Source organism: Aulonocara stuartgranti (assembly GCF_965226115.1).
Source record: "Aulonocara stuartgranti genome assembly, chromosome: 3".
Classification (NCBI taxonomy): Eukaryota; Metazoa; Chordata; class Actinopteri; order Cichliformes; family Cichlidae; genus Aulonocara; species Aulonocara stuartgranti.
Window position 1 is genome coordinate 71,395,217 of NC_138941.1, and position 121,896 is coordinate 71,517,112.

The following is a 121,896-nucleotide window of genomic DNA, read 5'->3' on the forward strand; positions in this document are numbered from 1 at the left end:
TTCCTGCTTACAGACGACCTCTAACCCGAGGAAAGTCCTGTTTGTTTCTCATTCTCAAATCTGCTGTATTTCTACTAATAGAAAACAAAATAAATAAGAAGATTTGGAATCAGTCATTACATAGGGAACAAAAATACTTAGCTGTCTTTTCTACTGTTCAGAAGGCTAATCTGTCTACACCCTGGATGTCTTCGTGCCAGCTGCACTGATGAAAAACGTTATGCCTAAACGCGCGGTTAATAATGGACAAACTGTGATTGGTACATCATTATAGCCAGTGCTAGATATTCAATAATCCCACTTCATTTTTCTGCTGTGACAGTGTGAGGTTATCTGAGTAGTAAAGCTTTAAGCTTTGCTTTTAACAGTGCAGGTGCAGTACTATCAACAACTTCAGGGTTGTTTAATTACATTTGATTGATGTTGTTTTCTTTCCAAAGAGTTTGAATAACAGATGATGTCACTAGCAATTTCCTATACAGTATTTGCATTTGCGTTAATTTTGTCTTTAAGGCTTGTTCATCATGTAAAAAACAAGTATAACTGTTGTGCATTGAATTGAATTTAGGTAAACTGTCAGTAAACTCCACCAGAAGGGAAAGTGCTGTTTAAAAAGACAAATATGGTGGATTTTAGCACTTATCAGAATTTAATAACATTGGTTTAACTCTGATTTAACAAAACAAACTAAGAAATTATGAAGTATTTTAATGAAGATGGTGTATTTAAGACTCCTATTTAATCTTAATCTTTTTATCTATCTATTGTTTTACTGTACACCGAGGGCCATGGGAGCATTGCAATTTCAAATTCCTGTGTATGACTGTAAATATGGTCTTTGACAATAAAGCTAACTTTGAATTTGTATTTTTTTTTACCTTCAGAAACATGGCCGACTCAAACAACATCACTTCAAACCAGACCTGTGTTATGATCGATACGTCAGTCAGCACTTTCTTTATACTGGTCTACAGCATGGTCTTTCTGGTAAGTTTCAAATCTTCAGACTATGCTCTGTTAGAAATGGGTTTAAGGATCACAGTGCATGTACCAAGGTAATGTTTCTTCCATTGTCTATGTCCTGCTTAGGTGGGTTTACTTCTCAATTGCTTCATCATGAAGTTATACTTTCAACAGCAAGCATCTAGTAGCTTAATGGTCTACCTGAAGAACCTGACAGCTGCTGACTTCCTGCTCTGCCTCTTTCTACCGCTCCGTATCGTCCACTATGCCAGGAATTCTGTTCCCATTCAGAGACTCTACTGCACCTTTGGAGCTTCTGCCATCTTCCTTAACATGTACGCCAGCATCATATTCATGGGGTACATCGCTGTTAACAGGTAAGGATTTCCGAATGCAGTTGATGTCAATTTCAAAACTATATTAATGGGTCGACTACAAATCCTGCACTCCTGAATAGAGAATGGTGGTGTCTTTTAGTCTCAATGACTTTTGTAGATTTAGCAGAACTATTACTGCTTAGTGAAGTACTGCTTCCTTTCTCTTCTTTCCTCAGGTATCTGAAGATTGTCCATCCTTATAGGACTCACTTCCTCCAAACAATACAAGCAGCCCGCAAGATTTCCCTAATCACCTGGTTGATTCTGCTGGCTCCCACAGTTATCTACAACATCCTGCTTTTGATCACTCAGCCACATGTATCTGCAGGTCCTGGTTGCTGCAGTGCCTTCTTTAGTGAATTCGGCAGTGTGCTCCACAAAACACTCCATGCTGGCTGCATTAGCATCTTCCTGTTGGTCTTCATATCCCTGGTCTTCTTCTACTACAGCATCTCCCGCAGGGTGTTGCTGGTACAGCAGAGGCAGCTGGCCTCCTCTGGCTGCGAGAAGCTCCTGAAGTCTCGCAGGAACATGTTAGCGCTGGTCAGCATCTTCTGTATTTGTTTTGTTCCCCATCACCTGGTTCGCCTTCCTTTTACTTTTCTATGCAGCAAGGGCTTTGTTGGTCAGGTGTTATACTACTTGAAGGAGGTGGCTACCTTAGTGTCAGTTTTCAACATCTGCGTGGATCCTGTTGTTTACTTTTTTCTCTGTAAGGCTTTTCGGGCCCAGTTGAGCCAGAAGACAGCATCGCTGAGAGCACATGTCAATATTCAACAATCAAAGGAGGAGAATGAAAACACTGAGCAACAGCTTATCATCCTCCAATCAACAGCAACGAGTCAAACCAGTGAGCTGTGAGGAAAAGTTCAACATTTTTCAAAATTAAAACAGACACCTACACAGACATCATTGATGTTTATATTTCTATCTTATGGCTATTAGTACAATGGCTGTTTTAGCTAGAATAAATTACATGGGTGTTTTCATCCTGTCCACATGTGCAGTATTGAAAAAATATCTCTGTCCGCAAATAAATGCAAAAAACGAAGTCAAACGCTGTTAAGAACATGCCAAATCATTTTTTTTGTGTGTCCTGTTTGGATCTTTTGCCATCAGAATTGTTGTCTTAAGGCCAAGAAAGATGCGAAGTGGATTTATTTATTTTCATCATGGCCTTGCCATATTGGTCCATTTGATTGACCTTTATTATAATTATGTATTTATTTTACAAATGGGACAGACATGACTGGGGGATAGGACAGAGAGAAAGAATGAAAGAAAGAGAGGGAGAGAAAGAAAACCAGAGGGAAGAAGAGACGGTGAGAAAGGGGGGAGGAAAGAAAGAAAAACAAACAAAACACCTGGATCACCTGTATGGAGAAAAAAAACAGAAGAAAGAAGAAGAAGAAAGCAAAACCAAAAAAAGAGCAACATAATAAAAACAGCACCATCACAATAAACTAGCTAGCAGTAGATAACAGTAGATACTAAATACTAAACGATATTGTGCAGCACGCAAGATAGACAGCGCACAATGTGCTTTGAGGCAGCAGCCAACAAAGGTGTAGTCCGCGTCTGTGAACACCCGTGTGTACACCTGTGTGCACACCTGTGTGGATCAGCACGCTTGTATTCCAAAGGTTTCTCCATGTAACGATCTGCTAGGGAGTGTGGGGAGCCACAGCCCCGTCCTCCAGGGCATGAAGCAGGTATGGAGGAGATCCAGGCCCCAGATATCTAGAGGCCCCAGAGTACGAGGACCGAGGAGGACCACCAAAAGGGGGGGAACCGTGCCACCCTCCTGGGAAGAGCTGAGTAGAGCCCCAAACGAGAGGTCACCCAGGACCTACGGAGCAGAGGCCAGAGGGGGTTGCAGTGGCGTGCCCGCGGGCTCTGCCGGCAGCCAGCTGTGCCAGAGAGGACCGAGCTTCAGGCCCAGAGGCCAGAGGACTGTTAAATTTCAGACACTTTGATAAGTCTTCACATATCTCACGCCAAAACTTTTGAACTGGTGGACGGAACCAAAGAGCGTGGATGTAATTGTCCGGTGTATTTGCTGTGCAATGTGAGCAGTTGTTGGAAGGCGTATAGCCCATCTTGGACATCCTATGACCAGTATAGTGCACTCTGTGTAATATTTTGCATTGTATTAATTGCAAACTGGGATTTCTGATCCACTGAAAGGTTTTTAAGTATATCTGAGACCAAAGGTTTGGGTCTAAGCTGATCGATAAATCTGCTTCCCATTTTGCAATAGGAAGGGATATTGATTCATCCATTTTAGAACGTGTTCTGTATATTTTAGGCAATAATTTGGGGGGTTTTAGACTAAAAAATTGTACCACACTTGGTGGTGTTTGTAATTCAGCTTCACTGGGATTGAATTTCTTTTTTTACTATGGATTTAATTTGTTGATATTCCAAAAATCGTTTCTTGTTGATCCCGTATTGTGTAACTAGTCTGTCAAACAAAATAAAGTCTGTTCCTTCCAATATATGTTCCAAGTATTTAATTCCTTTGCAACTCCAATCTGGAAAGTTTATCATATTATTGTTTTGTAATATGTCAGGGTTGTTCCAGATAGGTGTACGTTTGCATGTCATTTTTAGAAACTCCCACCATGCTGTCAGAGAAGAGCTGCTATTGATGCTTTTAAAACATTCATGTCATTTGATGTTTGAGCTGATAAATGGTAGGTCTGAAATTTCTATGTTATTACATAGTGCCTGTTCTACATCTATCCAAGGTTCATCTAAGAGGGTGTGTTTAAACAATCTGGAGATGAACTGAAGCCTGTTGGCTAAAAACTAGTGATTAAAGTTAGGCAGATCTAATCGTCCTATATCCTTGGTCTTTTGTCATGTTTTTAAGCTGATATGTGGGGGTTTATCTTTCCAAAGGAATTTAGAAATATACGAGTCTAACATACGAGTTGTATGAAGTACAGTTATACAGAAATGTGAACTATGCAAGTTCTAAACAGTTGTAGGATTAAAAATTATCGTATGTACAGAATGATTATTTACACAGAGCTATACGGTAGTGCAGTTAAGATAAGTGAGATATGTGGATAATTCCTACAGAGGCTATATAAAGTGCCAGTGGTTGTGAGTGGTGGTTCAGTCCATGTTATTATTGTGTGTTTGAGGGTACAGTTGTCCATTGTGGGTGTGTGTATGTTCAGTCCATGAGTTTAACGTGGGTCAGATGTCAGGAGGCAGAGTTCAGGAGTCTGACAGCTGTGGGGAAGAAGCTGTTCCGGTACCTGGTGGTCTTAGTCCGGAGGCTCCTGTAGCACCTTCCAGAGGGCAGGAGGGTGAAGAGTCCATGTGATGGGTGACTGGGGTCTTTGATGATTTTCCCAGCCCTTTTCAGACACCGCTTCCTGTAGATGTCCTTTATGGCAGGAAGTGGTGCTCCGGCGATGCGCTGGGCAGTTTTCACGACCCTCTGCAACGCCTTCCGGTCCGAGGTAGAGCAGTTCCCGTACCAGACTGTTATACAGTTGGTCAGGATGCTCTCGATGGTGCAACGATAGAAGTTCACCAGGATGTCTGAGGACAGGTGGTTCTTCCTCAGAGTCCTCAAGAAGAAGAGGCGCTGGTGAGCCTTCTTGACCAGCTTGGAGCAGTTGGTCGTCCAGGTGAGATCCTCGGAGATGTGGACTCCCAGGAACTTGAAGCTGCTCACACGCTCCACAGCCGTCCCCTTAATGTGGATGAGTGGATGTGGGTCAGCATTCCTCCTGTAGTCCACGATGAGCTCCTTGGTCTTCTCGGTGTTAAGCAGCAGGTTGTTTCTGTCGCACCACTCAGCCAGACGATCCACCTCCTCCCTGTAGGCGGCCTCATAATTGTCACTGATGAGGCCAATCACCGTGGTGTCATCTGCAAACTTAATGATGGTGTTGGAACCATCAGCAGGTCTGCAGTCGTGGGTGAAGAGGGAGTAGAGGAAAGGGCTCATCACACAGCCTTGTGGTACACCGGTGTTCATTGTGATGGTAGATGAGCAGCGGTTATCCAGCCGGACATGTTGGGGGCGGTTGGTCAGGAAGTCCAGTATGCACAGTCCAATATGCACTGTTGTAAATTTTGACTAGCAGTTAGTGGGGATAGGTTAATTGATTAATCTAAATTGCCCATAGGTGTGAATCTGTGTGTGAATGTGAGCGCGAATGGTTGTCTATGTCTCTATGTGTTAGCCCTTCGACAGGCTGGCGACCTGTCCAGGGTGTACCCCGCCTCTCGCCCTATGACATCTGGGATAAGCTCCAGCGCCCCCCGCGACCCTGAAAAGCAGAAGCAGAAGCGAATGGATGGATGGATGGATTTAAATTACTTTTATTTATTTTTTTAATTCAGTTCAGTATTATTTCTATAGTGCCAAATCATAAGCTTGAAAGGGCTTTGTATTCCAGGGCAAAGGCCCAACAAAAATAGAGAAAAAACCCCAAGGCTAATTTACACCATTTACCACCATTGAGGCCTGCTCTCATAAAGTGTCATAGGTTTTACTCTGTCTGTAAAGCTGGTTTTCAGAAATATAAGATTTTAGAGTACCATCTTTAGCCAGTATAGTGTGACGTCACCAGGTTGGTTGGTTGGGGCATATAGACTTCACTAACATAAAGTAATGTAACTAATGACAGAACCAATAACTCACTAGAAAACAAGGACGCTGAAACTAAAAATGAGTCTGAGAGGTTGGTTTTTGTTCTGTCCCTGAGTGCAACAATGAGCTTTATGTTAATCAAGAAATCAAGAATAAGGTGTCTACTTTAACTGTCTGTTTCAGTGGTTCTTATTGTTTGTCTATTGCATATCAGTCTTTCCTTTGCACATGATATAATTAGTTGCCTAACATAAACTAGTGTAAGTCTGTTAGCCACAACCAACCAGCCTGGTGACATCACATTCTGTACTGGCACTAGATGGTACTAAACATGTTTTAAAAAAATTAAAGTTTTAACATGTATTTTTAAAATCCAACTTTACACACAGAGTTAAACAGATGATAATTTTTGGAGTTAGCCTTTAAATGTGTAGTGTTCACTGATTTTATCTTTGTTTTTTTGTGAACAGTATTTCCGGGTTGGTTTGCTGATTTGTCTGCTGGTTCACGCCTTACATTCAGAGTGTGCGATGTTGTCACATTCTTAGAATATTATGGGCTTGACCTTTGAACTGTTCCCTGTTTGGGCAGAACATGGTGGAAGTGCAGACGACAGCACTGTGAGTTGCAACAGAAAAGCAACAGGAAGTGATACAACACGCCTTAATGCATACATTACAGCACCCAGTGAGTGAAGTGGAGAGACACGAGACTCCGCAGAAACAAAAGATATAAACCTTACTTCTGTAGTGCTCAGTGCCATTATCATCACCATTATCTGACAGTGGGGATGGAGGCTGTATTTATTTTAACTGTGTGATAGCTAGCCAATATTACTTGGTTTTCAATTTTCCAACTGATGAGGGGAATGAGGAAGGCCTGCAATGTTATTATAGGTGTCAGTAAAATAATACATTTTGGCAAACCTGAGAAATCTGCAAAGTGGCCACTCTGTGTGTGTGGCAGTGTGTTTGTATTGAGTTCAGCCTCGTATTGACCTTTGAGCTCAGCAGAAGCCCTGGTGTAATGGCCCTGGCAGTATTTCGGTCATAAATCCTATAAATATGAATTATGACCACTAAATCCATATGTCTGGACTGTAGTTTACATGTGTGTTCTGTACCTTTAAGAGTCCTTTTTCTGATTAAGTGGGCTGTTTGGGGTTGGCTTGAACATGGCATCTGCTGATTGGACCCCACTGCCAACTTAGCCACCTCAGAAACTCTGGCAGCATCAAGCAGCAGCAGGCCCGTCTTCCACCGCCAAATTCATAGTGTTTTTTCTTGTGCGTGTGTTCTGACACACATTTATATATAGTATTGGAAAATAGCTCTGCTTATTGTTCAGGTAGCACTTTTTTGGGATAGATTTTTTGTTTGTTATTTTGAACTTGGTTCACCCTGGGGTTTTGGTTCAGTTTTGGTACGTTCGCAGTAGCAATACACTTCACCTTTATCTGTGAATTGGCTACTAGGTGTGTGGCTTTGGAAACCAGGGCGGGGAAACACTTTTTTAAATGGGATCTATGACACTGGTTTCACTGAATTCATCTGCGGCGAGAACACAAAACCTCAATAGCCTAAAGGTACTGTCCTAATCTACCAGTTAAGGCCACCAGCAAAAAACTTAACTAGAGAAAAATCTGTGGTTATAGTCTCTGACTATCACCTGCTAAACTATTTCTTTTGAAGATTGACCTGTTGTTTCGTCTCTAGTGTAGTTGTTGTCACTTTCATCTTCACCAAAGCAGGTGAAATGAATTCACAACTTACTTGGAGAGACTGATACCCTTGATGTGACTTTGTGTTGCACTGTGATACACATACTGATGATAAGTGTATAAACAGTACTTTGTTTTAAATCATCATTTAAAAACTGCGTTTTATATCTATTCGAGTTATCTGTGTCAAATATTAAAATTGTGTTGATGATGCGAAACACTTAAGCGTGAAAATATATTTAAAAAAATTAAAAAGACATTACAAAGGAGGCACAGAATGATTCCCAGCATTGTATATGGCCTGTTTATCACAACTAATCATAAATGAAGTGTCAGCTTTCTGTGCAGCAATTTCAGTGGTTTCAAACAGGAAACACGTCAGAGATCAGGGTAGAGCTGCAGTTACTGTGTGTTTTCTGATTTACAATGATACCATTAAACCACGAAGACATATTGACTGAAGTAGCGTTTCGTGCTGACAGAAAACTGCAGAGGGATACATCAAATACAGGTGAGTCCAGCTGGTTTCTCAGACTCACATTTATTTGTACTTCTGCTGATTAAAAAAACAAAAAAACTGAAAAATGATTATCTTTAACATGTGGAGCAAAAACAGTCAATGATCAGCACCCACAACTAACATCCGTGTTCAAGAGACCAATCTGATCTCATGATTCTAAATTTGACTAAGGCCTGGGCCAAAACTACCAATAGTTAACCATGATCCAGATCTGGACTCAGACCTATCTTTAGAATAAGTCTGAGGCCATTTCTAGTTAACTCTGCACAGCTTTTCTCATATTTACGGTAGGATTATTTTTAATCTATGCAGCCTAATTTGTTTGTCTTTATGGAAGTCAATGCACGTACACAGGAAACTCACAAATTAGTCGTGTGCATTGTAACTGATACCACATGATGTTACTCAGCAATTAAATAACCTATTCAGAGCATGGGTGAAAACACAACTCTGCAAGGAGATGAGATGTAGAAATTCAGGTCAAAGTTCAAGTAGTAAGTCTGGCAAATCATGAGAGATAACGGTTAAAGATGAGATTGTTTCAATGTTAAATAGAGGGAAGAAGGATGCCATGCAGTAATTATCACTGTCATCTCGCTGCAAGATGGTCCTGGGTTTGAATCAAATCTGGGGCCTTTTTTTGTCCAGTTTCCTGGTGTTTGTTTCTCTGGTTACTCTGGCTTCATACCACAGTCTAAAGACTGAGGTTAGATTAACCACTGATTCTACATTGACCGTGAGAGTAGAGAGAGTTCACCACCTTGGCCTTCCTTGTTGTAGTAGACCTCAGTCTCTATTGATCTTGTGCTTAAGGCTCATTCCTGAGCTGGCACGTGCTTTCTTTCAGCCCAGCTTTCTCCAGCCATTAGTAAGATTTCTCAGTGTGAGTCATGTCTTTTGTCTGCTGGCAGTACATGCCATGCAAACGCCTGTCTTTCCACGGCAATTTTTCTTCTTGCTCCTCTTCTTTCTTGAGTTTCTGCTGCCTGAGACATTCAGTGAGCACATGGTCAGTAGTGGCCATCTTCCTAATATACCACACATCTGTTGTTTCATCCAATTTTAGTCATATTTAAAGCAACAAATCACAAAAACAGTTTCCTTAGCTTTATATCTTCAGGTACAATTATACAGAGAAACCACCAATAATCGTGTGCCCCCTTTGCGTAAGCACTTTGGCGACAGTTGGAAGGAAAAACTCCCTTTTAACAGGACTTCCTTTTAACTCAGCAGAACCAGGCTGTATGATTCAGTAGCTTTTAGAATCACTTTTAGCAGTAATGTGAAGTAATGGTTTTCTGCATGGCTTTGTCAGACTCTCACATTGTTGTGGAGCTCTATTGGCTTTCTTTTCATGCTTCTTTGAGGTTTGCCGTCTCTCAATCATTCCGATGTTGATTTGCTGCTGTGCTTAGGATCTTTGTCCTATTGACGGTCTCACATTTGACTCCTATAATACTATATTTGACTATAATACTTTGGTATGCAGAGGAGTTTATGGTCGACTCTGTGACTTTAAGGTGCCCAGGTCCCGTGGCTGCAAATCAAACCCTAATCATCACTCCTCCACCACTGTTCTAATAGTTAATGATACCTTTTGCTGAAATGCTGGGAATGCCAAACATGGTGCTGCCAAATATCTGCACTTCTGGCTGCTCTGTACAGAAGTCTTGTGGTTTGTTTAGAAGTAACTTCCCAAGCCTAAGCCATGTTGCCATATTCTTTATAAGGAGAAGAGGCGTTCTCCTGGCGGGCACTTTCAAACAAACCATAGTTGTTCGGTCTTCTTTAGATTGTTTGTCACGAACTTTAACATTTATCATGTTCACAGTGGCCTGTGGAGTCTGAGATATATCTCTTGGGATTTTTTCACAGTTTTTCTGAACATTGCACCATCTGACCTTAGGGTGAACTTACTTAGTTTGACCATCATCACATGGTGGCACGGTGGTTAGAACTGTTGCCGCACAGCACGAAGGTCCTGAGTTCAATTCTACCATCAGGCCGGGGTCTTTCTGTGTGTAGTTTGCATGTTCTCCCCGTGTTCGCGTGGGTTCCCTCCGGTACTCTGGCTTCCTCCCACTGTCCAAAGACATGCAGCTTGTGGGGATAGGTTAATTGATTAATCCAAGTTGCCCATAGGTGTGAATGTGGGAGTGAATGTGAGTGTGAATGGTTGTCTGGCCCTGTGACAGACTGGTGACCTGTCCAGGGTGTACCCTGCCTCTCGCCCTATGACAGCTGGGATAGGCTCCAGCGCCCCCGCGACCCTGAAAAGGATAAGCAAATGGATGGATGGATGGTTTCACTTTGAGTTACTACATCAAACAAAGACACCATGAAGATAATTTCAAAGATTAAAATAGCAATTATACATAATTTGTTGCAAAATGATGTATATGTGAGGTGGATTTTTGTTTCCGCTCCAGAAACATCACTGACCAAAATACCATGACTTCACCTTCCAATGAGACCTGTGAGGTTAAGGATATTTCAGCCAAACCTTTCTTTATACTGGTCCACAGTTTGGTCTTCCTGGTAAGTTTCAAATCATCAAATTGTGCTCTGTCAGAAATTGGTTTGAGGTTCCCAGTGCATGTACCAAAGTCTGTTCTCTCCATCCTTTCTGTGTTTCTTTAGGTAGGTTTACCTCTCAATGGCTTCATCATGAAGTTCTACTGTTGTCGAGGTCGAAAGCAGGCGTCCAGCAGCTTGAAAGTCTTCCTGAAGAACCTGACAGCTGCTGACTTCCTATTCTGCCTCTGTCTGCCACTCCGCATCACTTACTATGCCAGAAGCTCTGGAATAATCCCGAGTCTCTACTGCAGCTTTGGAGCTTCTGCCTTTTTCCTCAACATGTATGCCAGCATCATATTTATGGGGTACATCGCTGCCAACAGGTAAAAAAAAAAACCTTTACAGTGTTGTTAAGTACAACACTGGGTGTTACATCAGTAAATGTAGCTTGCCATCACCAGTGTGTGAATGTGTGTGTGAACGGGTGGATGACTGGATATGTAAAGCGCTTTGGGGTCCTTAGGGACTAGTAAAGCGCTATATAAATACAGGCCATTTACCATTTACCATTTAAATCCTGCAGTCCTAATTAAAGCATGAATGCATTTTTTAACTTAATGATTTTGGCAGCACTGTGGCTGATTAGTGAATTTGTCTATTGCCTGCTTTTGCTTCTCTCTTCAGGTATCTGAAGATCGTCAATCCTTCAGGAACTCGCGTCCTGCAGACAGTACGAACTGCCCACATCATCTCTGCGGTCACCTGGGTTTTTCTTCTGGCTACAGCAATTTCTTACAGCAATCTGTATTTGATGACTCAGGAATCTCTGACCTCTAACTCCAGCCGCTGTGATCCCCTCTTTAGTGAATCAGTCAAGTTGTTCTTTAAAATCATCCAGGTTCTGTCTGCCATCATCTTCCTCTTAGTCTTCATATCCCTGGTCTTCTTCTACTACAGCACCTCCCGCAGGGTGTTGCAGGCACAGCAGAGGCAGCTGGCCTCCTCTGAGAAGCTCTTGAAGTCTCGCAGGAACATGTTGCTGCTTGTCAGCATCTTCTGTGTTTGCTTTGTCCCCTATCACCTGGTTCGACTTCCCTTTACTTTTCTGTCGGGAAACTGCACAGTAGGTCCAGTGTTGTACTACCTGAAGGAGGTGTCCACCATGGTCTCAGTTTTCAACATCTGCCTGGACCCAGTTGTTTACTTTTACCTCTGTAAGGCTTTTCGGGCCAGGGTGAGAAAGTTGTCCAGGAGAGCCAACATTCAACAAGTGAGTGAGGGGAGTGAGAGCAGCAAGGAGCAGTTTGGCATCGTTACATCAACAGCAACGTCTCAAACCAATGAACTGTAGGAAAACTTCCATATTTTATGTACAGCCTTGTTTTGTGTGTGTGTGTGTTTTTTCTTTCTCTTTTTTTGTCACGTGAGTTCTGTGAAATCATGCTTATCCACCCCAAATCTTTACAAAAAATATAGTTTCTGCTAAGCTTATTTAAACATATCAAGAAGAACTTTTTACCTTTCTGCAATATGTTTTTTTTTATTATTTTATTCATAACAAAAATTAAAGCATAGATAATTGGTGTTGCTTAAAAAAAAAGACATCTCAGGTTTTTTTTCTACTTGGCTGTTTTCCAGAAATGTTTCATTTCATTTTGATGTGTATTGTAGGAAATACACTGAATAAAGCGACAATGTTTTGAGGTTGGCATGTACACATCATCATGATTTATATTCGTGAGCACATTCAGTCACATCATGATTCAAATATACTTGATTATAAATAGCATTGTTGTACTGACTTCTTTTTTTAACTCATGAATCAGTTGTTCCACACCGTTTTAGTCAAAAGGACCTATATGCATCTATAGGGTCATATAGCTCTAATTCATAACAGAAGTTATCTCAAGGCATTTTAGCTAATGCTTTGGATTTGGTAATCTCACAGTCTAAGAAGGCTAACCTGCAGTCTCCATATCCTCCCTGGTGAATTTGATGTATTGGTCCACTGAGTTAATGTGATCTGTGAAATGTAGGACGTCCTGAGATTTGATTTTCACCCAGGTGTCATCCAAATATCTGAACCAATGGCTTTGTGGTGTTCCAGGGTAGGATAGCAAAGCCCTCTTTTCCACTTCTTCAATCAATCAATCAATCAATCAATCAAGGCTTCATTTGCTATGTGCAAGTTGCCCTGCAGTGAAATAGGACACCCCCCCCCCCCCCCCCCCCCCCCGATCTTACACACACAACACAGACATCACATGGGGATACAGGTCGGAGATCGGTAGCGTTACAGAAAAAAAACACTGAAATATACACTACAATGGGAAAGTACAAGAGGAAAAAAAGTGACCTCTACTCATGCTGGGCTCCTGGGAGGATAGCATGAGCACAGGAAACAAAAAAACTCCTCTGCACAAAAAGCACATAAATGTCCACAGCACAACATTATGGAACACGTGACAAGCCACAGGGTCGGGTGGGGGGTGAGGAATAATCCGAAGCAAACACAGCAGCCATCCTGTCCAGCGCTACCATTCCAGCGCGGGCTCAGACCCGTCTCGTGTTCCCAGGAGGGAACAAGCATCGAAGGCGTTTGGAAAGGGAGGGGGGATGAGTGTGTGCATATCAGTGTATATGTGTGTGTGTGCGTGTCCATAGTTCAGCTGAGACAGTGTCCTTCGCCCTGCTAGGCTAAGTAAGCAGTCTTCCAGCCAACCCAAGTGGCCTTGCATGGAATGGGAAGGAACAGACTAAACACAGTTGTTATCAGGGTGTTGTTGTTCGGCTCCAGTCTTGCAACCGCAGCTGGCACAGAAAGGGTATCCACAAGAAGTGATGGTGGTTTTAACTTTTTACTTTAGTGCCAACAGCTCATATGAATTTCAAAGCAGTTCTAACACTGGTCTCTCAATCTCCCGTTGGAGAGCCGCGAGCTTCGCCATACTTGGGTTCTGTGATGTTGTCATTCTTGTGCTCAAAGAGCCAATTCTGGGAACTCACGACCACAGTGAGCTTCTCCAAGATGTGATCCAATTTGCGCTCAGAGGTGTTATTCTGAGTATTCACAGCAGCCGTAGCCTTTCCAAGATCTTATCCGTGCCGACTCAATGAGCCCATTTTGAGAAACTCACGCCTCTCCCATCGTTTCAATCCCAGCAGGCAGCCTTAAGTCTTCGATAAGTCAGGGCCAAGCCAGCTCCAATCAGCCAGAACCCTGTTACCATGGTTCCAAAGGGGTAGATATCTTCAGCACTCAGGCTCACCCAAGCCCAGACTTCTCGTTGAGAAAGGGGTGTCAATTGCATTTAGGGACCAGTTGATCCAATCCATAATTCCTCTTTTAGGTTTTAGAGAACAGACTGAGAGAGAGTGTTCCAGGGAAAAGTAATACAAAATACACGAGACTAGACAAGGACATAAGAGGCTAAGCAGGGAAGCTAAGGGAGAGGAGGAGGAGTGTGACCGCCTTTGTCAAGATCAAGAGCAGAAAAAAAAATTGGCCATTGTACAAATTGGCCATGATGGGTGAAACTGGGGAGCCCATTGCACACCCATGTTTCTGCCTGTAGAACTGACCCTTGTATGTGAAGTAGGTGCACACAGTTCCAAAAACAAACACACTTGATTGTGATCCACTAGCGGGATTTGTCTCGGCGTCACAGCAAAGCTCAATCTTTTTTTTTTCTGTTCTGCAGCTCAAGACTGTTTATGGACCCTAACATGTGAGACTTTGATAAGGTCAGAGATATTTAAGTTGTTTCTTTATGTTTTCTTTAGTTTTCACAGTGTCTGAAGAAAATAAGAGAGAGAAATAAACTTCAGAAGACATCAGTAGGTGTGGCCACTGTTTGTTGGACCCTGTAGTTACAATACTGGTTAACTTGAACATATTTACTTTATTTTATTTACATTCAACATGTCAGTATTGAGCATAACTAACTCTCAGTAAAATCACAAATAAGTTATGTTATGTTTAACATGGGTTATATTTTGATCGGTGATTAACCGACTACACCACTACTTCTTTTATTTTATTTGATTTTTGATTTTTGATTACGAATAAATTATTTTTTAGGAAAAGAGAAAAGCTCTGTTTTACCACTCTTATAGTTTTTACTCACATGAGGCGAGATATTAAGACCTTTGACCACTTAGCTGGGATGTAGGCAATAGTTCAAGTGATTCACTAACAATGACATACGTGTTCCAGCAGGAGGCAGTAATACACTAAACTGCACCTGTTGTGTTGAAAAGAAGGTGAAAGAGACTCAGAGTCTTGTCAGAAGTATTGTGAGGGAGTTGAAAGAAGAGGGTTATATTTCCAAGTCTCGGGAAAAATATCTGTCTGCTCCGATTTTTCCTCATCCTCGCCGGTTTTATCTTTCACCTAAGATTCATAAACCTCCAGAAACCTTGTCTGTTCCATTTAAGATCCCTATTGTTAGTGATTGGGACTGTGAATCATTCAGGATTACAGCATATAGAGTCTTTTCTAAATTCCTTGTCTCATCCGTTTAATGCACCCTAGTTATGTGAAAGATACATATGACTTTATTGACAAATTGAAAGATGTGAATGATCCATGTGACGCCTTACTTTTTACGATGGATGTGGAGTTCCTCTGTACCAACATAGACACAAGGTTGGGCTTATTGGCAGTTGATAAAATATTTAAATAAAATATGATTTTACACGTTCTGATGATAATATTTTAAAATTATTAAAATGAACTTTGACTAGAAATGATTTTCAATTTGAGGATTCCTTTTTTCTCCAAATCTCAGGTTGTGCACTACGTGGATATTTATACGTCCCACTGGGAAACGACAATTTTAGAAATTACCACTAATTTATTTTACGGTATTCGGACAATGTTTTTGGGATTTGGACACATGGATTAAAATATTTCAAAATCTTTTTGCATAAATTGAGCAATCACCACCCCTTAATAAAGTTAAAATTTCAGCTAGATCAATTTGTAGTTAATTTTTTAGACAAAGTTGTTTTCTTTAGAAAACAATAATAGTCAAAGTAAACAACTATGTAATAATTATTAATTATAGTAGTTACATTAATAGTAATGTAATCATTACACACACACACAAAGAGATGATGTTCATTTGGTATAACTGAGCTGCTCACACACCTTTGATTTTAATAAACACATTGAATAACTGAAGATTGTAGAGTCAATAATGATACTCTTCACACATAATATGTCAAATGGAATAAGCCAAAGGTCAAAATAACGATGACGATGATGATACTTTCCACACAAAAAAACTGAAGTAGGTCAAATGTCAAAGTGGATGTAGTGATAAAACAGTCAGCAGTGTGTTAGTTTTGCACCAATATCAGTGGAGGACTTTACCCTGAAAAATGCAGAGTGTAATGTAGAGCTTGATGGTTTTCCCAGAAACTGAGATTCTGTGGCTAGGATTTCATTGTGGATTGAGGTTTCTATCAAATCACTTTGAACGTCTATGTGGTGATAACGTGTTCACAGCTGAAAATGACACAGTGGGGTCTAAATCTTCTGGCAGTGGTTGGACAGCATGAAGGAAAATGGTGGAGCAACTTTATTCGTGAAGACTTGCTTTGTTGGTGCTGTGAACAGACACTTTATTTCCTGCTTTGAACTGTTTGTTTTAATGACACTTTAAAATAGATTGATTTGTTCTTCATTCAGTTATTGGATGACTCTTTTTATTTTTAGCAAATATTTATGTGCTCGTTCACAAATGAAAGACATAAAGACGTCAATCTTTTTGTGTGTTTGAGTGTTGAGAATGAGACTGACAGCAGGGTGAAAAGAAGTGAAAATGAGATTGATTTTATCCTCAGATGCTTTATTAAAGCACACAGGAAGTGATTGTGAATGCCCGTTCATGTTGGATCATCATGTGAAGTTTTCAGGATTCAGACTGGAAATGTGATTTCTCTTTAAGGCTCTAAAAACTGCGCTTTGCCCCTTTAAATCTCTTCCCCTCCTTTATTTGTACTGACAGCGAGCGCTCTGAATCCACACACACTTTCAGTTCTTCTTCTGCTGTAAATAAAGGAAAAACTAGCTGATTAAACGAGCTCCGTCATTACAAACTTCCTGCTGATGTTTCCATGTGAAGCAGTCGGAGATATTCCTCCGGCTGGACGACACGCTCTGCTTTGATACTAAAGCATTATAAATCTTGTTTTTTGGTGCCTGTGACCCATCTTATTAATTTATCAATCACGCAGGCAGTCGTTCCTCTGAGTTGGAAGGTGGCAAAAGTTACACCAATTTATAAATCGGGTGATAAAACAGACCCTGCTAATTATCGACCTATTAGCATACTCCCTATCTTTTCAAAGATAGCAGAAAAGTGGGTTGCTAACTCTATCATCAAACATCTTAATGACTCCAATCCGGGTTTGCACCGTATGCAATTCGGATTTCGCACTCTTCATTCAACTGAAACGGCTGTCTGTGTTTTTGTTGAGAGAGTGAAATCTTACTTAGACAAGAGCAGTTATGTTGCGGCTGTTTTTCTTGATTTCAAGCGTGCGTTTGACACTGTGAATCATCTTAAGCTCTTGTCTAGACTGTCGACATTTAACTTTAGTAATCACACTGTTAAATGGGTACAGTCTTATCTATCAGATAGAAAACAATGCGTGCAAATAAAGAATAGCAAGTCACCCTATCTTTACTGTACGCAAGGTGTCCCCCAGGGTTCAATTCTAGGCCCCCTGTTATTTTCACTTTATGTAAATGACTTGCCTAATGTGTGCAAAAATGTGGACACGATTATGTATGCGGATGATACGGTAATTTTTACGCAAGATGATGCAGCCCATCAGCTTTCACTGGCATTACATGATTTACAAAAATGGCTGAATGACTCATGCTTGTGCCTTAATTTTAAAAATACCGTATCAATGTTTTTTAGTAAACCTAAAACAACCGTGGCTGCAGTAAAAGTCTGCTTGGGTGCACAAGAATTAATTAATGTTGAGGAATTTAAGTATTTGGGAGTGCTACTAGACTCTAAATTATCCTTTAAAAAACACATTAAAAAAGTAGTGAAAACTGTAAATGTTAATATACAGAACTTTAGACAATCATTAACAGACCGCAGCGATTACATTCCTGCACTCTATGATACTGGCTCATATTGAATATTGTATTACAAGTTGGTCCTATACGAGCTCTGCTGCTATTGGGCCAATTGAAGTATGCTACAAAAGAGCATTGAAAATATTAGATAAAAAAACCTTTTTCATATCACCATTGTCAAATTTTAGAAAAATACAAGTTTTTAAATTTTACTAATTTCAAATTATTTAAATCTGCCTGTCTAATATACAAAGTTATACATGGTCTGGCGCCTCCACCAATGAGTGATTTTATTAAACAAAAGTCTAGCAGTGTTGCCGGGTCTCGACTGACTCGAGCCACTGTTAGAGGTGATTGTGAACTGGCACTCAGGCGGACCACCTTTTCACAGAATGCTCTGTCATATCAGGGAGTGAGCTTCTGGAATAGTCTTCCACTGTCAGTGAGGGAAAGTACAAGTCTACCCATCTTTAAGAGTCACTTAAAAGGGCAGCTGAGGGACACACAAACATGCAATCATGTTTAATAATCATGTTTTATATTGGACGGGAAAAAGAGTTAGTGTATTACAAAAAGGGAAACAACTGTTAGTGCAATGGGTGAACGCAATATCACGACGGTCAGGGCATGTACAATACTGGGGTTTGTGCAATATAATTGATGTGTTTCCGTTATTGTTATCTATACTGTCCTATGCGTCCACTCTCCTTGTCATTGTTTGTTCTAGTATAATGTGATCACTGTTTTTGTCCTTGTCACATGACCTGTAAATAGTGTCTCTGTATGTTTTTACTAACTTGTGTTTAACACCAACCTGCCAGAGGGTCTGCAGATGGAAATTAGCCCAAGGCTATAATCTGGGATATTTACATTTGTTAAAATGTTCATTAATATGTATTGCCCCTCTTTCTAAAAAATAAATAAATAAATAAAGCTCAGATATTTTTATCTACACTAGTTTATCTCATTACAGCAGTTTGATGTTTCCCTTTGAATCCCCCTGAAGATCCTGACAGTGAAGCACGTACATAATACTCCAGCCTTTCAACTCTGAGCTTATTTAGTTCTATTAATACACTGAAATCTCATTTGTGTCATGAAGAAAGTCTTTAATCAAACAGAATTCAAAGATCAGAAACATTTCATATATGGAGTTAAACATGAATCATTGTTTCAACAACATATTTATTGTTGTCATAAACAGACAAGAAGACAACAACAAACTGCTCCTCCCATTCAACACATGTCAGTCCATATCCCAGCAAACTAAATCATCTCCATTTACACATCAAATAGAAACATGAATCACTTGTAATGATTAGAAACTTGATAGAATTTCAAATCTAGTTTGGGGAGTCATTCAGTGAGAAACAGTGAAATGATTTTCCATGTGAAAAGGTGGACAGCAGAAACAGAAAGAAACAGTGAAACTAAAAGAGAAACAAAGAGCTTTGGAACAACGAGGCAGCAGGAGGACAGCTGCAGTTTAACAGCTTCAACTCACTGACAGGAAACAACATTAGAAACATCATCATCCTCAACTCATCTGCTGCACTGACACTGACACCTTCAACGGACACACCTTCAGTTTACCAGAAATAGTGTGAATGAATGGAAACATCCTGTGAGTGAAAGTGTGTGTGAAGGTGTGTATGTGTGTGTTAGTATCAGGATCAGAGAACGACAGCTTTCCTCTGTTCCAGTTCAGATTCATTCTGATCCTCTGGAACTTCTTCCGTACTGAGAGAGCAGTGACAGGAGCTGGTGGTGAGTGTTTGTAGTATTTACTTCCATCAAACAATATCTCCCATAATCCAGATTGTATGTGTCCCTTCCTCTGCACAGACTCTGCTGATACACCCAGTAACCACCCTGTACTGTCTCCAACATCAACATCCCAGCTGTGAGTCCCTGAGTTAAAGCCCTCAGAGCCCAGGACAGAGCCATAACTCTCAATCCTCTCTGGATTATCAGGAAGCTGCTGCTTCTCTCCTCCTCGTCTCACACTGGTCAGATCTTCAGACAGGATGAGTTGTGGACCAGCAGTGTTTGGGTCCAGAATGAGAGGAGTGTAGGAGACCATGTCCTTCATGTTGTTCCAGATGTTGAAGGTCAGGTTGCCCAGGTGTTTGGCCTGGTCTATCAGAGCTCCTGAGGGCAGCTGTGGATCATCCAGCAGGGGGCAGCGCTGGACTCTTTCCACTGCAGCCTTGTAGTTGTGCAGGAATGAGACGTCTTCAGCTCTCAGCTCCTCCTCTGTGGCTCTGACTGTGTCTGAAAGAGCTGCTATCTCTCTGCTCAGAGCCTCCATCTTCTCCTTCATCATCCCACTCTTCTGCTCCTCTTCCTCCCTCAGTGCAGCCAGCCTGGCCTCCTCTTCCTCTGCTAGAAACTGGTGAAGCTTCTTAAACTGCTCCTTAATCTGCCTCTCTGTGTGTCGGGCCTGGACCTTAATGTGTTCTGCTGTTTGATCAAACTTCACTTGAACTTCTTCACAAACCTTTAACTTCTTCTTTAAGGGCTCCAGAGTTTCCTGAAGTTCCTTCTTGTGTTGTTGTGCAGCTTCATCGATGGGTCTGAATCTGTGATTGGTGTGTTTTTCTGAGCCACAGCAGACGACACACACTGGCTGCTGATGGTCCAGACAGAAGAGTTTGAGTTTCTCAGAGTGCAGACTGCAGAGAGCCTCTGAAGCTCTCTGATCTCTCTCCTGTAAGAACGACTCACACAGGTTCTTTAAAGCCAGGTTTAAAGGTGGATCATACACTGATATTTCCTTACAAATTGGACACTCGTGTATTAGTCTCTCTCTCCACCATCTCTTCAGACAATCTTTACAGAAGCTGTGGCTACATGACAGAAGAACAGGATCTCTGAAGACCTCCTGACAGACCGGACAGCAGAGATCCTCCTCTGATCTGGAAGCCATTGAGTCTGTGAGTGAAGCTGAAAACAGCAGACAGGAAGTACAGTCAGTCCTGGCTCCCCTCCCTCCTCTACCACCTTCACTGAAACTTCCTTTGAGTCGTGTTTTTGCTCAAACTCACATTCAGTGTGTGGAGCGTCAGCAGCTTGAAGCAGCAGTGTTGGAGTTTTCCACTTTTCTCTCCTGTAGCTGGACTCACTCAGAGGAAGCTGCTAGTTTGGTCGGAGCTCAGTCTGATCGTCTGTGCGTCTCTCTGCACTGAAGAAGAAAAATAATCTGTTTCCTTGTTTGTCTCAGGTAAGTGATGTGAGGGGCGGAACTTCATTCACCTTCACTTTACAAAGGCTGTTGCTTCACCCATAAACGAGGGTGTGTTTAATTCCAGAGTTAAGTCGTTTAGGTGCCACCAATTGTAAAACAGGTCACAGCATTAAGCTCAGAAAATAAAGTGTGACTCAGCATTGCAGCTGTCTGTCAGCTTTTATTCCAGACTTTGTTCTGGTTATTTGTCAGGTTCCCAACAGTGGGAGTGTAGTCACACAAACACAGGTGGTGTTAAGGTGGATTCACTTTGTTACAGACAGTGGTGTTATTTCTTGTAACTAAGGGTTGGTCAGATGGGAGGTGTTTGATAAATTTATGTGAAATGACCTGTACTTAGAAAATGTCAAGTGATGTGAGCGGCTCAGAAACAGGATTACAAATGGGTGCAGTAGATCGAATAGCCGATATTTCCAGTCCTGGATCAGTAGACTTTGTTTGAAATCAGATCTGATTTATTGAAATATTAAGAAAACATTACAGTTTCAGATACACAGATATTTACAATCAATCTGATTCTTTCCACTCAGATGATGATAATGCCATGATAATGCCATGTCTCCTCATTTGCACCCCGAGCTAACAGGTAAGTTATGACCAGAGGTGGGTCGAGTATCCAAAAATTCACACAATATTATTTAACCTCCTAAGACCCGAACTCTTTCATGGCATGCATTTTTAATTTTTCTTTGCTATTTGCGTTGATTGGGACCTAAAGAATGTAAAAACAAATAATTACCTGTTTTGTTTTGACCTAATTTTTGTTTTTGAGAAAAACGAGACCCACATGAGGGCATTTGTTTCAAATTTTGATAGAACAGTGGCAGCATAATGTCCTCATAAGTGGATATCAGGCCCTTGTAGAGAAAAATTAAGTATTTTGGTCTAGACGTCCCAAAATGTGATGTCCACATATGTGGACACCAGGTCCTAGGAGGTTAAAAACAAGTTTCATCAACTTACATCTTTATGGAGTGCAAACATTGCAGATTGCTTTCTCTCCTTGCTCTTTATGAATGCACACAACAGGGAGCTCCAATGAGTCTGGTTGGGTCGAAGAAACTGCAACTTGCACTCACGTTCCACTCTTTCATAAGCCATGATTGACCTACTGGTTTTATTCCACAGAGCTTGACATTTTGCAAAAGCAGACTGTTGAAAACACGCAGTTCTTTGAATCTTTGGGCTGAAGGAAGGACAATACTCGGTGTATCAATGCTCAATCAACAATCATTTATTTCCATACAATTCAACAATAAGAGCATTACAACGTCCGGACGGGAGAGATGCTACCAGAGGGTCAGGCACATGTCTCAAAATGGTGACGGGTTGCTCAGCTTTTTATAGTCTCTAGTGGCCCCCAGCTAGTCGTAAAAGCCAAAACATCACATTTTTTCTCTGTTACAGCGCCTAAGTTATGACCTCGGCAGTTGTTTCTCTGCTTTCTGTAAGGTGGGGGTGTGGAATGTGGTCTGTCTATCTCCCCTGTCTTTAGACACAGAGTCTCCTGCTTACAACCTTCTCTTCATGATTCAACAATTAAGCATGTCAAGAAAACAGTGTAACACATTCCCAGCAGATCAAGGATACAGAGTGATGCACATTTATCTAATGAACTAATATGTGAATATGTTCTGTTAACTCAAAAGTATAATGAGAACTAAACTACATACAGATCACACACTCTATTTTAAAGGGTATAATATGATCTACAGCAGTATTCTAATTCAACTACTTTGATTACATATAAGGTAACATATAATAACAGAATAATATCACAATACCCTCTTTTGATCTCTCATTAAAGAGATCACTAATAACAAGCACTTCAGCGTTGCAAGGTCCAGGTCTTCTTGATCCTGAGGCCCTCTGTCCCCCTTTAACGGGTGGACCATATGGGGGATGACCTCTGTGTTCACGCAGTTCAGATGCAAGCAAAGTTAGATTTACAACCATAACAGCAGTTACAGATGACTCTCCCATCACTCCCCAATTCTCCCACAGCTTTATTTTGGTGCTCCAGTTTTCCACCCCCTTTTTAATGCCACCTTATACCTTTCAAATGTACTTAGACTAGAACCTCTGTCTAAGGAGCTTTTAACCTTTATTTTTATTGCTGCAGCTACCAGTGTCTTCCAGTTGGGTGATTCTCAGCTTCTTTCTTCGACCTCCGGGGTTAGACCACCCTTTAGTCATTGCACAGTTCTGGGGATTATTCCGCCCCGATTTCAAACAAAGATCTGTGTATTTTGGGGTCACCGGCGTGTCCCCCTTTTTGCCAAGAGCCTCTCGAACCTCGTTGGTCTGGTGTTCCTGGTTTTCGCCAACCCCTTCATGGTTATTGCTGTGTCTGTGGGATCCATCTTCTCCAGGAGCCCAAACGTCATGACACTTGACCCCAGTTGCTGTCTCGGCAGTCCCTACATCTGTCCCTGCTGTGAAGGGTCCTCACATCTCCGGGTCCCCGTCTGGTGTCTGTTCCTTTCTCTGCAAGAGACAGAAAACCAAAACACCTCTCTCCCTAGCCTTGATAATCTAATATTGTTATCCATTGTTGTTCTAATGATTCAAATTTGGTTTAAAATATTATGTTCAGGACTTATTCTAATCATAATCTATGTGTGTGTAAAAGAAATCAAAAATTAGTGAACCCTTTCTAAGTCTAACACATTATAAGCTTAAGTTTTACCATAGCTAAATTATTAAACACAGAAATAACGTCATAAGATGTTCATAAAACCATTGTTTGATGTTCGGACTCAACTCCCCCTTTTTGACACACTCCCATGTGTCAATTCATTGGAGCTAGACAATTAAAAGAGAAGGTTAGTGACATCATATCTCAGAAAGTATCAGAAATTCTTCTCTCGAGTACCGTTGCTCCAGCCTTGTCATCCCTGAGGACCTTCGATCCCGAAAATGTCCCTTCTCCTCATGTAATAAAGTCTGTCATCCTTCCATGCCCTGGTAACTGGTCCATCCAGAGCTGTAACATTTTGAAATGTACATACAACAAGCCAAACCACACCTTGGTCACACCAACCCTTTTCTGCCCCGAAGATGTCCAATGCCATCCTAGTATGGACTGTCAAAAGTGGCTTTAACGCTGACTATCCTGACAATCCATTTTATAACGTTTCCTGGTCAGATTTGCCAATCTCTGCACCAGGGTTGTAATAGTTTTGCAATTTTCATCAGTTTATATTAGTTTTTACCAATTCTTTGCTAGTTTAGTGTAGTTTTTATTTTCTGAAAATCCTTAGTTTCAATTTAGTTTTATTTGTGTTTTGCAAAAATTAAGTGTAACAAAATCCCAGTTCCATCATATCAGTCATGCTCTTCTGGTTATCCTTGGGTGTTGAGACTAATAACTATTAACTCTTGCCGCACCGTGTGGTCCTAATTTTGGTTCAAGTGAATTGATAACCTTTTGAAGGCGATTGTTTCACACCTTTATTTAGATGTCCCAGTCCTGTTGTCTCGGGATACATCACGCTGCCTTATCTGGGGTTAGCTGTTTTCTGGGGATGCGGGTTGAGTGGGTGAGCTCTTCAAGGAGGGGGAGTGTGCTCCCCCTGATGAGGTCTTCTAGGTAAGCTAGGTTAACCTTCTTGTGTGGGCTTTTCAAGTGCACTTTAAGGTTAGTGGGACTTTTAGTTTTATAAATGTCCCTCATGTCCCCCTGATGACCCAGTATTTCATTTTTGCACACTGTAGTACCCATTTTAGTTTTTGCTTGTAGCTCGCATACTCTACTTGCCACTCCTCTAATTCCTGATGTTTCTTAGAGAGGGCAACAGTACCTTTAAAATTATATCACATGTGTGGGGGTGTGGCCTTGCCAATTGTTTTGCCCACCTTTTCAAAATGGCTGGCGTGCCCACAAGCACATTTCATGGAAAAAGAAAGGTAAGCTTGATATTTACATTTAAAATGTTTTGTTAAACTCAGATTTTTATTTTATTCTTTTTGCAAGTACCCCTCCTCGGTGGCGAGAAACTGTTGGTGTGGTCAAGTGGGTGCTCTAGAAACAAACGCTCAGGACAGAACAGTTATCAGTCATGTACTTCCTACAAATTTTGCATATGTTTTATTCCATATTGATCCTCTGAGTGTAATGGTACATTTTAATTTGAATTTATCCAAACTAAACACAATATTTTCTTTATTTACTTTGCTCTTGTTCTTTTGCAGTACCACATCCTATCAAATGTCGCTGTCAATTATACTCTACATTTAATAACTTACTCTTTCAAGTGAGAACCTAAATCACGTGGACCAATGTTTATTATTGCATATCTCTATTCTGAATGTGGCCAGTCATTCATAGGTATTGTTCAATTTTGGCGATTTTCCTCTATAAAATTTAATTGACTTTTTACAGTGGCCTGCTGTGGTTAATAATAACATATTCCAATCATGAGTGGTATCAAAAAGTCTTCTCCACTGTAGCATTTGGCATTCCCAATAATATAACATGATACCTTAATCAAAACACAGCTACTATAGCACAGTTTTCTTAATGCAAACATCAGTAACTCAAAATCAGCAACCAAAGTGTTAAGTCTGCAGTTCATACTTATGTGAAGCTAGAGTCTCCTCCTCCAGTCTCTCTTATCCTCCTGCTCCTGAAAAAACAAAACAAAACAAAGCGAAGCATCCACCCTTCTCTTGTCGGCTGGGTGAATTGTTTATGAATTGTTTATTGGCATTTACTAATCCTAAAGTGGGTGCAGTCATTGTCTCAGTATCAAGTCAGTCAAAACTTTTAGTCGTCAGTCCATCACAGTCCATTCGCATGCATACCTCCCTACACATTCATACCAGATGTTGCTGATAATGGAGTCTCCCGCGCAACCTATTCGAGCCTCGATCACCAGCAAGATGACGTCATCATTTTAAAGGAAAACAATTCCTTGTTGTTTTTTTTTTTTGTTTTTTTTTTTTGGGCCGGATTGACTCGGTGCAATCCTTTTAGACTCAGAACTTCTCAGTGTTCCCTATAAGTGAATTTCTCCCAAGCCAATTACAATCATGGAGAAGCACACTTTGCAACTGTTTTTGTAAGAATATTTCATAGCGCTTTAAATTTCAATCTTTCAGGCCTTGTTTAAAGAGCTGATTGTTAAATCATGAACTCACAAAATATCAACATATCACCATATCACCACCGGTGGATCACACCTCTCAGATGTTTTTTCTCCAGTGCACTGTAACAAAAACGAAAACAGACATAACCAACAAAATACTACTAAAATAACTCAAACTAGGGCCCGTTGCAGACATGTCCAAGCATAAAACTATCCCTCTCTCGCTTACGAGAAAGAACACAAGCCAAAGCTCACTGATAAAATCAAGCTAGCGCTAAACCAAAACCAAACAATCAACCAGAAATTCACAGGAACATTTTGCTTCCTGCCGGGACAATATTGTGTGGGAATGAGAAGCTCAGGTGCCGTAACACCTTTTGTTCCTCCTTGAATTAAAACCCAATCACAGAAAATGCCGTACTCCAACCTAAACTTACACTATTAATTCATCATTTTTCACTCTGTGCCACTGTTCCTCATCAGGGCTGTGTGAAGCACAGCAAAGAATTCAGTCAAGGCCTTGAGCCATAAACAGACATCACGCACAGACATTGTTTTCATAACCAAACCGTTTTAGAGCTTATTCCTAAAATCTACATAAATGCCCTCTGGGTGACATATAACACATTCTAAGTTTTTAATGGTAATCAATGGCTCCTCATAAAAATTATGCATTTGGGATGTTTGTGTGCAGCATTTTGCATATCAGCATAAGCAAAGCATTCTTCATTGCATCAGCGTGTATGTGTGTGTGCGTGTGGATCACTCTTCATTGCACAAGCGTGTGCATGTGTATGTGTGTGCATCACTTCTCAGTGAATCAACATTCCCGTGTGTGTGTGTGTGTGTGTGTGTGTGTGCGTCATTTCTCACTCACTCAACGAGTGCACGTGTTCATGTGTGTATTTCACTTCATTCTGAATCTGTGTGTTTGGAGACGTGTGTGTGTGTGTGTGTGTGTGTGTTTCTCTTCATTCTGAGTCAGTGCATGTAGATGTGTGTGTTTGTGTGGGTGTTTGTGTTCATCACTTTCCTGTTCTGGTGTTCTGGGTAAACCACTGCCTGAAGCGTGCCCTGGGGTCCTGCCCCCCTCCTTTTTCAGTTTGTTTGCGACCATTGCTGCTGCTGCTGCTCAAAATTCAGTCCATCCTGGTTCTGACCCCAATTGGGGCAGTCCTTTCTCCAGTGTCGATGTTCACCGCAGGTGAAACCTGCATCTTCTTCTGTGTTTTTGTCCATTCTGAGGTGCCTTCTGTCCTCAGTTACTCCTCTTGTCTCGGTCACGCCCTTTTTCGCCACCCGATCATCCGTGTTGGTCCATCACTGTCCTGCACAGTGTGAATGCAAAGTTATCAAGGTCAGCATTCTTTCGCTCGGCCTTACTTTTCATTCGGGCTTGGCGGGCGTCTCGTCACAGCTCTGTCAGCTGACGCAGTCTGGGAATTTTCCCCCGTGTAGTGAAACGGGCCTTAGGTTTAGTGCTCTCCGTCTCGGCTGCATGAGATCACATTCCTGCAGGTCTGTTGACATTCTCAGGTCGTTGTTGTGGGTCCAGCTGTTGCAGCATTTGGTCAGTGTCACGTATGGGGGAGAGCAGGAGTCCAGTCAGCCTCGGCTTTCAGGGCCGGCAAAGCAGCCTGTAATTAAATATGTATAGAAAAAACAAAAACAAAACAAAACAAAAACAAACAAAAAACAAAAACAAACGAACAGGAAAATGATGTTGTGTTGGCTGTGTTATTCAGAGGGGAGACACACCGGGACCAGGCCCTGTGTCAGCCTTCTCTCCCCCTTTTTTTTTGTTTTTTCTCTCCCGATATAATCAACTCCTAACCCACCAAGTTGACAGGACAACACCGGTATATGTTAAAATTCTTAAGATCATGTTTAAAAGCCCAAAAATGGAATTTTCTTTCATTCAGTAATCACTTTTATTAATCAATCAACAGAAAACATGTCACAATTTGAATCTTTTAACCACTAAATTTGTTGTGTCTTGCCTGGTTGGTTAGACCAGTGTTCCTTTTTTTTTTTTTGTTAAATTGTTGTCCTGCAACCCAGAGGGTTTCTTTGTCAGTAATGTATAGACTTCATCATTTAAGTATGTTAATTTTTCTTTAACTTTGCTGGAAAATCTTCACGTGTTCATGAGTGTAAGCTGTTTCTTCATTGCGTGTATGTGCATTTGTATAAAAGCAGGTTAATTTTATCTTTTCTCAAACTAGGCGTTACCTTAAAAGGAGCCTTTCTCTCAGATTTCTCTGCTTGTGTGTGTTTTTGTTTCACCTTTTTGTTGTGATGCTCCGGACGCCTTCCCAACCTCCACAAGTCCGTTGGCCCCAATTTTATGTGTTAAAACTTCTCTTAATTTCTCCTCTAATTCTCTCCTCGCTGCTGTCTGTTTCACAGCTGCTGATTCGTGCTGGGTGTGGTTCCCATTACCTATAATTTTGCTTCGGCCGCTGTGCTTGTGGGGGCAGTTGGTCCAGGTCTGCAGCTTCCTGTATTAACACACTAAGAGATTTATTTTAATTTCATTTTCATCACTTTTAAACAGATAAGCAGGCAACACGCCAACCTTGACAGCGTAAACTGTACGCCAGTCTCCCAACACATTCCTCTCTGTACTCCTCCATAATTCTCCACTGCACACCTCTTACTATCTCTCCTTTTTATTTTTATTACACCACAGAGTAATACACCCAATTATGCCCGTCTATCTCTATGTGGCTCCAAATTCCCTCTTTATTTTAATTTCACACTCGTCAGGGGACAGGCACACAACAATTTCAACCACTGAAACGAGGAATTCAACCTTTTTATATTTCTTTACTAATCTAGACTCAACGTTTGTTCGCAAAATGTGTCTTGTTCTAGTCCGGAAATAAATGTGAACCCGTGATTACACGGTCGTTCCAGTGTTATTTCCGTGGCTATGCGGGGGCCCTCACCTCCCCAAGTCACCACCTCGGCACCCGGACGCCGCCGGTCCTGGCCAAGCGTCCCCGGACAGGAGGGTCGCCACGCCTAGGGCAAATGTTCCACAGGTACACTAGGCATCAACCTTTGATCCTAAAATGTGTATTTGCTCTAATGTCCTCCTAATCAAACACATTAACCGTCACTGTCACTGTGTTCACGCTTCACACTCCACACAAAACACACTCAGAGCGCGCCTCAGTCACACTCTCACTCAGTGCGCGCTTCACCCACAAGACAGCACCCAGAGCGCGCCTCGCAGCTTCACACACACTCTCTCACCCAGAGCGCGCTTTGACACTCACACACAACACTTTTCCTCAGCGGGAATTTTACACAGAAACCTCTGAGCTCAACTATTAGATCTTCTTAAAACACACTGCACCATAGACCCAAATACCCTTTTCTCTGCGCTTATGACCGCCACAACGGAGCAAAGTCGCATCATAAAAGTGATGCTTGCATCCCCGAAGTTATACCAGACATCATAAACCAGGTTTTGCTCTATGTACTTCTTGGCAAGTAAAATTTTACTTTGTTTTATGACCGCAGCCCTTAAAAAAAAACTCGACTGACGCCACAAACCACCGTCAAACCTCTGTTCAATGTACTACAATTAGCACCAACCACTACTGCACTTCACGGCCGCATATCACCGGAACACGCCGTATCATAAACCAAACCTACGGACGTGTTTCGCTCTCGCGTTGCCAGTGTTTAACCGCACCGTGAAGCCAGCATCTGCTTTTCCTTAAATCAACTTCTATTTCATAGCCGGCAAGAGCCAGGACGTAACCGACACCATAAACAAACTTCAAACCTCGACTTCAATGTACTGAACTAATGGCCGCGTCTTCAGAATAAATTCTAATGTATTATTGCTACAGAAGCCAGTATTAGACAAAATTAAATGTGGAAGGTAAAGTGGCTGCACTCTAGTCCAACGTAGTATGTTATTAGTATCTCGGTAGAGGCAGATTACTGCAATCTAGACCAACGTAGTGTGTTATTAGTATCTCGGTAGAAGCAGATTACTGCAATCTAGACCAACGTAGTATGTTATTAGTATCTCGGTAGAAGCAGTTTATTTAACACCCTGGAATTCAGCCTCAACTTATGTTGTTAGTATCTTGCACCAAAAACCAGACACCGACAAATTTACTGTGAAAATACATGTGACTCAGCGAACAGATTAATTTGGAAAGCCCAATATGCACATTTGGTATAATACAACAGGTTGTGCTTACCTTTTTGTTGTTAGACCGGTCTTCCGTTCGCCTTGCCCCACGATCTCACCCAAAGGCCAAATCTGCACCTCCTCAGCACACCAAAGATCCGGGTCACACGGCACCAAGTTGTTGAAAACACGCAGTTCTTTGAATCTTTGGGCTGAAGGAGGGACAATACTCGGTGTATCAATGCTCAATCAACAATCATTTATTTCCATACAATTCAACAATAAGAGCATTACAACGTCCGGACGGGAGAGATGCTACCAGAGGGTCAGGCACATGTCTCAAAATGGTGACGGGTTGCTCAGCTTTTTATAGTCTCTAGTGGCCCCCAGCTAGTCGTAAAAGCCAAAACATCACATTTTTTCTCTGTTACAGCGCCTAAGTTATGACCTCGGCAGTTGTTTCTCTGCTTTCTGTAAGGTGGGGGTGTGGAATGTGGTCTGTCTATCTCCCCTGTCTTTAGACACAGAGTCTCCTGCTTACAACCTTCTCTTCATGATTCAACAATTAAGCATGTCAAGAAAACAGTGTAACACATTCCCAGCAGATCAAGGATACAGAGTGATGCACATTTATCTAATGAACTAATATGTGAATATGTTCTGTTAACTCAAAAGTATAATGAGAACTAAACTACATACAGATCACACACTCTATTTTAAAGGGTATAATATGATCTACAGCAGTATTCTAATTCAACTACTTTGATTACATATAAGGTAACATATAATAACAGAATAATATCACAAGACCAAGACAGCCTCTTGTATTGAACATTGGTAGCTTCTGCAGCAGTGGCATCAACTATTGATATAAGCAGAAGCTTCTCAAACGTTGCTTGCGTTACCCGCCTTGAGCCAGTGAAAGAATCTGCATTCTTCATAGGTGGCTCTGTAGAAGAGGACGACTTTCGTTTTCTGTGGCTTTCCACTAATTCTGTATACATCTTCATTTTGTTGGTATGTGATGGACTGAGTTGAAAACAGGAGGAGTCACAGGAATGATTTGAAAAATAGGGTTGCCATTTAACCCAAAAATTATGTTTACAAAAGTAATAAATATTGAGCTAATGAAAGAGGTCAATGAAACAAAACTAAACTCAGGCAAAGACTGCAACCTTAGCAAACCAAGCAACAGCCCAAACAAACATAACTGACTTAAACATGAAATGACACACAGAGGTATATATAATGGCTGATCAGACCACTATGACACAAGCGGGGTAACTAAACAAAACAAAATTGTAAACAACAAACAGTGCAGTACAGTCTGGTTTGATAATAAACACCAAAGAAGAAAATCAAAACTAATAAACCCCAAACTCAATATTTAATTAAATACAAATACTTTGTATTTAATTAAAGAAAACACACATTCTCCCCTTCAGCAGGAAGTGGTGGTGCGGTCCAATTATCCCTCTTTGCATTTAATGGTTTCAAACCCTAGCCTCCACCTTTGTCTGGCAACTCCCTGGATCATGGCAGGTTAGAAGTAAAAGAAACAAAGGTTAGCCAAAATCAAAGTAATGAACTGATATGAATACATAAGTAAAGAACACATGTATCCAAACTAATCAATAAACTTATTGGAAACTAAAGTGTGTTATTGTGTTCAAAAAAGGAATGAAAATACAAGTGTTACAAACTTTAAAGTGTGGCCATGGGTTTGGCAATCACATGGTACTATCCTGGTACATTGTCATGGTAACTAGTGATGTGTCGGCTCTAAGGCTATGTTCACACTGCAGGTCTTAATGCTCAATTCCGATTTTTTCATCACATCCGATATTTTTTGTCTGGTTGTTCACACTACAAATGAAATGTGACCGCAAATGCGCTCTAGTGTGAACGTTCATGGCTCTAAAAGCGGCCTGCATGTGCAAAAGAAGATGTCACACACAATGTGCTCTGTTTACGGAAGTAAAAATGGGGCTACAGAGCTAGTAGTAGTAGGTGTTGTTGCAGTAGACTGTCAATTTCTTTAGAATTGTCTCCCCATATGCTAATCAAGTCCAAAACCTCAGCTTCTGTCCATTAACTCGCTCTGCCTCCAGTTTCCGCCGCCATGCTTTCTTGTTTGTCTTCAACGGCGCTGATAATTGGCATCTGTCTTGTGTGGGCGACGTAAAAGACGGATTTAATGCGACATGACCGTTCAAACAGCAGTCGCTTTCTAAAACATCAGATATGTATCGGATTCAGTACCACATACGATAGTGACCCAGATCGGATTTGAAAATATCGGATTTGTGCCGTTCACACTATCATACCATGATCAGATATGGGTTGCATAGGGTCAAAAATAATCGGATTTGATGCACTTTCGCCTGCAGTGTGAATGTAGCCTTAGAGCCAGATCTTTGAAGTGAACAACGGGAACCTTGCTTGTTTATATTTCTTTCTGTCACCCTCTCTCTCACTTTTTTTTGTACCTGCAGTACTTACCCTGAAATATGAGGAATGAAGACAGTTTCAAGAACAAACACACTTGGTCAGTGCTGAGAGTGGTCCTGTTGTTGAGGTTGGGGTCATCCTGTAATCTCTTACAAACTACAACCAATGCTTCAGTGACTTGCACAAGTGAAGAGAGATGTAACATCATACAAGACCATTGTTTCATCTGCCTCCATAATAAAATCTCTGATCTTCTCAAAATATTGTCACTGAGTATTAACAGCAATTCCCATGTTAAGTCGTTCTGGTTTAAGAAAACCGTGCACCTACTTGAAGAAGTCAATTGGATGAGTGACAAAATATTTCTCAGACTGAAAACAGTACATCCAGATGAACAGAATCAACTTTTTAAGATTTCCTTACCTAGATGATTCAACATAGACACTCACGCTTGTACATTATATATTCATTTTGACAGAAATGACAGTTGTTGGCTGTTTAGTTGGTGCATTAAATTCTGAAAACAACCCTTTGAGTTGCAACAGGAAAGTGTTGAGTGTTGCTTATGTTACAACACTCGGTGGGTGTGTAGTGATAGACTCTGAAGACTCTAGAGATTAGATATAAAAAATTACTGCTGTCATCATTAAGATTTTTACTGTTACCTGACAGTAACTTACCGATGAGCATTAGGATCACATCAAGGAAAAAAAATATATTGTTTATCATTTTGAAAATAAAGTCAAAATTCTGTTTAAATGGGAGGATAACAGTTTCATGGCAAACTGCCATGGCTGGTAAAGCCTCTACAAAATACCTTTTGTACTTGAGTTAATGAAACAATTTGATCAGCTGCCTTGTGATACAACATACATCGTCTTTAATGCACGAGGATGTAATCATTGATAACCTCGCATCTGTGCACCGCCAGACATTTCCTTTCGTACAAATCCAGCCAACTCTTCCGCACTTGTGCGTAAAAATGCAGCTTTCTACGCCATCTTTTCATCACGCCGTGTTTATGTGCTAAACGGAAGTCATTTCCTTGTTGCTAAAACAGACTCTGAAGTATGATTTCACTAACTCAGAGGCTATAGCAACTGTAGCAGTTTGTCTTGACACAACTTTAATCTCCACATTTACTTTTTCTTGAAAAATGCCTGAATTTTGGCTTTTTTTCGAAAATAGATTTTTGACCTTAATGGTAAATGGCCTGTATTTATATAGCGCTTTACTAGTCCCTAAGGACCCCAAAGCGCTTTACATATCCAGTCATCCACCCATTCACACACACATTCACACACTGGTGATGGCAAGCTACATTGTAGCCACAGCCACCCTGGGGCGCACTGACAGAGGCGAGGCTGCCGGACACTGGCGCCACCGGGCCCTCTGACCACCACCAGTAGGCAACGGGTGAAGTGTCTTGCCCAAGGACACAACGACCGAGACTGTCCAAGCCAAGGCTCGAACCGGCAACCTTCCGATTACAAGGCGAACTCCCAACTCTTGAGCCACGATCGCCCCAATTTTAATGTTAAAATTTCAACATTATTGTCAAAACGATGAATATTTTCTCTCCTCAATGTGGCCCTAACACTCTGTTGTAATAACCAGTGATGGAGACTGTATTTGAACTGTAAGTATTATTAAGCAATTTTGCCTAATAGCGCAAAAGTGAATTTGGTTAAAAAAGCAGTCATCCTTCCAATAAAAAGGATACATTATTTAAAAAGGCAAGAAACAAAGTGAGGAAGAAACCTTTTTTCCTAAGGTGCACTCTGCCCAACACAACTGTTTTCTGACTGATTACAGTTACTCATATAAAGACACACCTTTAAAAGAACAAAAGAAACAGTCACACCAACTGTTAAAAGTTTCACACAACCACAGCCCATCCAAATCACCGCAACTCAACGCCCAGGAAAATGGAAAGAAAAAGGGCATGGTGTTTTGAGATGGCAGTCTTTATTCAGTGGCCTACAAGCTGCAAGACATCTCAGCTGTGCTTACGAGGCATAGCAGCAACACAGAAGGAGGACAAAGAGCTCTCTCACATGGGGAGAGCCTAGAGGTCAGCGACCGTAACAGTAGCAGAGTGGTCACCGTGTGTTTCCTTATCTAAAGTGATGCTTAACTTAAAAGATGCCTTTTAGCAGCTTTTGATATGAGGAACAGAACAGAACTTCTGAAGCTAGTATTGAAAAAGGTTTCATTACTCGAACCCTTTCAGCACAGTGCTCTTTGGTGACATCTTGTGGCTCAAAGTATGAAGAGCAGCTTGAATCGACAACTTGAAATAAACTGCTTTATTGTGATTCCCTCCTCCACAGAGCTGAGATATCATTTCTATGTGATATGATGTGATGGTGTTTTGAAGATGAATTTCTTTGAGGGGATGAAAAACAACAATGTTATGTCTGTTTGATTAATAAATAATTTTGATGAATAAAATTAAAAATGTGTCATTGTGTGTTCTTCCTTTGTTTGACTTCTTGACATTTGAAAATATAAATGTCAACAGACAAAACATTTTACACAGCATCCCTGATTCGCCCATTCATACACAGATCCAATATTCTATTAACAATGATGACCGATACCTCCCAATACCAATCAATTTTGATCTGGTTATATGCAGAGAGGAGTGAGGTTCGATGGGTTCCAATAGAACAATATGAGGTGAATCCCATATCATTAAAAGACGTCCCATTTCTAGGTACGAAAAAATGTTTATCTAAGCTCACAAATAATTCGATAATATTAAACACCTTCCGTGCCTGGCAGGAATCCCACTCACTTCTAAAAATAAATATTTCTTTTCTTAGAAGGACACCCCTATGGGGCAATCCTGATCTCTCCCATCATATTTCCGACTCCATATTGCGGGGATGGAAGGATAGAAATATTCGAACTGTTGCCGATCTATATAATAATGATACATTTATTGACTTCCAACAACTAAAGGAAAAATTTAAACTTCCAGACCAAATTTTTTTTAAATTTCTACAAATAAGAGACTGGATCAAAGAAAAAACCAAAGGAACATTCCCTGAGATTCCTAAAGAAAGTCCTTTTGAAACGCATCTTTGCACCAAACCATGGAAGTCAATAAAAGGAATAGCATCTTCAATATACACTATTATTAATGAAAAATTACCTGACTACAACAAAACGTCTCTGAAAAGAAAATGGGAGGCAGATCTGGGCTATGTTTATGAAGAGGTAGAATGGTACCATCTAATGGAACAGGCACAGACCATGTTAATTTCTACAAATCATAGACAAATGCAATTTAATATATTCCACAGGACATATTATACACCTTACAGATTACATAAAATTGATATTAATTATTCTCCCAAATGTTTGAGATGTAAGGTGATAGATGGTGATCTCCTTCATATGCTGTGGAATTGCCCAGTAATAGAGGAGTTCTGGAGACGGACTACTGAAATAATTTCAAGGGTAATTGGGATCCAAGTCGAAATGGACCCAAAACTATGGATTTTAGGTGACATAGATTCTATAAATGTGGATTACCACAAGAAATATTTTATTTTACTTGCGAGTACTGCAGTTAAAAAATGTATTCTGACACATTGGAAATCTGAAAATTCTCCAACACTGAGATATTGGATTAATGAGTTAGCATCCTACTGTACACCTGAGGGTTAACTGGTGATTCTAAATTACCTGTGAAATGGTTGTTTGTTTCTATGTGAAAGACTGGTGAGGTGTCCAGGGTGTACCCTGCCTCATAACCTATCATTTCAGGGTTATTTCCCAGCCCTCCTGCAACCCGGAGGATGGTAGTCATTGTAAATCCATTCAATTTTTATGGTAACCAGGATCTAGACTTTGTTGAACATTATGTAATATGAAGACAACATGTAGTATTTAAGTGACCAAGTAGTATTGGGGCAAAAGTTATTGAATAGTGTTGAAATAAAATGACAAAATTGTGAAGGATTAAAACATTCCAGGAGCTCAACTTACTCCATCTGAACATGTTTCAATCGTGTTTTAGGAACACAAAATGCACAGGTTTATTGAATATGAAAAAGTTGTGTTGATTTAACTCAGTTGTTTAATTTTCTGCCAAAACATTTGTGTGCAACAAATGTCCATTATTGAATCAAGTAAATCCAACATGGCCTTTTTTTCCAGTGAAGAGGTCTTCCCTTTTATCTTCTGCGAGATGAGCAATTGAGAAGATTGGATCTAAGAGGTTCACAGTTTTACTGTGTTTAATGGCTAATTCAAAAGGATTTGGATCCACAACATACTTCCACTAGATGCCCAGCTGCTTTCAGAGAGCCAAACTTCCTGCATCAGCGTTTCTGTGGGCCTAAAGATCGACAGCTTATTCTAAATGACATCTGATCAAAGAGTTGTACTACGCTGATTTGTATTCCAGAGCACTAAGCACTCACATCATGACTCAAACATAGTTTCTGGTACATGTTGCACTGTTGTATTGTTGTATTGTTTTTAACTCGTGAATTAGCAGCAACCGACTGATTGGAAAATGACAAGTCTGTGTCAATCTACAGTTATGTCATTAAACTGAGAGCGTAAGTGTTAGGTTAGCAGGATATAACCTTACATATATGTTATATCCTGCTAACCTAACAAAAATTCAGAAACATGCTTAACTTACGTTCTACACTAGAAAGCATCTGAGCAATTCTAAGGTTTATTTTAAGTATTAGACTCTAGAATCAGCCATTAGAATTATTATCTACATTTATTTAAATGGTTTAAAAACTTGTATTTTAAACACTAAATGTTCTAAATGCAGTTCCAAGGTTGCAACTAACCAAACTGTTTTCTAATCTGTATAAAGCTCTGGTCCCACCAACATACATGCACTGGGAGGTGCAGCTCGCCTTGAACAACATGACCGCTGCAGTGACCAATGTGACCTCTACATGTGTGCACTTATCGCCTTTTAAGGGCTTTTTAGAACTTATAGATATTGAGTGTGGTTAGTTTACTCACTAAATCCTTATAAAGTCTTCAGCAACTCAGTCACCACTGGATGGTCAGTGTCTGTACACAAGAAAACATGACCCCTTAACTGCTCTTAATCACACAGACTTTTGAATCAAACTCAGAGTTGATTTTAATGACATGTCTTTTTAGTTTTTCTGTGTCAGCTTGTCCTTTAAAAACAGTTTTATGTCTTGCGTGTTTTTGTTTCTATGTTGTATGTTGCATATGTTGCACCACACCAGCTACTTCCTCCTGCTGTTTCCACTGAACTGATGTGTGAAACTACAGTGAGATTTCTCAACACGGAAATCTTTTCATAATGCTGCTCCACGGTGAGAACAGAAGACGTCAGTCATTGACAAATGACTGTCCCAGCAGAAACAAATGACACATTATCAAATAGTATCATTTACAAGACATTATCAGTAACAATCAACCCTCTAAAATAAAAAAGAAAGAAAATAATGCATTTACTGCACATATGTATGCTTCCCAAGTGTTGGTGACTAATCCAAGATTTAGATCGCTTCCACTTTGCCACTCTGTCAAGCTCATTGCAACATCACAGGTGTTGGTGACTTCTTTCCCTCCTGTTTCCACTTCTACTCCTGTACCAGGGCTCACACTTATTGTACTGAAGATGACTTTAGATTTTGAGGATTGCAGCTGAAGAGGTGTTCGGTAGGTGCAGTGTTAAGAAGAGGAATGTGGAAGGACATTTTTGGATTTTGCCTAAAGAAGAGGGAGGAACACAGGGTGACTACCTGAAAGAGACAGGAGACTGTAAGTGGTGTCAGGGGATCTTGTAGCTTGTCAGGAAGAGCAATAAGAGCCCTGCTCAGAACTATTCATTTAAATACCACTCCAATGTAATTTCTGACCATTACCACCTGCTCCCGCAACATGTCTATCCAATCCCACCAAACCCACAGACTCATTGATATTCATAATTTTCATGTAATGTCAGAGCTACTGAGACGTGCCCACCTGGAGGGCAAAACAATATTGTGGTCCTTTTCAGTCCGTCTGTTGCCTGTTAAACAAAACAAGAAAACCTAAAATGACAAGATACTAACATATGTCAGTTAATAGCATTATCCATAATGCTAAAACATCTGCATTTTTTTTCTCAAGTATATGATGACATCAAATTTAAAGTTAACAAGAATGAATGTTCACAAGATTTATCTTTCGTTCTCTTGGAACGTTGGGGGAGCTGTAGCTCGAGTTGGTCTTTACAGTTTTTTCTGATTGCTTAAGCACATTTTTTGTAACTATTGGCTAAGTTTGCATAACTCTACACACAAATAAAAAAAAACCTGTCACCCAATTATCAAAACAGCTAGATTAACCCTTCACACCTTTGTAAAAATGGTGTTTTCGTATCAAACAGTACACACAAGCCATCATCTACTAAGCACACAATGCGCCAACTGCACACTGATGGTATGAATACAAAACACATCTGGCTTTTGCTTTCTCTGTGCACAGATGTCAATTTGAGGTCACACCTTTGTCATAGTGTCATGTAAACATACAAGGATCCAAACGTCAAGTGTTGGTGTTTATTCACACTCATCAAAACCAAGACAAAGTCAGAACACAAAATAGGAATTCCACAAATAAAAGGGAAAAAAAAGACAATCAGCCTACATCATGTCGTCTTTCTGGGTCCGGCCACAAAATTTCGTCCACATCACATGCGATATCCTCCAGTCCAAGGCACCGGGGAAAATATCTCCTTGAATGCCGTATCCAGGCCTGACATGATGCCTGGTCAATATCTCCACATGCCTCCTCCATTGCCTGTAAAAGGGCTACCTGTTGATGAGGATGACGGTCGTACACTTTCCAGCGCCAGGCAGAGAAGAACTCCTCGATGGGATTCAAGAATGGAGAGTATGGAGGGAGGTTGAGTGCCATGAAGGATGGATGGTCTGTAAACCAGTTGCGGACCAAAGCAGCCCTATGGAAACTAACATTGTCCCATATGATGACATATCGGGTCTGCTCTGGTCTCTGAACAGTGAGCATGTCATGCAAGGTGTCCAGGAATGCAATAATGTGTGCAGTGTTGTATGGGCCTATGGTTGCATGATGGTGAACAACATCATTTTGACTTATAGCTGCACACATGGTTATGTTACCACCACGTTGTCCTGGGACATTGATGATGGCACGGTGTCCAATAATGTTCCTGCCACGTCTCCTGGTTTTACTGAGGTTAAAACCGGCCTCATCTACAAAAAGTAGCTCATGTCCCATTGCATCTGCTTCTAGTTCCATCACTCTCTGGACAAGACAAAACAAATGCAACACATCAGGCCCATGCACAGCACTACAGTATGCACTTCCAAATTCAGAACCGATGACACTAGCTTACCTGCACATAGTCATATCGCAGTTGCTTTACACGTTCTGTGTTTCTCTCGAAAGGAACTCTGTAAATTTGCTTGATTCTTATTCTGTGGCGCGCAAGTACACGACTTAGTGTAGAAATGCTTGCACTGTGTATATTTTGAAAGATGGTGTCATCATCCATTATGCTGTATTTCACGCAGTCTTATTGCATTATTGGCAATCACCATGTTCACTATATGGGTCTCTTGCTCTGGAGTGAACATTCTGCCTCTGCCCCCAACATCTGGACGTCTAGCAATTCTGTAAAGTAACAATTTCAGTATTTTTGCATGTATGGTACTGTTGTGTTTCCCATTAGAGTATGGCAGTGCTACAAAGTACTTACCGATTCTCATTTCGAAATGTCCTAATGATGCTTGCCACAGTGTAGCGGCTCAGTTTAGGCTGAACACGTTGGCCAGCTTCCCTCAGGGTCATCCCACAGTTGATGACATGGTCCACTATTGTAGCTCTGGTGTCATCAGTTATTCTGTTTCTTACTCTTCTTACCCTTCCTCTTTCCCCTCCTCGTCCTCTTCTTGCTCCTCCACGTCCTCTTCCTCCAACTTCTTCACCTCCACGTCCTCTTCATCCTACTTCTTCACCTCCACGTCCTCTCCCTCAGCCTCCTCTGATTCTCACTCTTCTCACTCTTACTGCTCCTTCCATTGTACTCCACATAGACAGCTTACCTGTGGCCTGTTTATGGTGCTTAGGCTGATTGCAAAGTGGACTAATTATCTAAAACAGTTTTCACATGTGACAGTGTGCCAGACAGTTGGCAAATTAGTGTTAATGATAGCCATACATGTGTATACGTTTGCTAGGAGTGTGTTGGAAATTTGGTAATTGAGTGTTGTGCAGTGAATTGTGCCTACAGTTTTGCAAAGTGTGTGTTACAAAATTGCAAACTGAGTGCAAAGCAGTTTTTGTGCTTTTAGTTTTGCAAACTCAGTGAGTGGTTTTGCTATAAGTCTGAATAGTTTTAGAAATTGTGCTACAGGAATCACAGTTAGGGTTTAAGCATTCAGAAAAAACTGTAATATTGAACCCTGATTTACATCATCCTCGTTGCATCCCTCGCCCAGCATCATCAATTGACCGATCTGTAAGCTGAGGAAATATTTGAGTTGTTCACAAAGTCTTGGGATTCATGACACTGGTTTCACATGCAATTTGAATTGGCTGCAGGTGCTGTCTCATGTTAGCTGCAGTGATGAAGTGGTGAAGGACATTAGTAAAAAATCAATCAGTGGTAATAAAATGAGTCAGCGCTAAAATAAGAAGTGTAGCAATAGCTGATCAGAAAATGACTCATCTGTAGTGGACACTGGCGTGCACAGATAGAGACGAGGTGGTGCTGAAGCACTTGCCCTTTTGCCCTCAGTCCAAAAAAGTGCCCTTTTGAAAGACGTGATGTTTTTTTTTTTTTAAAGCTGCGCGATTTAAAAAGGTGTGAAAATAATGGCTTGATTTGTGCCCCTTCTTCAAAGACACCCGAACCCTGTCGCTTTTTCACTGTCACCGTGTCACGTGAACACGCTTGCAGTTCATTTGTTGTGAGGCGTGTAGCAGCGGCATGACATAGGACTACTTGGAGTAGGCATAGTAGGCTAACTATAGCGACTGGGAGCCACGGCGGACAACACGGCAGCTCTTTCCCTTCCCAACCAGTCAGGTAACCCATGAATCGAGTGAAATTATTCTGTTTGCCCTCTAAGACCAACCTGCAATTGTTTTGTTGTGAAGTAGCCTGTCAGAAACTGCACATGACAAACTTTGCCAGCTTGCCCCCTCCATCCATCCATATGGATAAACAAAAAAACGACACATTTAAAATGTAACCTAAACCATTTAGGCAACCCCACTCTCCATCAATTCCGACCTTTTTGCATACACTATTGAAAATATCACGTTATGCTATAGGCTACATGCCGTTAGGCAGAGGGCTCTTTTGAGCCCATTTTTCGTTACAAATTTTAGGATGATCTCACGGAAATCTGTGAATAAATACAAAGTTTTCAAACTGAAGTCAGTGACGGGAAGACATCACACTTTTTAGAGATGGAACTGCAGAAAAACCTAAAACCTTGACATGATTATGAATAATAGAATTATGGACGTTTCTCCGTTTTTGTGGATTAGCCTTTCCATAACTAACGTCAACTACTGTCCTACTTTGGTACAGTGTTGGGGAGTAACGGAATACATGTACCGCCGTTACGTATTTAAAATACAAAATATGAGTAACTGTATTCCGTTACAGTTACCGTTTAAAAAGGTGGTATTCAGAATACAGTTACTTTGTTGAAATAAATGGATTACACTGCGGTACTTTCCTGTTTCATTTTGTCGTGGGTCAGGACTGTTTGGGTTTTGTTTGACAGCTACGTTCTGTTGTTCCAGGCGGCAGCGTTACGGTTGCCATGGTTACAGGGCGACGCTCGCTCTCTCTTTCTGCGAATGTGTGTTTCCTGGGTGAGAGAGCGCCTTTTCGTTGTTGTTGTTGTTGTGCTAAGCTAACAGGCAGAATGCTACAAGCATAGCTCTAAAGAATGTAGCATCATGGGCAGTGTACTCCGTGTTGCAGGGAGAATGCACTGCCATACACGTTATGGGTCTGTGAGCGCGAGGAGGGAGAAAAAGGGGAGTGGAAAGGTACGAGTTGTCGTCGAGGAAAAATGGGAGCTGGAAGCATGTAAATATAATAATAACCACTGCAGCCAAGAAGAGTGCCTGACGAGCCCAGTTGTAAGTAAGCTAGTAAGACTCGACTGTACACCGTGTTCGTGTTTTCCTCCGAAAACAATAAGTTCCGTTGGAGCAGCCTTTCAACGCCTCTCTCTGTCTCTCGCAAGAAAAGTTGACCCAGACAACAAAGTAAAGCTATTTTTCGGCTACGAGCCGACAGGGACCCTGCCGTATTAGTCAGAGGTCCCTTTACTACAGTTCGGAGTCGCGGACCTTCAGTAATAGTAATAAATCACACAGCAATAGTACATTCATGTTGTTGTAAAAAGCATGATAATATATTAAGTAATCCAAAGTATTCAGAATACGTTACTGTCATTGAGTAACGTAACGGAATACGTTACAGAATACATTTTGGGGCATGTATTCTGTATTCTGTAATGGAATACATTTTAAAAGTAACCTTCCCAACACTGCTTTGAAATTAATGTCTTTGACTGTCTTTAGTAGGTGTCTCCTGTGAGAAAGTTAGAACACCGTCCAACTGTCTAAAGATGCAGTCTTTAGCCTAACTGGTTGTTACTGACTCAGCGATGCTCGCAGACATTTATGCACTGTGTTGTGACCTGATTGTGATAGAACAGTGACGTTGTTATTGGTAGTTTGAAGGGTACGGTGTTGGGGGTGGTGCATGTTAAAAGTTTTGAGAAGCACTGGTTAGACATATTAATTTTTTTTGGTTTAACATATTGGCAACATTAACACATTAATTTGCTAAAGGAAAAATAGGCAGTTCCCAATTGCCTGTGAAAACGACCATTCTGCCCTGTTCTTGTAATGACCACAGTCAGTCTTATTCGTTCTCATACATTTTGGTCTATTTATTTACTAATTTCAGCAAGCATAAGGCCTAGGAAAGAGAGGCTGAGAAAGGAGAAAGAAAGGGATCTACAACAGGCAGCCCAGGGAAGCAGTTCTCTGCTCTCCTGGATGAAAGCAAAGGAAAATGAAGATGAAAGGTCAGAGTCAAGGGCAGAGTCAGGTTCTATTTTAATGTTTTAATGTAACCTGCTCCTTGCAGTTAATTCTATTGAAAAATCTTAAAAGCTGTTCACACTTAGTTTTTAATGAACTTAATCAGCAGGCATTGAGCTAACTATTATTTTGTACCTACGAAAGTTATTTCTATGTTACAAGACTTGCAGTATGGGTTATTATTAAAACTATCTGTTTAAGCTTATTATTATGATAAATAATAATACTATTATTATTATTATTGTTCCATTGTAGTCAGTCGCAGCAGGGAAGCAGCTCTATGCCATCTACCAGCATAGCAGAAGAGGGAGATATAGAAACAGATGAAGCCGCGACCAATGCAGCAACAGGTTCAGTTAGGCCTACAGACACTGATGTAGTGCTCTCTGAAGACCACAATGAGGAAGAACAGATCGATCACATAATGTCAAAGTTAGCAGCTTTACAATACCCAACAGATCCAACACACATCCATACATTTAAAATAAAGCGCAATGACAGATACGTTTCAATGTGCTGCAATGTGGGCCCATGTCAGCCTGATATACCTTACCCAAAAACTGAGGGGAGATCATTCCAGAAACAGTGGTTTTCTGCTAATGTGTGGCTGGAATACTCACCCACTGCTAATTCAATGCATTGTTTTAGTTGTCGGCTTTTCCTCTCGGATGAAAAATATAAAAGCAGAACAGCCTGGACAACTGATGGCATCAGAAAGTGGAGTACTGCTCTTGAAAAAATCAAACAACACTCCAGCCCAGAGATGCACATGACAAGCATGGTTAGATGGATCAATTTCCAGAAAAAGGCCCTTCAGTCTGCATTTGATGTTTCAGACGTAAAAGGGGTGGAAGTTAGAGAGCGAGAGAGGCAGACAAACAAAGAAATCCTGACAAGATTAATTGACCTAACAGTGTATCTTGCACGTCAGGGACAAGCATTCCGAGGTCATGATGAGAGTGAGTCCAGTGATAACCGTGGCAATTTTCGTGAATTAGTCAATGTATTTTCCCGCTACGATAGTGTGCTGAAAATGCATTTGGAAAAAATTGCCACAGTTAAAGCCACCAAGACAAGGCCCCAGGTGTCACTGCTTTCCAACAGAAGTCAAAATGACATCATTGCAGCACTAGGAACTTACATCAGGAAGGAGATACAACGTGAAATAAAAGAGGCTGAAATGTATTCCATTCTACTTGATGAAACCTCTGATGTTTCACACAAAGAGCAAGTGTCATTTGTTGTGCGATATTTTCATCATATGCAAATAAAGGAGAGATTCATCGAAGTGTGCAATGTTGATACAACTACAGGCCAGGAGCTGGAGAATACAGTGTTCTTGCTTCTGCAAAAGAATGGCCTAGAGATGAAGAACATGTATGGTCAAGGCTATAATGGAGCAGCCAACATGAGTGGCATGTATAAAGGTCTCCAAGCTAGAATCCGTGCACACAATGAGAAGGCCCTCTATGTGCACTGCAAAGCCCATTGCCTCAATTTGGTACTAGTGGAGGCATCAAAGTCCAGCAAGCATTTTGTGACATTTTTCAACTTGGTGGAGAAATTGTATGCCTTTTGCTCAGGCTCCCCAAAGCGTCATGCTGCCTTGGTCAAATTTCAGGAGTCTCTCTTTCCTGGACAACGTGTTATGGAGCTCCAGCAGCTGTCAGATACTCGATGGGCTTGCAGGGAAAAAGCACTGAAGGCACTTCAGAGAAATTTGAAAGCCATTTTGATGCTCCTTGATGACATCAGTGACAGTGACCCACCTAACCTGGCCCAAGGTGATGCTCAGATGTACAGAAATGCCATTAATTTTATGTTCATTCTCTGCATGGAAATCACCACACCAGTATTCGAAGTCACTGCTTTGGCATCAGATTCTCTGCAGGAAGAAGGGTTGGACCATTCCACTGCCTACAAGGTAATTGATGGTGTGCTTCACACATTGCAAACCATGAGGTCTGAGGAGAAATTTGGAGAGATATTTAGATGTGCATCAAAGAAGGCAGAGAGTTTCAACATTCCAGTACCTACCGTGGTGCCTGGTCAGGAGAGAAAGCGGAAAGTTCCAGTGCGTTTCCAACACAGCACCACAGTGTCTCAAGTAGGTGCTCAGTTTGAGTCAGTGGAGGCATATTTCAGGAGTGGTGTATATTTCACCTTTCTGGACATCATGACTGGGGAACTGAACAGGAGGTTCAAAGGGGACAATACTGGAAGCCCAACGGCCAGAATCATTCAGTCCTTCCAGCCCTTAACTGTGCATGCTAACTGGGTAGGCCCACCAAACCCAGAAGCCATTGAAGCTGTCCACATCCTCTGTGAATTCTATGGAGAAGATGAGGACCAGCTCAAAACAGAATTAGGTCTTCCACTCCAGCTTTAGTTCAAAAGACCTCAGAGAAATATTTCTGATACTGAGGGAAAACAATGGCCAGCTGATCTTTCCTGCCTTTGTCAAAATGATTCAGATCTACGCAACACTACCAGTGACAACTGCGACAGTTGAAAGATCCTTTTCAAAGCTAAAAATATTTCAAAAATAAACTAAGAAGTTTGTGTGGAGAAGAAAGGTTGTCTGATCTCCTCTTGTTGGCCATTGAGAAAGATGTGGAGATCAATTACAACGAGGTCATCAACATCTACAAAGACATGGCACCAAGAAGGATGCTTCTTTAGAGCAGTACACTCCATTTAATGGACACTTGAGAATATGTATGTATATAGTTTAGAGTTGGATACAGATTTTATCTTTTTGTGGTGTGATTTTTGATTTTTAGAGAATGTTTTGAAATAAAAGTCAAATTGCATTTAACCTGTGCGATTTTTTTATTATAAAAAGAAAAGGTTTTCCACATATGCAAAAAGTGCCCTTTTTTCCCCCTGGAGCACTTGCCCCCCAAAATGTCTGTGCACGCCACTGGTAGTGGAAATATGTTCTGACAGTTTAACAGGGAAGACAAAGAGGAACCATGTCAGTGTGCAGTGTGATGTCACTGTATATTTCCTGATCTACAGTCATACCATCACTCTGAGAACAGCCAAAGCAACTTTACTTCCTTACAGAAAGCTGCAGAACCAGAGGTGAGTCCTGATAGTTTCTCATTCTCACATCTTTAATACTTTTTTAGGGGGGGGGAAGAGATATTTTTAACCCATCCTCACTTAAGGAACAAAAATAATCAGCTGTCTTCTGCCAGTGTTCATGAAACTAATATGATTACAAGTCTTTTTGTGACTAAGGCTAAGGATGTCCTGGTGCCGAGTGCACTGATGAACTACCTTATACTTAAATATGTTGATAATGTTTGAAGACAGTCATTATGATCCATGGCACTAATTTTATTGGTTTCATCCGTCAAGAGAACAAAAAACCTATGGTCCATATGTACTGGCTCAAGCTACAAGTGATAAGGAAACCAGAAAAAAATCAGTCAGGAGGGAATTACAGAGAGAACAGGTCTGTGACCACCTGCTAAACTTCCTATTCGTGATGTTGCCTCTGATTAATTCTTCCTACTTGGAGGGAATGATATCCCTGAGGTTTAACTGGCTTTGTGTTGCACTGTGATACACAGTAGTGATGATCCACGTACATACAGCACTGTGTTTTTAAATCATCATTTAAAAACTGTGTTTTGTATTTACTCAGGATGTCTTTGTCTAATATTACATGGGGTTGAGGATCTGAAATATTTAAGTGTGACAAATATGGAAAAACAGAAAGACATTGGGAAGAAGTAAACAAAAGTTTTTAGTAGTTGAGCTGCAGTATTATGAACTAGTTTAAAGCTGTGGAAATAAAACTTCTGAAAACTGAGTATATGACATTTCCTAAGAAAATCACTCATACTGCTCTGGTTTCTTCCCAAGAGCCTGTAATATCAAACACAACTTTATTTATATAGCACATTTCATTACATGTAAACTTAAGTCACTTGTCAAAAGAGACAAAAACATAAGAAACAACTTTACATTTCTTTAAAGAAATGAAAACAGCAAAAAAAAAACAAAGAAAACATATAAATATATATAAAGGTTACACATAACGTGGAAAATTTTGTATTTGGTTGACTATTTCTTTGCTTCTTGGCAATAAATCTTCTGGAAAGCCTCTTCATTCAATTCAACTCAGTTTTATTTATATAGCACCAAATCACAACAACAGTCACCTCAAGGCACTTTATATTGTAAGGTAGACCCTACAATAATACATACAGAGAAAAACCCAACAATCATATGACCCCAATGAGCAAGCACTTTGGCGACAGTGGGAAGGAAAAACTCCCTTTTAACAGGAAGAAACCTCCGGCAGAACCAGGCTCAGGGAGGGGCGGGGCCATCTGCTGCGACCGGTTGGGGTGAGAGAAGGAAGACAGGATAAAAGACATGCTGTGGAAGAGAGACAGAGGTTAATAACAAGTATGATTTAATGCAGAGAGGTCTATTAATACATAGTGAGTGAGAAAGGTGACTGGAAAGGAAAAACTCAATGCATCATGGGAATCCCCCCAGCAGTCTACACCTATTGCAGCATAACTAAGATGGTTGTTCACAGTGGACATAAATGGCTTCTTTTACTCACATTTTGGTCAGAGAAGACTAAATTGTGAACACTGGCATCCTCGAAAGAGTGACCTTTGACCTTTAGATGCAGGTGGAGGTGGAACAAAAGGTGGCTCTTCTATGTTGTGCAATGTGTTTATGAAGTGGCTGCTCGGTCTCTCCAATGTAGAGGTCTGAGCGTTCCTCACTCTCTGCAGACTCTCTTGAGCTTTTCACCGGCTACATAGGGGAGTGTTGTTGTGTTTGTCTTTCTTATCCTCCCTAGTCTGATCTGGTGTCTGATCTTCTTTTCTGTGCCTCCTTGCTGACTTGATGAAAGCCCAATTAGGATAACCACATGTTTTAAGAGCTTCCTTTACATGTGTGTGTTCCTTCTTTTTTGTCTTCAGGGTGTGTGTGTGTGTGTGTGTGTGTGTGTGTGTGTGTGTGTGTGTGTGTGTGTGTGTGTGTGTGTGTGTGTGTGTGTGTGTGTGTGTGGTTTCCAAACTTTTTTTGCTTTTTGCTTTTTTTTTACTCTGGTTTTATGTGGCCTCCTATATACCAATTTAAAATGTCATCTTAAATTGTTCATGTGATTGGTTTACCACAACTACTTTATTCTTCATCTGCCAATCAGCAGCACTCGTGCAATTGTTGCCATATTTCTGGAAATGAGAGCTGCTCCATCCAAAGTGGGATGGATGCCGTCTCTCCTAACAAGTCCAGGTTTCCTCCAGAAGGTTTGCCAATTATCTATGAAGCCCACATCGTTTCTGGGACACCACTCAGACAGCCAGCAATTTAAGGAGAACATGCGGCTAAACATGTCACTCCTGGTCTGATTGGGGAGGGGACCAGAGAAAACTACAGAGTCCCACATTGTTTTGGCAAAGTTGCACACCGATTCAATATTGATTTTAGTGACCTTGGCGTGACCAGGTGTCATTACTGCCGACGTGAATTATGATTTTACTGAATTTACGTTTACCCTTAGCCAGCAGTTTTAAAATTCCCCCAATGTCGCCTGCTCTGGCCCCTGGAAGACAATTGACTATGGTTGCCGGTGTCTCTAGCTTCACATATCTCAGAAGAGAATCACCAATTACCAGAGTTTGACCTACGGCGGGTGTGTTACCGTGTGGGGGAAAAGAGTTAGACACATGAACAGGTTGGTTCATGTGTCTAAATTTCCAGCTCATAGGGTCCCAGGGAGCCTGCCATGACTGCCCTTCACCGCCAGGCCTGGTGTCAGTACCATGTGCACTGGAACGTGAACATATAGAGGAACGTTATGTTCAGCGATGAGTCCAGGTTCTGCCTACAGCTCACTGCTTCAGCTTGTGCTTAATGGATTCTTATAAGATTCATGAGAGGGTTGACTCATCTTTACTAATCAATGCTTCCTTCCACAACTACAGACTGTACACAAAAGATGGTGTCAGTGATTTCTGTATTTGCATTTAAGTGTCTCAATTTTACTTTCAACACTACAAGAACATATGGGTGCATCACATAGAAACTAAATTTAATTAACTGTCTAAACCTTCACCAGAAGAGGTCATATTTCAAAACCACTGTCTCAAAGAGAGATGTAGCATAATATTTAAAGTTTGTCTGACACTGATTTAACAGATAACTAAAATGCTATGAATAAATATTGTTTCAAAGAGAAACCTAGCATTTATATACAGTTTAAAGAGTGTTTTATTAAGTGTTTTTTATTTCATGTCCAGAAACATGATTTACTCAAAAAACGAGACATCGGCTTCGGACGAGAACTGTGGTAATGTCGACACATCAGCCAACCCTTTCTTTATGCTGGTCTACAGTCTGGTGTTTCTGGTAAGTTTCAAATAATCAGATTGTGGGTTTTTTAAGGAACTGGTTTAAGGTTCTCTGTGCATCTACAAACGTCCTGTTCTCTCGTCCTCTCTGTGTCTCTACAGGTGGGTTTACCCCTCAATGGCTTCATCATGAAGTTTTACTGTTGTCGGGCTCGGCAGCAGGCATCCAGCAGCTTGATGGTCTACCTGAAGAACCTGACAGCTGCTGACTTCCTGCTCTGCCTCTCTCTGTCACTGCGCATCGCCCACTACATCAGCAGCTCTGCCATGGTTCAGCTGCTCCACTGCACAGTTGGAGCTTCTGCTTTTTTCCTCAACATGTACGCCAGCATCATATTTATGGCGTACATCGCTGCCAATAGGTAAGAATCTTTACTGATTTCAGACTGTAGTTCATGACAACGTAAAAACTAGATTAAGTGGTTAAGTACACACCCTGTGCTCCTCACAAAAGCATGAATGTACCTTTTTCTGGCTCAGTATTTACTTTTGCAGTTTTGGCACTGTTGTGATTAGTGAAGTTGTATTCTGCCTCCTTCCTCTTCTGTCTGCAGGTATCGGAAAATCGTACATCCTTCAGGAACTGTACGAACAGTACGAACTGCGAGAATCATCTCTGTCATCACCTGGGTTATTCTCCTGGCTCCAACAATCACTTTTATCAGCTTTTTTATCAGCTCCAAGGAACCTTTGACCTCTAATTACTGTGTTGATTCCTTTAGTTCATCAGTCAGCCTGCTGTACAAAATCCTCCACACCTTCTCTGCAATCATTGTCCTCTTGGTCTTCATATCCATGGTCTTCTTCTACTACAGCATCTCCCGCAGGGTGTTGCAGTCACAGCAGAGGCAGCTGGCCTCCTCTGGTTCTGAGAAGCTGGTGAAGTCTCGCAGGAACATGTTGGTGCTGGTCAGCATCTTCTGCGTTTGCTTTGTCCCGTATCACCTGGTTCGTCTTCCCTTTGTGTTTCTTTCGAACAGCTGCTCTGTGGGTCGAGTTTTGTACTACCTGCAGGAGGCGGCCGCCATGGTGTCAGTTTTCAACGTCTGTCTGGACCCTGTTGTTTACTTTTTCCTCTGTAAGACTTTTCGAGCTCAGGTGAGAAAGGCGTCCAGGAGGACCAACATCCAACAAGCAAATGAGGAGAGCGAGAGCAGCAGGGAGCAGCTGGACATCACTACTTCAACACCAGTGATGTAAGGCAACATACAGCATTTGAGAGTCCGATTAGTGAAACCAGTATCATGGATCCCCGTCCTCATGAACCACAGGACTTCTTCTGTGCTCAGATATCAACATGAGGCTGAACTCAGCACAAACACATAGTGTCAGTGTTTATGTTGCTAGCATTCAGCTTTAGCATGAACAAAGTGAACGAGTGTGTGGTCAGATTCATACAAACAAAGCACATCATTAAATATCTGTCTCTGGAAACAGTTTTAACATTTACACATATCCAGATGTGCTTTTTATCTTTCAGCAGTAATCTGTATATTTCATTATGAAAATCCAAGCTTGTAAAATGTAAAACTGCTTATGCTTATAAAGAAAATATCTAAGATTTCCAGTTTGTTCTGCTTCTTTACTGTTTTTCCACAGATGCTTTCACAGGTTTGTTCTGCACTGAAGCTAAAATCCAATTTAATGTTTTAATGTTTTTTTTGGTTCTTTCAAACAATAATATGTCCACGTTGATCAAGCTGCACCCTTTTGTGACTCCCACACTGATGCTTTTTTCTGGAGCATTTACTTCTCCAGTCCACATAAGAAGTGTATTATTCTTTAGATGTATTTAAATATATTTTAATCATACATCTTGCACTAGTGAGCTAAGGGGGGGTAGAATTATACCTTTATGATTAGCTACACTAATAATCTGCATGAGAACAAAGAGCTGCACATGAGTCTGAAGAATCTAATCTTGTCTGATAATTTTCTGCACTGGTTTTCCTTCTGATTAAATTAGAATAAAGTTTGTATTTTTGCCTTTTAACTGTTACCTGATTTTATGATCTCATTATCTCTGAGAGCAGATGTGCTCTTACTGTAGTGATTCTTTGTCTTTTCTGGACATGTACACAGATTTTGAGCTTTGCTCGGATTTTTTTTATTATTTAAATAAAGAAACTTCTCACTTTAAAAGTTTTATTTGAAGTTGTTTCTTTAAACTCTAATTCTGAACCTCGAGTCTGTGAAACCTTAAAAACCTTGAGTACAGCGCTCCTGTCATGAAAATGCCTTTGTGTCGGTTAGCAAACACCGCGGGATCTGCGTCTTTATCACATTAACGGGAATTGGAGGGCGGCTCTTAATTCTCCGGCACGCGCTTTTTGGTGAGTTCGCGAGAACGCGCTGGAGATATCAGCTGTCCGGTGTGCTTTCCTGCCATAGACCGAGTGCGCTGCTGCTGGATTCACACTGTAGGACCGGAATGATGCAGGAGAGCCAGGAGCCAGAGCAGCAGACTGCTGGAGCCTCCGCCACCTCCTCAGGAGCCCAGGTCAGTAAGCAGGACGCGGGGGTTTATATCTGACCCTTCTCGGTGTGGGTGGAAGAATACACGGCAGAAACACCGTGTACAGTTGACTCTGAACAGCTAACTTGCAACAGGCATCGCAGACACGCACCCTGGCTGCCGTGGGAGTTATTAGATTTGTTCTGTGCTTTCTTTACGGTAGCTTGTGTCGAGGTGATGCAGCCTTAAACACGAGGGAAAGTAATGACCGTGATAATGATGTTAATGATCCAGATAAGCCCCGCGGGGTCATCGTGCAGGGCTCAGCAGGTGTGCAGATAACAGAGAGTATGGGCTCAAATTGGAGTCATAAATATTATTATTATTTGCTTTTAAGTTAAACACAGCATGCTTATACAGATTCAGTTGAGGACAATTACTACATTTGACATTTGTGAACTTATTAGCATGAAAAAAAGAAAAAGGAGCGATAAGAAGAGAAAATTATAACAATGTTAACTAAATAAAAAGTAAAATAAAATAAAATAAGAAAATTCACGTGGAGTGTGAGGCATGAATTATGATTAGTTAGTTTTTAGGAATTCTAGAAATGGCTGCCAAATCATACTTGCCAGTTTCCCTTTTCTATCAAATCTTATCTGTTCCCTGGCCACAGACACCATCTTATTAAGCCACCTTTTAAACACGGGGCCAAAGAAGACCGCCACTGTAAAAGAATACGTTTCTTTGCAGCCAGCATACCCATTGTAATTATCTGTTGTGAAAAGGAAAAAGATTCGATTGATGCAAAGGATCCAAGTATAGCCAGTGTACCATCAAGTGGTACTTTTTTTCCTAAATTGGTTTGAAAACCACGTAAAAAGCTGACTCCAAAAAGCTTTCAAGACAGGGCAATGCCAAAATAGATGTGCAAGGGAACCTTCACCGATATTACATCTGTCACATGAGAGGGATACAGAATTATAGATCTGGTTAAGTTTAGAAAATTGTAATCTGTGAATGACTTTAAACTAGATTAGTTTATATCTGGCATTTATTGAGCCTTTCTGAATATTGGACAAACAGTTTTGATATTGGTCCTCAGACAGAGGAACACCGAGGTCTTCAGTCCAGTCGTCATAAATATGTTGCGTAGTTCTGAAATGAGTTTTGTAACTTTTCAAACCAAAAGATTTTTGTAAATAATTTTGTGCAAAATATCTCTGACCACAAGACTCGGGGAACACATTGTTGTTTTTGTGTGTAGTCATTTCCATCATTGAAGGAGGCGCTCTCATGAATCATCAGGTGACACCAATGACTGGACGACATCGATTGGTTAATCTGTTGATGTGATATTTTCAGATTGCCACCTAATGGAAAACACTGAAAACCATGGCAAGCCGTGCCAACCCAAACCGAGTGGGTACTAATGGAAAAGAGCTAATACTCACCGGGGGAGTGTCTAGTAATGATTAAATGCAGAGATGTGTAAACACTGAGTGAAGAAGAAAGCAGATGCCTCCACCTTTGACCTTTGTGTGGTGCTCTGAAGCACTGGAATCCACTCGGCTGCAGCCCAGCTTTCTGTAAAAATTACTTTTGTAAACATCAGCTACGGCTTTATTCTGTACACATTAAGCTCTTTATGAACCGTGAGAGGGAATCCACGGAGGCCCCGGCTCACGGGGAGCTTAGATTGTTTTCCATTTCTGGTACTCGCTCTCTGCCAGTAGCTGTGAGGACAAGGTAACAGTGTTTGTGTACAGAACCAAAGCAGGCTTGACTTCAACAGATTTCCTACTTTGTGATAGAACATGTGACAAATGGATATATGAGAGAAAACAAAGTTAATGTATTGACGTTCATTAGTAAAATAATAATTGACAACAGGACCAGGACACTCATCTCATTTCAGCTCAGTGTTCACTGTTGTTTACAGCCAGGAAATAGAAAAAAAAAGCTTTATATCATGTACAAATTTTTATGAATGATAGTCAAATGTCACAGCAATATACTAGACCTTAAAGGACACAAGTACCAAGGTTAGCTAAGCATTTGACCTTGGCCTTCACTGTTAGTGAGCAAGGTCAAAGTTAACCTTGAAATATAATTTCAAACAACCATATCGAGTAATACATGATATGAAAGGGCATGGAGAGAGCTGTGCTACACACCTTTTAGTTTTTCATTACAACACATTACGATGTCACAGTGTTAAGAAATATATTCTAAAACACTTCTTCAGTAAAGACTCAGAGAAGAGAAACACACAGAACTTCTTGCTAGCAAGGGCAGCCTCCAGACTGAGAAAGTGTGTGTGTGTGTGTGTGTGTGTGTGTGTGTGTGTGTGTGTGTGTGTGTGTGTGTGTGTGTGTGTGTGTGTGTGTGTGTGTGTGTGTGTGTGTGTGTGTGTGTGTGTGTGTGTGTGTGTTGGTCTCGAAGTCCAGCAGTTCATCAAAACAAAAAGCACTTAGACTAAAACAGATATAGCTACGTTAATCCTACTGTAAAACAATAAGACAAGGTACGACCTCTTCCCATACTCCCAGGATGTAGGTGTGCATTCCACACCAAGCCTTTGTAGCCTGCTAAAGATCACACATCCTATCACTACACAATTGATTATATGCCTCTAAGTATACATGGTTGAATATTTCCTAATACAAATAACTACATGCAGTATTCTACCATATGCAAACTTGTATCACTAAAAGATTATACTGACTACTAAATACAATTTATCATTGACACACAGTGACCCATAAAGTTAGACACTGCAGCTTTTTGAAGCCAAAGATTTCAAAGAATTCTGCCCCAGTCATATGTGTAAAGATAAAAAAAATTATATATATATATATATACCATTTTAGCATGTAAAGTCAGCGTCACACTGATTAGGATAAAGGATCACCTGCCAACTTTGTATATTTAATATTATAATATTCATAATAGGTACTGTTGCCCTTAATACAGTTTTCTGAATAAATAAGTTAAGTTTAATAATATAATTATTATGAAATTATAACTATGGTAATAATTATGAAAGGATTTTTCATAAAAAAATTAATGTGTTGTTAAAATGAATAATTCATTCTTTACATACGTTTTAGATAAAAGGAAAATATCGCTAAAATGTATTTCCTTTTCTGACGGCACACTTCCGATTTTGGTCAAGCACTCAGTTTTTGCTGAGAAACAGGCTCCATGCTAGTGATGGTAAATTTGATTCTTTTTACTGAATCGAGTTTTAATGAGTCACTCACCAAAGTGAATCGCGTTTTTTGAGTCACTGAGTCAGTTGACCAGAGAGTGCAAAAAAATGTACATTTTCACTCAAACTTAATTTGTTTCTCTTTGCATGTAAATCCTACTGCTAAGATGAATGATTCTAAAAGAAAACAACTATTTTATCGAGCAAAAAAGAGCAAAAACATTTCTAAAATTAAGCAATTTCCTATCAAAATTGCTTAATAAACATTTATTTTGTTTATTTTTATTTTATTAGTATTTTCCTTAAATATGTCAAATATATATTTTCTCATTTAAATGTCCACTGAGCTGTGAGCCAGGGGGCGGTAATGCGCCTTAACATTGGTTGCCAACCAAGAAGAAGAATGAGGGAGGGGGTGAGTGAGTGATTCGTTTGCTCTACGATTCAACACAGGGGGGAGGGGGTGAGTAGCTCAAATGTGCTGTTCTATGTTAACAGAGCGATGCTACTGTGAACCGAGGAGGTATTGTCTTGATGTGAGCTTCAGGGTTTTTTCTTCCAGTTCAGAGCAGAAATTTTTTTGTTAAGATACTGGATGTTGTGTTTTTCTCCACAATTTTAATTATAAGTTAGATACATTGCTGCTAACAGCAACAGGGATGAGTCAGTGAGTCAGTTGGGCTTGTGAATCATGATTCAGGAGTCAGTAAAGTGATTCTCGAGTATTGAACGATTCGTTCATGATTCGCGCATCACTACTTCACATGCTAAAGGCAATATGGAGATGTAATCAGATGCCATCTACTCTGAATTATCAGGCTGGAACGCTGTAAGTTACCTTACGCAGGGGCCATGCTAATATTCTCTGTATCGTATCCAATTTAGTGTACGCGCTTGCCGAAACAAGCGAAACAACAGTGCTTGCTTCAGCAAGTGCGTACGCTATATTGGATACGATACAGAGAAGATTAGCATGGCCCCTGCGCAAGGATGACACGCAAATTTGTGAAGTGTAAGTTACCTTATATGACAGTTTATACAGATAGCTTTGGATATTATTGCATATTTTGCTAACATGAATGTTTTAGTGAGATTAATGCTCTTTATTGATGTAAACACGATTCTACCTGTTGAGATGGAGTTTATTTTCTGTCATTTCAGTTTTCACCAAATGTTCATGGAGACAATTAAATAAGCTGCAACTAAACTCCAGGGTCTTCATTTGTGGTTTAACTTGGGGTCACCGACATCCTTGTTGAAAACACTACAGGCACTTTTTTTGTTTGGGGTATTTAAAACATTATTTTTCGAAACAGAAGTAGGACTTCTCACTGACACACAAAGATTAAGATATTACACAAAGAATTTCCATGTTAACACTGCTGACCTCAGCATGTTTAATAAAAACACCATAAAACATCACAGTTTTAGTATAGATCTCTCTGAGTGCTTTTGTTTTACTTTTTTTGTTCCTTCATTGACTCCAGCATCACTGCTCTCTCTTTCTGTCTGCTGTTTATTCAGAAACAGAAGAAGACTGGATGTGGTGTGCACCAGTGCCAGGACTGCAACAAGACCTTTAAGTCAAAACACAATTTAAAGCTTCACCAGAGAATTCACACCGGAGAGAGACCACACAGCTGTGATGAGTGTGGAGCAGCTTTCAACACTTTAATCACTCTACAAGTCCACCAGCGCATCCACACAGGAGAGAAACCCTACAGCTGTGAAGAGTGCGGCGCAGTCTTTGCACTTTCAGATACCCTGAAAAAGCATCTCCGTGTCCACACTGGAGAGAAACCCTATGTTTGTGACGAATGTGGCAAACGGTTTACAGAGTCCGGCTCCCTCAGGGGCCATCAACGTTTGCACACTGGAGAGAAACCATATAGCTGTGACCTGTGTGACAAAACCTTTGCATACCTGGGGGCCCTAAAGACCCATCGCCGTAGGCACACTGGAGAGAAGCCATACTGGTGCGACAAGTGCAACAAAACCTTCACTCAGCGGTCCAGTCTAAACCTCCACAGGCGTGTGCACACTGGAGAGAGACCGTTCTGGTGCGAAACATGCGGGGAAACGTTTGTTTGGCAAAACAGCCTGAAGGAGCATCAACTCTCTCACACCGGGTACCCGTGCAGTCGCTGCGGGGACGTGTTCCCTGATCGAAGCCTTCTGTACAATCACAACCTTGGTCACAGGTGGAGAGATAAACTGGTCAAGAGAGCAATGCAAAAGAAAGCTGAGGCTGGGAATCAACAGCCTGTGTAGAGGTTTCAGCTTTTGCTTCTGTAGCAGGGGCAATAAGAACTGACTTGTGGGCACGACCTTCAGACTCACCGTCTGATGACAAAACTGACCTCAGTCCAGCCCAAGCAGGAAAACGGATGAAGGGTATGGAGTTTTTTATTTGACAAATGATTAAAATTCCTTTTTAATGCTTCTGATTTCAAACTAAGTTTTGTCAGCTTGATAAAGAAATGACTGAAACACTTGTGGGGCCTGTTTAGTGGACTGATGTTGATCTTAACTGATTTCATTTTACTCCTTTTCTTAGTTGAAGCTTATTGTTCTAATCGTTTTTGCTGCTTTAACCGTTTTTGATTTTATTTTGTTGTTTAGGGATTTACTTTTAAGTCTTTTATTGCTGATTATTTTCTTGTGTTCTTTTCTTCATGTTTCCTCTTCTGATTTGTTTAATTTAGGTCTATACAGAGTCTTTAAAGGTGAGCTTTTATGCTTTGTATTTGCACCTGGATTAAGATATCCTCTCTAAATAAAGGTTTTGTTTTTGAATCCTTCCTGTTTCTTTTATGCAGTGTTCCACAGTCATAGGTCGTGTCCAAATTCATGGGCTGCATCCTCCTGAGGCCGCATTTGTAGACCGATTACGTCACAGCGACGCGCCGAAGGCTGTCCAAATTCGTAGACTCCTCCGAATGCAGCCGACAAATGCATCCTCCTTTTCCCCGAATTTGAAGGATGGGTCGGGTGTGTCCTGTGTGGTCCACCATATCCCAGAATTCATAGCGCGGCCCAGCCAAACTCCAGTTTCCAACAATGGCGGCCGCTACTAAGTTTTATTATTACTCTGATTATTCTTTCTGGGTCACAAAATAAACTTTTAACATTTTCAGGCGAGAAAGTAGCTGTGTAAACATTAAATATCTGCTCGGTTTATCAAGATAACGCATATTTGCAAAAGTGCTTCGACGTTTTCGGAGCATCTGCTACCCACCAGCTCGATAGCTAGTCGGGAGCTCGAGGGTCACTGAAGCCGCCGAGAACGGCCCAACTCCCTGCACATCATTTTCAGATCACCGCGGACTTTCGCTACTCCGGTTAAACGTAATATATAAGTAACTTAGACAACCTAAAAATGTTATTGTTGGGCTTTTTTCAGTGTTTTATTTGTTCGTGAGTAAATCGGTTTGGCTGAGATTAAAGTTATTAGATTGGATAAAATAAAACTTTATTAATCCCCCGGGTGGGTTCCTCCGGGATTTTCGCACAGCTGAATAAACGTCAAACAAAAAACTGATTAAACAGAAGTGAGAGACGGTTGAGAATTTATGCCAGTGTCCTGTTATATTTTAGACAGCAAGGAGCAGACGGCTGAGTTTATTAAACTCCACCGAGACAGCGGTGACGCTAATCAGAAGGCTAGACCGTCCAATTTCACGGCCGTTTACTTCCGGCCTACCCGACCTTCTGAGGACCCGGCCCACGTAGACCGCGAAGGCCGGGTCCTCAGGAGGATGCAGCCCATGAATTTGGACACGACCATACTGGCTCATGCAGGTGGCAGAAACAAAACTATCAGGTACTCCTGAGAGAACAGGGCGGAGTCTGGAGAGATGAAGGTGACGTCTATCAGAGTTGTTACTCAAGCTTTCACTGAAGCTTCATGTATCATAACTGATGGAGAAATGACTTTTTTTTTATTTCAGTTTCCTCTTGACTTTTATCTTTAAGGCTGCAAAGAGAACAACACTTTGGTCAGTGTGCTGATGTTTATGTTGCTGAGTCAGTATTCATGTTGCTGCTGACTAAATGCAGAAATATCAGCATGGAGCAATAACCAATAACGTTATGAGCATCATTCCAATATCTGCTCAGCAGCCGCAGTCACAGGTCAGAGGAATGGACACATTTATGTAAGATGATGTTCTGAGCGTTTTAATAAACACTGAAAGAAACCGACTGAGGGTGAGCAGAGCAGGTTTCCACACTCTGACAAGACTTTGACTGGAGACATTACAGCTTCTGTTGGAGAGGAATATTTAAGAGAAGAGTAACCGAGACACGTGACTACAGGTAGATTCCGTGTGTGTGTGTGTGTGTGTGTGTGTGTGTGTGTGTGTAGCTTGAGCTACAATGAACCAAATAACCGCTGATGAGGTGGTAACCACTGGGAATGCGTCCTCAGGGTTCGTGTTGTTTTCTGGGTAAATGCTTCTTCAGCATAACTGAAGAAGCTGCACTAAAAGATGAGGATGATGTTCAATGGTGGTGGTGACACATACAAGTTAATATTTCACTGCTTTCTGTTTTAAATCTTCCTTCTGTTAAACTCTTAGCTGTTTTCTTGAGCTGTACAGCTTCAACCAACATGAAATCAAGATCATCAAAATGTAATGACCTCGACAGGAAATCTGCAGTGAGCCAGATGTGTTTTAATAAAGTTTAATGAAAGAATAATTGTTGCTTCAGGATGTTACAATCAGTCACTGACAGTGCTGATTTAAGAGGAAATATCAATCCAGACTTATTTTTTTTAGCTCCAGAAATATGCAGGTGTTCCAAGCATTTCTATCTCTGTAATTGAATTGATAAGGGATTAATGTTAAAATGAATCTTCATGTGAACCCCTCTCCCCAAATCTAATTGAAGTAGAATCACATAAACTGATTGTAACATGAATTATAGATATAGATCGATATAGATATAGATATATCTATATCGATATATCTATCTCTCCATGTGTGATTCAATGTTTATATATGATGATAGAGAGAGAGAGAGGCGGGCGGCTGGCTTTGGATGATTAAATGTCAACAACCTAAATGAATGTGGGGGTGGGGTCAGTATAAAAGTGAGGAGAAGATGGGGTCTTCCCTTTTATCTTCTGCAAGATGACCAATTCTGAATACTGGATCTAAGAGGTTCACAGTTAAAAGTTCCAGCAGAGACGCTAACAGCAGTCAACCTGTGAATTGATAAGCCAAAAATTCCAAAATCATCTCCTGAGTTTTAAGGTGTTTGATGGCTAATTCAGAAGGATTTTGATCTACAGCATACTTCCACTGGATGCCCAGCTGCTTTCTTGTTGGGTGATTATCATCTACACAGAACAATAAGAATAAGAGCACCTTCAGATCTGACACTGCTCATCCCTCCTCCAGCCTCTCCTCACTACAGATAAGAACAAGATCAGCATTAACTCAGAGTAGTAAAATTAGATAAGTATGGTTTAAGTGATTTTCTTATTGTTTTGTGATTTTTATTATTTGATTTTGATTTTGCTTTGGAAAATTAAAATTTCCTGCAATTAAAATCTAAATTGTGGACTTTGGCCTTTTAACCTTTTTTCCAAATTGTAAAGAAAAAAGTCTGAGTGTTATTCTTTAAATTTGATTACAATTTTTTTTCCTTGGAGTCTGCTGTCCAGGCTATTAAAATCATCCCAGAAATAACAGAATCAATAGGAGCGCACTTCCGTCATCAGGTGGGACTGATAGGATTCGACCTGCAGGCTTAGCAGGTTACCTGGACCATACTGAGATAGTAGTGGGCGAGTCCCCTCACCCACATCAGCTCCAGCTGAACCCTACATGATCTACTGGGTAAGACTCACAAGATCAGAGATTAGGACTTTTCAATCAGAGAGCCAAAATCAACTTCCTGCATCAGGGATTCTTTGGGCCTAAAGATCAACAGCTTAAAAGATGACTTTTAGCACTGAAATATTCCCTCCACACATCTGCATCAGAACCACAGCTGTCTTCTGCCTGTATCCAAGATGCAGATCTAATGATACTATCATAAAGTTGTAATTGACAAAGGGTTAGGGTGTCCTGGTGCCAAATGCTCAAATGTGAAGCTGAGACACTCAATGGACAAGTGGAGAAAAGAAGATGCCTTTTATTTGTTAGTCTCACAAACAGAACAAAAACATCAGAAGGAAATCGCATAACAGGGGCTGTCAGCTCTGTAAGCTCACAGCAAAGGACTGAGACACAAGTTAGAAAGAGAAAGAGACAAAAAGAGGACAGTAAACTGTTTAAATAAGTCCATGTTTACATTCTACATTAGAAAGCAGCTGAACAATTCAAAGGTTTATTTTAAGTATTAGACTCTAGAATCAGAGCTTTGCTGAAGCCTGTGATTTTCTGTGTGTCAGCTCGTCCTTTAAAAACAGTTTTATGTCTCGCAGGTTTTTGCATGTTTCTATGTTGCATATGTTGCACCACACCAGCTACTTCCTTTGGCTTTTTCCACTGAACTGGTGAGTGACGCTGTCATTTCTCAACACAGGTCTGGTTAAAACTTACGCATACTGTGAGAAATCAGAGGTGCTGAAACCTGCTGAGGAAATAGGAAATCCTTTCTTAATGCTGCTCCACAGTGAGAACAGTCAGACCCCACAGGCCCAGAGGTACAGCTGCAGGTGGTGTCAAGGGAGCTTGTAGTGCCACTATTCATTCACACACTGGTGGAGGCAAGCTACAGTTGTAGTAACAGCTACCCTGGGGCAGACTGACAGAGGCGAGGCTGCCATATCGCGCCATCGGCCCCTCTGGCCAACACCAGTAGGCGGGAGATGAAGTGTCTTGCCTAAGGATACAACGACCAGGACAGAGAGCCCAGGGATCGAACCGGCAACCTTCCGGATACTGATGCGCTTCCCAACCCCCTGAGCCACGGTCGCCCGATTAACAGCAAAGACAAAGAGGAAATATGGTAGTGGGCAGGGCAGTGTGATCCCACTGTGTATTTCCTGATCTACATCGTACCGTCACACTCAGAACAGCTGAAGCAACTTTTCCTCCTCTCAGAAAGCTGCAGAACCAGAGTGAGTCCTGATATTTCTCATTCTCACATCTTTCATACTTCTGATAGAACATAAAAGCCATTTTAAACCAGTCCTGACTAAAGGAAAAAAGTAGGTAAGGCTTCTGCTAGTGTTCAGGAAGGTAATCTGAATATATGAATACAAATCTTCTTTTGACTAAGGCTCAGCATTTCCTGGTGCCAAGTGCACTGACAAACTACCTCACACTTAAATATGCTGAAAATGTTTGAGAACACTAATTTTGCTGGTTTCATCTCTCAAGAGAAAAAAAAGCACCTGTATAGTCGACATTTACTGTTTCAAGCAAAAAATGATAAGGAAACCAAATACAAACAAACCAGAGATCAGTCAGGAGGGAAACACAGAGAGAAACGGTCTGTGACCACCTGCTAAATTGTTACACTGCAAATAAGCTCTACTTGAAATAAGCCAGATATTCTTACATCTGACAAAATTGTCTTGTTTTGAGATAAAAATCTGCTAATTGGGATAAGCAAAAGTTTCTTGGCTAACAACAACACAATTTTGGCGATGAGTGCAGATTCTGCCTACAGTTCACCACTTCAGCTTGTGCTTAATGGATTGTTATAAGATTCATGAGACGGTTGACTCATCTTCACTCATGAATGCTTCCTTCTACAACTACAGAGTGTACATAACATGTAGCACAATATTTAAAATTGGTCCAACATTGGTTTAACACAACAAACCAAGAGACCGTGGAGGTGAATCATTTCAAAGATGAACCTAGGATTTTTACACAGTTTAACTGAGTAAAGTGGATTTATTTTTCAGCACAAGAACCATGGTTGTCCAAAAAAATTTGACTTCATCTTTGAACCAGACCTATGACGATGACGATACATCCATGAACCCTTACTTTATGGTGGTCTACAGTCTGGTGTTCCTCGTAAGTTTCAAATTATCCAATTGTGCTCTGTTAGAAATTGGTTTATGTGCCGGTGTATGCACCAATCCTTTTCTTTTCCTTCCACTCTGTCTATTTTCAGGTGGGTTTACTCCTCAATGGCTTTACATTGAAGGTCTATCTTTGTCGAGATTGGCCTGAGGTATCCAACAGCTTGATGGTCTACTTGAAGAACCTGACAGCTGCTGACTTCCTGCTCTGCCTCTGTCTGCCACTCCGCATTACCTACTATGCCAGCAGCTCTCCCATCATTCGTAGGCTTTACTGCAGCTTTGGAGCTTCTGCCTTCTTCATCAACATGTGTGCCAGTATATTATTCATGGGGTACATCGCTGCCAACAGGTAAGGAACCTTTATTATTTAAGGCTGTAGTTACCGATAATGTAAAAACTAGATTAAGTGGTTAACCACTACCCTGTGCTCCTGACAAAAGCATGAATGTATCCTTTTGACTTAACGGACTTCTTCAGATTAGGCACCTTTAGTGAAGTTGTATTCTGCCTATTTCTCATCTCTCTCCAGGTATCTAAGGATCATCCATCCATCAGGAACTCACATGCTGCAGACACTGCAGACTGCACGAATCATCTCTGTCATCACCTGGGTTTTTCTCCTGGCTCCAACAATTGTATATATCATAATTTTTTTCAGTTCCCAGAAACCTCTGACCTTTAATCCTAGCCGCTGCGTTCACCTGTTTAGTCCATCAGTCAGCCTGTTGTTCAGAATAATCAACACCTTCTCTGCCTTCATCTTCCTCTTAGTCTTCATATCCATGGTCTTCTTCTACTACAGCATCTCCCGCAGGTTGCTGGAGGCACAGCAGAGGCAGCTGGCCTCCTCTGGCTCTCAGAAGCTGGTGAAGTCTCGCAGAAACATGTTGGTGCTGGTCAGCATCTTCTGTGTTTGCTTTGTCCCATTTTACCTGGTTCGTCTTCCCTTTACGTTTCTGTGGAGCGATGACTCAGTAGGTCCAGTATTGTTCTACCTGAAGGAGGTGACCACCATGATGTCAGTTTTCAACGTCTGCCTCGACCCTCTTGTTTACTTTTTCCTCAGCAATACTTTTGGGGAGAAGGTGAGAAAGGCAACCTGGAGAGCCAAACATCCGACTACAAACGAGGAGAATAAGAGCAGGAGGGACAAGCTGGACATCATTACATGAGAACCAGTGACTTCAACCAGTTAGTTGTGAAAATGTACATTTTAGATTTCAATTTTGTTTTACAAGTTGATAAAACCAGTGTCATGGACCTTTATCCTCGCAAACCACAAGTCAGAAATCAAAACAGAGCTAAAATCAACACAGAAACATTTCCACAGAGACGCATCAGTGTTTATGTTTCTAGTTTTCAGGAATGAGCTCAAAGGCTGATTTAGTATGAACTGAACCATTCTGTGGTCAAATTCAAATGTTGTTCATATGGTTCTGGCTCTTTAGCTCACATGATTTAATGATTTAGTTTTATACAATTTAGTATTGCATTTTACATTGCTTAGTATGTTTGCTAATTTCTAGTTTATGTGCTTTTGTTTATTAGGTTACCTTTGTGCCTTTGTCTTCATCTATGTGTCCTTCGCTCCCTCTCTATCTGTGTGTCTTTTTTGCCCTTCAGCTCTTAGTCGTGTCCTATCTTTCTGTCTCCCTCTTTTGTTACCATGCTTCCCCTCCTTGTGTTTCATTCCTCTTCTCCCCTCTATGTCATGTGAATCCATGTCTGTTTCTTCAACGAACCCAGTGTCAAGCTGTGTGTCTTAGTCTGCGGCTCAGTGTGTTTCCTGTTTTATTTTGCACCCTGTGCTCAGCGGGTTCAGTTTTGCTTCCCTCTGTCTAGTCTACTGCTTGTGTTCCCCATCTGTTTCCATTTCCCTCCCTTCCCCCAATTTCAATGTAAAGAGGAACTTTTATCCTGTTCAGCAGTAATTTGTACAGTTCATAATGAAAATTAAACAAAAGACAATGACTGAATTCCTTTTGCTTATAAATAAATAAAACAAAAAAAACATTTATAACCCATTTTCCTACTTTAGAGTTTTTCCACAAATATGTAAAAGGTGTGTTATGTAATGTAAAAATAAGTGTGTGCTTCTTTTTTTTTTTTTTGGCTTAACCCTCTGGGGTCCAGGGTATAATTGGCCGTTTTTGACTACTTTTTATTTTACGTCTATATTTCACTTTTAAAATATCTTTTTCTTGCCTTGTTTGGTATCATTATTTTCAGCACAACCTCAAATATCTGAAATGAGAGTTATTTTTTCATTTTGGTTTACTATATTTGCACAGGTGATCTAAATTCAGACAAAAAATTTAATATCCGAGTAGAAAAAGTTATATTTTTTACTGTAAAACCCACAAACATGTTTAACGAATCATTTTCATAACTTGAAATGCAAATAGAAATTGTACATTTCTAAAAATTATGCACAAGTTTTGCAAACAACAAAGTTGTATGGTACTATTTACCTAAAAATGCAGCCAAGGCCTCGGGCGTTTTTTATGTAACCATTTAAATCTATTTACAGAACAATCAGGTGTGCTGCATCAAATAAGAAGGCACACAAATTATCTGTGCCAGTCCAAAAAATGTAGTTTGTGTTCAGTATAAGACAGAGGAGAACACCACAGGCCTAAACCCTGCAGGTCTGACAACAGGAGGTGCATCAGTCCAGTTTTCCATGTGGGAACAGCGTTTACACTGGAATCTGCCTTTGACGGCTTTTTTAGAGCAAATGTGAAATTCAGCAGTCTAACTGACACACAATACAAAACAATAACTACACAACATACTAACTACAGCCTCCAAACACGCTAAACGTCACTAATGTCTCACATATGAAAACTCGCTCTCTCTCTCTGTCTTTCTCTCGCCCGCTTTCCGTTGCGGGTGTCACTCCTAAAAACTTCCCTGTAATGATATCCACCATTACAGATATCTCCACCATTTGACCTTAGAACTGAAGAAGCTTCTCGGATGAGAGGTGAAACGTCTTCAAGTAACTTAAAGAAGTCCAGACGCTTTTCTTTGCAAGCTCCTTTGACTACGATGACCTGGATGACTGAGAACCTTCACAGACATATTCCCTGGAACACACTCTCACAGTCTGTTTTTAAAACCTAAAGAGAATTATGGATTTGATCAACTGGTCTCTGAATGCTATTGACACCCTTTTCTCAACGAGAAGTCTGGGCTTGGGAGAGCCCGAGTGCCCTGGAGGGACTTTCCCTGCCGGATACACGATGGACGGGTGGCAGAAACGGAGGGTTGTGTGCCTGGCGGGACTGTCCATCGAGGACACTGAAGATATCTACCTATTCGGAACCATGATAACAGGGTTCTTGCTGATCTGAGCTGGCTTGGCCCTGGCTTATCGGAGAATTAAGACAGCGGAACCGGCTGTTCAAACCCCCCCCACCCCCCAAGGCTGCCTGCAAATCTCTTTTTTCTTTTACTACATCTTATTAATATTTTGCTCTTACTATTTTTTCCATTTATTTTTTATTATTTTTATTTTATTTTCAAATGAAAACCTGAAACCTAGTAAAGTAACTGAGTCAAAGTTCAAAGAATAAGTGTAGCAAACACATATCTATCTCGGAAATAACTTGTGACAGTTTAACATTGACGAGAAACAGGAAATACGTCAATGGGGAGAGCAACAGTGTGGTCATTGTTTATTTCCTGATCTACAGTGATACCATCACACCACGAGAACGACTAAAGCAACTTTTCCTTCTCACAAAAAGCTACAAAATCAGAGGTGAGTCTTGTTCATTTTTCATCCTCAAATCTTTTGTAATTTTCGTGATACAACAGACACTGAATAAAACCACTTTTAACCAGTCTTGACTGAAAGGACAAAATATTAAGGTGGATTCTGTGAGTGAGCATTAAGTTAATCTGAATACATGCTGACAGATGTCTTACTGGCTGAGGCCCATGGTGTCCTGGCATCAGGTGAACTGATGAAAAACCTTGTGCTCAAACATGATGATATATTTGAAAATATACTGTGATTAGCACATCATTATATTCAGAAAATATTATCAGGAAGGCGTCAAATACCTTTTTCTAAGCATTATATTCAGCAGCAAGACTGTACGGTGCATTACATAGAAAACATCATTAGACAACTTTTGTTGTGAAATTAATTTAATTGAACTCAAGAAAACACTCAGTAGGTTATTCAAAATTGCTGTCTACATAGCTTTTCAAAGCATACAACCTGTTTATCGGAACTAATCAGCAAGCTATGTGTGACTTTTCTGTGCGCCAATGTCAGTGATAGCAAACAGGAAATGCATCAGAGTTCATAGTAGCGCTGCAGTCACAGTGTGTTTTCTGATTTAAATTGATACCATAAAACCACAAAGACATAACGACTGAAGACACTTTTCATGCTCTCAGAAAAGTACAGAGAGATACTTCAAATACAGGTGAGTCCAGCTGGTTTCTCAGATTTACAGAAAAACACGCAAACTGACTGTGTGTGTTGTAACACATCCCGCATGATGTCACTCAGCAATCAAATCATTTTATTCAGAGCAACTGTGAGAGGAGACAAGATGTAGAAGTCCAAATTATTAATTCAGAAAAATATGGAGAAATAAAAAGTTAAAGATTGTTTGCAATGTAGAATATAGTGAAGGAGGACCGCATGCAGGGGTTAACACTGCACAAAAAGAAGGTTCTGGGTTCAAATCCAGTCTCATGTATTCATCAGGGGTAGGCAACCTTTCTGATGACGAGTGCCATTTAAAATTTCCTCAGAAGTCAATGTGCCATATGACTGCATTAGCAATAAATTTTCTTTGTCCTGGTCGTTGTGTTCTTAGGCAAGACACTTTACCCTACCGCCTGCTGGTGCTGGCCAGAGGGGCCGATGGCGCGATATGGCAGCCTCGCTTCTGTCAGTCTGTGGCTACAACTGCAGCTTGCCTCCACCAGTGTGTGAATGTGAGAGTGAATGAATAGTGTATTTGTAAAGCGCTTTGAGTGCCTTGAAAAGCGCTATATAAATGCAATCCATTATTATTATTATTATTATTAAATTTAATAACGCTCTATGTTAACAGTTACACACTATATAGAACCACTTCATAGAATTATATTTGTTCGCAGATGTTGGCAGCTATCAGCGAATAGTTATCAGCTATTTTGAAACAAAAAAAAAGACACTTTTTATCCATAACAAGAACTCCATAAGTGCAAATGGATTGTACAACAGAAAATGCAAATGCTATTTATGGTCTCCTCACAACAATGATAAGAAAAATAAACTAGGCCAATATGGCATGTCTGTTAATACAGAGACACACATGCTAATATGATCTCTGGTCTCCCACTCAGAGACACAGGTCTCCGAGCGTCCAGCATTCAGACGGCTACCTGAGGACACTCATGTGAGAGAAAATCTGCTCACACAGATATTTAGAGCCAAATCCTGTCAATAAGGCCTCTGCAATGTTCTGAAGACAGTTAAACTTGTCAGGTAGTGATGTCCAGCAGGTGAAAATGCAGCTCCATGAACACACACAGCTGTGGATTCCAGCTGCTTCGATGTTACATTAACTGGTATTAACTCAGCCAGTTAATGTGAGACAAATCAAGCTGCTTACTAAAGATCTCTGGTTTGATCAGAAAATAAAACATTGGTCCATACACCTGAAAGTCCCAAAAATACATTGTGTCTCGAGTCTACGGATGTATCCGTGTATCTCCATGGTGCTGATGCTGTGCTGAGCGGAAAGCTCCTGAAGCTTTTGAAGTGTCGGAATGTGGAAAGCTAATAACGTCCCTCTTACCAGTAGGCTAAGTTATTTTTAGCCAATTATAAGTTGAATCTGGTAGTTGGGGTTGTTAACTAAGATACTGTCATTAAGAAGCGGCACAACTAATGTGTCTATGCGAGCTAATTTGCAATGTGCACCGCTGGCGCGGCCATTTACTTTTTAATGCACCCTCTCAGATTAATTCACTGCGTGTTGTGCCCAGGGCTGGACTGGGACACAAAATCGGCCCGGGCAATCGGACCGGCCCACCAGGTATTAAAGCCATAAAGCCTTTGAATGAAAACAGATGCTGTTGTGACAGTGATGTACAGTCTTGTTGTTATATGTATGTTTTCTATACATTTTTTGTCAGATAAAACCTTTGGTTGTAATATTCAGATAATTATTTAATAAAAGCGAGATATTTTAAATGAGAATAAGAAAGTATTTCTTTGTGCCCCCCTCTCCCTGTTAATGCCCCACCTTCCCTCCTTGGCTAAACTTTGCTAGACACGCCCCTGCACAGTTACCAGCTGTCAGCTACATAGAAAAGGATCCTGGTGTTATTTGTCTCTCAGAAACAGTTCATAACTTCCCTTCAACTCATTCATGTCACCTAAAAGGTAAACCTGTTTCTCCATCACCTGTTCAGCTCTGATGATTCAGTAAGGACATCTCCTGGTTTCATCTTCATGTTTCCTTCTCACCAGATAACCAAACCGATATCATGACCAGCAGCTTTTACAGCTGTGGCTCCAGCAAACATCAACTGATACTAGAAAGTAATATTAAATAAATTCTTACAATGATCCTGATGATCCTCTAATCGCCTGAGCCAAGGTATGGGTCCCGATCAGCCAGAGTTTCGGGTGAGTTCATTGTGAAACCTGGCCCCACCTTATCATGCGAATTCCTGAGGTCAGATGGCCCAGGATGTGAGTGGGCTCTCTGTCCAAAATGTGAACATTGGCATCCTCGAAAGAGTGTCCTTTATCCTTAAGATGCAGATGGACTGCTGAGTCTTGTCCTGTGGAGGTGGCTCTTCTGTGTTGTGCCATGCGCTTGTGAAGTGGCTGTTTGGTCTCTCCAATGTAGAGGTCTGGGCATTCCTCGCTGCACTGTACAGCATACACCACATTATTAAGTTTGTGTTTTGGCATTTTGTCTTTCGGGTGAACCAGTTTCTGTCTGAGCGTGTTGCTGGGTCTGAAATGCACCGGGATGTCATGCTTGGAGAAAACTCTCCTGAGTTTTTCTGATACACCGGCTACATAGGGGATGACAATGTTGTTGCGTCTGTCCTTCTTATCCTCCCTCGCTGTTGTCTGGTCTTCTTTTCTGTGCCTCTTTGCTGACTTTAAGAACGCCCATTTAGGATAGCCGCACGTTTTGAGTGCTTCCTTTACATGTGTGTGTTCCTTCTGTTTTCCTTCAGGCTTAGAGGGAACATCCCTCTAAGCCTGAAGGAAAAAAGAAGGAACATGTAGGTGGAAAAATGCACCACTTAGACCAATCAAAAAATGATATGGCAACATGACATTTGGTTGTTTAGGAAAAGGGGGACATTTTAGGAGTGATGGAGAAAGAGAGTGAGAGAGAGAAAGAGCGAGTTTTGAGATATGAGAGATTTGTGACATTTAGCGTGTTTGGGGTGTGTAGTTAATGTGTTGTCTTGTTTAGTTAGTGTGTAGTGTTGTGGGTAGTTTTGTGTTGTGTGTCAGAACAATGAGGCGACTGCTGTCTCCAGGTAGAAACAGGAGTGATACACCTGCTGCTGTCAGACCTGCAGGTATCAGGCTGTGATGTTTCCTTTATGTTCTCCTAAAATAGTTTGAAATGGTTATTTAAAAAGGGGTAAAAGGTAAATGGATGCAAATAACTTTGTTGTTTGCAAAACTTGTGCATAGGATTTTAAAATCGACAATTTATTTTTGCATTTAAAGTTTTGAAATATGATTTATTAAACATGTTTGTGGTTGTTACAGTAAAATTGTAACTTTTTTTGTTTTTTGTTTTTTGTCTGATTTTAGATCAATTGTGTTAATACAGTATGTCAAAATGAAAACATAACTGTAAATTCAGACACGTGAGGTTGTGCTGAAATGAATGATACCAAACAAGGCAAAGTAAATAGTTTTTAAAGGTGAAATATGGAGGGAAAATCAAAAGTAGTTAAAAAATGGCCAATTATACCCTGGGCCCGAGAGGGTTAAATCAAATCAAATCAAATCAAAATTTATTTATATAGCACATTTTTAAGACCGAAGTACACCAAAGTGCTTTCCATTAAAATCGCAGTACAAATAAAATCACAATAAAATATAAATTACAAATATATAAAATATAAGATAATTACATAATCTAAATACAGAGCCAGATGTAAATTACCCTAAACATTTTTTTTAAAGTAATGCAATAGTTACTTTCCATCCATCCATCCATCCATCTTCATCCGCTTTGTCCGAGGCCGGGTCGCGGGGGCAGCAGCCTAAGCAAAGAGGCCCAGACCTCCCTCTCCCCAGCCACCTCCTCCAGCTTATCCGGGGGAACACCAAGGCGTTCCCAGGCCAGCCGAGAGATATAATCTCTCCAGCGTGTCCTGGGTCTGCCCCGGGGCCTCCTCCCGGTGGGACATGCCTGGAACACCTCACCCAGGAGGCGCCCAGGGGGCATCCTTGTCAGATGCCCGAACCACCTCAGCTGGCTCCTTTCGATGTGGAGCAGCAGCTGCTCTACTCTGAGCCCCTCCCGGATGGCCGAACTTCTCACCCTATCTCTAAGGGAGAGGCCAGCCACCCTTCGGAGGAAGCTCATTTCTGCCGCTTGTATCCGCGATCTCGTTCTTTCGGTCAGTCTTGGCAGCCGGGGGTCAGTCCGCCAGGGCCTCCGCTCCTGGCCGCCACCCGGCACACAACGCACCCGACCCCTATGGCGCCTCCTGCGGGTAGTGGGCCTGCGGGAGGATGGGCCCATGTCTCCTCTTCGGGCTGTGCCCGGCCGGACCCCATGGACTAAGGCCCGGCCACCAGACGCTCGCCCTCGGGCACCCTCCCCGGGCCTGGCTCCAGGGCGAGGCCCCGGTAACCCTATCCCGGGCAGGGTAAACTGTTCCCTCGGTGTCCTTTTCATAAGGGTCTTATGAATCGCTCTTTGTCTGGTCCCTCACCCAGGGCCAGTTACTTTCCAAGTAAGTAATTACTTTTAGAATCTTGTAACTCAGTTATAATGAATTACTTTTTAAAAGTAACTTGCCCAACACTGATCATGAGTGACTCCAAGGTTTCTTACTGGGGGTCAAAATTACTGTCTCAAAGACACATGTAGTTGATCTCAACACAATGTTTAAAATTGGTTTGACTTTGATTTATCTCGAACTAAGGGACCATGAAGGTTGATCCTTTCAAAGATTAAACTAGCATTTATAAACAGTTTGTTGCAAAGAGGTAGATCTCTGAAGTAGGTTTATTTTTCAGATCTGGAAGCATGGTTGACCCAAAATATGAGACTTCACCTTCCAACCAGACCTGTGATGCTGTCGACACATCTGCCAGCACTTTCTTTATGGTGGTCTACAGTCTGCTGTTTGTGGTAAGTGTCAAATCTTCAGACTGTGCTCTGTTATACACTGGTTGAAGTTTTCATAAACTGTTCATGTTGAGTCTGAAGGTGCATGTACCAAAGTCTTCTTTCCATCATCTCTGTGTCATGTTCAGGTGGGTCTACCTCTCAATGGCTTCGTCATAAAGTTCTACTGTTGTCAAGCTCAGCAGCAGGCATCGAGCAGCTTGAAGGTCTTCCTGAAAAACCTGACAGCTGCCGACTTTCTGCTCTGTCTCTCTCTGCCACTGCGCATCGGCCACTATAATAGCGGATCTATAATAATTTGGCAGCTCTACTGCAGCTTTGGAGCCTCTGCCTTCTACCTCAACATGTGTGCCAGCATCATATTCATGGGGTACATCGCTGCCAACAGGTAAGAAACTTTTACTGATTTCAGACTGCAGTTCATGATGGTGTTGTTGACTGCAAACCATGCACTCCTGATGAAAGCATGAATGATTTCTGAAGGTGTGACAGCACTGTGACTGATCAGTGAAGTTGTCTACTCCCCTCCTTCCTCTTCTTTCTCAGGTATCTGAAGATTGTTCATCCTTCACGAACTCGTGTCCTGCAGACAGTACGGACTGCCCGCATCATCTCGATGATCACCTGGACTTTTCTTGTGACTACAGGAATTATTTTCATTATCCTGTTTTTCATCACTCATAAATCTCTGCCTTCTAGTATCAGCCGCTGTGTTCTCATCTTTAGTCCACTGGTCACTGTGTCCTTCAAAATCATTCAGGCTTTGTGTGTCGTTACTTTCCTCGTGGTCTTCATATCCTTGGTCTTCTTCTACTACAGCACCTCCCGCAGGGTGTTGCAGGCACAGCAGAGGCAGCTGGCCTCCTCTGGCTCCGAGAAGCTCTTGAAGTCTCGCAGGAACATGTTGGTGCTGGTCAGCATCTTCTGTGTTTGTTTTGTCCCGTTTTACCTGGTTCGACTACCCTCAGTTTTTCTGTGGAGCAGCTGCTCTGTAGGTCCAGTGTTGTACTACCTGCAGGAGGTGACCACCATGGTTGCAACTTTCAATGTCTGTCTGGATCCTCTTGTTTACTTTTTCCTCTGTAAGACTTTTCATGCTCAGGTGAGAATGGCATTCAGGGGGACCAACATCCAACAAGCAAATGAGGAGAGTGAGTAGCAGCTGGACATTAAGGAGGATAGATAAGATGGCGGTGAACATCATATGATTAAAGATCAACTTGACTGGATAGCCCTAGTATGAAGATTTGACATCCAGTGAGGGTCCTGATTTGTCTTCTGTGAGATGAGCAGTTTAGAAGTCTGTTTGACCTGCTCCCCTCAGGCAGGAGGCTCCGGTCCATTCGCACCAGAACCTCTCGCCATAAGAACAGTTTCTTCCCCTCTGCTGTTGGACACATGAACAATAACCATATGACTGTACCCGCCACTAACACATGACCCTACGCTGTGTCACTGCATCATTCCATGTTTGGCACTGATCACCACCTGCACTCATGTATATATCTTTCTACGTAGCACTCTTAATTCTTATTCTCATGTATATATCTCATGTATATCTCATGCACATATCTTTCCACGTAGCACTTTTAATTCTTATCCCTACTTTTATTTTATTTTATTTTATTTCCATGTCTATTTAAGTGCTATTTATGACACTATGTTTGCACTGAAGCACCACAGCAATTTCCTAATGTTGTAAACCTGCTCAACATTTGGCAATAAACCCCATTCTGATTCTGATTCTGATTCTGATTCAGCTGTGTTGGAGTAGGGATGCATCTAAAAGCTGCAGGACAGTATGGGCTCAAAATGTGGACATAAATATTTTGTACTTGTAAATCAGGATTTGTATGTGTTAAAAAAATTTGTGTGTGTGTAAAAAAAAGTTCAAGTTCAAAAAAAGCGCCCCTTCGACAGCCAAACCCATCTGTTCTCTGATTGGATTGTTACATTTGTGATTGACATGACATTGACCAATCAGATGAAAGGAAGAAAAATAGGGTCAAAATTTGTACTTCTAACTTGCAGGGGTTTGTTTTGGCTAAGTACACACACAAATCTTTTTACGCACGCACAAATTTTTTTACACATACAAATCTTTTTTACGCACACACAAATTTTTTTTACACATACAAATCCTGATTTACAAGTACAAAATATTTATGACCACATTTTGAGCCCATACAGGACTAGGGATGGGTACCGGTGTCTGGTGCCATGATGGCACCGGTTCTGACATAAACGGTAGTAACCAGACCGAAAAGCAGCGCACATTTCGGTGCTTTATTTCGGTGCTTTTTTTTCCTGAGCTGTGATACACTTCTAGCCAATCATTTTACGTTTCCGAGGATAGTAGGCGGGTCCGGGTACGTACGTTCTTTTATGCAGAGCTACAGATTAAAAATGCCCAAGGCGAAGCGGTCAAAAGTCTGGCTGTACTTCACAGCAAAATATGCAAACTCAGCAGCCTGCAACAAGTGCTTTAAGCTGATACTGTGATACTGTCAAAGGAGGTAACACCTCGAATCCGATGAAACACCGAGAAATGCGCCATATTTGATGGCAGCAGCAGCCGTTCTTCTCTGCGTGAGTAGCTTAATGTTGTTCGTGTGTAATTTACGTTGAGTAGGCTAACCACGTTATTACATTAATGCATGTAAGGTGAACTAGCAAACATCATCATAGCTACACAGTGTTGGGGAGTAACGGAATACATGTACCGCCGTTACGTATTTAAAATACAAAATATGAGTAACTGTATTCCGTTACAGTTACCGTTTAAAAAGGTGGTATTTAGAATACAGTTACTTTGTTGAAATAACTGGATTACACGGCGGTACTTTCCTGTTTCATATTGTCGCAGGTCAGGACTGTTTCGATTTTGTTTGACAGCTACATTCTGTAGTTCCAGGCGGCAGCGTTGCGGTTGCCATGGTTACAGGGGGACGCTCTGCGTGTTTCCTGGGTGAGAGGCCTTTTTGTTGTTGTGCTAAGCTAATAGGCAGAATGCTACAGGCATAGCCCTAAAGAATGTAGCCTCATGGGCAGTGTAGTCCGTGCTGCAGGGAGAATGGACTGCCATACTCGTTATGTGTCTGTGAGCGCAAGGTGGAAGAAAAAGGAGAGTCGAAAAGTACGAGTTGTCATCGAGCAAAAACGGGAGCTGGAAGCATGTAAATATAATAATAACCACTGCAGCCAAGAAGAGAGCCTGATGAGCCCAGTTGTAAGTAAGCTATTAAGACTCGACTTTACGCTGTGTTTGTGTTTTCCTCCGAAACAATAAGTTCTGTTGGAGCCTTTCAACGCTTCTCTCTGTCTCTCGCAAGCAGAGTTGACCCAGACAACAAAGTAAAGCCATTTTTCGGCTACAAGCCCAACAAGGAACCCGTATTAGTCAGAGGTCCCTTTAATACGGTTCGGAGCCGCGGACCTTCAGTAATAGTAATAAATCACACAGCAATAGTACATTCACGTAGTTGTAAAATGCATGATAATATATTAAGTAATCCAAAGTATTCAGAATACATTACTCTCATTGAGTAACGTAACGGAATACGTTACAGAATACATTTTAGGGCATGTATTCTGTATTCTGTAATGGAATACATTTCAAAAGTAACCTTCCCAACACTGTAGCTACATGCGGCTGTCTTCTTGTTTGATGGCAGATACTCCCTTCACCCTGGCCAAAAAGGCTAAAATGACCAAAGAAAAACTGGGAAACAGCTAAACATGAGAGGTTTTTGGACAAAGTTTGTTTTTTTTCCATTGTTTAAGCACTGCTTCCAGCTAAGAGTGATGCCATATATGCCCCATAGCTGCAGAAAAGGCTAACATTGTTATCTTTTTACAAAAAACCAGCTGAATATGAGAGGTTTTTGAACCAATTTTGTGTTCTCCATTCTTTAAGCACCGGTTTGAGCACCGTTTGAGCACCGGCACCATTTCAAAAGTACCGATTTGGCACCGGTATCGGATAAAACCTAAACGATACCCATCCCTATACAGGACAGTAGCTCTCAAGGACTGGAGCTGGAGACTGTTGGGATTAATTTTTATCTGTAAGGCTAATATCTCATAATTTGCATCACATACAGTATTTGTATTTTATTCTTTACTGCACACAGTATATTGTAGAGCAGTTGTGCCCACTCTGATACAAGCAGACACAACACTTTCTCACAACTCCCTCACAGGAATGTGGCTTCAATCATGAATCTGCTGTTATGATATGCACTTTGTCCACTTCTTTAACTCTACAGGCCTGACTGGAGGGCAAGAGGTGGTTGCCATGGTAATGGGAGCGTTGCTAGCAGAAGGTTAAATCTCTATATAAGAAGATGCCCAGAAAGCTGCAGAAGAAGAAACGTGAGCATGTATCAGACCTAAGACACCTTCAACTGATTCCACCAATCATGCTAACATTCTGTTTCTGTGACCCGCAATACAGTTACAATACAGAAGGTCCCTGGTGCTGTGTAACAGTAATTTTAAATTGTAACAATTTGATAATGATTCGTGAAAACGTTTAATTGGAGGAAATTAGTCTTCTCTCATGAAAAAAAACCTAACAAGATTCCTGTTTTATACATTTTAAATATAAAAATCAGTTGATGCATATTTTAGACACTGATATCTATAAATGTTTTTTTTTCTGAATTAATGGATTTGGATGAGGAGGGGAAATGGTCGTTGGTTAATGATGGGAAATGGTTTTCTCCAGTGCGTTCATAGTTTTTGGATCAGCATTCAAGGCAGCTGTGGCTCACGAAGCAGAGTGTGTCATCTACCAATCAAAAGGTCAGTGGTTTGATCCTTATTGATCCACATTGTACACTGGAGTTTCTTTAAAAACTGAACCCAGATTTACATCAGCCTCATTGCATCCATTGGCCAGCACCATCAATCGATTGACCTTTGAGCTGAGGAAATATTTGAGTTGTTCAGAAAGTCTTGGGATCCATGACACTTGTTTCAGATGCAATCTGAATTGGCTTCAGGTGCTGTCTCATGTTAGCTGTAGTGATGAAGAGGTGAAGGACATTAGTAAAAAATCAATCAGTGTCAATAAAGTGAGTCAGTGCTAAAATAAGAAGTGTAGCAGCAGCTGATCAGAGAATGACTCGACTCTTTTGGACACGTGTCGTGTCAGTTTAACAGACAAAGAGGAAATAGGCCAGTGTCCAGGGCAGCAGTGATGTCACTGTGCATTTCCTTAGTTACAGTGGTACCATCACACTGAGAACGGCTGAAGCAACTTTTCCTCCTCGCAGCAGAACCAGAGGTGAGTCCTGATGGTGTCTGATTCTCACATTTAATACTGACAGAAAAACTAAATAAGATCATTTTAAACCAGTCCTGATTTAAGGAACAAAAGTAATTGGGTTAGTGTTTTGGAAGCTAATCTGGACATACGATTACAAGTCTCTTATTGACTAAGGTTCGTGGTGTCCTGGTGCCAGATGCATGGACAAACAACCTTACGCTCAAACATGATAATGTTGTTTAGAACATACTGTGACTAACACATCATTATATTTAGAAAAAAATCAGGAAGGGGTCAAATACTTTTTCAGCACAATATAAAACCTGTTTAACACAAGTTATCAGCAAGTCAGGTTACAAGAGACGATCGATCATTGTGTGTTTTCTGATTTACAGTGATGCCATTAAACCACCAAGGCTTTATGACTTACAAAAATTTTAATTCTAACTAACTTTTAACAACTAATCAGGAAGTTACGTGTCTGAGTTTTCTGTGCAGCAGTTTCAGTGGTCATAAACAGGAAAGACAACAGGGTTGAGGTTAGAGCTGCGCTGTGTCTTTTATCAGAATCAGAATCAGAAAGGGTTTTATTGCCAAATGTTGAGTGGGTTTACAACATTAGGAAATTGCTGCGGTGCTTCAGTGCAAACATACTGTTATAAATTACACTTAAATAGACATGAAAATAAAAATAAGAATAAGAATTAAAAGTGCTAATAAGAATTAAAAGTGCTAAGTAGATAGATAGATAGATAGATAGATAGATAGATAGATATGTACATGATATATACATGAGTGCAGGTGGTGATCAGTGCCAAACATGGAATGATGCAGTGACACAGCGTAGGGTCATGTGTTAGTGGCGGGGACAGTCATATGGTTATTGTTCATGTGTCCAACAGCAGAGGGGAAGAAACTGTTCTTATGGCGAGAGGTTCTGGTGCGAATGGACCGGAGCCTCCTGCCTGAGGGGAGCAGGTCAAACAGACTGTGTCCAGGGTGAGAAGGGTCAGCTGAGATCCGAGCTGCACGCCGCAATGTCCTGGAGGTGTACAGGTCCTGCAGAGATGGGAGTCTGCAGCCAATCACCTTCTCAGCAGAGCGCACAACACGCTGCAGTCTCTGTTTGTCCCTGATAGTGGCTCCAGCGTACCACACGGTGATGGAGGAGGTGAGGATGGACTCGATGATTGCAGTGTAGAATTGCATCATCGTCCGTGTTGGCAGGTTGAATTTCTTCAGCTGCCTCAGGAAGTACATCCTCTGCTGGGCTTTCTTAATGACGGAGGTGATGGTGGGCTCCCACTTCAGGTCCTGGGTGATGGTGGTACCCAGGAAGCGGAATGAGTCCACAGAGGTGATGGGGGTGTCAGTCAGGATGATGGGGGGGAGTGGAGTTGTGTGCTTCCTGAAGTCCACAATAATCTCCACTGTCTTCTGGGCATTCAGCACCAGGTTGTTGTGGCTGCACCAGGACACCAGACGTTCAACCTCCCTCCTGTAGGCAGACTCATCCCCGTCCGAGATGAGTTCAATAACGGTAGTGTCATCTGCAAACTTGATTAGCTTGACAGACTGGTGGGTGGTGCAGCAGTTGGTGTACAGGGAGAAGAGCAGAGGAGAAAGAACACAGCCCTGAGGGGAGCCGGTGCTGATGGTCCGGGAGTCCGAGACATTCTTTCCCAGCCTCACATGCTGCTTCCTGTCTGTCAGGAAGTCAGTGATCCACCGGCAGATGGGATCAGGCACATTCATCTGGGAAAGCTTGCCTCGGAGATGGTCTGGAAGGATGGTGTTGAAGGCAGAGCTGAAGTCCACAAACAGGATCCTGGCGTAGGTCCCTGGGGAGTCCAGATGCTGCAGGATGAAGTGTAGGGCCATGTTGATGGCGTCATCTACAGACCTGTTGGCTCTGTATGCAAACTGCAGGGGGTCCAGGAGGGGGGCCGTGAGGGTCTTGAGATGGGAGAGAACTAGGCGCTCAAATGACTTCATGACCACAGATGTCAGAGCCACGGGTCTGTAGTCATTTAGTCCAGTGATCCTAGGTTTCTTGGGGACAGGGATTATGGTAGAGGACTTGAAGCAGGCAGGCACATGACATGCCTGCAGTGAGGAGTTGAAGATGCCAGAAAACACTGGGGCCAGCTCGTTTGCACAGTGTCTGAGGGTGGCAGGAGACACACCGTCTGGGCCTGGAGCTTTCCGAGCATTCAGATTCTTAAACTGCTTCCTCACATCTGCTTCATGAATATGAAGAGTTGTGGTCGGAGGAGGTGGTGTGAAATCCTCTTTTGTGTGGGGTGAGGAGGGGGGTGTTGTAGGTGAACAGTTTGAAGGTGGTGATGGCTCTATGGAGGGGGGAGAGGTGGGGGAATTAGTGTCCAAAGTGTCTCTATTGTTGGGGCCGTTGGAGGTGTGAAGGCTGCCTGATGGCTCGTCAAAACGGCAGTAGAAGTCGTTAAGGGTGTTGGCTAAGAGCAAGTCATCAGTGGAGTGGGGGGTTTTAGGCTTGTAGTTGGTGATATTCCTAAAACCTTTCCACACAGAGGCCGAGTCATTCTCTGAGATCTGCTGCTGCATCTTCTCAGAGTGCTGATGTTTAGCAATGTCCACTTCTTTAGTGAACCTGTACTTGGCCTCTCTGTAGCAGTCCCTGTCTCCGCTTCTGAACGCCTTTCTCTTTTCCAGCCACAGCTTTTTGAGTTTAGGGGTGAACCAGGGTTTGTCATTGTTATAACTCACCCTGGTGCGTGATGGCACAATGCTGTCCTCACAGAAGTGGATATAGGAGGTGACAGTGTCCGTAAACTCGTCCAAGCTGTTAGAAGCAGCCTTCATTGTGTCCCAGCCTGTAGACTCCAAACACGTGCGAAGCTCCTCCACAGCCTCGTTGCTCCACAGTTTTTTGGTCCTCACGACAGGTTTGGAGAGCTTCAGCCTCTGTCTGTACGCGGGGATTAGGTGGATCATGACGTGGTCAGAAAGTCCGAGTGAAGCGCGGGGCACCGCACGATAGGCCCCGCTGATCGTGCTGTAACAGTGGTCTAATGTCCTCTCCTCTCTGGTCGGGCATTTAATATACTGCTTGTATTTGGGAAGCTCATGGCTCAGATTGGCTTTGTTAAAGTCCCCAAGAGCAATAATGAGAGAGTCCGGGAATGTCCGCTCCATGTGGAGAATCTGCTCCGCGAGTGCGCACTGAGCTGCCTGCGCATCCGCATCTGGCGGGATGTAAACAGCGGCCAGGATGAATGAAGCAAACTCCCGCGGAGAATAAAACGGTTTGCAGTGAATAAAAAGGTATTCCAGAGAGGAAGAGCAGTGCTGAGCAATCATTGTTACGTCTGTGCACCAGCCACTATTGATGTAGAAGCAGACACCTCCACCTTTGGTCTTACCAGAGAGAGAGGCCTGCCGGTCCGCGCGCAGCAGATGAAAGCCCTCCAGCTTGAGCGCGCTGTCCGGGATGTCCTCACAGAGCCACGACTCCGTAAAACATAAGACACAGGAGGAGGCAAAGTCTCTGTTCATGCTTCTCATCAGGGCCAGTTCGTCTATCTTATTCCTGAGTGAGCGTACGTTGGAAAGGAAGATCCCAGGAAGAGCAGTTCACAGTCCGCGTTTCCTCAGACGCACGAGTGCACCGGCTCGCTTACCTCTCTTTCGGCGTCTCACTTTCCTGATCAGAGTCTGCAGTAAATCTGCCGCAGATGCGACAAATATTGGAAGTAAATCCCCAGGTGTTGTAGTCCTGTAGTTAAGAAGCTCTTCTCTGGTGTAAGAATATCCAGAGGAGTGCCCAGACACAGAAGTTATGCACAAAGACAAGACAGAAGTAATGCACTGAAGCACCAGGGCATCCATACGCGGCGCCATCTTGGATATGGTTTACAATTTAACCTGGAAGACATAACAACAGAAGTAACTTTTCATCATCACAAAAAACTGCAGGTCCAGCTGGATTCTCAGACTCACATCTTTTGTGCTTCTGCTGATTTTAAAAAATGACAATTATCATTTTTAATAGTTCCTGACATGTGGAGCAAAAACAATCAATGATTAATAACACAGCTGAGTTCAGCGTTCAAGAGATGTCAATCCAGCATCATGATAAAAAATACTTTTAGTTAACTGAGCATGCAACCTCAAAGTTCATCTGTTCCAAGTAATTAGTTTCTCTCTGGTCCCAGTGTGTACCCTCTCGTTTCCCACCCTCTCGTTATCCTGCCTGTATTTAAGTTAAGTGTTTCTAGTTTCTATTTTTTTTAGCTTTGTATGTTTGTGCTTTAGCGTTCAGTATTAGAGTAATTAAAGCTGCCTCTTTTAGTTCACTCCCTTTGTTTCCAAGTCCTGCTATTGGGGCCTAGCTCTGCCTGCCACACAGTCATCGTGATAATTTCAATGTCAAAGTCAATTTTACTTATATTGCACATTTCATTCTTTAAAGGAATTAAAACAGCAAAACAAAACATTGAAATATATAAACTTGCAGGCAATTCGAGTAAATTCCTTTAACTTGATATCCAAGCTCATTGGAGTCCAGGAGGCCTGCCATGACTGCCCTTCACCGTCAGGCCTGGTGTCAGTACCATGTGCACTGGAACGTGAACATATAGAGAAACGTTATGTTCAGCGATGAGTCCAGGTTCTGCCTACAGCTCACTGCTTCAGCTTGTGCTTAATGGATTGTCATAAGATTCATGAGAGTGTTGACTTATCTTTACTAATGAATGCTTCCTTCCACAACTAAGGTACTAATGTACAGAATGTGTGTAGGTGCATGTGTGTCTGTGCGTTTCCAGCCATACCATACATAGACATACGACCTTTCAATGAACTTAACGTGTGTGTATGAGCTATGCTCAAAAAGCAGAAGCATCTTGCTAAACTATAAAAACAGAAACTTGCAATTGATCATATCTGAAATGAACATTTAAAGGTGTGAAATCTCGCATTTTAATAGAACAGAACAGTCTGGTTTAAAGCTATTGTATGCTTCCTTCCACAACTGCAGACTGTAACCTGTAGCACAATATCTAAAATTGTTCCAACATTAATTTAACAAAACAAATTAAGAGTGAATCATTTTAAAAAATGAACCTATAAATTCAGTTTAAAAGACTGTTTTTTTAAAGTGTTTTTTTTTCCAGCACCAGAAACATGGTTCACCCCAAAAATGAAACACTGTCTTTGGACCAGAACTGTGGTAATGTCGACACATCAGCCAACCCCTTCTTTATGCTGGTCTACAGTCTGGTGTTTCTGGTAAGTTTCAAATAATCAGATTGTGGTTTTTTTTAAGGAACTGGTTTAAGGTTCTCTGTGCATCTACAAACGTCCTGTTCTCTCGTCCTCTCTGTGTCTCTACAGGTGGGTTTACCCCTCAATGGCTTCATCATGAAGTTTTACTGTTGTCGGGCTCGGCAGCAGGCATCCAGCAGCTTGATGGTCTACCTGAAGAACCTGACAGCTGCTGACTTCATGCTCTGCCTCTCTCTGCCACTGCGCATCGCCCACTACATCAGCAGCTCTGCCATGGTTCAGCTGCTTCACTGCACAGTTGGAGCTTCTGCTTTTTTCCTCAACATGTACGCCAGCATCATATTTATGGCGTACATCGCTGCCAATAGGTAAGAAACCTTTAACGTTAAATTAGAGGGGCCTCTAATTTAACCTTTTCTTGGCTTATGAAGCTTATAATTTGTTTGAAGTAATGGCTTCCTATTTAATCGCTGTGGAGGTCCAGAGGTTGAAAGCTACCAGGGCTTTAAACTGACCCCTGCTTTTCCTTTGGTGAAGATGAGGGCAAAGAGAAAAAGAAAGAAGAGAAGAGACAAAGAAAAAAAAAAGAGAGAAAAAAAGGGAAAAAAGAAAGAAAAAGAAACCTTTAACGTAAAAACTAGATTAAGTGGTTAAGTACACACCCTGTGCTCCTGACAAAAGCATGAATGTACCTTTTTCTGGCTCAGCATTTACTTTTGCAGTTTTGGCACTGTTGTGATTAGTGAAGTTGTATTCTGCCTCCTTCCTCTTCTGTCTGCAGGTATCGGAAAATCGTACATCCTTCAGGAACTGTACGAACAGTACGAACTGCAAGAATCATCTCTGTCATCACCTGGGTTATTCTCCTGGCTCCAACAATCACTTTTATCAGCTTTTTTATCAGCTCCAAGGAACCTTTGACCTCTAATTACTGTGTTGATTCCTTTAGTTCATCAGTCAGCCTGCTGTACAAAATCCTCCACACCTTCTCTGCAATCATTGTCCTCTTAGTCTTCATATGCCTGGTCTTCTTCTACTACAGCATCTCCCGCAAGGTGTTGCAGGCACAGCAGAGGCAGCTGGCCTCCTCTGGCTCTGAGAAGCTGGTGAAGTCTCGCAGGAACATGTTGGTGCTGGTCAGCATCTTCTGCGTTTGCTTTGTCCCCTATCACCTGGTTCGTCTTCCCTTTGTGTTTCTTTCGAACAGCTGCTCTGTGGGTCGAGTTTTGTACTACCTGCAGGAGGCGGCCGCCATGGTGTCAGTTTTCAACGTCTGTCTGGACCCTGTTGTTTACTTTTTCCTCTGTAAGACTTTTCGAGCTCAGGTGAGAAAGGCGTCCAGGAGGACCAACATCCAACAAGCAAATGAGGAGAGCGAGAGCAGCAGGGAGCAGCTGGACATCACTACATCAACACCAGTGATGTAAGGCAACGTACAGCATTTTATAAAATGACGAGATTTGCTTTTGTTTTGAGAGTCCGATTAGTGAAACCAGTATCATGGATCCCCGTCCTCATGAACCGCAGGACTTCTTCTGTGCTCAGATATCAACATGAGGCTGAACTCAGCACAAACACACAGGTGTCAGTGTTGCTAGCATTTAGCTTTAGCATGAATGAAGTGAACCAGTGTGTGGGCAGATTCAAAGAAAAAATGCATATTAAATATCTGTCTCTGGAAACAGTTTTTAACATTCACACGTATCCAGATGAGCTTTTTATCTCTCGGCAGTAATCTGTACATTTGATAATAAAAATCTTAAACTCTAAAAGGCTTGGAAATGAATTTACTGCTTTTGCTTATAAAGAAAATATCTAAGATTTCCAGGCTGGTTTGCTTCTTTACTGTTTTTCAACACAGATGTTTTCACATGTTTGTTCGGCACTGGAGCTAAAAAATAAGTAAATAAATAATGTTTTAATGTTTTGTTTGGTTGTTTCAAACAATTAGTGATGGGATTTCCGGCTGTTTTTAGAGAGCCGGCACTTTCGGCTCCGAACCGGCGTTAACTGAACTTTCTTAACAGAGCTACCTAGATCACTTAAATTACTCAATTGAAAGCATGTGTGTATTGTTTGTGTATTTATACACAAACACTCATATACATTCAAATAATTTTAAAAAAAAAAGTTCATTTACTTGTTACTACCACACACCAAACCCGGTCGTTGGTACTTCCTGGCTTGTGTAGCCACTAAGTAACAAAAGCTCAACACTGCCCCTAGCATCCTGGAGCACTTCTGTTGTGTTTTGTACGTGTTTTGAAGTTTGTATGTGCTCTGTCTCTAGGGGCCACCATAAATATACTTTTATTTATTCACTCCACATAAAATGTAATAAATAAATCATATAATACTAAAACCAACTAGTCACATTTCAACTTTTAACTATTTAAATTTTCAGCTTTTTTCTTTTAAGGAAATTTTAAGTGAAACAACACAAAACACTGCAAACCACAACACAATTAAATATAAATTAAAATATGAAAACAAAAAGAACATGCACATTCTCTGTCATATGGGCCTGCATGAATAAACTTTCTGAATCCTTTATCATCTGCAACTGAAAATAGTTGTGGATGATTACTATACCTTTCTAATGTGACGTTGTTGTCCCTGGCTCTTTCTCTCTCCCTCCCGCTCTGTTCCTGTGCTACTGCGAGTGTAACTACCGCCCCTCCCCCCTCTGCCCAGCGTAAAGCACAAGGCTCGCATGCGGAGTGAAGCGGGAAAAAAGTGCAAGAGAGGGTGAGAGAAAGGAAAAAAGAAAACCCAACGGCTCGCAATAAGGAGCCGGCTCGTGTCGTTCACTTCAAAGAGCCGGCTCTAAAAGCCATTTCGTTTGCGACCGACACATCACTACAAACAATTATATGTTGTTCCTCACTGGTCAAGCTGCCCCTTTTTTGACTCCCACACTGATGCTTTTCTCTGCAGTTTGCACCATTTGTGAGACTAACAGTCTCACTTCCAGGTGCCTATTGTTGTAATTTGGTAATGTATAGATAAACCTGAACTGAAACTTCTGCTGTGCAGCTTACTAAGAGGTCCTCTCACGGCAGTGTGCAGTCACACACAAGAACAACTTAAATGACATTACAATTGTTGCACATTACTCTAAAATCATGAGACTGACTTTAAGATCACAACCTCATTGAAAACATAAGTATTATTGTCCCCGAAAATAGCTCTAATATATTAAGAGAATACAGCAAATGAGAACACAGGATGGCCAAAAAATGTCCTTTAATATGAGATCTTCTTGTTTTATTGGAGCAGTAACGTGACAAAGAATAAGTGCACCTAAGAACAAGTATCACTGCTATGGAGTTTTTCATGTTTTACATACAGACTCAAGACTTTTTTATTTAAACACTGGTGACAACACATGTTTAATTTTCCATCAAACATTTCTTTCAGTCGTCTGCGTTTATCAGTGCTATGTGTGACTCATTTTTATTCAATAACCACAAAGTACAAAAATGCAAGATTAAACATTTTATTATAGATAAAAAGATAATTAATTACACATTCATACAATGAACAAGGTTTCTATAAAAATTACACACAGTGTAAGAAAAACATTATAAAAGTTTCATCAAAATATGAAATGCTTTCATATGATTAACGATTTTCTTAAAGATCATGTTCTTTGATGATCACATTACATGTGCCACATTTTAAAAGTATAATATACTTAGAAAAGTGTTCACAAAAGAGCGATGTTTTAAGTGGAAGAAAAAGCATGGATGTGATGAGGGGACCAGAAACACTGGATCACAGGGCAGCTGGTACGGATTTGCGGATTTTTCTAGTGTCTGCAGAGCTGGTGGTTTCAAAAACTGCAGTCTTCACTCATCAGAAGGCCGTAAATTTGGCTGCTTGGTCAGATCAAAACCGTCCCCCAGGCTCTCAGTGGAGCCTGTGTCTCTTAAATGACTTTATAGAGTCTGGGAGGAGTTCGAGATCGTGGCCGGGGGTCATCCTGTGAGTCAGAGAAATTGTCATATTACACACTCTGGCTGCTGTGTGAAGACACAGTTTAACTTTTCTCTGGGATCCTTCTGAGTGTGTGATAGTCTCACGCTCAGGTTGCACATTTGTAAATCTAACTTTCCTTTTTATCTAAATTTTCCTTTTTTGAATTAAACAAATGTAAATAAAATGTAATAAAGCTTTCCATCCGGGCATGCAGCCTCCAGCTCTCCCCATCCTCAATGTTACAAAAGCACAGGTTTTACTAAGAACAACCTTTTGTACTAATAAGATGGAAGAAATCTCCTTCAGCATTCACAAAGTGGACTATTTCTCTCGCCTGATTGTGTTTTAGGGAAAAAGCAGCTAATAGATAGTTAATGGGTTTTGTATTCGTTGTTGGTTTATCCTCAGGATTTTCTGTGAGTCTGTTGTGGTCAGTGCAATCCTCCATGCTGTTGCATGCTGGGAGGAGGGTCAGGTCGAGGGTCACAGATGTCAACAGACTGAATGAACTCATCTGCGAGGCCAGCAATGTTGTGCGGATGGAGCTGGACTCAGTTAGGGTGGTGTCTGAGAGGCAGATGTTGTCCAAGATAAGGACAATGGTGGATAATACTTTACCGGAAGTACTCCTAGAGGTGAGAAACGTGACTAATTGAATCCAGACGCTTGACGAATTGCATCTGGTGTGAAAAAAGATTTATGTTTGTCCAGAGAGGGAGGGGGTCGTTGCTGGGGGGGCATGGTTGAGGAGAGTTCAGCAGATTTTGTGATGAGTCAGTGGAGATCCGAGTGCATTCGGCTGTATAGAGACCGAATGATCGCAGCAGTTGGTGAGTAGAGGTCTACAAATGTAAACATTTTTTGGCAAAGACTGAGGGCTATTTCGTTCTTTTTACAATAGTGGATTTAGATTTATTAAGAATTATTATTTATTAAGTGAGAGAAAGAAAAAGAGTTTTTCTTCATTTTTCTTCGCTTTTCTTTGCAAGCTCCTTTGACTTCATTTTTAGAGCTACTTTTACAAGGACAGATATGGACATTTTTGACACGATGCACAGTGCAGATGAATGAGAAGGAGGAATTCCTCCTATCTATGCTTACACTCAGTGAGCTCCTCCCTAATGAATGTCAAGTTATCATCTCCATCTCCATCCTGTGTGTGTGTGTGTGTGTGTGTGTGTGTGTGTGTGTGTGTGTGTGTGTGTGTGTGTGTGTGTTGATTTATCCCACTTTTCGAGTTTCATCTGTAGAGCGGTGTACTCCGGTGCACAAAATAGAAAACAATTTATTCTGAAAAAATGCAGATGAAGAGTTGTTTGTTGACAGTATAGATCGTCTGTTTTTAAGCCGGCGATGGTCTAGCTGCCAGTCATTTAATAGACCAATATTTTTTATTTATTTAAATTGTGCTAACTCACTTTGTTCCACACAGCCCAGCAGTGGCGGTTAAACTAACCTGTTTTTGGATCAAAGAAAACCATCAAAGCATGAGGAATGAGCCCAGGAGTCTCGGCTAAAAAAAAAAAGCACTAACCACTACTTTCTTATGTCTACTATACAGGAGTTGCTGCTCACACCCTGAGTTACACTAATGAGTCTGTCAGATGTCCCAAATGTCAGGCTGCACGCGTACTCACACTGGACTCCTCATGGCCTTATTTCCACGAGCCCTCGACTCAGCTGCAAAGTGCTTACAGGGTCAGTTTCCTTTTCACCAGAATTATCTGCTGTCATCCAGTCATAAGTTGAGCAATGGTTTAACCAATTTTCCATCAAACCATAAAGGGAAGCTGGATTTTAATAGAACCTATACTACGCAATTACTTTTTATTGAGTTCATGCACTGTCTCTGAAGCACCCCCAAGAATGGGCTAAAATCGTCCCTGGAGTACAGTGCTGCAAATACCGCGAGATCTGCGACTTTATCACTTGAACGGGCGGCTCTTAATTCTCCTGCACGCGCTTTTTGGTGAGTTCGCGAGAACGCGCAGGAGATATCAGCTGTCCGGTGTGCTTTCCAGTCACAGACCGTGTGCGCTGCTGGTGGATTCACACTGTAGTGATGCAGGAGAACCAGGAGCTGGAGCAGCGGACTGCTGGAGCCCCCACCTCCTCCTCAGGAGCCCAGGTCAGTAAGCAGGACGCGTGGGTTTATATCTGATCCTTCTCGGTGTGGGTAGAAGAATACACGAGTATCTGCCGGTTTTTGCCTCCGCGGCTCTGAACCTTAGTCAGGAAACCGCTGGCTGTTCTGGGATCCGTGACTGGCTCGTAGACGGTGTTGTGGCAAAAAGTGATTGCCTGCAAAAAAAAATGATTTCCACTGTTTCCGTGTGTTTTTTATGTGTAATATCTTTAGGTGTGTTGCTAAATTATTAGTTTCAGATGTAGCCATTCTTGTATTTTGCTTGTTTACATTATTGTATTTTGCACAACTCTGTTGCTTGTGAAGCTCGCACACAAGAATTTCACTCACATGTGCTGTACCAATGTACCTGCACATGTGATGTGACAATAAAAGTGATTTGATTTGATTTGATTTGATTTAAATAAACTTTTGTGAACAGGTATTACAGAGGGGGTTATATATAAAATTTAAAAAATTACCTGTTTCTCAAGTATCTTTATTACTGTGTCATTGTACTTACATTATAATCAATCAGCTCCCTTTTGTCCACTTAAAATATGTTTACAGAACCATTGTTGCAATTTCAGCTGTCCTCTTGGCCAGATTACTCTTAAAAAAGACATTTTTCAAGTCAAAAAGGTTTTTTCTCACTGAGGCTTCATCCGTGGTCTATGCCTGTAACACGTGTTTCTCCAGTGGAAATGTTTAGAAGCCTTTTCTCTGCTGTTCAGCCCTCTGATTCAGTCCAGCGCAGAAGTCCCGACAGAGCATCCTGCTGTTAAACAGCAAAGACCCAGTGCAGCTGCCAACTGGTGTGGATAACCCGAGGTGTCCCGCTAGACTCCGACAAATCTAACAACAAACATATAAAACAGCCAAACATTCTAATAAATACGAAGCAAACTGAATAATATCTCCTACAGCGGGTCTCTCACATTAAAATCATTTTCACTGCTTTTAAATAATTTCTTAATAAATCCAAAACATTTCCAGTGAAATTAATGTTTTAAATAAACACAATAAACTGTTTAAATTATTTTTAAAAATCAACGTAAAATACGGATTTTAAAAAATGTTATAAACGAATAAATATCCTTTAAAGCTGTCAATGAAACAGTAATATGTATGTTCTTGTGTTGGGGTGGTGCAGCCTTAAACATGAGGGAAAGTAATGACAGTGACAATAATGTTAATGATCCAGGGAAGCCCCACTGGGTCATCGTGCAGGGCTCAGCAGATGTGCAGCTCTTCCTTAGATGTGGATAAACTCACAGGCACACGTGCCACATGGTGGTGCTGTACAAGAAGAGGGTCGCGGGTATGAATCCAGTCTGTGCTGTTCATATGTTCTTCCACTGTCCAGAGGATCACTGTGATTCTAAATGAAGTCAAAGAATTGTATGATCCATCGTACCAATCGTTTTTCTCGTGACAGGAATAATGAAACAACTTTTTCGGGGGGGATAATGGTGGAGGCTTTGAAGCAGGTGGGTACAGTACATGTCCTCAGGGAGGTGCTAAAGCTAACAGTGTAGGTCTCTGATGGAGTCACAGTCTGGTCCAGCTGCTGATGTGTGTGTGTGTTGGCTGGCATGGCACACACACCAGCCATGAATAATCAAAGGGCCTTTTCATTAGAACCTGCTCAGATTAGCTCGACTGGTTTTCCATAGAAATTGACAGACCACGTGACTTTTGCGCATTGCATTGTGGGTACGAGTGGCAACATAATCAAAACACTGCATTAAGCGCTAGCATTTCCAGCACTGGTAATCATTAATCATTAATTCTGCGTCTGGTTTTGAAAGTGACAATGAAGGAAAGAAGCGGAGAGTGGATGACGAAGCCATCCTGAGCCTGTTCGTTTCCGACACTGGAGAAGAGGACTTTGGTGGTTTTAGTGCAGGAAGAAGAGAAAGATGGTGAATGACTGACTTTTCTTCTTGTTAAAGCCGTGTCACTGCACCTGAGCCTAAAAGGTAGGCCCAATCTATTTTTCTGGTGTGCTGTAGGTTATTGTTATGTACTACATTTGTTACTCATTTATGAAGCACAGTACATGTTTCGTACTTGTAATTACCGCTACTTGTACATATACCTAAAAAGTTATGCAAATATGTACCCATAACTTGTTTTTCAAAATATTAATAAAAGTGATGTCTCCAAACAGCCATCTCTTTCCTGACAGTTCCCTTTGTGCATATTCTCTTACATATGACATGTAAGTCAACACTGAAACACCTGCGGCTTTTAGTCAGGTGCGGCTAATGTATGTACAAAACAGGATTTCCCCCTGATTTTAGCTAATATTCAGGTGCGTGTTGTAGTCCGGGAAATGCAGTATATGGTCCTAAGTGTTAGTAACTTCAGATCCCTGCAACAAGCCCAGGTCCAGTTTACTTTGTGATTTGGACTATTCCACTTCACAGCTGTTGTTACTTTTTTCTTTTATCTCGTGTACAGGCCAACGCATCTATTTGTCGTTTCAGGTTGTAGTATTACACAACATTTTCAGATCTAATAGAAATAGAATGAGTGTTTTGTAATTCATTCAATGCATTGTCTTTATTTATAACTGGCATTATTGTTTCATTCTATCATAGAATCTTACAAGAAAGAGGCAACATTGTATTCCATCATGCTGTATTATTTATCAGCTGCTTCGGTGAAAAACAAATCAACAATGCAACCAAAAAACATTGCAAAACAACATACTGGAAAACAGTTATTCATCACTTGATTGTTTCAATACAACACTTGGGCACATATATGCGGGACTTTTGTGGCTGTTTTGATATCGCTCTCTCTCTTAACCGATCAAATCTCGCTGTGGTAGCAGCTTTAAACTCGGTATGACCCAGGTTGATAGAGGGGGCCCAGTCTGGATCGCATTCCAGCATTTTGTAGGCTGGTTTTCCTACAAAACACAACAAACATTAGCCCGCAAAGCCACAGTGAACAAAGCAGGACAGCGCAACGAATTCAATTCAAATTAAGACTTATTTGTAACCTACATCAACAATTATGTTATGATAAAATATGTATTAACTACAACAGAAGACTTACCTTTGTGGAAATGCTTGGAGCAGACTAACATGTGAGCTGGAGTGTTCTGAGACGTTATATTTGGTCTTTGAATGGCTGCAATCCAGGCCATCCGTCGGCTCTTTGTTATTTCGGAAACATGGCTTGAACAATTTCTCTTCCACGACGGAATCCAATAAAAAATCTCTTTACCCGTCGGCTTCCCGGTGCTGTCATGTGACTATTGCAGTTAATAATACAACAGCTTCTTGCCATTTTTTGTGTTTCTTTTTATCGCTGTGTGACTGTTTTCATGTGAAAGCCTACATGCGCTAGTACCGCTTGCCACTCGTACCCACAATCCTTTGTGGTTTTACCCTGGAATGACGTCACATTTTCAATCTTTGGTCGTGTCTAAATTCATGAGCTGCATCCTCCTGAGGACGCATTTGTAGACCGATTACGTCATAGCGACACGCCGAAGGCTGTCCAAATTCGTAGACTCCTCCGAATGCAGCCGACAAATGCGTCCTCCTTTTCCCCGAATTTGAAGGGTGTGTCCTTCATGGCCTACCATATCCCAGAATTCATGGCGCGGCGTCAAACAGAAAACTGATTAAACAGAAGTGTGAGATGGTCGAGAATTTACGCCAGTGTCCTGTTATATTTTAGATAGCAAGGAGCAGACGGCCGAGTTTATTATACTCCACCGAGACAGCGGTGACGCTAATCAGAAGGCTAGACCGTCCAATTTCCCCAGCCGTTTACTTCCGGCCTACCCGACCTTCTGAGGACCCGGCCCACGTAGACCGCAATGGCTGGGTCCTCAGGAGGATGCAGCCCATGAATTTGGACACGATCTCTATTACACTCGAGTAACACCTAATTGTCGTTATAGCAATGCAGCAGAACATCCCGTGATATCATTTGTATGCAACACAAACACAAGCAGGGTCTAATTGTGGTCATAAATATTTTGCGCAGTTGTGAGTTTTGTACCCTTGTAAACATAAAATATCAGAAAATGTTTGTGCATCTACAGATGAGAATTTGTGTTTGTAAAAGATATTTACACAAGTTACTTTAAAAAAAAAATTGCTAAGGTCTGGTTACAGGTACAAAGCAAAAAACCACTTGTTTTTGCAAAGTGATTGGTCAAAGTCATGTCAATCAGTTGGAGGGGTGCTTTACTGAGCTCCTTTCAAAAGCACCCCTCCGGCACGCAGACTGGATATTTAAACTTGTGATTGACATGACATTGACCAAATAGCTGAAAGGAATAAAAATTGGGTCAAAATTTGTGCTTGCAAGTTGAAACTCCAACACAGCCAGGGAACTTGAGCGCAGTTTTACATGTAGTTTCTTGCTTTGTATCGGTAAGTAGAACTGAACAAAAATAATTTATTACACAAATCTTTTTTGCACACTCATAATTTTCATCTATAAATGCACAAACCTAAAAATTTCAGATATTTTGGTTTACAAGGCTACAAAACTCAGTTCACAACTACGCAAAATATTTATGACCACAATTAGGAGATCAGCAAAGCGAGCGTGTACCTGCTGCTCGCTTTATGGCTTCTTGTCAGACTCGGGGAGCATGTTGTTGTTATTGTGGGCATCATTTCCCTCATTGCCGAGATTAACAAATGGCAAATTTTTTCATGTTCCAGTCATAAGTGTAAAGATAAAAAACTATATGATCTTCTGGGTCAAAGGTCAGCGTCACACTGATTAAGATGAAGGATCAGCTCCAAACTTGATTTAATAATATAATATTCATAATGATCTCTTTCTTGGTTTGAGGTATTTAAGAAATGTCAATACAGCATACAACTTCACACTGACACACAAAGATTGATATATTATATTAATGTTTAATAAAAACACAATAAAACATCAGTTTTAGTATAGATCTCTCTGAGTGCTTGTGTTTTATTTTTTTGTTCCTTCGTGGAGTCTAACGTCACCGCTCTCTCTTTCTGTCTGCTGTTTATTCAGAAACAGAAGAAGACTGGACGTACTGTGCACCAGTGCCAGGACTGCAACAAGACCTATAAATCCAAACACAATTTAAAGCTTCACCATAGAATTCACACCGGAGAGAGACCGCACAGCTGTGACGAGTGCGGAGCAGCTTTCAACGCTTTAGGCGCTACAAATCCACCAGCGCATCCACACAGGAGAGAAACCCTACAGCTGTGAAGAGTGTGTCGCAGCCTTCGCAGTTTCGAGTACACTGAAAAAGCATCTCCGTGTTCACACTGGAGAGAAACCCTATGTTTGTAAACCCTAATGCTCAGCTCTGCGACCTGAGTGCTCACACTGTGCATCCAAATTTTAGCTTGGTAACATGAAGTGTTACCAAAGCTTATATTATATAGCTAAGATATAACACAAAATCTGTCTCTTGCTCTTCCTCTCTCTCCATCTCTGTCTTTCACTCACACAGACACACAGCACCAACAACATCAACTAAAATGCTAATGAAAAACACTGACTTACAACACAGCTGCAGTTGAGCAGAAATGTCCATCCAACTTCTTTCGCGGCTGTTGCGATGATAATTTTGTAAGGCCACATCAAAAAGGCTCGGATGGGCTTGCCAAAGTTCTACTAGTTCATCTTTTTCACTTCTGTTTCTGTATTTGCACACGCGGAGTGTGAGATGTTGCGTTAAATTGGCTCGTGGCATCGCATCTATAGTGTGATACCCTCACAAGTGGCAACCATGTGACCGTACAATTGCTGATCGGGAGCTGGTCCATCCATCCATCCATTTTCATCCGCTTTGTCCGGGGTCGGGTCGCGGGGGCAGCAGCCTAAGCAAAGTAGGCTTAGGCCATTACATGGGGTAATGAGGCGTTAATCGCGTCTCATTACCCCATGTATACTACATGATGCATGACACACGATTAAGGCGAAACTCCCCAAATCTCGGTTAGCGAGTTGATGCTGACAGCACTAAGTAAAACAAAAGGAAAAGTCACATTTATAAAGAGTCGATCTCGTCTGAAAATGGGCCATAAATCTGATGTGTGATGTCATCATGGGTTATATAAGGATGGGGAACGGTCCACTCTTTGGAGATCTGTGGCTGTACGCTTGTCTTCCCATGCTTCTGTCTTAGAAGTGTGTAATAAAATCACTATTTTTGTCACCTACACGGACTCGGCTGTTTTTCCTTCTTACCCAAACTGAACCAGACGTAACAAAAGGCATCTGCTGTGATGTTTACACCTGTGGTGAAGTCTCACTACTGTCAGATTTTATTATATACACAGATATAAAAATATGGATATGTACAGATAAACGATCCAAATTATAATATTTCTGTCTGAGTCAAAATTGATTGGATCAAATCAATTATGGAAATCAGATACCCAGCACTGTTTTCTTTTTTCTGCCAAATATTAGCTCATTTTTTTCAACCTAAATTTTATCAGCTTGATAAAGAAATGACTGAAACACTCTTGTGAGGCCTGTTTAGTGGACTGATGTTGATCTTAACTGATTTAACTCCTACTCCTTTTCTTAGTTTAAGTTTATCGTTCTAATCGTTTTTGCTGCTTTATATTTTCAATTTTATTTTGTTGTTTAGGGATTTTTGGCAACACGGTGGTTAGAAGGTCCTGAGTTCAATTCCACCATCAGGCCGGGGTCTTTCTGTGTGGAGTTTGCATGTTCTCCCCATGTTTGTGTGGGTTCTCCCCGGATGCTCGGCTTCCTCCCACCATCCAAAGACATGCACTTTGTGGGGATAGGTTAATTGAAAAATCTAAATTGCCCATAGGTGTGAATGCTGGAGTGAATGTGAGCGCGAATGGTTGTCTGTCCCTATGTGTTGGCCCTGCGACAGACTGGCGACCTGTCCAGGGTGTACCCGCCTCTCGCCCTATGACAGCTGGGATCAGCTCCAGCGCCCCCTGCAACCCTGAAAAGGATAAGCGGAAGTGAATGGATGGATGTTTAGGGTTTTAGTTTTAGGTCTTTTTATTACTGATTTTTTTTATTGTGTTCTTTTCTTCATGTTTGCTGTTCTGACTTGTTTAATTCATGGCTTTACTGTGAGGCTTTACATGTGGGGTTTCACAACTTGCATTTGCACCTGGATTAAGATGTGCTTTCTAAATAAAGGTTTTCTTTCTTGACTTCTGAACCAAATAACAGCTTATGAGGTGGTAACTACTGGGAACATGTCCTCAGGGCGCGAGTCCCTCTTGTTTTCTGGAGTAAAAACTTGTTCAGCATAACTGAAGAATAAAGGTGCACTAAACGATGAGGATGATGTTCAGTGGTGGTGGTGACACATACAGGTTGCACAGCTGTGACTTCCAACCAACATAAAATCAAGATCATCAAAATGTAACGACCTCGACAGGAAATCTGCAATGACCCAAACGCTTTAATAGAGTTTAATGAAAGAATCGTTTTTGCCTCAGGATTTTACAATCAGTCAATGCCAGTGCTGATTTATGAGAAACATCAATCCAGTTTCATTTAATATAGGATTTAAACAGCACCAGATGACACAAGGTTAACAGACAAAAGATAGCATGAAAAAAGAATAATGCACAACTAAAAGCAAAGGCCTGAAATATTATTTTATGATTATTTGCTGTTTTTGTTCATCTTTAAAGACTCTCCTGAGAGACTGTGAAAAGCTGCCAGGGAACCTGAATTGTTTCAGGTAGGTGGAAAACATACAAACACCGCAATAAGAAAATAACACAAGTACCTATATTAAGAGGAGTCGGCGCCCCACAAACAGCTGTGGACGGCCTTGTTTGTGTAAACTCTTTGTTATCGAGAACAGATGAATAAATATCGTCACTTCACACTTCAGGAAACCTTTCCCTGCGTGTTCATCAGAAATATATTGATGACAATGAGCCTCAATAGTTTTTCTTTTTATATAGATTTGATTTTTGTGGTTTTAAAATAGTTTTGTTAACATGTTTATTTATTTATTTTTATTTCAGTCTTTCACTCTCCAGATTTAGAAGAGCCTCAGCCATCCATCTGTTTGATTTCCATTCAGCACTCAAGAGGAGCTGAGAGATTATGAGATTCCAACAAATATAGAACTGACTCTTCTGTATTCACTTCACTCCAATAATAAATGCACCACTGTTTTATTTTCTTCCAGTTACTTTAAAGCACTTATTTTTTATATAATATAATATAATATAATATAATATAATATAATATAATATAATATAATATAATATAATATAATATAATATAATATAATATAATATGCCTTGGAGCTGGAGCTTCTGCTCTCATTAGATTCTAACTACACTACCCAAGATGCCCTGCCCGTCCCGTTGCCAGGATACGTAACATTCCACAAAGGCCATTTTGACGCCGAAAAGCGAGTTTGGCTTGAACTCAGACGACAAGTAAGACATTTAAAACATATTTATCAGATTTGAGTTTAGCTCTGCCGGCAGGTCGTTTGTCTCTGCATGCCGAGTGTGTGCTGTCTCAGGTGGGTTAATCGGCTTAAAACCGCCGGTGTCGGCTTCTTGTTAGCTGTCTGCTGCTAGGTGGCTAATGCTACTGTAAACCGTTGTTTCTGATGGAGGTTTTACTGTGTCCGCCCGCAGCTGACCCGCCGGGCTCCGATGGAGCGGGCTGACCGGGACAGAGGAGGCCGCCTGCTGAAGAACCAGCCGTACGACGAGAGCCTGGATGTGGCGGACGCCGAGGAGGTACCGAGCGTGTACAGCCCGACTTCCCGCAGCCAGCCCCAGGTAATCTCCTCCTGTCCTTGCAGAGAGCTCCGGTTTAACCGGTGATCGTGACGCCTGCTCGTGTTTCTTCATTATTTAAAGCTCAAAGTGTTTCCAGTCACAAACTCGTCTGTGTAGAAACTGTGTAGAAATGACAGAAGAGTGAATCTGGTAATGTTGAGTGAGCATCATGTTTTAGAGCCCCAGTTTTTATTAAAACACTAAATAAAGTTTCCTTCCATCAGAGTTGAACTGTAAGCTGAGTCAGTCCTGCCATGCTCCAGGTTGGTCTCAGGTCACATGACCTGGTTTTGTTTCTTCGTCTTTCAGGTGGAGTTCAGGAGGAGCAGCAGGAGGGTTCACAGCCTGATGTCGGCCCACAGCAGCAGCGACGAGTTTGACGAGGACCATGGGAGGGGGAAGGAGCCGGGAGGGGGGCGGCCAGAAGAGGAAGAAGAGGATGATGACGAAGAAGATGATGATGACGATGAGGACTCCGAAGATGACGAATCGGAGGAGGACAGCAAGCTCCACAAGGCGCCGGAGGGCCTGTATGATCCCGCCGACTACGCCAACCTGCCCGTCAGCACCGACATCAAAGAGCTGTTCCAGTACATCACACGGTGAGCAGAGACACACATGTGGCAACTCATGTTTTTTAACACCATCTGGTGCTTGTTTCTGCTAAAACAAAAAAACCTTATCAAAGTTTATTGATAAAGCACCGAATCACAACAACAGTCACCTCAAAGCACTTTATTTGTTAAAGACCCTGCAGTAAATCACGTAGTTGTCACGCACACATCTAGAGTTTCCGTGTTTTGTGTTTGTCTCAGATACACCCCCGAGTCCGTTGAGCTGGAGCACAACCTGAAGCCGTTTATCCCGGACTTCATCCCTGCAGTGGGAGACATCGACGCCTTCCTCAAGGTTCGAACACAATCGCACCTGATAGCATAGAAAGCGCGACCTCTGACCTCAGAGTGACCTCATGTTGTGATCCCACAGGTGCCGAGGGCCGATGGCAAACCGGACAACCTGGGGCTGCTGGTTCTGGATGAGCCCAGCGTGAAGCAGTCGGACCCGACGGTGCTGTCGCTGTTTCTGTCGGAGGAGACCAAGCAACACGGCGCCACCGAGGTACACACACACCTGTACGCACGCACACACACACCTGTATGCACGCACACACACACACACATCTGTACACACACGCACACATCTGTACGCACACACACTCAGCATTAAAGTCAGAGTCACTCCTCATTGTTTCCTTTCCTGCAGGTGAAGAAGGTGACGAGCATCGCCAACCCTCAGAGCAACCCGCGGGCGGTGGACAGCTGGGTGGAGAGCATCAGCGCGCTGCACCGCTCCAAGCCGCCAGCGAGCGTCCAGTACAGCAGACCGATGCCTGACATCGACAGCCTGATGCAGGAGTGGCCAACCGAGCTCGAGGAGCTGCTGGACCGCCTGCAGCTGCCGTCCGCCCGCCTGAACTGTGACCTGCTGCAGTATGCGGACATTGTGTGCAGCCTGCTCGACATCCCCGTCTACGGCAGCCGCGTCCAGTCCCTGCACCTGCTCTTCAGCCTCTACCTGGAGTTCAGAGACTCGCAGCACTTCACGCGCAGAGCTTAGTGGCTGGAAGTACCACATCCAAACGGTCACAAAAGTCTGTTCAGGAACTGAAAACTAACCCCAGATGTTCGACTATTTTGTGGCTGCTGTAAAAGTTTTTATTAGCTGAGAACCTGTTGCTCTACTTTTGTTTATTTCCTCCTTTTGTTTTCTGTTTGTCCTCTGAAATAAAAGCCATGTTCAGGCTCTTTGTAAAAACACAGCTTTCGAGCTTCATCTAACCTAAGCTTGCTTTCACTGCTCACCTGTGCCACCTGCAGCAGCCTGAATACTTCAGGGACCAGATGAAGGTCCTTGATAAACGCTGTAATAAACCAGCCGCTCAGAACAAGGTCACTGTCTGAACATCTGTAAAGTCCTGTGCCTGCAAAAAACGCCTGTTACTCAAAGATGCCCGTATATATTATATGTAATTAATAAAGTAAACTCCGTGAGTGTAACCCAGTCATAGATTACATATTGTTATAATTACACAAAATGTGTTCTTTATACCTGACTGTTAGGACCTTCAAGCCTGTATTTGTATTCATTATGGTTAGAGCCCCTCCTCATTGTTCTTCTTCTTCTTTGGTGCAACCCTGTAAATACAGTGTACCCCTTTGGCCTCTCCCATTTTCTACAATTCCCCTGTGGGGGAGGTGGGTGTCGTTTCCCTGTACCCTGTGCAACACACATGTAATTCATATTTAGCCACCCTGATGTTTCTGATTGCGATTTTAGTTCAATTATTGTCATATTAATGCTAGCACGAATATATAATTATGGCTAGCTTGGAAGTTGTGATGGGTTGAGCGAACCCCCCACTGTTTGTATTTGGTTGTAGGAGCTGGAGCGAGCAAGTTATTTACTCGGAGGTCTTTCTTTTACCTTTCTTTGTCAGGTATGTCAGATTTTTTGCTGGTGTTTTTTTTTTCTTATGTCAAAAATGTTCCATGTAACTTTGTACTTTATGTTTAATGGAAAAATAAACGCAGAGCCTTTTCTACAATTCCCCTGTGGGAGAGGAGCTGGAGCGAGCACGTGTTTACTTGGAGGTTTTTCTTTTACCTTTCTTTGTCAGACACAACGCAGAAACACACAGTTACATGAGGTCAAAGGTCAAGTTTGAAAGCTCCAAATATAATTTTAAAAGACGTTTTTAGAAGTTTTCTTTAGGTGTGTTTTACTTCTAAACATTTAGATTTTTAACACTAATTTAACAAGTAATCCTATTTTGTTCTATTAGTATTTTAAGTCATAAATACTAAACAAGAAAATCTGCGTCTCCTCCCTCCTCCCACAATGCACCGCACTGTTATTGTTTGGGCTTCTTCAACATGGCAGCCGCGGGCTGCCTCTTCCAGAGAACCCTGGCCCGGTCCAGACCCGGTACTAACAAGGTGTGCTTCCTCTACTTACAGCCGCCAGGACGATCTTGATCGGTCTGATTGATTAACCGGTTCCCACAGCTGCTAAATCCCCCGCCTTTTTGCCGCCACCCCATCCTCCACCAGACTCCATTCAAAAACCTTCACCTTTATCTTGACCAGCGCAGTCAGTATGACGTGTTAGCGCTGCTGAATGATTCTCACATTAAAAAAACATATGTGATATAGAAAAGGATCCGCTATGTTTACCGACCGAATACTAAATTAATATTACATAATAGAGACGTAGAAACATGTCCAAACTGTCTTGTATCCGTTAGCTTTTAGCCTGTAAGAAACATGCTTAAATGTCAGATTGTGGATGAGCTGCTTGAAAGCACTTCCTAAAAAGAAACAGCAACCCGTCTGGTGACTGAATGTTGTGCCGAAATCAAATTAGGATCATAAGTATTTAGAAAAATAGCCGGATGTGTTTTGGGTTTGTTCATTTGAAGGTGCGGAATAAGAAAATCATTGATTAGTACGTTTTTAAAATTGGATTTGGTTTGTGTGACGCACCTCTGACTGAAGGCGTCAGTAAATTTTTGACAGCGAAATGACGGATTTAGAGTATAACCTGTTTTCATCCTTTAAACATTAATCTGTTTTTATGTTGTACGTGTTGTATTTTGTTTTTAAGGCCACTTATCACTCAGACTTAAAGTAGAAACGATTCTGCTCAATTCCAGCTCCAAAATGTTTTATCCACTTTGTATTCACTAAAACTTTCATCAGTTTTACCTGAATGACAGTTTAAAATAATTATTTTATTTTATTTTGGCCCTTTAAGCTTCCCCCTGCTCCTCCTCCTTTAAGACAACTTTCTTCTCATTGGCTGCCCCTTCTGTCCTCTATGTGATGTCATACAGATCCAAGACTAGAAAAACAGTGATAAACTGAGCTTTTGGAGCAGCAAGTACATACACTGAGCCCATAGTTGGTTGTGATTAATATGAACGTCTACAGGTGTAGCAGGAGCTATGCTAACACTTTTTTTTGCCTTGCAGGCATCTCCATCCTCTTCGGTTGTCTGCAGGGAGTTCCTCTATGTGGTGGACTTACAGCGTTATACCAGGGACCAGGGCTTCCCCGTCTACTTCCCCCAGGCCGTCCTCAAAGGTCGGACCCGGTTTTAACTGGTTGTTTGATATATTTCAATCTGATGACGATACTGGTTTTCTTTGGGGTTTTACCAGTTTGATGTCTTCAGGTGACGACTTGTACGACGCCACATTGAGTGATGGGGACTGCCGGGTTCAGGTGACGATGGATCCTGGTCTGAACCGGCTGGTGGAGAGGAACATCCTGCGGCCTGGGCTTGCAGTGAGACACGCCACCTTCAGCACTGCCATTACCGCACAGCTCCCCGAGTGCTCCGGGGCCTTTGGGGAAGGAGCCAGGTGAGTGAGGACAATAGAGAAGATGGAGCTGTGATGCAGTCAGACCAGCTGACTTGTGTGTGCTCCTGCAGCTACAGGCTGGTGAGCCTGGAGGTGAAGGATGAGGATGAAGAAGTCGGGGTCAGATGGTCGGATGTGGACTGGGACTCTTTGCCCTGGTTTGGATCCTCAAAAACTGAAGGTAAGAGGCTAGAAACGAGGAGATTCTGACTCTCAGATTTTTCAGATTTCAGGTTGGAAATGACTTAAACAATTATGAAAATATGAAACGTTTTTTTTATATTCCTTTTCACTGCTGATCTGTTTTTGTTTTGTTACAAATCAACTTCACCGCTTTCATTTTGATCAAGGTTTGATTTCTGCAGCGCTTCTTAGTTAAGAGAAGGTTGACACGATGGCTCTTCTAGTAGCACATATGAAGCATGTGAACCACACAAAAAATGATCTGTTTCATTTCTTCACAAATGTTATTCTGCTCACAACCATCGGCCTCCTCAAAGTGCACGAGTGTGATAAACCCGTTCTTTCTAACTAGTTTACTAGCTTACCATCACCAGTGTGTGAATGGGTGGATGACTGGATGTGTAAAGCGCTATACAAATACAGGCCATTTAGTTTTAGAGTTTTCTGGTGTTTTTGACCCTGAAGAACGTCTTACAATGGCAGCCGCCAGTCACTGGCTATCAGACTGAGATGGATAGAATCATCCTTTACATGAGTAGTGAAGAAAAGAACTGGATAATGATGGACATGATGTCCAAGCTGAACTAAACAGCGAGTGACTTTGAACATTCAGGGAGGGCTGTAAATTAAAAGGTTTGCTTCTAAAATTTTAAAGCTTCTGATTTGCTGATGTTGTTTATCCAGCAGGTCCTTTGGTTCCTCTGAGAGCCAGCAGGACCGTCTTTCTCCCTCTGTGGAACAATGTGGACTACAGTGGGGAGGTGTGGATGGAAGCCACTGATAAAGAGACAGCGGGTCAGGAAGCAGAAGAAGAGCCAGAGGAAGGTATCTATGTCTTATTATTATTAATCCTTTATTTATCCAGGTAAAAAATCTCATTGAGATTAAAAATCTCATTTCCAAGAGAGACCTGGCATCATTAAAAAAACATTCCTTCAAACAAACCCGCTGACTTCTTATTTTTACCATTTATCTGGAAGCCTTTCTTCTCATTGCCTGTCCCCAGAGAGCAGGTGGGTGTGGTGTCTGTCTCTCAATGACATCACACAAATATAAGAGTAGAAAAAAACAGTGTGATTGCCACTTTTAACGTTATCATCGACTGCTAGTACAGGAGATATATGACAGAAGATTGTAATAGTAAATTATAGAATTATAAAATATAAAGTGAGTTAAGACAAATCCGTTCAAACAGGGGATTCATCTCGTTCTTGTTGGCTGGATTGGCTGTGTGTGTTAACAGGACGATGTCCTGCTGTGACCATATCCGAGTTGCGTGAGTCCTACCTGTACGGTCGCCGGGGCATCACCAGAGGCGCCGTCCAACACGAACTGATTGTACGCATCATCAAAAAATCACATCTCATGTATTACGGGAGAACAGACCGGAACTGTGAGTGTCCTTATAAGGTTAGTGTGCGCCATTATTGACACTGGCAAAAACATTAATACAGATTTCTATTATTTATTTACCTATTCACTGTTTAAACTAACTCAAACTTAAACAACATCAGACCGTGTAAACAAGCATTAATTGCTATACCAGCAGGGGAAAATTGCTCATTCAGTCTCATATTTTGTCCAATTTTCTGGAATAATTGGGTATTATTTGTCAAATTTAGCTTAATTGTTTTAAAGAGCCACTCAAGTGAAACAGATAAAGACAGTGTAACAGCCATACGTAACACGCCTTTGTTCATAGTAGTACAAAGGATGTAATTACCAGAGGACCTAATGCTGATCCCTGAGGAACTCCAGACTTTATAAACTGTTCTCTCGCTCCCTCTGCTTCAGGCGGTGCTGGAGGTGAACGATCGGACAGGAAATGTGTGGGTGGTGTTGTGGAACAGTGTATGTGTCAGCTGGTACCGCTGCCTCAAGCCCGGTGACATCATCAGCCTGAGACGCTATCGAGTCAAACAGCATTACCAGGCTGAGCTCAACGACATAGGTACACAGGACCAAAGCAATGAGACTTTTTTAGTCATTTTTTCCTTTTTCAAACTCCGGTACTTTTGGGTAAAAGGTGTTTTATGATGTGCAGATTTTAAAGCTTAACATATTATTATATTAACTTCACCCTAAAACTCAGTTTGAACTGGTGATTCTTTGCTTTTGTGTCCAGTGGCCCTCTCATTGAGTCTCCCCACTTGTGTTATTCACACACGTCTATATTTAATCTTTCATTTTAGCCTTTTCAACTTCTCAGTTACCTTTAAATCTCACCACAGGTTAGAAGGCAGACTTATTCTAACTGAACATTGTATACGTGGGAACCTGTGACTCACAGTTATCGCTCTGATTCTGTTTTTCTGTGCAGAGATCAGTGTGAACAGCAGAAATCCTGCTGCACAGATTTCTGTCCTCCAAGAATCCACTGTTTCACCTGACTATCTTCCCCCTGCACCCACCTACAGCTTCTACAACAGGTACATGATCCTGTTTGCACATGAGGACTCTACTCAAACCCTTAGAGCAGTGTTTCCCAAACTCTTTGAGCCACGGCACATATTTCACATCAGAAAAATCACAAAGCACACCACCAAACAAAAATGTCACAAAAACCATTTTTATTGAAATATAATGATAATCTGCTCTCAATTTACTTACTTAGTGTGAAACCAGGCCTGCTTAGTTGAACACAAAGCTGATATTCTTGCAGGAACTGAAGAAAGACACACAGGAAGTTCTTCCTCAACAGCTCTGAGTCTTTTTTTTCCTCTTTATTGCAGTCGTACTATAATACTACTCTGTACATTAGTATTTCTTCTTGTCTTCTTCTGTTTTACTGGCGGTTGGCAGTCCACTTAACCCACTTAGTTGAAGAGAATCTAATTGTTCTTCCTGTTCCTGTTCGTCCTGTCACTACACGCAACTCGCTTGGAGTACCAATCTGGTGAAAGTGGATAAACTTCCACGGCACACCTGATAATTTCTTATGTTACACTTATGTGCTGTGGCACAGTGGTGGGAAACACTCCCTTAGAGGCTGCTGTTTGTTTATCTGTTTGTGAGCAAAATTATGAAGACACTATAAAACACTATATATTAGTGAAGCAATTTAGGTTTTAATGTGGGTTTGATCAAAAAACGGGGACTTGGCCTTGGTAGATGTTTTGTGTCCTCTTCTAGTCTAAATAAAGCATTCCTGGCTCCTGTCGGTAACCTTGGTCCTTGCAGCTGAATGTTTCACTGACCCTGAAACTAAACTAGCCCTTCAAACAGGCAAACATCATACATGAGAAATGTCCCCATAATTCAAAGATGTCCTCATTTTGATCGTTTAAAGCTGATGTCCTCTCATGGTTTGAAAGACAAGTGCACACACTGACTCTTTTTGTCAGTAAGGAGCTGCTGGACTGCCCTAACGGTGCTCAATGTGATGTTATTGGCCTGCTGACGTTCTCAGGACGGCCGGAGCGAATCAGGAGCAAGGGTGAGGGAGTTACCATGGCGATAAAAACACACCATGACAACAAAATTTGCTGGTTTTCTTTGAGTTTTCTTTCAGCCACAAAGAAATTGGCTTTTTATTCCTAATTATTATATTTTATTTTAATTTGAAGATGGCAGAGGGGTGGAGCTTCTGGAGTATCGCTGGCTACGATTGGAGGACGGGACGAGTGAGCAGCCAGTCATGGTGAAACTTTTCTCCACGTCTCAGCCAGAAACCCACCTGAGGCTGTACCCACGTGAGACACCGTAGATTTGACTCGTGAACATGTGAATGTGTGTCTACAGCACATTTTATCTTTGTTTACCCGTCCTCCGTCTGCAGTGTCCGTGGTTGTTTGTACACGACTGAAGGTGGTCAGGTCCTCGGATCAAGGTCACAACTGCTTCTACCTGACCAACACCACCTACACACAGGTGTACTGCACAGGTAACACGCTGTGTACGAAGCTAGATTCACATTTTCAGTTGCAGCGTTTCTCCCACTGACTCCCCCTGGCGGTCAATGTTGTGTGTCAACTCTGTCCTCGCTCCTGATTGGTCGACTGCCAGGCCTGGGGCACCACTCAGAGATGAGTTACCGCAGGCTCCGCCCAGTTCGGCAGTTCCTCCAGTGGCTGAGGAGCCAGGACGATGAAGAGGTGCTGAACAGGGCTCTGATTGGAGGCTTCTTCATCTACCCGCCCCCTCCGGTCTCCTTGGAAACATACATGAAGGACAAGAGAGGTCAGCGTGCTGTGTTTATAGCTCCTGACCACAGAGCAGTTTCATTTTTCTGACGGTCGGAGCTTCAATCATCTCAGTGATGATCTTTCGTCTCACCTGTGCTGAATCTAAAACACAGGTGAGCTGGGATTCCTGCAAGGGGCGGAGCTTAAGAGGGAGGTGGAGCAGCTCTGTTACAGGGAGAGACACACCTTCTGTATCCAGGCTACCATCACCATGGTTACTTATAGCCGCAGAGGAGAGGTAACAGCTAGTGCACAATTATCTGTTATGTAAATGTAAACTGCTTTACTTTGTGATCTGATCTGTAAACAGTTCAGTTATTTTACATTCCTCATCTGTTCTAACAAAAATACATGCAGAGGTCATGTGACTCATTCAGCATAACAGAGACTGGGTTTGGCAGGTAACCTGTATTCTTTACAATGGCCACTAGAGGGAGATAGCTGCATGTAGAAGGGTGGAGATGACTTCGACGGAGATGAAAGTGTGACAACTTTTTGGTGTTTATTTTCACTGCAAATCTCTCGTTTTCTCTTGTGTTATAAATCAAGTGCACCTCGTTTATTTCAGTCAAGAGTTACGTTAAAGGTTTGATTTGTGCAGCACTTAGTTTAAAGAAGGTTCAGATGACTGACTGAGACAGATTTGACATAATCTATTATTTTATTCATCCTTTGCTTAAATTATGAAGAAAAGAGTTGAGTAGTGACGGATACAAATGGGACCCAATGTGAATCTTAATTCTTCTAACACAGACTTTGGTGGCCAAACGTCTCTTTTAGTCTTCTTGGCTCAAGCTGAACTAAACAGCGAGTGACTTTAAGCTTTGAGGAAGGGACAAAAGCTGTAAAGTAACAAGCTTGCTTTCAAAACTTAAAACTTCCAGTTTGGACATGGGTCACACGTCTACAGGAAAACAGACAAAGTCCAACAAACACTTTCTTATTAGTTCATATTAGCTGTTTTTCCAATAATCAGTGTAAACATTCAGGAAAGATGCTCGGAAACAAAGCCGGTGTAGCCTCGTGAATAGGAATGTGCCAGCGTTGACCACAGACTACAGGATAACTCATGTATCACTTTCCTGCTCTCGAGATTCCCCGCAGCGAACATCGGGAAAACACTCGAGCTCGGGCAGCTTTAATTAGTAGAAGATCAGCTCTTTGTGTGAACTGTGTGAAGCGTCTCCATCAGTGTAAACTCCCCGGACCGCCTGGCCTCCTTCTGTTCCTCCTCTAACACCTCCTCGTCTCTCCTTCAGGAGGATCGCTGCTTGTTCTGGACAGACCGAGCTTCATCTCGCTGCCCCTCCTCCGCATCCTCTTCCTCGCCCTCTTCTCGCCACCGCTACGCATCTCCCCCCTCCTCCCCCTCTTACTTCTCCCAACTCCCGTTACCTTCCACCCCTCGTTCCTTCAGACCTCCCCTCTCCTCCTCCCCCTCGTCCCCCTCTCTCTCTCTGACCTCTCCGTCCTCACTGGTCAGTAAGTCGACGCCTTGTCCTCCGGACCGCAGAGCAGGGTGAGACTTTAAACCGGCTTTGACTGCACCGCTCAGCTCTGACCGCGAGTCACACTCACCATGTTTGTTTCAGCAGGAAGTCGTGGAAGAGGAAGCAGCTTCTGCAGACGGACACGCCAAACAAGAGGTCAGTTCTGAGGGGGATGTCACTGACTCCGGGTCATCGGGTTATATTAATGTATAAACTGCATACCGCACTATTCCAGTGTCTGACTAGTCAGAGCTCCTCGTGACAGGTGAACTCTAATCTAAGGAGGTTGAATTGTTTTGTCCCTTCAGAAGTCCCCGGATCACACTGCAGCCAGAGCAGAACAACAAGACGGGTAAGACTGAATGTTGTTTTAAAGAAACTGCACTTTGCTGAGAGGAAGTTTCTGTATGACCCAATCTAAAAATCATAGAGAGCCTTTGTTTACATGAAGTCCTCAGAAAATCTGTGCTCCTCACAAGTGACCTTTCTGTGACCAGAGAGGCTGTAATCATTTAAAAGGAAAAAAACAGAAATACTAGTCCTCACAAGATTCGATGCTCGTAGGTGAGAAAAACAATAATCAAATGTGGTGCTAACAAGAAGACAAAAGGACAGAGACCAGAAAAACAACTTTTCATAAAAGAGACCCAACTGTGCTCCTTGTGTCTGCCAGAATAGGCCTCACAGATGACAGAACATAAAAAGATGATGGTAATCATGGAGCTACGGTGCTCCTGAGTGACCACGGGGACGGCGTTCCTCATAGTACGATGTTCTCGATCTTCTGTCTGTCTGCAGTGATTCTCTTTGAAGCCTCTATGGAGTTCCTTGAAAACACAAACTCTGATGACAACAATGATGAAGACGATGACGACGATGATAATGACGCTGATGACGCCTCGTCTTTTGTTACTGCCCACACTTTGCCGGCCTTCCCACCTGTTGCTGTGGAGACGCTCCCGATGCGTTACGACCACGCCCACAGAGAGGAGCAGGTGGCTGCGGTGGCAATGGGAGGGCGGGCGACGCCTGAGAGGTTTGACTCCACCCTCGATGGCTACTACACATTGAGACTGAGAGGTACACTTTAATAAGCGCACTGGTAACCATGGTGACTGTCATGATATCTTATTGAGACACGGTCAGATTTTCCAAATGTAAATGAACCACTCTGTCCCCTCAGCTCTCTCAGACGGAGTGCTGATCGACGCCGTCTTCCTCCCCCATGCCTCATCTTCCTCTCCCGCTTCTCTCCTCTCGTCTCGCTCCAACACCTGGACCTCCATCTTATCACACGGAGCCTTCTCCTCGCACACTCCTCCACCATCACCAGGTCAGTGAACACACACAGAGCAGTGGTTCCCAATCTTTTTTTGCTGGGCCCCCCTTTGTTTTACAAGAAAAATGTCCCCCCCTTCACAAACACATCCTCCAACCACACACACCCATATTTTGCTCCATTGCGGTTTATTTCACACCTCAAACATTTAGTAAACAATTAAGCAAATACAAGTAATCTGCAATAAATTACAGGTAGTAAGAAAATAAATCAGAATCAGAATCAGAATCAGAATGGGTTTATTGCCAGATGTTGAGGTTTACAACATTAGGAAATTGCTGCGGTGCTTCAGTGCAGACAATAAGAATTAAAGTGCTATGTAGAAAGAAAGATATGTGCATGAGATATACATGAGATATATACATGAGAATAAGAATTATGAGTGCTACATAGAAAGATATATACATGAGTGCAGGTGGTGATCAGTGCCAAACATGAAATGATGCAGTGACACAGCGTAGGGTCATGTGTTAGTGACCCTACTACACACAACGTCAAAGGTTTTCACGTCACGCTGTGCGCCACGTCATTGTTTACATGAGATGAATTGCAGAATGGCAGATAGAGACAAAATACTGTTAATCTGACTGTCTGCAGGTTTTACAGGCAGTTACTGTCCCTCCATTTACAAAGGCAGAGGCGTCACGGTGTGATTATTTTACATGCAGTTGTTTGTTTGTTTTTCCTGCGTAATAATTCAACATTGCTATCAATGCATTTTTCAAAAAATGCCTCTCTGTGCAAAATGGGTTTAAAAACATAAACAACTGTGGGATCCTGTTTGTCTGTGATTTGAACCAAGGGAACAAATCATGGCAGGATCAGCCTGATGTTATTTGTATCCTGCTGTAACTTTACTGTATAAAGAGCAAACATCTCCAACATGTCAGGAGTAGTTCGTCATTACAACAAGTGTTTGTGAACTAAAAATCAAGAATGTGGGATCCTGTTTGTCCGTGATTTAAACAGCCCAGCGCTGCTCCCGATGAAGGGAAAACCAATTCTGCAGGGAGACCTACCTCGGCACTTGTGCATGTGAAGCCAAAGGGAAGATTTGCTTCACCATATTTTCTAGTCTTTGGCTTAGAATGAAGTTGGTTTGGAAACATATTCAGCCATGCTTCATCTCCTGCTTTGCGTTTTTGGAGGCGCCCGTGCTAGCAGTGTCCAACTAACAGAAACAGTTGCCTCTGCCATGTTTTCCTGTTTCTTCTTTCCGTGTAGCCGCTAGTTCGAAAGTTTATTTCCTCTCAGGTTTGTTACTTTCAGTAAAGTTTCACTGTTAGAGCCCTGACCAGCATCCTGCAGCATCTGGAGCAGCTGTGTGGTGCTGTCATGGCAATAAGGATCCAAATCTGTGGGGATGTTTCCAGCAGGGGTTATAACCTGCAGCCAGCAAGGTGTGCCTAATAAAGTGGCCGTGTTTATGTCACAGAGCAGCAGCATCAGAAAACGGTGGTTTACATCTCTGTTACAGGAAACCTGAAGAGTTAAAACACCAGAGAAGAAAATCTAAACGTTACACAAAGAACATAAAAGAAGTAAACTTCATAAAAACTTCACAAATGATGCTTTAAATGAAAAATAAATCCCTGTAAATAATTCAACAGGTCACATGTTAGAACCACCTTAACTAAACTCTGTAGCCGCTCACTGTGGTTTGTCCCAGCAGCTCTTAGGAAACAAACTGCTAACTTCAGTGTCAGCACACACTGTTAGTAAACTATGCAACACTGAATTCAGCTTTCAGTTGTGTTAAGTTGTGAAGTTGTGATGAAAGTCTTCTTACTGACACAGGTAGGATGGTCAGGCGTCCTCTGTTCCTTCACCGTTCATGAACTGTCACTTATAAAATGCTGCCAAACATCAACTACACTCAATAACTAAACGTGTGCAGGTTAAAGTGATGGACGCCCAGATCTGCACTCCAAATACAAACAGACTAAAGGTGTTTCCTCCAGAAACAAAGACAATATTTACAAAGGTCTCACAGGTAAATTGTGAGTGATCACAGCAGCATCTCATCCTGACTAACAGCTTTTAGATGCAGGGAGAGCGTCGTGGTTCAGAGGTGGTTCAGCAGATGATGAAGGCCTTTCTGTTGCATTGTGTAGTGCTGTGGAGGCCATGATGGTCGACTGGGTCTGCTTCTACTGAACTCACAAACACTTCTGAGGTATTTACACCTGAAGCCTCATTGAATGTGAGTCAGAAACAAACGGCTCAGCTGTGATTAATGGATGTTTCCCTGCATTTCTATTTTCACACAGTTTATTTCTTACAGCAGGAAAACTGAACAGAATGTATGTAAGAGGTCAGAGTGAGGATGACGTCACTTAATACAGGAAATACATGTTTGTCTGTTTTGATGATGAAGGACTTCTTCAGCTCTGTAAACAGCTACACTTGAGAGGACAGAGGTGATTTCATGGATCAATAACAATGTGTTTATCAGCTTTCATCATCGCAGTGCAGACATGACGTCAGATCTATCAGAGTGAAGGCCGTCTCTCTGATGACGTCACAGAGCAGAGTCCTTCTGTCCAATAAAGGATCTCAGATCAGCTGCTGCCATCTTGTGGCCACAGTTGGTTACTGTCTCTGAAAGTTGTCTCATGTTTCCTGTTGTCCTGCTAACAAAGGCTGGAGCTCATCATGCTGAGAGGGCAGCAGCATTTTGTGGCTCTTCACACATGTTCATTATATTCTGATGATCCTGGATGGAGACAAACTACAGATAAGTGTGTTCAGCCCAACTAGTTTATGTCATTACAGCAGTTTGATGTTTCCCTTTGAATCCCCCTGAAGATCCTGACAGTGAAGCACGTACATAATACTCCAGCCTTTCAACTCTGAGCTTATTTAGTTCTATTAATACACTGAAATCTCATTTGTGTCATGAAGAAAGTCTTTAATCAAACAGAATTCAAAGATCAGAAACATTTCATATATGGAGTTAAACATGAATCATTGTTTCAACAACATATTTATTGTTGTCATAAACAGACAAGAAGACAACAACAAACTGCTCCTCCCATTCAACACATGTCAGTCCATATCCCAGCAAACTAAATCATCTCCATTTACACATCAAATAGAAACATGAATCACTTGTAATGATTAGAAACTTGATAGAATTTCAAATCTAGTTTGGGGAGTCATTCAGTGAGAAACAGTGAAATGATTTTCCATGTGAAAAGGTGGACAGCAGAAACAGAAAGAAACAGTGAAACTAAAAGAGAAACAAAGAGCTTTGGAACAACGAGGCAGCAGGAGGACAGCTGCAGTTTAACAGCTTCAACTCACTGACAGGAAACAACATTAGAAACATCATCATCCTCAACTCATCTGCTGCACTGACACTGACACCTTCAACGGACACACCTTCACTTTATCACCATCAATAGTGTCAATGTATGGAAACATCCTGTGAGTGAAAGTGTGTGTGAAGGTGTGTATGTGTGTGTTAGTATCAGGATCAGAGAACGACAGCTTTCCTCTGTTCCAGTCCAGATTCACTCTGATCCTCTGGAGCTTCTTCTCTACTGAGAGAGCAGTGACACCAGCTGATGGTGAGAGTGCTGAGTATTCACCTTCATAGAACCCTATTCCCCATAATCCAGACCGTATGCTTCCCTTCCTCTGCACAGACTCTGCTAACACACCCAGTCCCCACACTGTACCGTCTCCAACATCGACATCCCAGCTGTGAGTCCCTGAGTTAAAGCCCTCAGAGCCCAGGACAGAGCAGTATGAATCAATCCTCTCTGGATTATCAGGAAGCTGCTGCTTCTCTCCTTCTCTCACACTGGTCAGATCTTCAGACAGGATGAGTTCTGGTTGAGCAGTGTTTGGGTCCAGAATGAGAGGAGTGTAGGAGACCATGTCCTTCATGTTGTTCCAGATGTTGAAGGTCAGGTTGCCCAGGTGTTTGGCCTGGTCTATCAGAGCTCCTGAGGGCAGCTGTGGATCATCCAGCAGGGGGCAGCGCTGGACTCTTTCCACTGCAGCCTTGTAGTTGTGCAGGAATGAGACGTCTTCAGCTCTCAGCTCCTCCTCTGTGGCTCTGACTGTGTCTGAAAGAGCTGCTATCTCTCTGCTCAGAGCCTCCATCTTCTCCTTCATCATCCCACTCTTCTGCTCCTCTTCCTCCCTCAGTGCAGCCAGCCTGGCCTCCTCTTCCTCTGCTAGAAACTGCTGAAGCTTCTTAAACTGCTCCTTAATCTGCCTCTCTGTGTGTCGGGCCTGGACCTTAATGTGTTCTGCTGTTTGATCAAACTCCACTTGAACTTCTTCACAAACCTTTAACTTCTTCTTTAAGGGCTCCAGAGTTTCCTGAAGTTCCTTGTGTTGTTGTGCAGCTTCATCGATGGGTCTGAATCTGTGATTGGTGTGTTTTTCTGAGTCTCTGCAGACGACACACACTGGCTGCTGATGGTCCAGACAGAAGAGTTTGAGTTTCTCAGAGTGCAGACTGCAGAGAGCCTCTGAAGCTCTCTGATCTCTCTCCTGTAAGAACGACTCACACAGGTTCTTTAAAGCCAGACATAAAGGTGGTTCTTCCCTTGAAGATCTTCTCTTACAAACTGGACACTCGTGTGTTGGTCTCTCTCTCCACCATCTCTTCAGACAGGCTTTACAGAAGCTGTGGCTACATGACAGAATAACAGGATCTCTGAAGACCTCCTGACAGACCGGACAGCAGAGATCCTCCTCTGATCTGGAAGCCATTGAGTCTGTGAGTGAAGCTGAAAACAGCAGACAGGAAGTACAGTCAGTCCTGGCTCCCCTCCCTCCTCTACCACCTTCACTGAAACTTCCTTTGAGTCGTGTTTTTGCTCAAACTCACATTCAGTGTGTGGAGCGTCAGCAGCTTGAAGCAGCAGTGTTGGAGTTTTCCACTTTTCTCTCCTGTAGCTGGACTCACTCAGAGGAAGCTGCTAGTTTGGTCTGAGCTCAGTCTGATCGTCTGTGCGTCGCTCTTTACTGAGGACGAAGAACTTCCTGTTTCCTGGTTTGTCACATTTGAGTGACGTGAGGGGAGGAGACAAATGTTGCTGTTTGACTTTTAACTAAGGTGTGTTTCAATCCTGCCTGCAGCTCAAAAGCTGTAAAACAGCAAAAGAGCAGAAAGAAAAGAAATGAGTGTAAAGAGTGCAGCAAAATGCATGTTTTAGTGTGAGTTGGTTCATCTGACCTGGTTGTGTAAAAGTCACTGCATGACACTGAGTGTTACTTTTGTGTTATTGACACTCATCTCTGACTCAGAGAAACGATTTCTCCCCTGTGATGTTCACACAGTGGTGAGTTACATGTGTGTGGAATTTTTCACGTTTTATAGAATTAAATTTCCTCTTACTTTCTTTTTTGTTAACCTGAGTCACTGATCATTTGCAGTCTGTGGCTGCGATTAAACACTTTACTGGAAACTTTATTAACCAGTAACTTCATCAGTCATGACAGAAGCTAATATTTCTGTGCTAACATCGTCTAAACCAGTGGTTCCCAAACTTGTTTTTGCTGGGCCCCCCTTTGTTTTACAAGAACCCCCCCCCCCTTTGTGCGCACTAACACATCCTCCAACCACACACACCCATATTTTGCTCCATTGCGGTTTATTTCACACCTCAAACATTTAGTAAACAATTAAGCAAATACAAGTAATCTGCAATAAATTACAGGTAGTAATAAAATAAACTACTAACTCTTTTACGCTGCGTCCGCACCTACACGGGTATATTTGAAAACGCAGCTGTTTCGTCCACGTAAACGGCGTTTCGAATCACCAAAAATGATGATTTTTTAAACTCCTTTTTTGCCTTTACGTGTGGACGAGGAATACAGAGTTCGTCACGCAACATCAAAGGCATGTGGCTATTTTCACGCCACGCTGTGCGCCACGTTATTGTTGAGATGAATAGCAGAATGGCAGATAGAGACAAAATACTGTTAATCTTACCATCTTCAGGTTTTACACGCTTACATACACACACAGTTACTGTCCCTCCATTTAGAAAGGCAGAGGCGTCACGATGTGATTATTTTACTGTAGTTATTTTATTTGATGTGTAATAATATTCAATATTACTATCAATGCATTTTCCAAAAAATGCCTCTCTGTGCAAAATGGGTTTAAAAACATAAACAACTGTAGGATACTGTTTGTGATTTAAACAGCCCAGCGCTGCTCCTGATGAAGGGAAAACCAATCCTGCAGGAGACCTACCTCGGCACTTGTGCAGGTGAAGCCAAAGGAAAGATTTGCTTCACCATATTTTCTGGTCTTTGGCTTAGAATGAAGTTGGTTTGGAAACATATTCAGCGATGCTTCATCTCCTGCTTTGTGTTTCTGTGGGCGCCCCGTGCTAGCAGTGTCCAAGCGTTTTGCCCCCCCCTTTTCATACCGTGCCCCCCCCTGCAATGGTAAATGGCCTGTATTTATATAGCGCTTTACTAGTCCCTATCCAGTCATCCACCCATTCACACACACATTCACACACTGGTGATGGCAAGCTACGTTGTAGCCACAGCCACCCTGGGGCGCACTGACAGAGGCGAGGCTGCCGGACACTGGCGCCACCACCACCAGTAGGCAACGGGTGAAGTGTCTTGCCCAAGGACACAACGACCGAGACTGTCCAAGCCAGGGCTCGAACCAGCAACCTTCCGATTACAAGGCGAACTCCCAACTCTTGAGCCACGATCGCCCTGCAATGTCTCTGGGCACAGTTTGGGAAAGTCTGCTATAGAGAGAAATGTCCTCATAACGCAGAAATGTGATCGTCAAACAGTAATATCCTCACAGTGTGTAACTTGTAATGTCACAGTGTAAAAATGTCCTCATAAATACAAATGTCCTCTTTGTACACAATGTCCACACTGAGCAGAAACACTTACATTATCAAAATGTCCTCTTAAAGCAGAAAGCTTCCTGCAGAACAGAAATGTCCTTCTATTGCAGACTTGTCCCCAAAATGCAGGAACGTCCTAATAAGCAGAAATGTCCTTGTAATGCATAGACCACAAAGCAGAAATATCCTCTTAATTAAAAATGTCCTCACAAACTAGATATGTTCCCACAGAGCATATCTGGTCACACCTTCCCACACACAAAGATGTGATAGTAAAGGGTCTTCTCTTTGCCTCTCAGGTGACCTTATCGCTATGGCGTCCCAGCTGACCAATCAGTGGCTGGTGTGCATTGTAGAGGCGTGTCATCTGGGTGGAGCTACAACTGAACTCGTCCTAAGCAGAGCCTTTCAGCTGACCAACTGATGCCTGATGGGAGCTGTAGTATATGCACTTAAAAATTCTAGTATTTGTAAGTATTGAGAGTTGTAGTTTTTACACTAATTTTAACTACATTGTAACATCTTCAGTGACAAATTTGTACACTTTATTGCTGTTCTCTTTTTTCATTGTTCTTATTTACAAAATGCTGATGGGACGCTGGGAGTTGTAGTACCACTTCATCAAAGTACTCAAAAAGTGCAGTAATATATTGAGGTATTAATAAAATGTGTATAGCAGGGTTCATAAGCTAAATAGAAGGTAAATAGTTAAAAGTGTTGTTGTTTAGGGTAAAATTAGGCTTAAAAGTCCCTTTTTAAGCCTAATTTTGCTTTTGTTTTGAATAATACACTAAGATTGTGTTGTTTCATGTTTGTACGGTTCGGTTTGGACCATTTTGTATTTACAGTGTAAAATTATTTCTCACTTCCCTTAAAATTCAGATTTATGACCTTATTTTATCCCGCATTTTCCTCTTGTGGACTGTGACATAATATTTAACATTTTTTAAACTTTAGAAATTAACTTATGTAAGTATAAGGAGAAAAGAGCTAATGTGGCGATTAATGCAATGTGGTTACTTTCTTTGCTTCTCACTGCTGCTGCTGTTTCATTGTTTGTGGTATTTTCTGCCTTTTTACTGTGAAATTTCTGTAAAGTATTCACTGTTACATTCAGTGTGTTTTCTGTGAAGGAGGCTTTGAAATAGAATTAACATTTGTGCTACAGTGTCAGGTCCACAGTGTTTCTGAAATCCTGTCTTTGTTAACCTGTTTTCTGTTCTTGCCACCAAAAAGCATTTAATAACTTTAAATTATATTTTATATTTTATTATATGCCAAACCGCTTTGTTAACATTGATAAACTTTTGTTTTCCTGGATTCACAGCTTGGTACATTGTATCTGTAGTATGAAAACATTGTTCTTCACTGAATGTTCTTTGGATTTCTACACATGTGAAGTTTTTATACTTCAAGCAAATATATTTCATTTAACATCCCAATAAAATGTCTCCCATGTGAATGTTTTAGTGGCCGTATTGTCCAACTGATGTTTCTAACTCCCTAAAAAGCTGTTTTCTCTCACTGACAGCAGTAATTTATCTCCCAGTGGTTTTTATGTTTCTTCCACTACCAGTTTCTTGGATCTTCAAACCCATCATGGATCATCTGAATATCTACTTCTTTAAATCATCTCACAGATGTGTAGTTTTATTTTATGGTTATTTTATTTATCTTTTTTGAGGATTGGGAGGTCTGCATCACTTTGAGTTCATAAAGTGCAGTTTCTATTGTGGTAGTCCTAAACATGGCCTTGACCAACACCTTCTGTAAAATAATAATAATGAGATTGGTAATTAAACAAAAACCGTTAACAATAATAGTGACACAAATAAAAAACTCGTCTGGAAACAGAAATTAAACTGATTGGAAAAGACAAAACCACAATGACTGATGACTTAAAGAGTTAGTTCAGTTGTGGCTGGTGCTAATGGAGGAGAGCTTGAACCTTGTTCAGAAGAAGAAATATAAGAAAAAGGAGGTAAAAAAGTTTTACCTTCATAAAGTTGTCAGTGTTTCGAAGTACTTCAGCAGTATGTACCAACATGTAGTACACGCTTCAAGGAGCCTGATTACTTTCCTAAATAGCTTTGGCATTTGTAGGAACTCATCTTTGTTTAACAAATTCCTGGGCTTTTTTAAGGAACTCTCCAATTTTCCCTATAAGAACTTAGACTTATTTAATTAACTGTTGAACTTTTTAAGGACTTTGAGAACTTTTTAAACCACTAGAGAATTTCTGTAAGAACCTTTTGAATTTTTCTCAGTAACTTAATCTTGAAAACCTAAATTAACTCTGATTAACTTGAGAACCTCTTTAGATGTTGTCACATGTTCACCCCTAGATGTCAGTAGATTGCAGACAGCTGAGTTCCCAATTCAAGTTCATAATCCTAGCTATGATGATGGCTGTAGAACCAACATGTTTTAAGTCAGCCAAGACAGATCTAAGCCATTTAGACTGTAGCCCATAACCCCATACAGTGTACAAAAATGTGAACACTTAACAAAAAATTAGGAAATGAAAAATAAACAAATTCTAATTTTATGCTTCGTTTCTTCCAATGTTTTTATCTCTTTTGATGATTTTAAATGCAAAGCACTTTGGTCAGCAGTTGTTGTTTTAAATACGCTATAATGAGGACATTTTTAAAAAATGGACACAATCCATGTTCAAATAAATATTTTACAGTATTTTACATTTTGAGTCATCTTAAAAACTGTTATTCCCTATAATGTTAACTGTGTACCTCAGCTGTCAATGCCTACTTTAGACTTCTTTGGACTTTGCTACATGTTTATGTTTTCATATGTTACAGCCCTGACGTCATGTCTGGAGAGAAGTCTTGAAGTGAGGATGGCATTTTTTGTTTTATTTCTTTAGTGTAGGAGACTCCTCCAACATTAAAACATAGGTATGGTAAATGGCCTGCATTTGTATAGCACTTTACTCAGTCCCTAAGGACCCCAAAGCACTTTACACTACATTCAGTCATTCACACACAGGCAAGCTACATTGTAGCCACAGCTGCCCTGGGGCGCACTGACAGAGGCAAGGCTGCCAGACACTGGCGCCACCGGGCCCTCTGACCACCACCAGTAGGCAAACAAGGTTAGTATCTTGCCCAAGGATATTTGGCATGCAGCCAGGAGGCAGCCTGGGATTGAACCACCGACCTTCTGATTAGTGGCTGACCTGCTCTGCCACCTGAGCAACAGCCACCCCACCCAAGGTGATGCTTCATATCTCACATCTGAATGTGCAGACATAAATTTAAATGTCGCTCTGTGAAAAGCAAATTACTGCAAGTTCTCTTCTCCACATTTGCACTTTTTCAAGAATCCTGGGAGCTTTTTTAATGCACTTCAAGTTCAAAACTTTTTTAAGGAACCTGATCATTTAATTAAGGAATTCTCAAAAGTGACTTGGCTTAAGCAACACTTGATCTGGATCATGGAGAGTTTTCCTTTAGGGCTACTCTTTCAGGAATTCAAAGAACTATTTACAGAACTTTTAATCTCTTGGTTTGTTCGGGATAATGAAGGAAGGTTTCAGAGAAATTGATGATGTGTTTTATTAGATTTTTGGACACCAGTGGAGTTCTGGAAAATTAGATACATCAAGATTTTGATACAACATACAAACTGCAAAGCACTAATGACCTTTCCCCCAGCACAGCAGAAAGAGATCATTCTGGTAGCTCGTAATCACACTATTCAATGGTGTCAGCTCACAGTTCACATCTGAGTTTAGTTTTTCATGGTGTGCCTCTGACAGATGAAGCGCATTTTGCTGGAGCAGTGCAGATCGTTAAGACGTCCATCAGAATGAAGATGAGCGCAGTCTTCATCCCCGGGACCGAGACCATGATGGGTCCAGGCGTCAGGCTGCCCAGGTTTCCACCTCCTACAAAAGAATGATACAAAGTGAGTCTTAAGCTGAGCTGCAACCACCATGACAGACAAGAGAAGCCAGCCTCAAAGCACGTGAAGTTGCAGTTCCTCTAATGTCCAATTGAGGCTCGTTCCAGCAATCACTCAGTTCCCACAAATTTTCAAGGTAAAAAGTCCAACTTTACAGCCGCTATAAACATTTTTGCAGCTCATACAATGAACTATATGGGAAAATGCGCACAGAATTTCTCAAACACAAACGCAATAATGCCAAATAACTATTTATAGTTATGTCTTGATGCATGCTCAATCATCCAGGTAAGGAAATCTCCAAAACTTGATTCTGTTCAACGTTTCTCCCACTGAAAACGCTACTTCCAGATGAACAGAATCAAGTTTTGGATATTTGTAGTTACAGTTATCCTCAAACACACATAAGCATGACCAGTATGATATAAATATAATAGTGGTGTACCCCTGAGATTATAATGTGACATGAAGTGCCTGAGGACTGGGACTTCAGTTCAGCAACAAAATGAAGAGGCTGTTTTTTCCTGCCTGGAGGTCTGGACTATGAAGGTCCTGCAAAAAGACTTTCAGATGTCAGCAGCGAGTACAGCTGATGAGGAAGTGGTAGTCCCGAAGATGCCGCTTAACGTTGATGTCTGATGATTATCCATGATTATGGCTCTCTGGACACTTTTCCTTTTGTCCTTTGCGTACTATTTGTGACATACTCTTTGTAGGTGCCTTTAAAAAGACCATGTCAGGTCACGTGAACTCCTCATAAACATAAAGC

The 121,896-nt window shown here is 41.7% G+C and overlaps 11 protein-coding genes and 2 long non-coding RNA genes across 15 annotated transcripts in view; 10 read left to right on the forward strand and 3 right to left on the reverse strand.

Moving 5' to 3' along the window:
* Window positions 1-2,882, forward strand: part of LOC309703599 (P2Y purinoceptor 14-like) — a 3,855-nt gene extending 973 nt beyond the window's left edge. Inside the window, exons 2-4 of the mRNA XM_082528517.1 lie at window positions 885-987; window positions 1,090-1,340; window positions 1,517-2,882. Coding sequence (XP_082384643.1) covers window positions 889-987; window positions 1,090-1,340; window positions 1,517-2,201 — 1,035 coding nt within the window. The 5' untranslated portion in view covers window positions 885-888 and the 3' untranslated portion in view covers window positions 2,202-2,882. The remainder of the gene's footprint in view (window positions 1-884; window positions 988-1,089; window positions 1,341-1,516) is intronic.
* Window positions 2,883-8,116: 5,234 nt separating this feature from the next.
* Window positions 8,117-12,337, forward strand: LOC309703601 (P2Y purinoceptor 14-like). The gene is made up of 4 exons (XM_082528519.1): window positions 8,117-8,189; window positions 10,628-10,736; window positions 10,839-11,098; window positions 11,400-12,337. The coding sequence occupies exons 2-4, from the start codon at window positions 10,650-10,652 to the stop codon at window positions 12,064-12,066; spliced, it is 1,014 nt and encodes a 337-aa protein (XP_082384645.1). The 5' UTR covers window positions 8,117-8,189; window positions 10,628-10,649; the 3' UTR covers window positions 12,067-12,337.
* Window positions 12,338-18,917: 6,580 nt separating this feature from the next.
* On the reverse strand, window positions 18,918-20,985 carry LOC309703555 (nuclear factor 7, ovary-like). Its single transcript, XM_082528463.1, has 2 exons — window positions 20,865-20,985; window positions 18,918-20,763 (listed from the first exon to the last, which is right to left on the reverse strand). Exon 2 carries the CDS (start codon window positions 20,744-20,746, stop codon window positions 19,355-19,357), a length of 1,392 nt encoding a protein of 463 aa, XP_082384589.1. The 5' UTR covers window positions 20,747-20,763; window positions 20,865-20,985; the 3' UTR covers window positions 18,918-19,354.
* Window positions 20,986-22,276: 1,291 nt separating this feature from the next.
* On the reverse strand, window positions 22,277-25,925 carry LOC309703717. Its single transcript, XR_014275980.1, has 2 exons — window positions 25,644-25,925; window positions 22,277-24,050 (listed from the first exon to the last, which is right to left on the reverse strand). It is a non-coding gene; the product is annotated as an uncharacterized lncRNA (long non-coding RNA).
* Window positions 25,926-46,884: 20,959 nt separating this feature from the next.
* Window positions 46,885-52,346, forward strand: LOC309703602 (P2Y purinoceptor 14-like). Its single transcript, XM_082528520.1, has 4 exons — window positions 46,885-46,972; window positions 50,167-50,275; window positions 50,380-50,639; window positions 50,832-52,346. The coding sequence occupies exons 2-4, from the start codon at window positions 50,171-50,173 to the stop codon at window positions 51,475-51,477; spliced, it is 1,011 nt and encodes a 336-aa protein (XP_082384646.1). The 5' UTR covers window positions 46,885-46,972; window positions 50,167-50,170; the 3' UTR covers window positions 51,478-52,346.
* A 185-nt stretch (window positions 52,347-52,531) lies between these two features.
* LOC309703641 (uncharacterized protein) lies at window positions 52,532-58,310 on the forward strand. The gene is made up of 2 exons (XM_082528571.1): window positions 52,532-52,777; window positions 57,471-58,310. The coding sequence occupies exons 1-2, from the start codon at window positions 52,709-52,711 to the stop codon at window positions 58,215-58,217; spliced, it is 816 nt and encodes a 271-aa protein (XP_082384697.1). The 5' UTR covers window positions 52,532-52,708; the 3' UTR covers window positions 58,218-58,310.
* Window positions 58,311-62,671: 4,361 nt separating this feature from the next.
* On the forward strand, window positions 62,672-65,905 carry LOC309703605 (P2Y purinoceptor 14-like). The gene is made up of 4 exons (XM_082528523.1): window positions 62,672-63,021; window positions 63,817-63,931; window positions 64,032-64,291; window positions 64,472-65,905. Exons 2-4 carry the CDS (start codon window positions 63,827-63,829, stop codon window positions 65,112-65,114), a joined length of 1,008 nt encoding a protein of 335 aa, XP_082384649.1. The 5' UTR covers window positions 62,672-63,021; window positions 63,817-63,826; the 3' UTR covers window positions 65,115-65,905.
* A 1,755-nt stretch (window positions 65,906-67,660) lies between these two features.
* On the forward strand, window positions 67,661-74,862 carry LOC309703616 (P2Y purinoceptor 14-like). The gene is made up of 4 exons (XM_082528539.1): window positions 67,661-67,708; window positions 73,193-73,307; window positions 73,433-73,692; window positions 73,851-74,862. Exons 2-4 carry the CDS (start codon window positions 73,203-73,205, stop codon window positions 74,461-74,463), a joined length of 978 nt encoding a protein of 325 aa, XP_082384665.1. The 5' UTR covers window positions 67,661-67,708; window positions 73,193-73,202; the 3' UTR covers window positions 74,464-74,862.
* A 3,672-nt stretch (window positions 74,863-78,534) lies between these two features.
* Window positions 78,535-85,565, forward strand: LOC309703603 (P2Y purinoceptor 14-like). Its single transcript, XM_082528521.1, has 4 exons — window positions 78,535-78,594; window positions 83,730-83,844; window positions 83,950-84,209; window positions 84,623-85,565. Exons 2-4 carry the CDS (start codon window positions 83,740-83,742, stop codon window positions 85,266-85,268), a joined length of 1,011 nt encoding a protein of 336 aa, XP_082384647.1. The 5' UTR covers window positions 78,535-78,594; window positions 83,730-83,739; the 3' UTR covers window positions 85,269-85,565.
* A 4,141-nt stretch (window positions 85,566-89,706) lies between these two features.
* LOC309703741 lies at window positions 89,707-96,797 on the forward strand. Its single transcript, XR_014276006.1, has 3 exons — window positions 89,707-89,950; window positions 91,759-91,929; window positions 94,982-96,797. It is a non-coding gene; the product is annotated as an uncharacterized lncRNA (long non-coding RNA).
* Window positions 96,798-98,280: 1,483 nt separating this feature from the next.
* ift46 (intraflagellar transport 46 homolog (Chlamydomonas)) lies at window positions 98,281-101,377 on the forward strand. Of its 2 annotated transcripts, none has more exons than XM_082528526.1 (6): window positions 98,281-98,379; window positions 98,587-98,733; window positions 99,043-99,335; window positions 99,549-99,642; window positions 99,721-99,852; window positions 99,997-101,377. In XM_082528526.1, the coding sequence occupies exons 2-6, from the start codon at window positions 98,605-98,607 to the stop codon at window positions 100,348-100,350; spliced, it is 1,002 nt and encodes a 333-aa protein (XP_082384652.1). In that variant the 5' UTR covers window positions 98,281-98,379; window positions 98,587-98,604; the 3' UTR covers window positions 100,351-101,377. The 2 variants fall into 2 exon arrangements, with proteins under 2 accessions (XP_082384652.1, XP_082384653.1); XM_082528527.1 differs by having other exon boundaries at window positions 98,337-98,468.
* Window positions 101,378-101,642: 265 nt separating this feature from the next.
* On the forward strand, window positions 101,643-118,677 carry LOC309703500 (RPA-related protein RADX). 2 transcript variants are annotated; one of them, XM_082528373.1, is made up of 19 exons: window positions 101,643-101,729; window positions 102,764-102,875; window positions 102,967-103,156; window positions 103,228-103,337; window positions 104,024-104,164; window positions 104,583-104,749; window positions 105,134-105,290; window positions 105,660-105,768; window positions 106,684-106,775; window positions 106,906-107,031; window positions 107,118-107,222; window positions 107,345-107,518; window positions 107,637-107,761; window positions 108,783-109,042; window positions 109,119-109,169; window positions 109,322-109,365; window positions 109,812-110,093; window positions 110,197-110,346; window positions 117,503-118,677. In XM_082528373.1, exons 1-19 carry the CDS (start codon window positions 101,667-101,669, stop codon window positions 117,625-117,627), a joined length of 2,583 nt encoding a protein of 860 aa, XP_082384499.1. In that variant the 5' UTR covers window positions 101,643-101,666; the 3' UTR covers window positions 117,628-118,677. The 2 variants fall into 2 exon arrangements, with proteins under 2 accessions (XP_082384499.1, XP_082384500.1); XM_082528374.1 differs by having other exon boundaries at window positions 104,027-104,164.
* Window positions 113,255-115,322, reverse strand: LOC309703554 (nuclear factor 7, ovary-like). Its single transcript, XM_082528462.1, has 2 exons — window positions 115,202-115,322; window positions 113,255-115,100 (listed from the first exon to the last, which is right to left on the reverse strand). Exon 2 carries the CDS (start codon window positions 115,081-115,083, stop codon window positions 113,692-113,694), a length of 1,392 nt encoding a protein of 463 aa, XP_082384588.1. The 5' UTR covers window positions 115,084-115,100; window positions 115,202-115,322; the 3' UTR covers window positions 113,255-113,691.
* Window positions 118,678-121,896: the final 3,219 nt, after the last annotated feature.

What these genes read in the sequence shown, in the direction of transcription:
- LOC309703500 (XM_082528373.1), top strand. Translation starts at nt 101,667, where the DNA reads ATGGCAGCCGCGGGCTGCCTCTTCCAGAGAACCCTGGCCCGGTCCAGA. An exon ending in ACCTACAGCTTCTACAACAG is followed by an intron (nt 105,769 to 106,683) that starts GTACATGATCCT and finishes TCTTTTTGTCAG; the next exon opens with TAAGGAGCTGCTGGACTGCC. An exon ending in ACGGACACGCCAAACAAGAG is followed by an intron (nt 109,170 to 109,321) that starts GTCAGTTCTGAG and finishes TTGTCCCTTCAG; the next exon opens with AAGTCCCCGGATCACACTGC.
- LOC309703554 (XM_082528462.1), bottom strand. Translation starts at nt 115,083, where the DNA reads ATGGCTTCCAGATCAGAGGAGGATCTCTGCTGTCCGGTCTGTCAGGAG.
- LOC309703602 (XM_082528520.1), top strand. Translation starts at nt 50,171, where the DNA reads ATGATTTACTCAAAAAACGAGACATCGGCTTCGGACGAGAACTGTGGT. An exon ending in TCTACAGTCTGGTGTTTCTG is followed by an intron (nt 50,276 to 50,379) that starts GTAAGTTTCAAA and finishes GTGTCTCTACAG; the next exon opens with GTGGGTTTACCCCTCAATGG. An exon ending in GCGTACATCGCTGCCAATAG is followed by an intron (nt 50,640 to 50,831) that starts GTAAGAATCTTT and finishes TTCTGTCTGCAG; the next exon opens with GTATCGGAAAATCGTACATC.
- ift46 (XM_082528526.1), top strand. Translation starts at nt 98,605, where the DNA reads ATGGAGCGGGCTGACCGGGACAGAGGAGGCCGCCTGCTGAAGAACCAG. An exon ending in CTTCCCGCAGCCAGCCCCAG is followed by an intron (nt 98,734 to 99,042) that starts GTAATCTCCTCC and finishes TTCGTCTTTCAG; the next exon opens with GTGGAGTTCAGGAGGAGCAG. An exon ending in CTGTTCCAGTACATCACACG is followed by an intron (nt 99,336 to 99,548) that starts GTGAGCAGAGAC and finishes TGTTTGTCTCAG; the next exon opens with ATACACCCCCGAGTCCGTTG.
- LOC309703605 (XM_082528523.1), top strand. Translation starts at nt 63,827, where the DNA reads ATGGTTGTCCAAAAAAATTTGACTTCATCTTTGAACCAGACCTATGAC. An exon ending in TCTACAGTCTGGTGTTCCTC is followed by an intron (nt 63,932 to 64,031) that starts GTAAGTTTCAAA and finishes GTCTATTTTCAG; the next exon opens with GTGGGTTTACTCCTCAATGG. An exon ending in GGGTACATCGCTGCCAACAG is followed by an intron (nt 64,292 to 64,471) that starts GTAAGGAACCTT and finishes ATCTCTCTCCAG; the next exon opens with GTATCTAAGGATCATCCATC.
- LOC309703603 (XM_082528521.1), top strand. Translation starts at nt 83,740, where the DNA reads ATGGTTCACCCCAAAAATGAAACACTGTCTTTGGACCAGAACTGTGGT. An exon ending in TCTACAGTCTGGTGTTTCTG is followed by an intron (nt 83,845 to 83,949) that starts GTAAGTTTCAAA and finishes GTGTCTCTACAG; the next exon opens with GTGGGTTTACCCCTCAATGG. An exon ending in GCGTACATCGCTGCCAATAG is followed by an intron (nt 84,210 to 84,622) that starts GTAAGAAACCTT and finishes TTCTGTCTGCAG; the next exon opens with GTATCGGAAAATCGTACATC.
- LOC309703616 (XM_082528539.1), top strand. Translation starts at nt 73,203, where the DNA reads ATGGTTGACCCAAAATATGAGACTTCACCTTCCAACCAGACCTGTGAT. An exon ending in TCTACAGTCTGCTGTTTGTG is followed by an intron (nt 73,308 to 73,432) that starts GTAAGTGTCAAA and finishes TGTCATGTTCAG; the next exon opens with GTGGGTCTACCTCTCAATGG. An exon ending in GGGTACATCGCTGCCAACAG is followed by an intron (nt 73,693 to 73,850) that starts GTAAGAAACTTT and finishes CTTCTTTCTCAG; the next exon opens with GTATCTGAAGATTGTTCATC.
- LOC309703641 (XM_082528571.1), top strand. Translation starts at nt 52,709, where the DNA reads ATGATGCAGGAGAGCCAGGAGCCAGAGCAGCAGACTGCTGGAGCCTCC. An exon ending in CCACCTCCTCAGGAGCCCAG is followed by an intron (nt 52,778 to 57,470) that starts GTCAGTAAGCAG and finishes CTGTTTATTCAG; the next exon opens with AAACAGAAGAAGACTGGATG.
- LOC309703601 (XM_082528519.1), top strand. Translation starts at nt 10,650, where the DNA reads ATGACTTCACCTTCCAATGAGACCTGTGAGGTTAAGGATATTTCAGCC. An exon ending in TCCACAGTTTGGTCTTCCTG is followed by an intron (nt 10,737 to 10,838) that starts GTAAGTTTCAAA and finishes GTGTTTCTTTAG; the next exon opens with GTAGGTTTACCTCTCAATGG. An exon ending in GGGTACATCGCTGCCAACAG is followed by an intron (nt 11,099 to 11,399) that starts GTAAAAAAAAAA and finishes TTCTCTCTTCAG; the next exon opens with GTATCTGAAGATCGTCAATC.
- LOC309703555 (XM_082528463.1), bottom strand. Translation starts at nt 20,746, where the DNA reads ATGGCTTCCAGATCAGAGGAGGATCTCTGCTGTCCGGTCTGTCAGGAG.